The 144,179-nt window shown below is 40.8% G+C and overlaps 1 long non-coding RNA gene, 1 other non-coding gene and 2 pseudogenes across 2 annotated transcripts; 2 read left to right on the top strand and 2 right to left on the bottom strand.

Annotated features, from left to right (window-relative positions):
- Positions 1-13,347: 13,347 nt before the first annotated feature.
- On the bottom strand, positions 13,348-13,553 carry LOC139034581 (U2 spliceosomal RNA; annotated as a pseudogene).
- Positions 13,554-33,129: 19,576 nt separating this feature from the next.
- Positions 33,130-33,201, top strand: TRNAC-GCA (transfer RNA cysteine (anticodon GCA)). Its single transcript has one exon. It is a non-coding gene; the product is annotated as a tRNA-Cys (tRNA).
- A 35,089-nt stretch (positions 33,202-68,290) lies between these two features.
- Positions 68,291-132,201, bottom strand: LOC139034440 (uncharacterized). Its single transcript, XR_011486943.1, has 3 exons — positions 131,939-132,201; positions 124,494-124,624; positions 68,291-68,494 (listed from the first exon to the last, which is right to left on the bottom strand). It is a non-coding gene; the product is annotated as an uncharacterized lncRNA (long non-coding RNA).
- LOC139034532 (U6 spliceosomal RNA) lies at positions 105,853-105,953 on the top strand (annotated as a pseudogene).
- Positions 132,202-144,179: the final 11,978 nt, after the last annotated feature.

Genomic DNA, 144,179 nt, shown 5'->3' with positions numbered 1-144,179 from the left:
ACAGCCCCACCCATCTACAGAAAATTGGATTAAAGATTTCCTGAGCATCAGTTCCTGTTCATGCTCAGTAAATCTTTAATCCAATTTTCTACTGATGGGTAGGGGCTGTGTTCCCACCCTGTTGTTTGACCTGTTTGACCTGAGGCCAAACTGTGGTGAAGGTAATGAAGATAATGGCTACCTCCTTTAAAATGTCCCACGCAGGCATGGACTCAGCATGGCTTCACTCATCAGAACAAGACCCAGTTTCCCCCACAATCAGCCTCTCCCATCAGAAAGCTTCCATAAGCCTCTTATCCTTATCTTCAGAGAGCAAACAGAATGAAAACCACATTCATGGGAAACTAATCAAACTGATCACATGGACCACAGCCTTGTCTAACTCAATGAAACCATGTGGGTTCTAGTCTCGGACAAATCTCAGTGTGGACCTCAGCTCTACCACTCATGAGCCTAGGGGTACCAGGCAAGTTCATACACCACCAAACTTAGATTTCCTCATCTTAATGCTCATCTTTAACACATCTTTTAGAGTTATTGTAAGACTTAACAAGATAATGGGAATAAAGCATATGGAGGGCATGGTGCCTGAAGGAGATGCAACCTAAGATGCCATAGAAAGAGAGGGGGCTATAGGAAATGCTGGATGGAGCTGAACCATGGACAAGAGGTCAAGTGAGAAACAGTATCCTCAAATGGCAAGAGGAATTTGAAATCACTTACAGACAGATTGACTGAAAATGTTCTTGGTACCAACCCTGAGAGATGAACTCTGAATCTATGTCTTCATCATCTTTTGCAGATGGATTACCAAAATTTAGCCAGGAGAAGGGCTAAGCATATCTTTCTCAAACTAAAAAGAATATTTTAACTAGGCTAGACTTTAGACTTATATCTAGCAGTATTTTCTCCCACTCAAATACCTACATCTGTTGTTTTCCATTTTCAACACAAGATGGAATATTTAAGGGCTGATATATTCCCATATTTATTTCACATGACTAAGAATGGTGTGTGGAAATGACTAAATATTTTTTAAACTTACTGTTAAGTGGCTCCCATGTGTCTACAAAACACCTGCATCCCACACTGGGGAGGAAAGAAAGAGAAGGAGCAGACCCCCATTTTAAAGAAGGAAAAGAAAATCTAAATGGGTAGACAACATATCCAAAAAATCTGGAAGGAACAATGTGGCCTTTTACAAAGAAAAGCAACAATAACGCACTGTTTTAAAACACAGAAAATATCTCTTTAAAAATCTAGCTTTTAAAAAAGGTCAGAGAAGTTTACGTTTACTCAAGTGTAAATGTCAATTGGAATAAGTGATACCTGTGAGAAAATGGGGAGACCACTGACCTTTTATCCAAAAGAAGGCTAGAAATGATGTCCAAGAAGAGTGAAGGGAGGGGTAAAAAATGTGTAAGGAGTTTGAACAAGGGAAAGAAGACAGAATGAAGGAAGATCCAATTAACTGAAACTGCTAGTTGCATACACAGGATGCTTTCAGTTGCAAAGCCATACCAATCTGGTTAAATTTTAAAAGGGGATAAATTAAGCTATTGACTGATCAACTTGCAGGAGAGTTTCTACCCACGTCTCAATGTGATCCCAGACTCTCACCATTTCTTGATTTTTTTTTAACCTCAGAAGTGGGGTTGACTTTTCAAACATATTTTTCCCTAGTAGTGCCAGAACATTCATGTTTACATGAAAAGAATCTGCTCACTGGATCTTAAAATCACAGGATTTTGTCTTCTCTTAATTGGTCTCTCCTGAATTATGTGCACATCCTAGAGTCAATCACTGTGACTATGGGACTGCTCAGTCACTCAGCTGTGTCTAACTTTTTGCAACCTCATGGACTGTAGCCTGCCAGGCTCTTCTGCCTGGAATTTTCCAGGTAAGAGTTCTGGAGTAGGTTTGACATTTCCTACTCCAGGGGATATTCCTGACCCATGGGTCAAATCTGCATTTCTTGCATCTCCTGCATTGGCAGGCCGATTCTTTACCACTAGCACCACCTTGGAAGTCCCAACCATGTGAATAGGATATGCTGATTAGCCTGTGCCCTTCAGAAACTGTCCTTCAAGCCCTGAGTTATATCCATCCCACCCAAACCATTTGGCTTGGAATATTGTGCCATATAATAAGAAAGGAACTGGAGAAATGTATATAAGAAAAGCAACAGATTTTCTCTACATACAATGACTTTCTATTTTTTTAGGTTTTCAATCTTTTTCTTTTCTATAACAAAGATCTTCTTATCACTTCAACCTTGGAATAAAAGACATCTGTATTTTTATGTAAGATTAAAAGTAATTATAAATAATTAGTTCTAAATAAAAAGCATTTAGTTCTGAATTACTTATTTCCAACCAAACATAAGCCATATAAAACAATGTGCACTACTATGATAGATTGGAACATAGCCTTCCATGAAGAAGCAAAAAACAGGTATTTAATATAAATCAGGTTATTTGAAAACAAGCCTCATACATGTGATTAAGCTACCCTTCCTTCAAAAGTCTGAAATGAATTAACTTGACCTCCTTAAGAAAATGATATTCAGGCATCTTTGTGAACCTCACAAACCTATCACAAGCCACATCTCTCATTTAAAGAATTGTGCCTGGACTTCCCTGGTGGCGCAGTGGGTAAGAGTCCACCTTCCAATACAGGGACACAGGTTAGACCCCGGTCCAGGAAGACTTCACACGCCACAGGAAGCTGGGTCTGTGCACCACAACGGCTGAGCCCACACCCCAGAGCCCACAGGCCGCGACTGCTGAGCCCCAGGCCGCAAGTAACGGAGCCTGCAGGTTCTAGGGCCCAAAAGCCACAGCTGTGAGCCTGTGTGGCTGAGCCCACACTCTAGAGCCCACAGGCCGCGACTGCTGAGCCTCAGGCCGCAAGTAACGGAGCCTGCGGGTTCTAGGGCCCACAAGCCACAGCTGTGAGCCTGTGTGCTGCAACTACGAAGCCCACGCACCTAAAGCCTATGCAGTGCAGCAAGAGCAGCCACCTCAGTGAGAGGCCGGAGCCCCCACAAACAAACAGTAAAGCCCATGCTCCACAATTAGAGAAAGCTCGTGCAAAAAAAAAAAAGCAATGAGGACCCAATACAGCCAAAAAATAAAAAATAAATAGAACTTCAAAAAGAGAAAAGCACCACAAAATCAACTTAGGTGAAAACGCTTATTTTATTAAAATTGATGGAAAAAACTTTATTTTTTTAAATAGTCAATGTCACTAACCTAGGGCTTCCCTGGTGGCTCAGGAGTAAAGAATCTGCCTGCAATGCAGGAGCTACAGGAGATGCAGTTCAGTCCCTGGGTCAGGAAAATCCCCTGGAGGAAGGCATGGCCACCCACGGAGCTTCTCATGGACACAGGAGCCTGGCAGGTTACAGCTCATGAGATCGCAGAGTCGAGTACTACTGAAACAACTTAGGACACACACATCACTAATCTAGACTACCTCACAAAGCTGCTCATAATCAAACTCTTAAATGCCTTGTTTTCAAGCTTTTCTCTTAACACTCCGTGTGCACATCATACTTTCCATACATCTTTACCAGATTCTTTCCATACACCTTTGCATACATCTTTCCAACATCTTTACCAGACTTCTCACCCTTTCCTCCAAATAATCTTAACTTTTACATATTTATATTTTTGTATTGACTATTTTCTTTAATTATCTTTTATCCCTACTATTTGTTTATTACTAGTACCTCTTTATAATATTTTTAGTTACTACTGCAGGATTTATGTCTACCTTTAAATATTATATATTAATTAATATATAGAATTCATATATATTCATAGAATGAGACTCTTACAACAACCTATTTCCATCTTCTCCCTCACATTCTTTGTGATGTTGTTATACATTTTATTTTTATATACATTATACTTCAAAATACATTATTATCATATTTACTTTAGACAGTCATCTTTTAGAGTGAATAAGAGATAAAATTTATATTTACCTTCATTTTACTGTTTTTGTTTTTTCAAGTTTCTGTCTGGTATCATATTATTATCCTGAATATTTTTTTTAACATCTTTTGTAGCAGAGGTCTACTAGTGATAAATTCTCTCAGATGTTGAGTATTTGGGGAAAAAATGTATTTTACCTTCAGTCTTGAAAGATATTTTCACTTGGGATTTTCTGAGCTTCCTAGATCTTTAGTTTGATACCTTTAATTATTTTGAGAATATTCTCAGTCTTATCCTTTCAAATATTTCTCTTCTTCTCTCTCCATATTTTCCAACTATACAAATGTCAAAACATTTGATGTTCTTTCATAGCTTTTGGATATTGTTACTTTTTTCTCATTGTGCTACAATTTGAGTAATTCCTACTGACCTCTCTTCAAGGTCATTGATTATTTCCTCAGCTGGGTCAAGCCTACTATTGAGCCCATCAGAAGAATTCTTTATTTCTGATGTGTGTATGTGTGTGTGTGTGTGTGTGTGTGTGTGTGTGTGGCATTTCCATGAGACTCTCTTATAGTGTTGACCTCTCCACTGAAATTTCCTATCTGTTCATATACATTGTCCACCTTTTCCACTAGATCCTTTAACATTAACTATAATTATTTTAAAGTTCCTGATGATTGTTCTAACATCTTAGTCATCTTTGAGTCTGACTCTGTTGATTGTTTTTTCTTTCAATAATAGGTTTTTTCATTGCTATTATGACTGATTAATTATTAAATTAATCATAATTATTTACTGAATGTCAGATATTTTACATACAGCAATGAGATCAATAGTCCTCATGCTTGGAAACAGGCATGCCACTTCTTCGGTCAGGTCATCAGTGTCAGGGATTGAATTAATCTAGGAAATGTAAATCAGGAGAGGCTAGAAATGTGCGCATGCACTTAGACCTGATCTTTTGAACCTCCACCTTTTCATCTAGCAATAATGGCTCCTCAGCTATTCCTGAGAGTTGCATACAATGCTGCCCTTTCCCAGTTTAAGTCTTTTGCTCTGTAGGACATATGGTTCTGGGAAGTGGGATTTTGCACCTTTCTCACGGGGCTAATCCCCTCCTCCATATCTGCCTTAGTGAGGATGGATTTCTCTAGTCTGTTGCCCTGACCCCAGACTTTCTTGTGAACACCTGGTGAAGATTTATAGAAGAGAGCCTGAGAAGGATCCAAACTCCTCTTGTATGAGGAAGTCCACACTTTCTCTTATTTCATGCTAGCCCATATTCAGCTAAATGCTCACAAAATGTTAATTGAATTCTTCTCACTCATCTGTATGGCAGCATCCTCTCTTGTTTTCTGTCACAGAAAATGTCACAGTCCACTGGTCCAGTTTCTCCTTGGAGAAATCTCTTCCATTACAGAATTTGCTTGCTCTGCGACCTCAGCTCTCTAACAGGTCAGAAAACAAGCTCTGATTTTGTAGTTAGCTGAATTTTTCTCAGTCTTAGAATGGGGGTGATGTTCTTTCCTTTTTATCCTAAGTGGAAGTGAAACCCCTCTGTACTTTTGTACACTAGTAATAATAACAGCTAATGTTTATTACATACTTATTACGTGCCTGGTATAGTGCTATGGGATACATGGAATAGCTCATTTAATCTCACCATTGGACTTCCCTGGTGGTCGAGTGTTTAAGCATCCACCTGCCAATACAGGGGATATGTGTTCGCTCCCTGGTGTGGGAAGATTCCACATGCCGTGAGGCAAATAAGCCCACGTCCACAACTACTGAGCCTGCGCATCACAACTACTAGGCCCATGTGTAGCAACTGCTGAGCATACAGAGTGTAGATACCAAAGCCCACATACCCTAAGCCTGTGCTCGGCAACAAGAGAAGCCGCCTCAATGAGAAGCTAGCACGCTGCAACTTGAGACCAGCCCCAGCTCACCGCAACTAGAGGAAACCATGAGCACCAACAAAGACTCAACACAGCCAGAGATAAATGAGTAATTAATTGGTTTTTTAAAATCCTCACCATGATTACATCCATTTCCTAGGCTGGGAAATCAAGACACCAGAGCAATTAACTTATTTGGCCAAGGTCTCACAGCTGCTAAGTGGTAGAAACTTAACACAAGCAGAGGCAGCGTGACTCAAGAGCAGTGCTGTGACAGACAGCCTAGAGAGGTGGGATGGGGCAGGAGGAGGGCGGGAGACATGTCAAGGGGACATGCGCACAGCGATGGCTGTTTCATGTTGATATATGGCAGAGACCAATACAACACTGTAAGCAACTATCCTCCAATTAAAAAGAAATAAATATTTTAAACAAGAGCAGTGCTATGATTCTATAACGTTGCCTCTGCCCTGCAAGCCCCCTGAAGACAGGAACAAGCCCTTATTCTTGTGCTGATCTTTCCGGCATGTATCTCAGTGCCTCAATTCAAAGTAGGCAGTCAGTCAATGTTTGTTGAAGGAAGGAACTAACTGCCTTTCTTCTGCCCCTAAAAGTCAAAGTGAGGTTTAGAAGCAGTGACCTGGGGATGGGCTCAGCTGGTCTTGTTGTCTGCCCACCTTCCTGTCTCACATGCAGGAACTATATGTCATAATACATGATGAGAAAAAGTCTCTAGTACCTTGAACAATCTCCTCCCCATGCTGAACAAGTCAGTTCATGACAAGAAAGCAATGATTAATAGCTTCTCTGCCAAGTGATGCTTGCTTGATTAAGAGGAAATATGGTCCATATTTCATGTAAGTTTCCCTAAACTTCAAACACATAGACTCAAAGTTTAGACTCTGCTCTATCGAGCTATGTCTTCAGACTGTGTGTCTTTACCCTCCCCTTGTCTCAAATAAGCAATGAAAACTTAAAGGTCAGAATCTATAAATTGTACTTCTCTGTATCCCACATAGTACCTAGCATAAAGCTCTACAAGTACCTGTTGAATGAAGGAATAAAAAAGATTAATTTCAACTGCTCCAGTGTTGCAGTCCAAACAAACCATGGCAGAGTGGCATTCTTCCACTAAATGCTGGAAATTTTTAAGATACATATAATTCAAAGGCTTGGCACCAAACTGTTCCAGGGGTAAATCACTTTTATCCAAGATGGGTGAATGTCAGTTCTAAATCTGTGTACTTGATATTCTCCTTCTGATTCCTCATTCTGAAAGGCCACTGGACTTAAGAAATATATCATCTGGGTTCTTGCCCAAGTTTTTCCATTTATTAATATCTTAAAAAAATAGTAGAGATAATGATATCTTAAATGCTCAGTTGTGAAAATTAAATGAGTTGACAAATGCAAAAGCACCTCAGAAAATATAAAGTACTATACAAATGTCTGTATTTTTACTACAGTCTTTCCCTTAGGTCAATGCCTTTAAACACTATGCTTAACAATTGCAATAATAATAATAATGGGCATCACAGGTGGTTCAGTGATAAAAATAAAAAATCCACCTGCCAAGCAGGAGACATTCACTCTCTGGGTCTAGAAGATCCCCTGGACAAGGAAATGGCAACGCACTCCAGCATTCTTGCCGAGGAAATCCCGTGGACGGGGGAGCCTGGAGGGCTAAAGTCCCTGGGGCTGCAGAAGAGTCGGACACGACTTACCAACTAAACAACAACAATATTAATAATAATAAAAACCAATTTTTATTTAAGGCTTATAGGATTTTAGGTGATAATCTATATCAACCCTTATAAGTCCTATATGAAAAAAAGTCCCTATGTGTTCACTTCAGTTTAGTTCAGTTCAGTCGCTCAGTCATGTCCAACTCTTTGCGACCCCATGAATCACAGCAGGCCTCCCTGTCCATCACCAACTCCCGGAGTTTACTCAAACTCATGTCCCTCGAGTCAGTGACACCCTCCAGGCATCTCATCCTCTGTCGACTCTCCTCCTCCTGCTCCAAGTCCCTCCCAGCATCAGGGTCTATTCCAATGAGTCAACTCTTCACATGAGGTGGCCAAAGTATTGGAGTTTCAGCTTCAGCATCAGTCCTTCCAGTGAACACCCAGGACTGATCTCCTTTAGGATGGACAGGTTGGATCTCCTTGCAGTCCAAGGGACTCTCAAGAGTCTTCTCCAACACCACAGTTCAAAAGTATCAGTTTTTCGGTGCTCAGCTTTCTTCACAGTCCAACTCTCACATCCATACATGACCACTGGAAAAACCATAGCCTTGACTAGATGGACCTTTGTTGGCAAAGTAATGTCTCTGCTTTTTAATATGCTGTCTAGATCATAACTTTCCTTCCAAGGAGTAAGCATCTTTTAATTTCATGGCTGCAGTCACCATCTGCAGTGATTTTGGAGCCCCAAAAAATAAAGTCTGACGCTGTTTCCAATGTTTCCCCATCTATTTCCCATAAAGTGATGGGACCAGATACCATGATCTTAGTTTTCTGAGTGTTGAGCTTTAAGCCAACTTTTTCACTCTCCTCATTCACTTTCATCAAGAGGCTTTTTAGCTCCTCTTCACTTTCTGCCATAAGGGTGGTGTCATCTGCACATCTGAGATTATTGATATTTCTCCCGGCAATCTTGATTCCAGCCTGTGCTTCTTCCAGCCCAGCGTTTCTCATGATGTACTCGGCATATAGGTTAAATAAGCAGGGTGACAATATACAGCCTTGACGTACTCCTTTTCCTATTTGGAACCAGTCTGTTGTTCCATGTCCAGTTCTAACTGTTGCTTCCTGACCTGCATATAGGCTTCTCAAGAGGCATGTCAGTTGATCTGATATTCCCATCTCTTTCAGAACTTTTCACAGTTTATTGTGATCCACACAGTCAAAGGCTTTGGCATAGTCAATAAAGCAGAAATAGATGTTTTTCGGGAACTCTCTTGCTCTTTCAATGATCCAGCAGATGTTGGCAACTTGATCTCTGGTTCCTCGGCCTTTTATAAAACCAGCTTGAACAGCTGGATGTTCACAGTTCACGTATTACTGAAGCCTGGCTTGGAGAATTTTGAGCATTACTTTACTAGCATGTGAGATGAGTGCAATTGTGTGGTAGTTTGAGCATTCTTTGCATTGCCTTTCTTAGGGATTGGAATGAAAACTGACCTTTTCCAGTCCTGTGGCCACTGCTGAGTTTTCCAAATTTGCTGGCATATTGAGTGCAGCACTTTCACAGCATCATCTTTCAGGATTAGAAATAGCTCAACTGGAATTCCATCACCTCCACTAGCTTTGTTCGTAGTGATGCTTTCTAAGGCCCACTTGACTTCACATTCCAGGATGTCTGGCTCTAGGTGAGTGATCACACCATCGTGATTATCTGGGTCATGAAGATCTTTTTTGTACAGTTCTTCTGTGTATTCTTGCCACCTCTTCTTATTATCTTCTGCTTCTGTTAGGTCCCTACCATTTTTGTCCTTTATTGAGCCCATCTTTGCATGAAATATTCCCTTGGTAGCTCTAATTTTCTTGAAGAGCTCTCTAGTCTTTCCCATTCTGTTGTTTTCCTCTATTTCTTTGCATTGATCGCTGAGAAAGGCTTTCTTATCTCTCCTTGCTATTCTTTGGAACTCTGCATTCAAATGGGAATATCTTTCCTTTTCTCCTTTGTTTTTCACTTCTCTTCTTTTCACAGCTATTTGTAAGGCCTCCTCAGACAACCATTTTGCTTTTTGGCATTTCTTTTCCATGGGGATGGTCTAGGTACTATCATTAGCTCCATTGATACAAAGAAATTCAGAGACTCATTAAGGTTAAAGGGCTGGGTTAAGATCACATGGGCTTCCCTGGTGGCTCAACTGGTATAAAGAATCTACCTATAATGTGGGAGACCTGGGTTCGATCCCTGGGTTGGAAAGATCCTCTGGAGAAAGGATTTACATGTGGGTTTCCCTGATAGCTCAGTTGGTCAAGAATTCACCCGCAATGCAGGAGACCCCACTTGGATTCCTGGGTAGGGAAAATCCCCTGGAGAAGGGATAGGCTACCCATTCCAGTATTCTGGCCTAGAGAATTCCATGGACTGTATAGTTCATGGGGTCACAAAGAGTCAGACACGACTGAGCAGCTCCCACTTTCACGTAAGATCACATAGTAAGTTATAGAGTTTGAATTCAAACCCAGACAGTATGATTTCAGCGTCCCTGCTCTCAAGCATAGCACTCTGCTGTCTTCTAAAGTGAAAGAAGAGATTTTGTTAAGTCTAGTTATGAGAAAGCTAGTGAGATCACAGGACATCTGATGAGTCCAGCCCTTGATCCTCATCCATATACTATCCTCTGATTATCTGCTCTACTTTTCTTGCTTACCATCTATATGCTAATAGTATTCAAACCTCTGTCACTCTGGCCTCTAGAACCTTCTATCTACCCAATCACTCAGTCATTCATTCAGCAAATACCCATTGATCACCTATGTGTCAGGCCTGAGCTAGATGTTGGATGGAGCATAAGACGAAACACCTGATCTAATGGAGTTTACATTTTACTGGGTAGAGACAAACAATGAATAACTATACTCATTCATTCATTAAAAATAAATACAATGACTTCATATAGTATTGCACCATATAAATGTTTCCAGGGTAATCATCCCAAAAGAGGGAGAATCTGTCAGGAAGCTGAATTGCCTTTTCTAACAGACTGAGAAATCAACAAAGTCATTCACCTCATTAAAATGAAGTCACTAGAGCCAAACAATGCATGTTCAAAGGGAGGAGAATCGGGTCCCATCTTTTGATGGGAAACATGTCAAAGATTTTGCTGATAGCCTTTAAAACCATCACACCAGCCATTTTCCCCATCCTTTGGAGGGAAACAAACATTTCAGCTCCCATAGTCAAATCTTGCAGGTTTAAGAAAGTATGCTCTGACACAAATTATAAATTCAACTACACTTGTTAAGGAATAATTCTAGAATCCCAAGAAGCTGGCCCTGTCCACCTTGCTCATTCCCTTTCCTCTTCTGAGCTCAAAGCACCCACTCTTTCATCATGACACTGCCTTGAATGGTTATATTTCAACCCATATAAACGTAGAACCTTGTCTTTCTGGTTTCCTCATTTGGATCACAGATTCCCAGAGGTATTAAATATGTAACATAGTTATCATCTGAGTATCTTTCACAGTGTTTCAAAAGAAACTATATTCATAGATCATGGAATAGAGAAAAGAAGAAATGAAATTTTCTCTTTTTTCTTTCTGAGAATACCTGTTCCTCTAAAACCCACTTTAGGATATATGCACTGTAAGATAACACATATGCACAAACAGTGTGGATCACGATACAAACTATAATGAAACAGCAGATTCTCCAGTACCTCGGAAGTCATTAGAGATCACCTAGGGTACAACCATCCTATTTTATCCTGAAGTTTTAGACGTCTTGCTTTATTTAATTCACACAATAAATTTATGAGGAAGGTACTATTATATTTCCATTCCTTCCATGAAAACAGATGAAGCTAAGAGCATGATATTCCCAAGTTTACACCAATCAGTAAGTGAGAGTTCAAATCTGCTTCTTCCGGAGTCCAAATCCAAGGATTCCATCAAGGAGGAGCTGAGAGTCGAGAGAGAGAAAAGGACTTGCCCAACATTGAGATTTGAGCTTTCTGAGTCCCAGTCCGATGTTCTACTCAGATACATAAGACAAAATTCTTTCCTCCCTAAATTCAAAAATTGAATCAGTTCACCCTCAACTTGAAATTTCAGACCACATGTTTTGTCTTCATTTTTTTCCCTCTTGGAGCTGAATTCAAATAAGCAGAAAAGGGTGGGAGGGCATAAAAATCATAGAAAGAGGGAGTTCTGTTAATACAACACCTTGCCACATGAAAAGGTCAAATGGTGCTCTGTTTCAGTCTGAATAGGCTGCAATTTGAGCAATCCCAGCCATGAAATATCGGGCAATTTTCTGACATTTTTAGCTATAACTGCAAGTGCTTTGATTCTTGGGACATTCTGTGTCTGTATTTGAAGCTAACTAAAAAAAAGAAGAAGAAAGAAAGAAAAAAAGTATTTCTTTAGAGATACTCTTCTCTCATGATATAAAATATAACTTCAGGCATGTGTTGTGGACACTGGTTGTTGGTTCTTCAGTTTGTTTACTATGCTTTTTTTGGCTGCCAAGTATCTGAAAGTCCTTCCTATAACTATGAATGTTCCTTCTTAGGAATCTTGGTGGGAGGCAGGGTCCACCTCTCACCATAAGGCTGAAAAGCAAGACCCTTCCTTTACAGTGATAAGAAAGACCCTTACATCTTTCAGCTAAGGGATAAGACATGGGTTTGCCCAACCAGATGTCTCTACCCTGGTCTTTGAGTAAGAACCTAGTGATACAAATAGGCAGGAATAGAGGAGACTATTATGGATGTGGGAGCAATAATAGCAGCAGAAGCTTCAAATTCCCAAAGACAGCAGAGTCAGGGACAGCACTGTCTGTCCATTGCCAGTGAGAGAACAAGCCTCACCATCCAACACTATACAGAGCGACAGCAGTGTCTTCACATGCTGATTCTTAGCATGATTTTGACCATGGATGTGGCTGTTGCTCATTATCCCTTTTTTCTAAACATATTCTGTGCCTGGATCTCCAATCTTCCCAGACATTCTATGAGCAAATCAATATTACTTTAATAAACTCCTTCCCTGTTTAAGTCAACCAGAAACAGCTTCTCTTGCTTGCAACTAAGAACCTTGATACATCAAAGAATAAAACTGAAGAGTAATTAAAAAAAAAAAATACTAGGGATGGGTAGGGGTAGAATTATTTAAAGAAATTATATTTAAATGTACTTGAAATTTTTCATTCAACTGATTTATGTATAAAGGAGTCAATACATCCACCTGTTATCACATTTTTTCACAATTTGTAAAACAGGATCAAGATCCAAACTGATTTCCTATCCATATCCAGGTCTCCCTCTAGATAATCTCTTTTTCTGTCAAGCTGTCAAGCCTCATCACTCAGGCTTAAAACTCCACAATTATTTTCATCTCTTTCTTCTCCCTCATATCCGTTAACCAAATACTTTCTATTTTCCTTAGTAGTGACCTCTCAGGTCTCTTCCTATCTTCACACTTCCAATGGACAAATCTAATACAGGGAATTATCAACTTCTACATGAGCGATAATGTTTAAATTTCCCTACCTGTCTCCATTGTGTCCTGTGTCAAACTCATTTTCCCTAGACACTGTTTGTGCCTCATCACTCTCAGATCAAAATCCTTGATGCCTGACCACTGCTTGCAGGATCAAATCCAAAATGTTCAGCATGACATATGAGATTCCTCATGATCTGATGCTTTCTTACTTTTCCAATTTGACCGCCATGTGCTGCTTTTTTTTCCCATTAGTGCACACATTTAAATGTACTGTTCCTACCTGAATAAATCTGTTAACAGTAAATTTTGTTATCTGTAGAAAAATATGTTTTTCCTCTATAGAAAACAGAAGCAGAAGAGTCAGTGTGAATCCACAAGGGAAAAAAAAGGTAGATGGTCTGGAGCAGTACATATTTGCAACCTATTTAGAAATTTAATATACTGTCCTCAGATAGAGGACATATCAGATATTAAACTGGTAAGAACAGATACTACACTTGATCTTAGTCCAAAAGGCCAAAAAGCGATACCATCATGTGTTTCTATCTAGTCACCTTAATAGATTTGACCAAGGAACATATTTTGAAACATAAAGTACTGATTTTTAAAATTAAATCAAGATATATAATGCATGCTTGAATTTAAAAGTACAGCAATTAAAAATTTTTTAAAATCCAAAACAAGTTGCAAGAAGATTTTTTATAGTTACAATATTATTAATAAAATAGCCAATTCTAAAACTATATATCATGTAGAAAACATTTATTATGTGAAAAACAACTGTCCTATTAGAACTATCCATATAAATACTACAGAAACTTTACAAGGTAGGTGTTATAGTTCCATTTACATGTGAGGAAACTAAAGTCCTAAAGGATTGATAAACATATTCAAAAACATTCAGCCAATAAATGCACAGTGAATATTCAAATGTCATAAGTCAATTCTTAAATAAGAAGCATATTTTCTTTTTTCTTTTTTTTTTTTTTTTTTTTACTTTTATTTGCATTTATTTTCTGCGGCAATTATTCCCGGGCCATAAGTTTTTGTTTCTTCAGTTTCTTCTGGGCTATCTTTTTCTTCTGTGCAACCTCCTCTGCTGGTTCAGGAACAATCTGTTCTTTTTCAGTAAGGATCATCTCAATGTGGCAGGGAGAGCTCATGTAGGGGTTGATCCGACCGTGAGCTCTGTAAGTCCTGTGCCGCATCCTGGGGGCTTTGTTCACTTGGATGTGCTCAATGACCAGAGAATCTACATCTAAGCCCTTAAGTTCAGCATTACTTTCTGCATTTTTGAGCATGTGTAGTAAAAATTCAGCACTCTTTTTGGGCCACCGACCCTGCATCCACCCCACTGTTTGGCCTGTGCACACCTACCAACTTCACCCATTGTAACGACAGAATGGCACATATTGCTTCTTTAAAGCGACATCCTTCAGATACTTGGTGGCTTTTCAGATATGCATACCCTTTATGGCCTGGGCAGTCTCATGAGTGTTCTTAAAGTGAACACGAAGATTTGAACCTCTTGATTTGCATGATTTCATGGGGTTTTCTGGGTCGAGTGAATAGCACACCATTTTTAAGGGTCAGCTCATGCCGCTTACCAGAAAAGAAGAAGCATATTTTCTCAAAGGCAGATTACCACAGGAGTATAGCAACTACATAATAAAGTTATAAGTTTTAATGTGATATATTCTTTAAATGCTTTGTAAAAGGAGCAATATTATTAGCATTAATTTCCCAACAGAACCTTAGTACTTCTGATAGACTATCAGTGCTCTATGCACCATCCGTATTCTCTCTAGGAATTATATTCTACTGGGTTTGGCATGGAATGTAGTACCACGTATTTTTATTCAGCACCTGGGTATTGCTGATGGAACTGGTCCATGATTATAGCTTTGTGAGATCCTGAAATAGGTAATAAATATGGAGTATTGATCATGAGATCTGGGTTATATTTCTTTTGGCTCTGCACTCTATTGTTGCATGACTGAATAACTGTTTTAGTGACCCTCAGCTGTAATATCTCTAGGTTAAAGAGGATAAAGTGAATGACCTGACTTTTCAGCACGTATCCCACTCATGAATGTGCTGGTCCAGGAAAAACTGAAAAGGCATATCTGACACACTCAGGGTGTTCAATTGGCAGGAACTGCCTGAAATTCTGGGGTAGGAAAGATCCTGGAGTCCTTAACCTTACTGAACTTCTCTCTTTAGTTTCAACTCAAAGGCTCCAGAAAAACTTTCTCATCACTCTGTTCCACATTCCAGTTTTTATCCTTCTAACAACTCATTGCTTCATTCTGCCTTTTAACAAGATAGTAGCTTATCTATTTCTTTCTCACAAGAAAAGTCACTGAATTGCTGTGGGGCTATAGTGAAATAACACATCTAAAATGTTTAGAACCAAGTATAAATGCAATTATTATTTGTTTCAGTCTATTTGGTTTTCAAATTCTAGACATCTCAGGTGAAAATTATTATATACTGGTGATGGTTGCAATAGTAAAGACGCAGGAAGTGGAGCTGGGGCTCAGCACCATGGACAGCTCAGAAGGCATGCCAGAATTCCTGTGGCAGTTCTGACACAACCTACAATATTTTCCTGCCCCACCTCTCTGTAAGGATAAGTTAAAAGCTCTCTGCCTTACACTTACGGGATCTCCCAGGCTCCGAGAGAGACATCCTTGTCTCTTCAGAGTCTTTAATGTATGCCATTGCCATCTAGCTCTCTCACTGCAGAATAACAATGAAGAGTCCAGGCGCTGGGTCAGACTACTTGATTTGAATCATGGTTCCCCTACTTACTAGCTGAGTGACAAAAGACAATTTGTGGGTATCTTAGTACCTCAGTTACCTCCTCTGTTAGATGAGATTAATTATCATACCTAATTTATAGAATTCTAGTGAAGACAAAAGGATATAATCTACATAAAGTATAGCTTAGAATAGCCTGAAGTGAAGTCGTTCAGTCGTGTCCAACTCTTTGCGACCTCATGGATTATAGCCCACCAGGCTCCTCGGTCCATGGGATTCTCCAGGCAAGAACACTGGAGTGGGTTGCCATTTCCTTCTCCAGGGGATCTTCCCGACCCAGGGATCAAACCTGGGCCTCCCACATTGGAGGCAGACACTTTAACCTCTGAGCCACCAGGGAAGCCCTAGAATAGAATAGCCTGCTGCTGCTGCTGCTGCTAAGTCGCTTCAGTCGTGTCCGACTCTGTGAGACCCCATAGATGGCAGCCCACCAGGCTCCCCCGTCCCTGGGATTCTCCAGGCAAGAACATTGGAGTGGGTTGCCATTTCCTTCTCCAATGCATAAAAGTGAAAAGTGAAAGTGAAGTTGCTCAGTCGTGTCCGACTCTTCAGCGACCCCATGGACTGCAGCCTACCAGGCTCCTCCTTCCACTGGATTTTCCAGGCAAGAGTACCGGAGTGGGTTGCAATTGCCTTCTCCATAGAATAGCTTAGTACCAAGCAAATTCTCAGCTAAATTGTTAAACATTAGCTGTTAGCTGCCACCATGAGGCCACAGAACTGTTTCTAGCCTGGCCCTACCACAGACTCATGTGGCCTCAAGAAAGGCCTTTACTTCCTTAACTAAAAACAAGAGTTGACCAAGGGCAGATATTCCCAAAGTGAAATGCACAAAACCTGAAATCTTTCTTGTGTCCCAGTGATTTTTTTTCCTATTTAACTTCTTTCCTTTATTTCTTGGGCATGGTCAACAGTCAGACCTGGAAGGGTTTGGGGATTCTGAGCACCCACCATAATGCCAGTCTTCCAGTTCAGGTCCCCCAATTTTAGCATCATAAATTTTGGATAACTCAGTAAAAAAAAAAATCATGATGTTCTCACCATCCTTCTGTCCAGGTTTTATTTGAATTCCTCAGGCCTAACTGCAATCTTAACACTAACTATTGAAAAAGAGGCCCTCAGAAAAGGGGAAGAGGCATCAGACACCAGTATTTCCAGGCCATTGCTCTGCTCTCTGCAATCCATCAAGATCTTCCTTGATCCCTCCAGTCATTCATTTCAATGATTCTAGATTTTTGTTTCATGTATTTGGATGGCCTGCATATTTCAATTTTTTATCATACCTTTCTTACTGAGTGTTGTTAAAACAAAGCCATGTACCTCTGAGACCCTGTGTACAAACCTGCTTATGCTTTCCCTTTAATCCCCAGCATCTTTGCCCAAGTGCTTTAGAAGTGTTACAAACCCAAACAGCTTCCTGGCCCACTGCAGCTTCTAACATGAGATCATGGTTTTAAATCTCAAAATCACAGTACACCTGGTTATTAATAGCAGGGGATTTCAGCTCAACACAATGCTTTGGTAGATAGCCAGCAATCCAAGTTCAACATCCTCCAGGGTGTGAAATTAAAAGGAAAAGAATCTTAAAAGTCTGAGAGTTTCTGTTTATTTGACTAGAGTTTTAACTCCTTTTCTATACCCTCCATTAGTAAGATCATTACTTATGGTTCAGGATCAATTTTTTGAGTGCTCCTAGAGCAAATGACTGTCTTATTCATCTCTATAGCCTTAGTGATTAGTAATTTAATAATTTCCTAGAGGAGATTGGATTATTCTTCAATAATACCCACTTCCTCTTCTTTACTCTCATAGAAGGAACATGTTTCATTGATGTTGGGCTTGGCCATGTGTCTTGCTTTGGCCAACAGGATTCTAACAGATGTAATTTAGGCAAGGCTGAAAATGTGCTCAGGTAATTGGATTTGCTCTCTTGGATCTCTACCATAACCATGAGAAGAAAGTTTCTGGGCTAATCTACTGGTCCTAGAAGGAGTATAAGAAATATGGTGAGCAGAACTCAATGTCTCCTGCTGAGTCCAGCTTATATCAGCCAAGCCTCAATCAACCCAACTCATAAACTAAATGAATGCATGTTTTTATATGCCGTTGAGACTTTAAAGGTATTCATTATATAGCACATCATATAACAGAATATCAGTAAAAGTTTCAATTAGTGAATAAATCAAAAAGCATCATGGCTGAAAATTTGTCATACACCCTCTAGGGAAATAAGACAGAAACCAGGATATCCATCACTACGCAATTGTTCCAAAACCTGTTTCTCCTCCAGCTGGGGAGGGTGACATAAGAGTGCTATGGTCACATTTGAAAAGTTAGTAGACATAACCCATAACTTGTCATCACTCAACACAAGGTTAAATAAAAGGACAAAGTTTTTCAACTATATTATATATTCTCTTTCCCTCACCAATCTTGTTTCCATTTCACAAAAAAAAAAAAAAAAAACACCCATTTTGAGAAGGGCAGAACTGTCCTAAAGTCATTCTGTGCTAGGGGAAAAACTTAATCTCTTTTGTAATAAAACTCTTTAGAATTTATAAGAATCAAAAATTCCCAATAAGCATATAATTGAACTTATTTTTACTACTGTGGTAAAACTGGACTGAAAATTAAAAATTCATGACCTAGTATACTTTACAGAAGCTATGTTTCAGCTCCTTGGAAAATGTTCCCAATGCACTCAATGTAGCGAACAGAATAACACAAAAATTACCAAACCAGGTCAGATCCCTAGTACCCTTCAGCACAGAGTTCTCTGACAGTTGAGAAAACAAACCCGTCCTTGATGAAAAGTTAGGTTGCAAGCAAAAGACCCTTAGTTGCCCTTAATAAATCATCCTGGATCTGTCATTCAAGAAAGCTTCCCATAGAAGTATCTGGTACTAGAATTTTCCTATACTACAAACAACCATGAAATAAATAGGAAAGCAACTTTTCTCAAACACTGGACAAAAGGCAGTGCAAGAACTGCAACCCCTAAGAGACAGGACACACATGAGCTGAGCTGCAAAATCACCCCAGCGATACGCCTGGGGACCATTTCCCAGTGTAGATGCAATGAGCTGAAATCCAAGCAGAGCATGGCGACCCTGCTGAGTGCAACTGGCCAAGATCAAAGTTTAGGTCAGCTGAAACAGCTGGGAACTGTGCAGCAGAATACTGGAAAGGGAACAACTCTAACAGAGAGGCATCACAAAATTTCATGTTGAGGTTCCCCAGAAGTCCTCGCCCAAAGCTGAGCTCACAGGCACAGCCTGGGACTGTGCTTACCAGACACTGGCTGCTGTGAGCTTGAGCATGAAAAAGAGATACTAGAGATCAAGCAGTGCCTGAGGACACTGGAAACCCAGCCCAGGGTGGGTAGAAAAGCCTATTAACATTCCCATTAACTCTATAGACAGCAAGCCACATATCAGATAGTTTTCCTCTTAAGAGTAAGGACTATGTCTATCCCAAATCCACCCTAACAAAGCCTTCAACCAGGCCCTAACTATATTCATAGGGAAGTTTAGAACCTGAATTCTACCAAATTAGAGGGTCTTGGCTTTTCACAAATACGGCAAAATAAAATATAAAACCAAATCTCCACCAACACTAGGTAATCATCCAGTAATTGAACTGGCTACTAAACAAAAATAAATCTCCTTCAGGGAAAGGAGTCTATAAAATATCAACAAACAATACAAATATCTTTAAAAAACTGGAAAATGTAGTCATAGTGAAAAAAGTCAGTCAAGATAAATCAACACCCAGATGTTTCCACAGCAATTATGAAAACTTACTTCCACACAAAAACCTACACACAAATGCTTAATGCAGCTCTATTTATAATCACCAAAAACTGGAAATAATTCAAATGTTCTTCAATGGGTGAATGAATAAACAAGTTCTTGTACATTCATCCAATGGAAGACCATTCAGCAATAAAAAGAAATGAATTATTGGATATTTACAATAATAAGGATGACTCTCAAAGGCATTATGCTGAGAGGAAGAAACCAGCCTCAAAAAATTTTACACTGCATGGTTCCTTTTATACTACATTTGGGAGAAGGTAGAATCATCACTATAGGGACAGTAGTTACCAAAGTTGAGGGATGGAGGAAGGTTTGACCACAAGGAGGCAGCACAAGGAAATTTTCTGGATGATTGAACTTTTGTATATCCTATACCTAGATTTGTGAGGGTGGTCACACAAACCTATATGTGTGTCTGTGTTAGTCTCTAATCATATCCAACTCTTTGTGACCCCATGGACTGTAGCCCACTAGGCTCCTCTGTCCATGGGATTCTCCAGGCAAGAATAATGGAGTGGGTTTCTGTTTCCTTCTCCAGGGAATCTTCCCAACCCAGGGATCAAACACAAAACTCCTGCATTGCAGGCAGATTCTCTACTGTCTGAGCCAGCAGGGAAGCCCCATATATGTGTCAAAACGCATAGTACTGTACTCCAAAAATGAAAATTTTACTGTACATTATTTTTTAAATAAAGTTTGAAGTCTGAAAGGAAAATGGATATAAAAGGAATGTTATAAACATCTTTATTCTAACAATAAAAGAAAAGTATTATATACATGAACTGATCCGAAAAATGGGCAAAGGTTATAAACAGAGAATTCACAGAGAAGGAAATGAAAATTACTCTTAAATATATAGATATGTTCAACCCACTTTTTCACTCCTTTGATTGGCAAAGAAAAGAATTTGAGAATGTATCATGTTGGTGAGGATTTGAGGTCAACATTGCTGGTGGAAGGTCAATTGGTATAACCTAAATGGAGGGAAAATTGCAAGATCTATTGAAATGTTTTAAAAGTACATATGGTGGGCTTCCCTGTGGCTCAGTGGTGAAGAATCTGCCTGCCAATGCAGGGGACACGGGCTTGATCCCTGGTCCAGGGAGATCCCACATGCCTCAGAGCAAATAAGCCTGTGTGCCACAACTATTGAGCCTGTGCTCTAGAGCCCAGGAACTTCGACTACTGAGACCACATGCTGCAACCACTGAAGCCCGTGTGCCTGGAGCCCATGCTTCCTGACAAGGGAAGCCACCAGAGTGAGAAGCCTGCGCACCACAAGGAAAAGCAGCCCCTGCTCACCACAACTAGAGGAAAGCTCGAGCAGCAATGAAGACCCAGCACAGCCAAAAACAAATACATAGATATATTAAAAGTGCATATGCTATTTCACCCAGCAACTCCATGTGCAAAAATTTATCCCTCAGATATACTTGTACATATGCCAAATGACTTATGAAACAAATTATCTATTGAAGCCTTTGCTTTGATTAGCAAAAGGTAGAGGAAAACCTAAATGTCCATCAACACCAGGTTGGTTTAATGAAGTATGATCAACTACATACAATGGAATCCAATACAGTCATTGAAATGAAAGAAAGCTTGCAACTTCAAAAATGAAATATTGTTAGGTGAACACTGTAAAGTGAAAAGTACAAGATAAAAAATACTCTGAGGTAAACTACTGTGTATATAGGGAAAAGAGCCAGAAATGACATAATATGCTTATGTGTTTACAAAAATATACTAGAAACTGGCTAAATTCTTTACCTCTGGAGAGGGGGCCTGATTGGCTAAAGAACTGGAGGTTGGGGGGTTAGGCAAGAGGAAGATGTTTTACTCTACATTTTTTGTTCCCTTTAAATTTTGACCAATGTGATTGAATGACATATCCCAAATAAATGAAATTTTTAATCCATCAGAACCTTTTGGGAAATTATGTAGAATATTTAAAATCAATCCTCTACTGACAAACAGAAAGTGTTCATTTTGCTACTGTGATCTGCCCCCACAAAATGAGGACTAAGATCAACTTAATCCTTCCAACTATACCTTGACTGGAACACTGTGACTCAAAGCCAAACAAAAATATAACCAAGTACGAAAGAATCTCTTAATGCCAGACACAGAAGCATTGGACATTTTTTTATCCACAAAGTTTGGTTATTCCACAAAGGTTGACTTTCCCATTTTTAAATTAACCTGTGGAGTGTTAATCATACTTTTTGAGAGACATAACAGCCACTTCCGGGGTCTATTATAAGAGATCTTATATGAGCTCCTAAATTTGGCCCCCAAACATCTACCTTTGGCATTTGCTGATACCTAAAATTCTTGGGATCATAATAGTAGCAATAGCAATAATAATGGTGAAAATTTATTGAGCATTCATCATGCTCTTAGTATATGTGTTAGGTACTTTGTTGTGCCCTTTCCATTAATCATTTCAATTTCAGCTTCAGTTATAATTCTTTGAGGTCATCCACCATTGCAAGTGGGTTACAAATTAGAAGGAAGATAAACATGTATACACACACATGCCCCCCCACATACACACAACCATTGTTCATATGAGGAAACGGACACTAAAAGAAGTCAACTTGCAAAAGATAATCTCATTCATGGTAGATCCAAGATCTCTAGCTTCAGACAGGGAGATCTCAAAACTGACTGCAAAGACCACGCTCCACTTGTTACCCGACAGGACCTGTAACTACAGAGTTTTTGCCCAGGAGAGTCAAAAGGTCTTCTAGTTAAACCTCCCAATCACTACAGGACCCACTCTACAACACTCTTGACAAGAAGTCTCAGCTAAGTGACAAGGAGCTCACAGGCTCCTAAGACATCCTATTCTATCACAAGACATATCTAACTCTTATTTAAAAAAAAAAAAACTTTTCTTTCCACGGAACTCAAATCATCTACTTCCCTGACCCTCCCCTTGTCTCTCCTCTGGAATGACTCACAATGGGTGTCTCTTCCCGTCATCACAGGATAACCCATCCAGTCTGGGGAGTCAGCTCCTCTGCCTTCTCTCAAATCTCTCCTCTTGTGGCTGGGCTCGCAGACGCATCCTATGTGAAGGCTCTAAGATTCCTCAACAGCCAAAAGGCCCCCAAGTCAATACTTCTTTGGTTTTTTATTTTATAAACCAATCTTATGAGATAAAATTTACATAATGGAAAACACAGACTAAGCATTACAATTTGGTGGGTTTTTTAAAGTTTATTTTTAACTGGAGGATAATTGCTTTACAACATTGTGTGGGTTTCTTGGTGAGTTTTGACAAAGTGTACGCACTATGAAATCCACACTCCTATTAAAATATAAACAACCTCCTCAGAAAGTTTCCTAGTCTCCTCTCCCAAGGAATTCTGATCCCACACTCACCCGAGGGAACCACTGATCTGATTCCTATCACCATAAATTCACTGTACCTATAATCACACAGTGGCTTCCCAGGCAGCACTAGTGGTAAAGAACCTGCCTGCCAATGCAGGAGACATAAGAAAGATGAGTTCAATTCCTGGGTTGGAAAGATCCCCTGAAGGAGAGCATGGCAACCCACTCCAGTATTCTTGCCTTGAGAACCCCATGGACAGAGGAGTCTGATGGCTACAGTCCATGGGGTCACACAAAGTCGGACATGACTGAAGAACTGAGCACATCATTACACAATGAATATTCTTTTAGACCTAGCTTCTTTAACTCAGCGTGATGTTTTGGGGATTTGTCATGTGGCAAATTACAGTAATAAGTTCCATTTTTATTGCTGGGTAGCATTCCATGGTGAGAATATACTGTAGTTTGTTTATCCATTCTCCTATTGATACATATTTCATTATTTCCATTTTGGGTTATTTTGAATAAAGTTTCCATGAACATTCTTTAAAAAGTTTCTGCTTGGATATATGTTTCTATTTTTCTTGGGTAAATACCCAGGAGTGGAATAACTGGACTCATAAGCTAGGTATATATTTAATTTTCAGGAAAATGCAATTAAAACCACAGAGAGATATTACTACATACCCACTAAAATACGTATAATTAAAAAGACTGATGATCCTCAGTATTGGGAAGGATGTAAAACAAAACTCCTTTTAAAGGGAGACTCTACAGATTACACATACAACTCATGGTGCTGGTTGACCAGGTTCAGGCACAATTATGTCCCCTGTTCTGGGCCCTCAGCATCCATCCATTCATCCAGCTGGACTTTGTCCTGACTCCTACTGACCTAGACATCAGTTGACAATTCTGGAGATCTTTCAACACTTACTACTATTAACCTCATTCCTTTAAACTTCTTGTATGCAAACAATTTTTCTAATCCAGATGCTGAATATGATTTTCCAATTTTATTATAATAAGCTTTGCAATAAATTACACAAGTCCCCATTTATAAAGGGGAAATCATTGTTTACCATCAAAGCAATCAAAGAAAGCACATAAGACAAACTTAAATTAAAATGTCTATAAAATATCTATAAAACAAGGTCTGTAAAGCAAAACCAACCTCCCTAAAAAAAAAAAAAAAAAAAGAAGAATGCAAGGGACTGGGAATAAAAAATACATTAACTATATTTTAGTCTAGAAAACATTTCCTAGACATGATCTCATGTAATATCACCACTCTGTCAGGTAGGTGTTTGTACTGCTTCTATTTTGTAAATGAGAAGGCAAGTTCAAAGAGGATAAGTGCTCAAGATCACACGACTAATAGGATATCAAATCATGACCTAAAACCATGACTGCAGACTGTATGATTTTTCTACTACATTTGCACGTCTCACCCTGATTGCTTTAAATATCTCCTGAGTAACCTGAATCCATTTGTCCAATTTGCGACAGACTTACTGGGATGACCTTTGGCCCCCATTTTATAAACCTTGAGGGTTCAAGTTAAAATATTGGCTTGTCTTTTAAAGCACTTTGATTAGCATTTCCTTTTTCCTTTTGTCTGGGTTCTGTAGCAGCCTGCCAGGGAGCTAAGAACACTGATGGAAGAGCCTAGAGACTTGCTTTCTGATCCTGCCTCCAGCAATGACAAGCTCTAGGACCCAGTGTAGAGATTATATGGTAAGAGAAAAGAACATGGACTTTGGAGCCAAAAAAATATCTGGCTTCCAGCTACTGTGTGGATTGATGACGTTATTTCACCTCTAAGCCTTAGTTTCCTCGTTCATAAAATGGTATGTTACACTATGCTCATACATTGTCATGTGACTCTGTGACCCCATGGACCATAGCCAGCCGAGCTCCTCTGTACATGAGATTCTCCTGCAGGCAGATTCTTTACCAACAGAACCCCCAGGGAAGCCTGTAAAATGGTATAGCAATACTTAGCTTGTAAAGTTACTTAGTGGACATGAGTTTGAGCAAACTCCGGGACATACTGAAGGACAGGGAAGCCTGGCGTGCTGCAGTCCATGGGATCACAAGAGTCGGACAAGATTTAGCGACTGAACAACAACAACGTTATTATTATGAAGTTAAAATGAAGCAATATGTATCCAGGGTCTACAATGTGTATGTGTGAGCAGCTCAGTTGTTAACAACGCTTTACTACCCATGGAATATAGCCCACCAGGCCCCTCTGTCCATGGAATTCTCCAGGCAAGAATGCTGGAGTGGGAGTGTGTAGCCATTTCCTTCTCCAGGAGATCTTCCTGATCCAGAGATCAAACCTGGGTCTCCTGCACTGCAGGCATATTCTTTACCATCTGAGCCACCACAGAGGCCCAAGGGGTCTACAATAATAGATGCTCAAAAAATAGCATTTACATCATAATCATCATCATCATCATTATTTATTCCTGTCTCAAGGTGGGACTAAGTGAGCTTTAAGCTCATGACCAGTTTTGTTTGATGTTCTTTGAGCATGTTTATGACCACATCTTTGTATATACAACAGAAAACTAATTGTTTGGAAATTCTATTGACTCAGGTTCCAGATAATTGAATGGTTACCATCTTACTCTCTGGAATGTTCATATAGAAGTGTTTTCTTGACTCAGCCACGTATTCATCCATTATTGCCCACCTACTATGTGCCTGACATTGTATGAGGTGGGGAACAAACATCTAAAGAAACTGACAATTATCCTGTTTACAGATAGACGTATATTTTTCCCTTCAGGGGCATGAAGAAACCAGTACAGATCCTTGCTAAATGGAGTATCACTCTTCTAATGTCTGTAAGTGTGTATCCACTTCTCACAGTCACCATTCAGCCAGAAGGATTCATCAGAGAAGCTCCTTATTGTTCCAGAGATTGCATGTTTTGTGAAAAGGAAATTTTAAAATCAGGCATTAATTTGACAAAACTGAATATTTGTTCAGATTAGAGACTGCTCATAATAGGATCCATCAATGCAGAATTAATGAAATTGAAGGTGGACGCCAAGGGCACCATCGGTCCTGAACACAAAACAACACAGAATTCAGAAGCACACTATCTCTCTTCCAGGGAAGGGCAGGCGTACCGTGCTCTCTGCACAAAGAGGGCATCCTGAACAACTGTGTACAAACTGATTGCTTCTTAAATGGAAGTTCACTTCAAACACTAGGTAATTCTTTAAAAGAAAACTATACCAAATGTTTTTGCAAGGCTAAAAATCATCTTGAAAAGTAAATAACAATTCCTGAAATACATTTTATCAATCTAGGCTTTCACATATCAAGGCTGCTTAACAAAACCAGGCATTATGTGCATTTTACTATGAAAATTCCATTTAAACCTTCCATGCACCTTATTATTTATCACTGAGGTCTGCAGCCACCAATGAAGTCCAAAAATAATTCATTTCCTACTTCCTTTCATTAAACAGGCACATTATGAATATGAGGCAATAAATGGCAGTTTTCGTAACATTTAGCTCTTTCACATAGTGAATTCGCAGGAACCGAGAGCATCTGAAGGTTTAAGTCAATGAACAGCTCTTTCCCTAATTATGAAAGATTTGCCAGAAAGGAGCAGTGTGAGGAGGGTATGATGACAGGACCGGGAAGCAGGCTCCGCTTCCAGAACAGGAAATCTATTTGACTATCAATCTGCAAACTGTATTTTATTAAAAATGTAATTACCCACAAGACTCTTATTTGCAGAACCCATTGAAGGAATATTGACATTGGGAGCTGTGTTAAGGTCTCTGAAGTCATCACAGAGCATTGGAACCTTCCTTATCTGACTTAGTGTTTGTGGAAGTTTTCTTCTCCTCAAAGGGCACAGAGACCAGGAGGAAATTGCTTTATGCCAACAGCTCCTCATGCCGGTTATCAGAAAAGGGAGCAAAGGGTGCAGGGTCCCAAGATCCCTGTGTGTCTCCTTCTCAGCCCCTTCCCATTCTACACCAAGTCCTGTGGCTGGCTGCGTGGGTAGGTGTGTGACTTGGGTACAGAGTCCTGGGCTCTGAAGGGCCCCATGTTTGCTTAAAATTCTGTTAGTCTTTAAATTCTTCATAACTTTTGAACAAGGGAGCCCACCTTGTCATTTTTCACCAAGCCCCACAAATTATAATTATGTGGCCATTATATTTTGCCAAGCCTGCTTACTCACACACACACACACACACACACACACACACACCATAGACATCTCCTCTGGACCCTCGTCATAACCACTTGTTCTCATCTCTATTAGGAAAAGATGGAGGAATACAAGTTGGGAAGCAGAGGTCACAGTGAGCTGCCTGGGTTCAAATCCTTCTTCTTATAAGCTCTATGCCCATGATCTCCTCATCTGTCTAATGAAGACAACACTCATCCCATCTTACGAAAACTCAGGGAGGTAAGTCAGGAAAAGCAGCAAGAGGAGTGAGAGCCCTAACAGACAGGTGCTCTTTTCCTGGTAATTATGACATGATGAATGGGAAGAGAAGAGGCAGAAAGACCACTGCCCTGCCTCTCCCCTCCCAGGCTCAGTTTACTGGTCTCTCCTCCATTTAAAGAACCACACTGTATGACTGTTCTACCCAAAAAAACCCTCAAAATTCAGTGCTTCCTAAACTTCAGACATTCATGTACTGCTTTCACATGTACAACCTGCTCCTTTAAGTGAAATTGTTTTGCCTTATAAATAAACTTTCTATCACTACTGTAAGTGGAAACCCAGTATCCCATATCAAGAAGAGAAGGTCATACATGACAGTTAACATTTTCAAATGTTTATTCACATACCACCTAAAATTTTCTTATGTATCACCAGTGGCACCCATACTGAGCTTGTCTTCTCTGCCTCTGGGCTCTCTAGTGTACCAACTGTGGTCTCACCTCTATTTCACCAGCAAGAGAGCAGGGCATGAACACCAGGCTCTCCAGGGCCGTTTGCTGAATGAATGCTTCTTAACAAACTGGTAAGAGTGATAGCCCCTTACTTGGCCTGGTGGCTTCCTAAGCCCCTAAAACTTTTACATCCTAAAGGCAATGGATCTCTTCAACTCACTATTTATCAAAATGTGACCTAAAAACCACCTGGATCAGAATCACCCAGCGAACTTGCTACAGAGGCAGACATCCAAGACCCAGTCTGTACCTACTGAATCAGAACCTCTGCACATAACATACAGCTTAGTGGAAGAACCCCAGGCATCCAAGTGTTAGCCTCTCAGTTGTATCTGACTCTGTGACCCCATGGACTATAACCCACCAGGCTCCTCTGTCCTTTGGATTCTCCAGGCAAGAACACTGGAGTGGGTACCCATTCCCTTCTCCAGGGGATATCCCCGCCCCAGGGATTGAACTGGGGTCTACTGCATTGCAGACATATTCTTTACCATCAGAGGCACCAGGGAAACCCGATAGCAGTAGTAACGGCTATACTAAAAACAACTAACACAGTAGTGTTCATATGTGCCAGGAAATACATTAAGCATTTTACATACATTATCTTACTTAATCTGTTTAACAAGTCCATGTGGTAGGGACTTGCCAAAGTCACAGAACTATTGAGGGGTAGGGATGGGATTTAACTCAGTAACCTGACCAGCGAACCAAACTCTTAGTAACTATACTAAGTAACCGTACTCCTGGGGAGAGGGAACGCCTCTAGAGAGAGGTCTTACCCATGTACCCATCCATGTGTCTTTGGGTCTCATCATGTATTTCTCAGTTTATATACTAAGATCTTCCTGCAATACAGTCATTATCCAAGCAGAGAGCATCACCAAAAAAATGCTTTTGAAGCTCACTATGTGCATTCAAACCACATACTTGTCAAAGTATGTACATTTTGAATAAGAAAGTATCCTTAACTATAAAGGGGATGGTGACCTTCATTACTTGGGAGGACAAAACCACCCCTTTCAGATTCAGAAGACCCTGCTGAGGAAGCTAGGGTCAGTTGCCTCCAAGAACTGGGAGAAGATTCTCAGAAGTGAACTTGTCCCAACCTGAGGTGAAACCTGGCCCTGCAAAAGAATAAGGAAAGACTACACAACCACTGTTTAGATACTCTAGAGGACATTTCTTCTCCAGCTGGGGCATTAAAGTGGATCAGCTCCAAGATCTCTTTCAAATCTAACTATCCAGGATTCTGTGACTTTGCAATGAGCAAAAAGAAAATTGATTTAAGACACTGTTCAAAATGGATGCATTTGTGTTCTCTAAAAAGAAAAAAGAGGAAAAGGAAAGGGGAGGGGAGGGGAGGGGAAGGAGGAAGAAGAAAAAGAGAAAAGGAAAACCGCTGGCTGGTGTCAGGACTCATTCAAGTCTCACGAACACAAGAACAGTGCAGACCAGGTGCGGGCACTGCTGAGCCAGCACGTTGTTAATCATGAGTGAAAAGGAAAATAAAAACCCACTGAGTCGGGTGACATCCATCGTGGAAATATTTAGTGCAGTATGGTTCCTGCTGAAGTCCTGATGTGGGAATTTATAGTTCAATGCCCAGTGGAAACATTTACCTTAGTAAAAGCAGAAGACAATGTGCATCTCTTATTGCACACAATTATCACTTTTCATGTGGCTCCCCTGGTGGCTCAGATGGTAAAGTGTCTGCCTGCAATGCAGGAGACCCAGGTTTGATCCCTGGGTCAGGAAGATTCCCTGGAGAAGGCAATAGCAACCCACTCCAGTACTCTTTCCTGGAAAATTCCTTGGACAGAGGAGCCTGGTAGGCTACAGGCCATGGGGTTGCAAAGAGTCAGACACGACTGAGTGACTTCACTCACTTTTTATGGTGGCAAGAAAGATTTTTAAATAAATAAAAATGTAACACTGCCACTGCTTGTTCTTGAGTCTTCTGATTTAATTCTGCCAAAGGGATGGGAGCCATCTTCATTTAAACTAGTTTAGTACCTCTGTGATGGACAGGTGCTGCAGATACGAATGTGTGGAGTACAAGAGAAAAGAGTCAATTCTGAAATAATCACCAAGGGGAGAAAGTCCTAGAATGGGTCCCTTTAGCATTATTCTGTCATTGAGAACTCAGTTTGGATGCTTTGTTTAGAATCCCAGAGCAGTTGCTAAGTTAGACATTTTAAGGTGATTAAAAGTCACTTTATGAACAAATTGTTGTAGATACACACGTTATCCCTCTGTCCCAAAGGCTTTTAGGGTATTCAAATAGCTGTTATAAGTGATGATAATGAGCTTGGTCATTCTTTTTCTCCTTGTTCCTGTTTTTGTTCACTTAGCTAATTCTTTAGCTAGTTGCTGTGCTGTTGCCACTTTTTTTCTTTCTGCAATTTTCTCATTTGTTAGTTTCTGATTTAACTATTTATCACACGAAACAGTTATTTAGCATAAATGGAGTTATTTGGAAGGTATATTTTCTGAAATTTTTGCACATCCTTTGGATCCCTTGGTCAAAGAATACCATCTTCTCTGGATATAAAATTCTTGGGTCTTAGCTGCATTCTCTTGGAACTCTGTAGGTCCTGCCTGTGTTCTTCTGATGTTAGTTATTTACACAGAGAAAACGGAAATAACTTGATTTATGTCCTTTTAAAGTAACTTCTTTTGTTTTCTCTAATTTTCTGTTTGAAGGCTTGTAGAACTGTCTATTCATCCCTGAAATTTTGAATTTCTTACTAGGATTTGTCTTGGCATAGGTTCTATTTAAGGTTTGCCTGAAAAACCCATGAAACACTCACTTCCCATTCAAGAATATTTTCTTTTGGGCAGATTTTCTTCTATTATGCCTTCAATCATTGCATATAATCTGTCGACTCTACAACTTCCTTCAAAAATTATTATTTGTAGGTTAACCTGTGAGTTCTGACTTTAGATCTCTCCTCTCTTTTCCTCCTTGTGACCTTTCCATACATTCAGGAGAACTTTCTAAAATGTGTCTCATTTCTGATTAAATTTTCTCCAGTGTAGATTCTACTTTTCCTGCTTCCAATCAATAATTCTGGTTGTAAATTTTTTCTTCTTATTCAGAACACTTAAAGAAATGATGCTCTCTTTTTTTTCTCTTATCTAGGATAAATTATCTCCTGAATTTTGTTTCTGTTCTTTGGAAGGTTTATTCTTTCCTCTAAGTCTCTGCCACTTCACTCTCTTTTCCTTCAGCTACATATTTTCTCACTACTAAGATCTCCAATAGGCGGGATGATGGAAAAACAGAATGTAACATACCTCATTGGTGCCTTTCATGTTGATTACATGTTGATAATACCTAGAGTGAAAAATATTAAGAGTTAAAACAAAAGGTACTTTCTTTTTATCCCAGACATTTAAAGAAATGATGCCTGCTTTTTTTCCTATGGTAGACCATGGAAATCTTAATGAGATGAAGCAGTTCAGCTTAACGGATGGCAGAACATGCCAGTCTGAAATATGCCACTTTGGCATAAGGATTATTTTGATCTTAAGGCACTTTACAAAGCTAGTGCAAGTAGGACATTCTAATCTCCACTTTTCTTCCTGAGAACAGGAGATAAAAACTCACATGTGAAAGATACCCTCCCTGTACCAGGAGAAAAGAAACATTTTTTCAGTGGGGAATCATAGCTGAGAGAATTCTCTACAGACTTTGTTAAAATAATTCTTATCTTCCTTCAGCCTCTCCACACAGTTTATTTTTCCACAATTGCCACTCTTTGTTCAAATTAGCACAAAAACACTCCAGTTTTGCCACTTCTTTGAGTCTTCATTTTCTTATAAGGGCTCCCTTGTCATATAAAACTTGAATTGAATACATCTGTTTGTTTTCTCCTGTTAATCTTGTTATGTCAACTCAATTCTCAGATCCAGCCAAAACAGAGAACAGAGGTAAAATGTTGTTTCTCTTTCAAGTTAAAGGTCCTAAACATGGATGCCCACAAGGTCAAGAGAGAAACTGAAAGCGAGGAAGCAGAGGGACATGTGTCCTGACCGAAAAAGGCTAGTACTAGTTGAAAATCTAGCTATTTCAGCAATAAATCCAAATTTTACATATTAACAAATAATTGGGAACTTTTTAAAAACATTGCGCAAGTCATGCAACACACATGTGTTCTCGATTCCGCCTGGGGCTGCCGGCTGATACTCTCTGAGTTAACAAACCCTACAAAGCCAGGTTTCTGTAAAGCTGACCCACACAGGCTTCTCCTCTCACACTTCAGGGACAAGCATTCCCAGTAGGGATTCTGAGAAAGGGCTTCCAGTAACAACTGTGGGAAGTAGGGGTTAGATTTCAAAGTATTTGTGGTCTCTTTCACCTTAGATCTAAGTTTTCTTGACTCTCTCACTTCCCTTGAGAATCTCTCCCCTGGCATTCTGGACTACTGACTAAAGTTCTGTCCCTACTCTGGTCAGTCTCAGGGGGGAAAGTTATTATTCTTACTTCACATCCTTCCTTCTGCAAAGCACTTCTCTGTTGTTCAGTCACTATGTTCTATCAGACTCTTTGCAACCCCATGGAGCCCACCAGGCTCCCCTGTCCTCCTCTATGTCCCTGAGTTTGCTCAAATTCATGTTCACTGAGTTGGCGATGTTATCCAACCATCTCAACCTCTGCTGCTCCCTTCTCCTCCTGCCCTCAATCTTCCCCAACATCAGGGTCTTTTCCAATGAGTCAGATCTTCACGTCAGGTGGCCAAAGTACTGAATCTTCAGCTTCAGCATCAATCCTTCTAGTGAATATCCAAGGTTGTGAGAGAGTCAATTCCTAGGCAGGTTGATAAGAAGTCCATGGTCGAGGAGAAGGAGGAGGAAAAAGGGGTCTGGGGCTCTCAAGGAAGAGATAGGGGTCTGGAAATCTCAAGGAGGAGGAAAGGACAAACCTCTTTTTTCTCTACATTCCTTAGCCTTAGTCACATAAAACAGTTTTTCTTTAAGCCCTGATGATTATACAACAAACATCTCTGTTTAAACTCTGTACTAAGGATTACATGACAACAATGTGTCCTGGTTGAGGACAGTTTCTCCTTCCTGACTGATCCTGTTATCTTAAAATGTAAATTATGGGAGTGGGTCTCGTAAGATCTTTACAATCTTGAGACATTCTTTTGACTTATCGTAATAACCAATTTGGGACTTCCCTGGTGGCTTAGATGGTAAAGCGTCTGCCTGCAATGCAGGAGACCCGGGTTCAATCCCTGGGTTGGGAAGATCTCCTGGAGAAGGAAATGGCAACCCACTCCAGTATTCTTGCCTGGAAAGTCCCATGAATGGAGGAGCCTGTAGGCTACAGTCTATGGGGTCACAAAGAGTCGGACACAACTGAGTGACAAAAAGTATATAACTCCATTGCTAAGACTAGCAAGGGGACACTCTCCATCCCCCTTCTGTTGTCTATGTCAGAAGCTTTCTCTGTACCTTTTCATACTTCAATAAAACTCTGCTACACAAAAGCTCTTGAGTGATCAAGCCTGGTCCCTGGTCCTGAAACTAAATCTTCTTCTCTGGAGATCACGAATCCTCGTTCATGGTAAGCTATCTATCAGTTGATTTCTTTTTAGGAGTTAATGGTTTGATCTCCTTGAAGCACTTCTCTACCTTTTGTTTCAACTCTCTTAATATTGTTCACTCTAGGTGTTATCATATCAACATGTAATCAATATAGAATATATCAATGAGACACTTTATAGTCTTTTTTTTTTATCAAGCCCTTGGAGTTATCTCCTTGCAGGTTTTTTCTGTTTTTCCTGGCCAGGTCTAGAACTGGCTTTTGATAAATATTTACTAAAAGTATAAAAGTATTTATGAAAAGTATAGTTCTGCTAATTTTAGACAATAAGAATGAATTTTTCAGTTACCCATTTTCCATATAGAAAGGATGAAGTACATTTCCACATCCAGTTTCCCATCGAATCAGCATCTGAGCCCCAAACGCTGATCTGCAGCCAGCGGTCCCAACTGTGGAAGCCTTGGACAGTCAGCACTTTCCACGGTTACCAACTGTCTCTGGCACCACCTGCTGGCCATTCACTGCATCCCTAAAGCGTCCCTAAAGGTGAACTAGAATCCATTCATCTGCAAGAGCAGAAACATCCTTAAGACCAGCATTCAAGGGCTCAGCTGAACACAGTAGAACGTTTTTTTCAAGAAATTCTCCTCTCTCCTATGCTCATCCCTCCTCTGTTTTCTGGAGTCAAAGCTCTATTTTTTAATAAATGTATCCACTGTGTCATGAATGGCAAAAAATCATAACCAGGACACAGCCTTTACCACCCGAGCACAGTTTAAGTGGCCTGCACCTCATGACCTCACAATAATCCAGAAGTGGGATGAACTATACTGCTAGCTGTGCTGGAGGAACCTGTGTCCAATTCCTCACCACACCACTCCTCAACCACATGACCCTGATAAAGGAACTCCTCCCTTCAGCGTCTCTAGTGAACACTGGCTCACTACACAAGACACTTCTCTCCAGCTCTCGAATCCTACAAAGCAGTGATTCTTCCTGGGAACCTTCCAGTTACCATCCAGACTTATGCTGTCCAATATGGAAGCCACTGACCACACGTGACTAGAGACCTTGAAATATACTAGCCCAGTCTGAGATGTGCCATAAATGCAACACACACACTGAAATTCAAAGGCATAGTATGAAAAAAGAATATAAAACAGCCCCTCATAATTTCTATAGTGATTACCTGTTGATATGTTTTAAATATATTGGATTAAAGGTCATGTCGACTATTTCGCGACCCCCAGGGACTGTAGCCCACCAGGCTTCTTGGTCTACAGGATTCCCCAGGCAAGAATACTGGAGTGGGTTGCCATTTCCTTCTCCTGGGGATCTTCCCAACCCAGGGATCAAACCCACATCTCCTGCATTGGTAGGTGGGTTCTTTACCACTGATCCACCAGGGAAGCCCCAAACCTCAAAAAACATTTTAAATATATTGGATTAAACAAAATTTTACTCAAATTAATTTCACCAGTTCCTTTTTATTTTTTTATTGCAGCAGTAGAAATTTTTAAACTGCATCCTGGCTCACATTATAGCATCAACTAAACAGTTAAATGTTTAAAGCTCATAGTTATATATCAGCAGAAGGAAGAGCATTTCTATCACTAGGATCTCTTTAATTGATTTATTTTTCCCTTTTTTTGTATGAGTCTCTGTGATAAATAAAAATGCCTGCATCCCTACTCACAGGATGGTCACTTTTGTCCATCAGCACCTTTGAATCTTGAAGATGGTCTTCCTGGAACTAGAGTTGGCCTGCCCAGGAAATCTTGTGAAATTTCTATAAGACATCTTAAAGAGGTGTGAGATATGCTGGAAGGATCTCTGATCCAGAAATATAAATATATGGGATCAGGAGCAATTCCAGGAGAACTATACATGACCCATACGCTTATGAAAAACGTTCTCTCATGCTGGTAATCAAAGAAATAGAAATTAAAACATGAGATGTTGCTTCAAGCCTATCAAGTCACAGACTTTTTAAAAAAAAATTATAGTCAGAGTTGGCAAGGGTGTATGGAAATCAGTACATTTATTCCCAGCCTGGGGGAACTGAAATTTACACAGCCTTTGCAGAGGGTAACTTGGCAATATGGAAAAATGGCCTTAAGGTTATGCATGCCCTCTGAGCCAGCAATTCTGCCTCTAGGGATTTCATCTAAGGCAATCATCATTGCTATGCAAAATAACTTGTCAGCAGGGACATTCATTACTTTGAAAATTATAACCAAAACAACACCAAACCAATGAATTCTTTAAAATAAGGCATACTGAGTATATGAATAATCTGCTGCCTTTAAAAACTGTGTTACAGAGTATTTAAATAAATTCCTCCTCCTCTTTCCCCCATCCATACTCCTTAGTTCAGCCTAGGTGATCTTTTCTTGGTGAAGCAGAAAACATCACTCCCCTGTAAAGTCCTTCACAGCCCTCACCAGTTATTAGGATGAAGGCCCTCGTGTATGGTCCTGGGGATACAGGCCTGCCTCCCGCTCTAACTTCACCCGGCAGCCTCCTCCCCCTTGCTCGCCTCGCTCTGATCACTGGGGCCCTCTTTCAGCCTCACAGCTCTAGAGAGCTCTTGTTGGCTCTGGGTCTGCACTCCAATCACTATGATTGGAAGCTGCCTGTACCATGTCCCGCTCTTTTTTCTGGCAAAGACATCATCACCATAGAAGACTGTTTGAAATGCCACTTTCCCAGAATCCTTTTCCCTAAACCTCAGTTTTGTCAGGTCCTCTTGTTTCTTGCCTTCCAGTATCGTACCTTTTCTCCCTGCCACTTCTCACCATTTCTGATTCTGCATCTATTCCTATGATTGCTGAATGCCAGTCTCCCCACCTGGCTATAGGACTTGGTCCACACCTGGCATGTAGGAAATGTCCATAAATTCATGGTGAATAAATGAACAATATTATAATCAGTAAAAGGCAGGTTACAGTAAAATAAGTCAGAGAAAGACAAATACCATAAGATCTCACTTACATGCAATATACAAAAACTTTTAAAAAATAAACCACCAGTAAATAAATGTAAATTTAGATACAGAGAACATCCTGGGGGTGGCCAGAGGTGGGGGTGGGGAATAAGCTAAATTGGTGAAGGTGGTCAAGGTAAAATCAATAAGTCCTGGAGATATATGTATACCATGGTGACTATTGTTAATAACATTGTATGGAATATTTGAAATTTCCTAAGAGAGTAGATCTTAAAAGATCTCATCTCAAGGAAAAAAATTATAACTATAAATAGTGATAGATATTAACTAGACTTATCATGGTGACCATTTCACAATACATTCATATGTTGAATCATTATGTTGCATACCTGAAATTAATGTTATATGTCAATTATATCTCAATAAAAAGACAGGCTATAAAATGGCAGGTATAATAGGATTTCAATATCAATAAAAATGTATATATGTATATAATTGCAACTTATCTGGGCAAGAAATAAAAAGGAGCCGAAAAAAATTCAAGCTGTTAACAGCAACTATCTCTGTGTTCCACTTTTCTTCTTTCATCCAGACTTTCTACAGGGAACCTATCTAACTTTTACAATCAAGAGAATATTTATTTTTTTTAAACTCATATCAACTAAAGCCCTGAGTTTGAGTTTCTACTGTTAACAACAGCTTGATCTTAAGAAAACTCAGCTCTTCATAGGCTCTTCTGTATAAATTAGAGCGAGGACACCTTCCCTAACTATCTCAAAGAAGAATTAATGGAATAATGTAAAGTTCAAAAACATTTCAGTAAGTATTCTGAATAATCATTTTTGGAGCACAAGATGCAAACTCTGTAGGGTGAAGGGCATTTGCCTAGTGGTTGTATAATTTGCAAATACCACAAAGAGTTGATAATTCATCGAGTAGGTGGAGCCTGAGCCTTTTGATGGGCATATCACCCAGCAAGGTGAGAGTTTGAGGCCTTGGAATGTAGGAGGAGAACCTACCAAGGGAGAGACAATGGAAGAATTTCACAGAAATGGGGACATCCACTCTCCTTTCCCCAAGACCAAATGCTGGGAAATAGATGGTCCCCAGAACCCCAGCAAGAGTTCCCAGCAGAGGGCAAAGAGCTCAAGTTGAAACATTGAGCTATTGGGAGAGATGGCATTTTTCATGCTGAATAACTCAACTTGGTGGGCTCTTTCGGTATGCTCTTGGCAAAAATCCAAGCAACTCTGGGCATTCTCTTTGGGTTCTTTCTCTTCAACCTTTTGCTTACTGAATGCAACTTCAGAGAAGAGCTGCTCTGACTCTGATGAATGATGGCAGCTCATTCAGCTTATTCCATAAATATTTATTGGGCATTTATAATGCCAAGCACTATGCTAGGAGCAGAGGCCAAAACAGATGAACAAAGCACTGTCCCAAATTCCCAGTTTGGGGAATTTGGGGGATCTCAAGAAACACATGATCTAGTCACTATGGTCTCTGGTCATAAAGTTCCCTCCACCTCCCCCAGCACTGCCCACTTCATGATTCCTTGCTTTGTGTCCCTGCTCTACCCATTTTAGCATTGATCCCTCTGAACTGTATCCACTCACCTTAGAATCTATCCCCATCACCTGCAATCTCCTTGAGGACACACTCAACTCTGAATCCACATCTGTAGCACACGTCTGTTATGGATGATACTCAGTGAATAAGCAAATGAACAAATGATCTAACTGCCTGAATAATTTCATAAACAAATGCCAATAAAAAAGTGAAGATTACCTAGAGAGCAAATGTTCAGTGAGGCTTCATGCATTGCAAACTGAACAGAAATGTGTGATCTCTTTGCAAGTGTGTCCTTTCTACAGTATATAGATGGACAGTGAAAAAAGAAAGGTACAGGAAATAGGGAGCTATTTCTTCAAGGCTTTCTTTGACATGGATGTATCTCTGAGAGAGACACTTCAGTACCCCCAGAGAAGGTTACAGCTCACAGAATTTCAATAGACTAAGAGATCCTCCCAAAAGAAGTGACTGCATTTATTGAAGGCTGTCATCAAAGATGTAGGTCATCCCTACCTCCAATTATCTTAATACAAGGTATAAAACTGCAAAAAACTGATATATACAGTAGTTTGTGTCATATATGGGTACCCAGAATGGTGAGGGCCATGTTCTGAGGAATGAAGGAGGAAATTAGAAGTGATTAACTCAGAAGAGACAAAATTCAGGGGAGGTATAATAGCTGACTTCAAATATCAAAATGACCAGGGTATAGAAAAGAGGTGATACCTTTTTCCTTATAATTCCCAAGGTCAAAGCTAGGCCCCACAGGTGGGTATAAGAGAGAGGCAGGTTCTTGGCTCAAGAGAAAAGGCTCAGAAACGGTAATGTCAGGGAAATTAGCATAAATGATGCAAGTTTATAACTCAAGGTCAAAGGCAGTAACACAGAACAGAACTGTCTTTGAAATGCTGCTTTCAAAGTTTACAAAAAGAGTGCTGGATCCGCATGCTGAGCATATAAAATAGAATCATTTAGTTCCCTGTCTACTAGCAAAGAATGCTAAACCCAACATCCTGCGTGAGTGCTCTTCTCTAACTGATGTACTTGTGGCACTCTGAATGAGCCTTGGCTTTTCAGCATCTTGCCCTGTTCATAACGGCTCCACTTATCTTGAATGCCCCTTTCACCTAATCAAGTCCACAAGCCCCAGCTAACACCTCTAGAAGAAGCATCCATGGGTCACTGTGAGCCACAACATCCCTCCATCCTTCAAAACTCTCATCATCACCAGGGTCCCTGCACTTTGGCTTTTCTGTACTTGTCATTCAACTGTTCAGGAATTTATATTTTTCCCTCCAGTTAGATTCTAGTCTCTTGAAGGGAAGATGCTATATGCTTTTAATCTACAGGAATTAACCCAGTCTCCTGCAGGTAACAGGCCCCCAGTAAATGTCCACAGACCTGGTGCTACTGGATTCCAGCCAGAGAATGGAGGGAGCCCATTCTGTCAAGGTCTTGGAAAACATCTGTGTTTTCTCATCGCAGCATTTGCCATCCATCACAGAGGAGATTGAAATAGAAAGAAGTCAAGTAAAGTACAAGGTCATGTGCAGGAGCCCCAGCAACTCCACTCTCCAAGGTTGGAATGTTCTTTCCCCCTCTCCAAACAGCAGACCAGATGGTCTCCTAAATCTTGGCTTTCGTGGTTTAACTCTAATTACAATGTTAGTTAGCAATGAGTTCGGTGATTCAAAATCACTAGTAGATCTTTTCCAAGCAGTCTAGCTTTTTTCCCAGCTCTCACTGCAAATAGGGTGGCTTTGTTGTCAGCCTCACTCTCGCTTCCTGTATTATAATTGCTTAGCTGTTTAGAAAATGAAATGAGCCTGAGACTACCAAGCCTAGCTGAAAGCTATGAGCACTCCAGGAGACAGGAGGTAGCAGCAGCCAGATGGCTAAGTAGCCTCCGATAAAACTGCAGTCAAATTGGGAGACACAAATCAGAAAGTACTCCTCAATGGTGCAAATGCCTCACGCCAGGTGTTGAACTCAGAGGTGCACATGTGTTTGCCTAGATGTTTTGTGAATGTGGTTAAGAAGAAACCCTTAAAAGTAAGTCCTTGGAATCGTAAATGTTGGAATAAACTTTTCAAGGTTGTCTGATCCAGACCTTTCCAAATGCACCAAGGCCCCATCAAAAGAACTCATCCAAGTTCTATTCAAACACTTCCCACAGAGGAAACTTGTGACCTCAAGAGGTAGCTTAGTTAGAGACCATTACTATTAGAGTTTGTTTTTCCTAATATGCTCAGCACCTCACTTCAACTCCCACTTATTGGTTCTGGCTATACTCTATGGAATCAAGCAGGAAAAAATAGATCTTTTCATCCATGGGATAACTCACACAATTAAAGGAGGCTCTCAAGTCCTCCCTAAATCTTAACTTCTTTAACTATCTCCCAGGTACTTAACTGCTCATTACTTGATTCAATCCCGAACTTCTTCCCTTGGTCTACCCACATATTTCCCTTGGGGAATCTGTTCTCTGCCAGAGCCCTGCGGAGGCAGCTGGACTGGGTTCCCTACCACATGGTCTCAATCCCTAGTCACATTTGATTGGTCCAGGGGTGGAAGCCTGACATAAACAGAGCCACCCACTGACATCCTGTAACATCAGTCTGGCAAGAAGAGAAGAGCCCGGCCAATCAGGCTGCTCTTCTGAAAACTGGGAACTGAGTAGCCTAGAGACTGTGGTCAGTTAACTGTGGTCTGCTAAGCTGGAGGGTTTTGCAGAGTCAAGCCAGGAATGGCCATTTGGGGCCCAGGGCTAGATGACTAAGTAAGCAAAGGAAAGAAGTTTTTTTTAGAAAAGATAGGACATTGGAAAAGATACAGAAAGAACCATGAGGAAGACAGCGAGATGAGAAAGGGGCCTCCTACCCTTCCTAAGACTCAAGTTGTAGCTCTCCTGGGGTCTTCAGCCTTTCAATAAAAGATGAGGAAAGCTGAGAATCTATTCCTTGAACCTGTAAAATACTGGACTAGAAACTCTCTTTTCCAGTGCTTCTCCTCTTGGAGGGCAGTCATTCATTTCCAGGCTATCCCGAAGATGGACTTTTTCGATTGTGTTTGATGTCAACTGTAAAAAGTTAAACAGTATAGAACAGACTTGTGGACTCTGGGAAAAGGCGAGGGTGGGATGTTTCAAGAGAACAGCATTGAAACATGTATATTATCTAGGGTGAAACAGATCACCAGCCCAGGTTGGGTGCATGAGACAAGTGCTCGGGCTGGTGGACTGGGAAGACCCAGAGGGATCGGGTGGAGAGGGAGGTGGGAGGGGGGACTGGGATGGGGAATACATGTAAATCCATGGCTAATTCATTTCAATGTATGACAAAAACTACTGTAATGATGTAAAGTAATTAGCCTCCAACTAATAAAAATAAATGGAAAAAAAAAAAAAACTCCAAAAAAAAAAAAAAACAGAAACCTCCACGAGATAGAAATAGGAGACCAGAAGGGGGCGCTCTCATGCCCCGTGACTATAGCAGAGCCCAAGACCCTGGTGCTGGGAAAGATTGAAGGTGGGAGAAGGGGACGACAGAGGATAAGATGGTTGGATGGCGTCACTAGCTCGATGGACATGAGTTTGAATAAGCTCCGGGAGTTGGCGATGGATAGGGAAGCCTGGCGTGCTGCAGTCCCTGAGGTCGCAGAGTCAGACACAACTGAGTGATGAACTGAACTGAACAGGAAGAAGAAAGACTCCTTTCCTGGCAAGGACTCAGCCAGAGAAAAACCATGAACTGTTAGTGTACCACAGCCTCCCACTTTCCTTTTCCCACTATAAAAGCGTTCTTCCCTTGCTGTGCAGGTACTTGCATATGGCTCTCTCTGTTTGCAAACCCTAAACTGCAACTATCTACTAATCCCAAATACAATCATCTTTTCTGGAGAAATATCTGGCAATCAATGTATTTCAGATCAGATATATAAAATATACATTATATGGTCTAAGTGAAACAACTTAGAATTGGTTGTGTGATCACAACAACTAACTGTATGCTCACTGTATACAATGTACTGCACCAGATACAAGGCTATGGTAGCAATCGTCCAGTTTAGATAGTCTAGTGGGGTAGATGAGCACAATCACATAAAGCTGACTGGTAACTGCTAAAGTTAAAGATGGAGGACCTACAGATTACCACACAAAGCACTGAAGCATAGTTGGTTTACAATGTTTCAGGCACACACTGAAGTGATTCAGTTAAACATACATATCTATTCTTTTCCAGATTTGTTTCCATTATGGATTATTAAAGATACTGAATATAGTTCCCTGTGCTATATGGTAGGTCACAGTCAAGCGCCAGGAGTGGTAGGAAGCCAAGTCCGTGGACCAGTGCTTTAGGGGAATGGGGCTCAGGTAAACAGTGGGGCAGAAGGAAAGGGCACCTTCTCAAGATGAAGGAGGACTGTATTTGGACTCCACTTTGGGCCCTGTTGCTTACTCACATGTGACAAAACATGTCCCTTTCTCTGTGTCTCAGTAAATAGGGAGGTGATCAAAATAGGTTGTTCTCAACCCAGGAACCTCAGACCCCCATGAATCCACGAAGATGCTAGTACACATTCACAATTTATTCTCAATAGACTTTATAAGGCCCCAGGGCAATACCAGTTCTTTCAAGCTTATCTAGAGTTTCAGTGGACAATGCCCCCTCTTTATTTGATTTATAATAACTAGGAGAATACATTACTCACTAAACAAGCTTGTTCTTTTAAAAATATACAATAAAAGAGGAGCTGGTGGTTAAAAAAAAAAAGCATGACAAAAATGGACCAATGGATTGCCAAGATCATCCAAGTCTAACATTCTAGAACCCTCCTTTTACCTGCTGCCAGATATCTGGTCAGTAGAGGTCTGTCTATGTCCTCAAGGTTAGAAACATGGGATTTGGAGTCAAATGGACTCAGGTTCAATCCTCATCTCTCACTTGCTAGCTGATTTGACCCTGACCAAATCATTTAACCTCTTTAAATCTCAATTTTGTAATAACTAAATTGAGATTAAAATAGCATTTTCCTGATAGAGTCAAGGCAAGGAGTGAAAAAATACAAACTTTAGTCATCAACATATTCCTTCCTGATCTTTGCCATATCTGCATAAAATCTGAAATACAAATTAAGTAACATTTTTCTTTAACTTAATTTATGTTTTCACTTAATGCACTATAACAGGAAACAGTGAATTGCTACCATACATAGGAAACCAGTATCACCATAAATTGATACTAACCACAAGATGAATACCAATAAAAATTGTCCTGGAAAATGTTTCTTAGCAAATAACAAATAAAATTTTGTTTAATTCTAGTTAAATACTACTTCTGCTGAAGGTTCTGTGCCTGAGACTGCCTTCTCTTTGTTAAAATGAAGATTAGCATGTGTAAGACTAGAGTTAAAAACACAGCAACTTCACACTAAGGATTTCTCCTTGCAATCATCAGAAAGCTGGGAAAGAATTAAAGGGCGCTCTCTGCGTGGTTCAGTGTTCCTCAGTGCCTCAGCTGGGTATCGCCTAGAAATAATCTCTCATAACACAGAGCCACATGGCAGGTACACTGAGCAAAGAGAATCAAAGCCATTGTCAGTAGGCTTGCCATACAGTAACTGGATGAGTCTTTACGACTACTGTTAAGAGGGCCAAGCCGCTCGGCCCCAACACAGCCCTGCCCACCCGACTCCACGCCGGGCTGACAGCCTGGCCGTATCTCAGCAGAGGCATCCGGAAGTGGCACTGCCATTCGCTCCGTCCTGCCTTTCATGACCACGTGTTCATGTCTTCTCCATGGTACACCTTTAATTCACCCCTTTCTGTCCACTGCCATAATGATGACCCATCACATGGCTTGGTTCTTCATCACCCTACCCCTCCTTCTGACTCTTTAGGATTCAGCTGGAAACACTGCTCTAAGAAGACTTTCTTGATCCCCTAACCCCCCGTGCCAGACAGAGGTAACAACCCTCTTTACTGTGCACCCTGGGCTGTCTGCACAGACATCTGGTGTAATAAGTACTTGGCAAGATTGCAGTGTCCTGTTTATTGTCTGTCTTGCCTACTCAATCATGAGTTTCTAGATGCTAGGAACTGTGTTTAAATCACCATGGTATTACTTAGCTCATAATAGATACTCAATTCAGTGTTTTAATATGGAAGGAAGGAAAGAAGGAGGAAGGAAGGGAGAGAGGAGAGGGGAAGGAAGGAAGGAGAGGAGACGAGGGAGGGAAGGAAGGAGGGAGGGAGGGAAGGAGGGAGAAAGGGAGGGATGTGGGTGTTACAATGATGGGCCACAGTGCTTCTCACTTTCTGATTTTCTAAGGCAGGAGAAAACCAACGTAATTCAGGCAGAGTTGACTCAATTCCCTCCTGTCCAATTTCTGTACATCCACTTCACACACCATCCGTGGCATTTTCCTCATCTTACAAATACCTAAGGACTCCAGGCTTCACAGAAACAACCTTGACTCCTTGCCAGAAAGCAAACAAGCCTAAGAATAAAGGAAAATAAATAAATAACAACTGCATCGTCTCATACTTCGAGGTCTGGGAAATGAATTCCAAATGGGAGCTGAACTCAAAACTAAATGTTTGGCTTTCAGTGACAACCAGCTACTTGGCTGGAAGCCTCAGCCCCTGCCTGAGACCACTTAGACACTGTGGGCCCAGAGCTCCTGGCAAGTGCCGCTGTCTCCCCTGCACCGTCTTTAGTCAAGGAGGCAATTACTGCCAAGAGAAAACAATCAAACCTTTTACCTACTGCTGCAAAGCTGTGGTTTGTGGTGGATCTTCTTCTACCCTGGGAACGTCCCAATTAGTTCCTCAGGAGTTAGATTGTGTTTGGGAAGAGTTTACACAAACCAGCAGATCAACACCTGTCATGTGTATCACAAACACACACACACACACACACACCCTCAAATACATGCAGGAAATTGGGTTTTAAACCTGGTGCCTCCTTACCATTCAGATTCTACAGGACTGTATGTCTAACCATGTGTAGGTACTTTCATGCCCTAAGCCTGGGGATAAGATGCACTTCCAGGGGCAGTCCCAAGATGGTGGAGGAAGAGAACGGGGAGACCCCTTTCTCCCCCACAAATTCATCAAAAGATCATTTGAATGCTTAGCAACTTCCACAAAACAACTTCTGAACACTGGCGGAGTACACAAGGCACCCAGAAAGGCAGACCATTCTCTTCTAAAGGAGGTAGGACAAAATATAAAAGACAAAGAGACCAAAGAATTAAGGATGGAGACCCGTCCTGGGGAGGGAGTCATGAAGGAGAGACGTCTCCAAACAGCAGGAAACCCTCTCACCAGCGGGTCTGCAGGGAGTTTTGGAATCTCAGAGGGCAACGTAACCAGGAGAAGAAAAAAAACCCACAGAAAACACACCTAACCTAACTGCAACTCCCAACGGAGAAGTAGCCCAGACGCTCAGCCACTAGCAAGCAGGGGCTAGAGAGGGAGGCGCGGGCTGCATGCTTAGGGTAAGGGCTGGGCCTGAATGCCCTGAGGACAATCTGAAGGAGCTAACGCGAGATAGTAACCCAAACTGCGGGATAGCCAGGGAGGAAAAAAAAGACAGAACTTTCCCATGAAAGGCTCTGACCTAACATGCATCCTGGCTGGCTCACAGAACAAAGGATTGAGTGAATACCAAAGGAGAGCTAGCCTGCTGCATATAGGCCCCTCCTGCACCCCACCGGAGGCAGAGAGGCAGGCATGCTACGGTCAGATATGGAAGACAAGGGGCAATCTCAGCTCCAAAGACCAGCATCCTCCACCAAACTGTGAACAGGCTCCCAGTTGCTAACCATGTCTTCCCAGGATCCTGGATGGTCAACATCTGCCAGGAGGGTCGCAGCTTGAAATCAGCTCCCCAGAGGAGACACACAGCACACCTGAGATGGTGCTCTCGTGGTGCACCCAGGAAACCGAGTGCCCGGGACCAGGGTGGTGATAAAGACCACAGCCCACCTGGGACAGTGCACTTGCCAAGCTCATGGTCGCCTGAGCTGCTCAGACCTGGGACGGGCACAACACGCAGGCCCAGCGAGTCTGTGCCCTTGCGGAGTGCCTGAGAACCTGAACCTGAGCAGCTTAGACCTGGGAAGTGCATGAAGCTTGGAGCCCGCTTTGGACAGTTCCCCTGCAGAACAACATGGAGCCTGAGCAGTGTAGACCGGGAAAGCACACGTGCTGTGAGCTGGGGCAAACCCAATGTGGCCCATACACTGCGGGCACTCCCCACACATGCCAGTGATATCTGTTTGCAGTGTCCCTCCCTCCCCACAACACAAATGAACAACTGAGCCTAAATAAGTGACCACCTTCGCCCCCTTGTGTCAGGGCAGATATTAGACACTGAAGAGACTTGCAAACAGGAAGCCAAAGTAAAGAAGAGGGAACCACTCTGGAAGTGACAAGTGCAACAGATTAAAACCCTGTAGTTAACAGTGACTAAGCATTGGAAGGGGCCTATGTTCTCGAGAAGAAGTACAAGCTGGAACAAGGAACTATCTGAAACTGAACTGACCCCACACTGCCCTCCACAGCTCCAGAGAAATTCCTAGATATAACTTTACTATTACCATTTTTTTAATTTTTTTATTTTTAAGTTCTTTATTACTCTTTTAATTTTCATTTTTATAACCTACCATTACATTGCCAAAAAAGACCCTATTTTTAAAGCAAATTTCATACATATATCTTTTATAATTTTTGTGATTGATTTTGTTTTGTATTTATAATATTGTATTTTTGAGAGTCTAACCTCTACTCTAGATTTTTAATCTTTGCTTTTTGGTATTTGTTATCAATTTTGCACCTTTAAGAATCCCATCTTCAGTATCCATTTTCACATACGGGTGTGATTACTGGTTTGATTGCTCTCTCCCCTTTTAACTTTCCCTTTTCTCCCCCAGATCACTTCTATCTCCTCCCTCTACCTTCTCTTCTCTACTTAACTCTGTGAATCTCTCTGGGTGTTCCAGGCTGTTGAGAACACTTAAGGAGCTGATTACTGGCTAGATTTGTCTCTCTCCTTTTGACTCCCCTTCTTCTCCTCCTGGTCACCTCTATCTCCCTCCTCCCTCTTCTCTTCGCCATGTTACTCTGAGAACCTCTCTGGGTGTTCCTCACTGTGGAGATTTTTTTTTACCATTAACCTAGATGTTTTATCATCTGTGCTGTATGGATGGAGAAGTGTTGAGGCTACTCTAAGAATAAGACTGAAAGCCAGACTGGTTCCAAATAGGAAAAGGAGTACGTCAAGGCTGCATATTGTCACCCTGCTTGTTTAACTTATATGCAGAGTACATCATGAGAAACACTGGGCTGGATGAAGCACAAGCTGAAATCAGTGCCAGGAGAAATATCAGTAACCTCAGATATGCAGATGACACCACCCTTATGGCAGGAAGCGAAGAAGAACTAAAGAGCCTCTTGATGAAAGTGAAAGAAGAGAGTGAAAAAGTTGGCTTAAAGCTCAACATTCAGAAAACTAAGATCATGGCATCTGGTCCCATCACCTCATGGAAATAGATGGGGAAACAGTGACAGACTTTATTTTGGGAGGCTCCAAAATCACTGCAGATGGTGATTGCAGCCATCATGAAATTAAAAGATGCTTACTCCTTGGAAGGAAAGTTATGACCAACCTAGACAGCATATTAAAAAGCAGAGACATCACTTTGTCAACAAAGGTCCATTTAGTCAAGGCTATGGTTTTTCCAGTAGTCATGTATGGATGTGAGAGTTGGACTATAAAGAAAGCTGAGCGCTGAAGAATTGTTGCTTTTGAACTGTAGTGTTAGAGAAGACTCTTGAGAGTCCCGTGGACTGCAAGGAGATCCAACCAGTCCATCCTAAAGGAGATCAGCCCTGGGTGTTCATTGGAAGGACTGATGTTGTAGCTGAAACTCCAATACTTTGGCCACGTGATGTGAAGAACCGACTCATTGGGAAAGACACTGATGCTGGCAAAGATTGAAGACAGGAGGAGAAGGGAACGACAGAGGATGAGATGGCTGGATGGCATCACCGACTCAATGAACATAAGTTTGGGTAAACTCCGAAGAGTTGGTGATGGACAGGGAGGCCTGACGTGCTGTAGCCCATGGGGTTGCAAAGAGTTGGACACGACTGAGCAACTGAACTGAACTGAATTATGAGCCTATTTTATTTTTTAAATATTTTTATGGAAGTATATATAGTTCATTTACAATGTTGTGTTAGCTTCTGCTGCACAGCAAAGTGAATCAATTACACATATACATGTGTCCACTCTTGTTTAGATTCTATTCCCATGTAGGTCAGTATAGATACTGAGTAGATTTCCCTGTGCTATATGGTAGGTTCTCTCTGGGTATCTATTTTATATTTAGTAGTATGTATATGTCAGTCCCAGCCTCCCAGTTGATCCCCCCCCAATGAGTCCATTTTAAAAATCTACCTCCTCTTCTCTTGTGCCCGTTGGTTAGTACGAGGTTTAATATCACTTAATGCTTTAGGAAAAGCATTAAGTTTTTCATAAAGAACTTCCAATGTTAAATCAGTAACAGATTGGTCTCTGGATAGAAACCATCCAATTAATGTGACTGGATGGTACAAATAAATAAATAAATAAAGTTGTCTTTCATTAGTCATTCACCTCCAGAAAGAAAAGGTCAGTCTTGATCTTAATAACAAAGAGGACCTGGGATGGGGAATACATGTAAATCCATGGCTAATTCATTTCAATGTATAACAAAAACTATTGTAATGATGTAAAGTAATTAGCCTCCAACTAATAAAAAAAAAAAATAACAAAGAGGACACCTTAATCATGGCAAACCTCCTGAGTAAATCAAAACAAACACCCTCTATTAGATAAATGAAGATGAGCATCTCAGTAGGTACCCATTACCCTGACAGGAGCAGAGAGGAAAGCCTGTCTGTGTCTGTCAGTCTGGTCTCTGAAAAGGTAGCACTGATTAGACCTGACACGTGTGTGTATCTGAAAAGCAGGAATGAACAGCAAAGGGGACACCTCCGACATCCTCTCTCCACTCAACAGCATACTCACATTTAACACCACCATACAGCTTTACCCAACCTTCTGTACTAAAAAAAAAAAAAAAAAAAAAAAAAAATCCATTACTTGCTTGACCCTCAAGGAAATCCTGTGATGTAACTAAAGGGCAGGCTTAGTTTTACAGATGAAGAAGTGAAACAGAAGAGTGACCAGACACCCAGGCACAGATGGGCGGGCCATCAACTCATTCATCTGGCAAATGAATGAATGCCAGGCATAGCACTGGGTCCTGCAGAGGTGATGGGGAGGAGGGAAGAGAGTGTCTGCTTTCACAGGCCCTTAGAGAGGAGAAGGAAGATTAGCCAACTGTGCAGGATAAGCGCCAGGATAGGGAAACGGGGTGGCAGAAGCATCAAATCTGTTGGAGGGTCCTGAAGGATGAAAGGAGCCAGAAGCATTTGACCCTATGAGAGCAGGCTCGAAAGGGGGAGCCAAGAACAGGAGGCAGGTGATGCAAGGAGAGATACCAGGAAAGCACGTCATGCTTGTCTTCAGGAAGACCTGCAGACGAGAAGATGGGAAACAGAATGTAAATCCAAATACTGCTATATTCCATGGGCTTTGTGGGCCTCTGAATATCCTGGAGTTCTATGGTATTAGCACTGAGATGTAATGAGATTTGACCACGATGATTTTGGGTATGTTTTCTTTTTCTTTTCTTCTGGCTGCATGGCTTGTGGGATCTTTACTTCCCCAACCAGGGATTGAACCCGAGTCCACAGTAGTGACAGCCTGAGTCTTGACCACTGGAACACCAGGGAATTCCCTGGACTGTGACATTTTAAAGGTAATGATGAAGTTGAAACAACTGCTCCTTTCACCTCATCTGGCAGCTCGAACAAGGCTAATAAACACACAAGTCCCAATATCTCATCGTCATCTCTCTGCCTGTACAAATGGCCAGGACCTGCCAGAGTCAAGGGGGCTTTGCATCTCACCAGACTAACACAAAGAGGAAAGGGGCATTTATCACCTGTCTCCCCCTCTCAACTTGAGCCCTGGACCTAAAGCCATACACCAAGGCCAGGAGGGAAGGATGGCAGGGTGAGGGAAAGGAGAGGGACTTCACAATTCTGTGACAGTGCTTCTGTTGTGTGGATGAAAGATGTTGCCTGCTATATCAATAAACAGAGGATGCCGCAGCCGTCAAGCCATCAGCCACAGCAGGCACCCTGACTAAATCCTGAGGGAGTTTGGGATGGAGAAAAGCCCAACACTGGCCAACATGGTTGACATGCACATCAAAGGAATGGCTTCATTGAGCCTGGACTCTTACATCTTCCCATATATAGCAAGGGGCGCAAGGGGCTAGATTCATTAACTTGAGATATCTGATTTTCTTTAATTAATGGTAACCTTTTGATGTTTCAATTGTCTGGTCTTTGTTGTGAAACTTCCTATATAACCTGGCCTCTCTCCTACCACTTTGGAGCAGTCTCTCAGAGTTATCTGAGAGGCTGCCTTCCAGACATAAGTCCTCAGTTCTGTTTGCCAAATAAAACATAATTCTCAACTTTTAGATTGTGCATATTTTTCAGTCAACAGTTGATACTACTAATCGTTTTCTTCAAAAAGCACAAATGAGAAACACTTCAAATTTAGGGTATCTTTTGCGGGGTCAGATTGCTAGTTTGTTTTAGTTACTATGTGTTTTTGAAATAGAATTCACATAGGGTATTTTATTCCCACTTTCCTTCCCACAATGAGGGGTGGAATCGCAGTACCAGTGAAACTAGCTTTTGTCCTCTGGCTCCCAGAGCATCCCATTTGGTCCAATTGCTTCTCAAGCCTGATCTATTTATTATCAACCTTGAATTCTCTTCTGTACCCACTTTCTCTGAGCTCTGAGCCCTTCTCTCTCTCTCTCTCATTTGTTCTCTAGGTCCATAAAATGCTCTGCCTTTTCCTCAGTCAACAAGATTTATTCAAGTTATCTTGTTATAAGTTGGTTGCTCCAGCGCCCTGTCTCTAGTGGCCATAAATTCCTAATGCAACTCCTCTGTGCTCCATCACCATGAAGACTGAATAGCTTTTACGACATCTCCATAGGTACAGAAACTTTGCCAGGGAGCGCAGAAACAGAAAGACATAAAAGCTCTGGTCACAATCCTCTGAGCCAAACTCCCACTCCATCAGGCAAATGAAGTTTCTTTTGTGCCCCAAGGGAACTCTAAGATTACAATGGATATGGCTCTTACTCTTGATATTCTTGAAAGTATCTGCTGTCAACCTGTGCTCTGTGGCCACTGGTGACCCATAAAAAGCCTTTATTGATTCACTGAAAAAGTACAGAGTTCTTGCTGTTCATAAGCCCTACTTTCAGTTCCTTTATACAAAAACACTGTTTATTTTCATCGCACATACCATCATCTGAAGTTAAATTTTTATCTTGGTTTATTTCTCTCAACAAAATATACATTCCAGGAAATCAAGGAGTTCATCAGGTTTGCCTATGATTGTATCCCTAGTGTTTGATAGATAGTAGGTGCTTAATAAATATTTTTTGGATGGATGGAGAGTAAGACAAAGGTCTTACTCAAGACTTTTGCCTTACTCCTCATTCCACTCAAGGATTTTAGAAATGGAATAGCTGATTTTTATGCCCTCATGTTTATAATACAATTATGACATAGTTCTTTCTTGCAGATGAATCTTTTTTTTCCATACTAGGCATCCTATTATTTCTGTCTCAGTTATACAAGCAGCTCTCTGCTGTGCCTCTGTGAGGGGAATTTGGTCACACACATTGGAAGCCAAGTCCAAGGCGTCGTAAGTACGGCTGGGAAATTTTACATACTGGGAAAGTTTAAATATTTCTTCCTGAAGGTTTATGGGGCAACTAATTAAATTCAAACATATTTAATGGCATTTACTCTATACCAAGAATCCTGGTAAGCCTGGTAAGAAATAAGCAGCTTCAAACAGAATAGCATCACTTCTATTGTATTGGGAGCCATAGAGGATTTTGTTTGTGGGGAAAAGGAGATTTCATACATTTTTAAAAAATGAAAACCATCCTTCTAGATAAAACCTAAGCTCCTTAGCTATAGTTTTTCCAGTATGTGAGAGTTTTCCAGATGTGAGAGCTGGACCATAAAGCAGGGTGAATGCCAAAGAATTGGTTCTTTTGAACTGTGGTGCTGAAGAAAACTCCTGGAGTCCCTTGGACAGCAAGGAGATGAAACCAGTCAATCCTAGGGAGTCAACCCTGAATATTCATTAGAAGGACCGATGCTAAAATTGAAGCTCCAATACTTTGACCACCTCATGCAAAGAGCCAACTCATCAAGAAAAGACCCTGATGCTGGGAAAGATTGAAGGCAGGAGGAGAAGGGGGAGACAGAGGATGAGACAGTTGGATGGCATCACTGACTCAATAGACATGAGTTTGAGCAAACTCTGGGTGAAGGTGAATGACAGGGAAGCCTGGTGTGCTACAATCCCTGGGACTGCAAAGAGTCCGACATGACTGAGCGACTGAACTGAACAGCAACAACAAAGCTCCTTCTATTGCTAACTCTACAATTCTCTCATTCCACTCAGGACTTTCCCTAAACTTTCCCCAACTCTCCTTTCCCTAAACCTTCCACACTTGTAAAATAGATAAGTATATTTACAATGAGGCCTGAATCTTGCTTACATAAATCTGTGTTTCCTTCAAAATGAGAATATAACATTATACTATACAGATCCCGTACTTTCAAATCTTTTTTGATCTCTATATCAGACTTGTGCATCTTGTATGATAGACTGTTTATCTCCCATCCCCCATACTGGCATTTGAGAAAGATGTGATGCTGAGGCTTGTCCAAAATCTCATAATATGTGACAGCCTGGTCAAGACCAGACCTGATTCCTGACTTTGCCATCTTGCCCTGGATGAGGATGGCAAAACGAATGACACTCTTTCCTTTCCAACCCATGGTAGGTACTATACTAAATCAACCACACGGCCCTCCTTCCCATTGTGCCTAGAGGCAACCTTATTTAGAAACCGATCAATGTCAAGTTGAAACCTGAGAGTTGAAACGTATTTGCCTTCCCTGCATTAACCAAATTCCCTATGTAAATTAGGAAGCCTCTGGTGAAAAGTTAAATAGAGTGAAAGCTACTTTTTGCAAAAGAAGGCAGAATGTTGGAGGGACACAAGGAAGGTGAGCTAAGAGAACAGGAGATGAGGTGGGTTTTGAATTTTACATTCTATAGTTGCCTGAAAGTCCTAAGACCTGGGTTTAATTTTCCTCTAGTTACTGTAGAAAGCAGGGATGAATCATTGTCACCACCATGAAACATTCAACTGCTAAATGCAAATGGTTGTTTATTACATTCCCTGCTTCCGTTAAAGAGGTAAATGATGATTTCAACCTCTCCCCGGGTGACCAGTGTGTACATATTCCCTCCCTAACACCTCCATGAAAACATTTAAATGGTGCTTTTTATAATCAACCCAGCTCTAAGTGTGCCAGTAGCAGAGGTGATGTGCTAACTCTGAAATAATAGCTTATATAAATTCAAATGATCCTCCATTTGGGAAAACAAGTAAAAGTGCATCTCTTAGAATCTGTCTCTCTCCCTTGGGTGATTCATTCTCATTTTTAATTTGGCAAAAAATGCTAAATAATAATAAAATTGATACCATATCTGAAGAGGTGAATCAGCCAACACCAACAGATCATTTCCATTAGACGCACTAATGGCATCTTTTATATTTTCTCCCAATAAATAACATTAAAAAGAGATGTCTCTTACACTAGCACTTAGCAGAAATAAAACCTATTTATTATTTTCTGGATAACTGGAACAAAAACAGAAATATGAGTGTGACCATACTGATGATGTTCCCAGAATCCTAACCTAAACAAAGTTTTCTGAGATCATCTGAGAACACCCTCCTTTTGAGTTCTGCAAAGACATCCCCCTAAAAAAAAAACTCTGTAAACTGGAAATAAGCCATTTCCCCCTGCACTGGTTAATCTCTGTGCCTAAACTAAGCAGATGAGACATCAGGGTTACTCTACAACTTGAGATCACTGAGTCTTTTCCTACTTAATTGTACTTTGAAAGAAGACCATATTCTCAGGCACCTGTGGCCAACTGGTGTCTGGGAATTTGCCCATCTTATTTGATGGAGGTCATCCAACTTGGAGGTCACTCACTCCAGCTTTCACCATGACCTCCTTCCCCCAGATTATTTTTGTATATTGATGTTGTTTTTAGCTGTGCTGTGAAGCTTTCAAGAATTTGGTTCCCTGACCAGTGATTGAACCCTTTCACAGCAGTGAAAGCCTGGAATCCTAACCACTAGGTCACCAGGGAACTATCCTCCTTCCCGCTCCCCAGATTATTCTCTTTTTTTAATGTAACATAAATATTTTATTTCCCAGATTATTCTTGAAGGTGTATGTATGGTACATCCTGGGTATTGGTAGGCCTTGCATTTTGACTCATCTGGCCAATCCCATAACTCAAGTCTCTTCAACTTGTTCATAATACTACTGTTGATGAAGCATTGTAATATGCTTGGCACTATAATAAGAGCTTTATAGATGTCATCTCACAAAAACCCTAAGTCTAAAGTAAGTGCTAAGGTCATCTCCATTTTACAAATGAGGAAGCCAAGGCTCCCAAGTCACCCAGCTTGGGAGAGCCTAGATTAAAAGTCAGGATCCAGAGCCTTTGTGCTAGGTTCTATGCAACCTTGCCTCATGGCCAATGAGACTTCATTCAGACATGCACAGGAAAATAATACATTCTGTCACGGTCCTTCATCCATCCATGCTGCTGCATTAAACAAACAAAACATTTTAATATCAGGATCTAAAAACATCAAGGAGATAGTGTTCTTACTATTATAAACAATGGCTTAAAATCAAATATTACGCACATTTTGATTCCAGTGAACCAGCAGATAAAATTTTTTTCTGTGTTTGGGTAATTCTCTCTCTCTTAAGCATCTTGTTAGGAGGCAGAGACTTAAATGTGATGCTTGTTTTCCCAACCTGCCTTGAAGCAAGGGCATGGGACATGGCCCAGGCCCATCTGCTCAGACAGTCCCATCCAGGACTCTGAAACAGCAGCAAGAGATGCAGATAAGCTGTGACCATGAAGACTCTATTTGAAGACAAGTGATGGAGGAAAGTTCCCCACCCCCAACGGAAGCAGATTCCATAGTGTACAGTGTGCTAGCAGCAACCACACAAGCCGTGGTGTCCAGAGTCAAAAGCAACAGCTACCGGGGCCTCAGCAGTCCAGTTCTGTGGCCATGATCTGTCTGCAACTCCAGCTTTGGTCCTGACTGCCCAGGCCCCCAGCCTTTCAGGCCGTGGTGGGGGTTGCCCCATGTGCCTTTAACACATTTCTTCTCTGCTCCTAAGTCAGTTTCTGTTGCTTGCTCTGAGTAGACCGGGAAGGTAGAAATCTAGGATCAAAAAAGTCTCCATTTTCCACAATCTCTTGCCAATCATTTCACTAAAGGGGGTAGGGGAGGAACAGAAAGATTGAATTTTATGATAAAATCCAGACTCTGGAATTCTGCCCTGATGCATGAGATTACCTATCTAGGACTAAAGGGTGACTGAAAGAAATCATTTGTACAGGGCCATTATAGTAACTAAATTCACCAGGTCTATGGATGCCCCAAACAGTTCAAGTTTCTCCTTAGAATCATGGATCTGGATTCCAGCAAATACCTTGGAGATTACAGAAATATGGATATCCTGGGGAACAGGATAATGTGTCTCCAGATTAAAGAGAAAATATCTGAGTAATATTAAATAAGGCAAGGAAATTTTCTAAATGAACAGTTTTTGTGGGGGATAAAAAAATATTCTCCTAGTGTATAAAAATTAAAAAAAAATTCTCCAAAAATCAAAAACATAAGATAAAATAATTTTAACAATAAAAGCTGAAATACACAGAGTACATAAGTCCCTGTGCTTTACATTATGACTCTGGCACTTTCAAATCTGTGTGCCTTTGTAGAGGGAGTTTTACACATGCACATGCTAAAAATGATGCTGAAATGCTTTCTACCTCCAAAAAACATACTTCTTAAAATTCCCAGTTGCTCAAATTGTGTTTCTGGTAAGATGCCCCCACATACTGTTTCATTCAACTATAGTTCATCAAGTGTTTTCTATGTATTAAGCACCTAAGAAGACAAAGATGAATAGGACTCATCCTCATCCTATTCACCAACAGATACTCTCAATGCTGTGTGACAAGTGCTAACAAAGAGAGATACAGGGGCGACAGGCACAGTGATGGTGGAGGAGCAGTATGGGGGAAATCTAGAAAGGCAAGATTTATTTACACAAACCTCAAAGAAAAAAAATAAATTATAAAGTTGACTTAACTAGTAAGTCATCAGCTCAGTCAATTCACATGGTTACACATGCCTACCATCCATTTCCTTTGTCCCACTAGCAGTCCAATTTCCTCTTGGGGATTTATTGCTACACCACTGTGCGCAATGGAGAGAGGGTGATTCCAAGTGCCCACTTTTCAGGACAAAAGCTAAAGTCACCAGAACCCTCCACTCCTCACTCTCAAAAAAGTCAGGAAGCAGACCTGTAGCCTATGTTCAGCCAGATGACCTTCTTCTAAGGTTTTGAGTCTGAAATAGATACTGCAGGGAGAGAAGGAAGAGTTGGTGGTAAAACAACCTACAGACAAGCCCGCCTCCCACGGTAACAAAGTCACTCCTGTGGTTCTTGCTGCCCAGTCTTCCCCAGGCCTGTTTGGTTCCTGCCCTTTGGAAAACCTGATCTGCTAGTCTGTCATGTACTCTGAAAACCTTTGAGAATTTCTCCACATGGGATCCAGCTCTCATAACTTTCCATTAAATTCTCATTTGCTTAACCAGGGACGGTCCTTATAACCAAGGATTCCTGCAACTGAACCTCTTATGGTCCCAGCTCTCCTCAGTTCAAGCCACATCTCCTTAGCAAAGACTACCAATCATTTCCCCTTACACTGCTACCTCCACACTCCTCCTATCACTTGTCTTGCCTCTCAAGTATTCAGTAGCTCAATTCCTCATTTGAAAATCTGCAGCTTCCAAACTGAGCAGCTATTTTACATGGGGATTCTGGGCCATATCTGGGCCCACTTAATTCATGATGAGCCCCACAGACAGCCTCCCAAGCCTTTGAAAACCATTAAATGTAATGTTGCAGGGTTGGCCACATATAGATTACTGAGCTGTAAAATGATGTTAGACCTCAAGTATCCTTGCTTCAGTTTTATGGGTAATTAAGCCGAAAGCACTGTCAGGGTTTGAAGAATCAATTAAATCAAACGTATAGAACAGAGTGTCCAACTCCACAACTTGTTCAGGAAGGTGTTGGGGGCTTACTGGCCAGATGGAGTGGTCACTGAAGCTTCATGTTTAATCTTCATGCACAAAACAAATGGACTAAGAGTGAAGAGTTATTGCTGAGAATAATCAGCAGCTACTAATATGACTCATCAAATGTTCCAAGAGAGCTGGAACCAAATCTACTTTGTTCATTGCCAACTTTTCAAAGCCTAACACATTGGAGCAAATGCTCACTATGTGTTTTCTTTGAATGAATGAATGAATATCAGGCATAGGGCTAAGCACTTTATGTACATTATCTCATTTAGTCCTCTCAACACTCCATAGGTATTATTCTCTCTCTATAGCAGATTTGGCACTGGAGGCTCTGAGAGGTTAAGCAATTAAGAGGTAAGGTCCCTTTTCTCCACACCCTCTCCAGCATTTATTGTTTGTAGACTTTTTGATGATGGCCATTCTGACTGGTGTGAGGTGATATCTCATTGTGGTTTTGATTTGCATTTCTCTAATAATGAGTGATGTTGAGCATCTTTTCATGTGTTTGTTAGCCATCCATATGCCTTCTTTGGAGAAATGTCTGTTTAGGTCTTTTTCCCACTTTTTGATTGGGCTCTTTGTTTTTCTGGCATTGAGTTGTATGACCTGCATGTATATTTTGGAAATTAATCCTTTGTCAGTTGTTTCATTTGCTATTATTTTCTCCCATTCTGAGGGTAGTCTTTTCACCTTGCTTATGGTTTACTTTGCTGTGCAAAAGTTTTTAAGTTTAATCATGTCCCACTTGTTTAAAGGAACATTCTTGCACTGTTGGTGGGAATGTAAATTGATACAGCCACTATGGAAGATGATATGGAGATTCCTTAAAAAACCAGGAATAAAACTACCATATGATGCAGCAATCCCACTCCTAGGCTTATACCCTGAGGAAACCAAAATTGAAAAAGACACATGTATCCCATTGTTCACTGCAGCACTATTTAAAATAGCTAGAACATGGAAGCAACCTAGATGTCCATTGACAGATGAATGGGTAAAGAAGTAGTGGTACATATACCCAGTGGAATATTACTCAGCCATAAAAAGGAACACATTTGAGTCAGTTCTGATGAGGTGGATGAACCTAGAATCCACTACACAGAGTGAAGTGACTCAGAAAGAGAAAGAGAAATGCCATATTCTAATGCACAAATACAGAATCTAGAAAAATGGTACTGAAGAATTTATTTACAGGGCAACAGTGAAGAAACAGACATGGGGGGAGGTCCTAAGATGGCAGAGGATAGGATGGGGAAACCACTTTCTCCCCCACAAATTCATCGAAAGATCATTTGAACAATGAGCAAATTCCACAAAACAACTTCTGAATGCTGGCAGAGGACATCAGGCACCCAGAAAGGCAGCTCATTCTCTTCAAAAGGAGATGTCTTATCATCGATGCTCTATGGATGGAGAAGTCTTCAGGCTACTATAAGAATAAGACTGAAAGCCAGAGGCAGGAGGCTTCATCCAAAACGAGACCACCAGAAAACTCCTGACTCCAGGGAACAGTAATCGACAAGAGCTCATCCAAAAGCCTCCATATCTACACTGAAACCAAGCTCCACCCAAGAGCCAACAAGTTCCAGAGCAAGACATACCAAGCAGGAACATAACCCTGAGCATTAAAATACAGGCGGCCAAAAGTCACACCAAACCCATAGACACCTCAAAACTCACTACTGGACACTTGATTGCACTCAAGTGCAAGAGAGAAGAAATCCAGCTCCACCCACCAGAACACCAATGCAAGCATCCCTAACCAGAAAACCTTGACAAGCCACTCATCCAACCCCACACACAGGGAGGAACCTCCACAATAAAGAGGAACCACAAACTTCCAGCATACAGAAAGGCCACCCCAAACACAACAATCTAAACAAGATGAAAAGGCAGAGAAACATTCAGCAGGTAAAGGAACATGATAAATGTCCCCAAACCAAACAAAAGAGGAGGAGACAGGGAGTCTACCTGAAAAAGAATTCCGAATAACAATAGTAAAAATGATCCAAAATCTTGAAAACAAAATGGAGTTACAGATAAATAGTTTGGAGACAAGGATTAAGAAGATGTAAGAAATGTTTAACAAGGACCTAGAAGAAACAAAAAAGAGTCAATCAATAATAAATAATACAATAATGGAGATCCAAAGCACTCTGGAGGGAACCAACAGTAGAATAACTGAGGCAGAAGATAGGATAAGTGAGGTGGAAAATAGAATGGTGGAAATAAATGAAACAGACAGGAAAAAAGAATTTTAAAAAATAAGGACAACCTCAGAGACCTCTGGGACAATGTCAAGTGCCCCAACATTTGAATCATAGGAGTCCCAGAAGAAGAAGACAATAAGAAAGGCCATGAGGAAATAGTCACCCAAGTCCAAGAAACCCAGAGAATCCCAAACAGGATAAAGCCAAGGCAAAACTCCCCAAGACACATATTAATCAAATTAATGAAGATGAAACACAAAGAACAAATATTAAAAGCAGCAAGGGAGAAACAACGAATAACACACAAGAGGATTCCCATAAGGATAACAGCTGATCTTTCAATAGAAACTCTTCAGACCAGAAGGGAATGGCAAGACATACTTAAAGTGATGAAAGAGAAAAACCTACAACCAAGATTACTATACCCAGCAAGGGTCTCATTCAGATATGAAGGAGAAATCAAAAGCTTTACAGACAAGCAAAAGCTGAGAGAATTCAGCACCACCAAACCAGCTCTCCAACAAATGCTAAAGGATTTTCTCTAGACAGGAAACACAGAAAAGGTGTATAAACTCAAACCCAAAACAACAAAGTAAATGGCAATGGGATCATACTTATCAATAATTACCTTAAATGTAAATGGGTTGAATGCCCCCAACCAAAAGACAAAGACTGGCTGAATGGACACAAAAACAAGACCCCTATATATGCTGTCTACAAGAGACCCACCTCAAAACAAGGGACACATACAGACTAAAAGTGAAGGGCTGGAAAAAGATACTTCATGCAAATGGAGACCAAAAGAAAGCAGGAGTAGCAATACCCATATCAGATAGAATAGACTTTAAATAAAGGCCATGAAAAGAGACAAAGAAGGACACTACATAATGATCAAAGGATCAATTCAAAAAGAAGCTATAACAATTATAAATATATATGCACCCAACATAGGAGCACCACAATATGTAAGGCAAATGCTAACAAGTACGAAAGAGGAAATTAATAGTAATGCAATAATAGTGGGAGACTTTTAATATCCCACTCACACCTCTGGATAGATCAACTAAACAGAAAATTATCAAGACAACACAAACTTTAAATAACACAATGGATCATTTAGACCTAATTGATATCTATAGGACATTTCACCCCAAAACAATGAATTTCACCTTTTTCTCAAGTGCACATGGAACATTTCCAGGATAGATCACATCCTGAGCCATAAATCTAGCCTTGGTAAAGTCAAAAAAATTTAAATCATTCCAAGCATCTTTTCTGATCACAATGCGGTAAGATTAGATGTCAACTACAGGAAAAAAAAAAAAAAAACTATTAAAAATATGAACATATGGAGGCTAAATAACATGCTTCTGAATAACCAAAAAATTACAGAAGAAATCAAAAAAGATATCAAAATATGCATAGAAATGAATGTAAATGAAAACACAACAACCCAAAACCTATGGGATTCAGTAAAAAGCAGTGCTAAGGGGAAGGTTCATAGCATTACAGGCTTACCTCAAGAAACAAGAGAAAAATCAAATAAATAACCTAACTCTACATGTAAAATAACCAGAAAAAGAAGAAATGAAGAACCCCGGGGTTAGTAGAAGGAAAGAAATCATAAAAATTAGGGCATAAATAAATGAAAAAGAAACAAAGGAGACTATAGCAAAAATTTACAAAGCTAAAAGCTGGTTCTTTGAGAAGATAAAGTAGACAAACCATTAGCCAGGCTCGTCAAGAAACAAAGGGAGAAGAATCAAATCAACAAAATTAGAAATGAAAATGGAGAAATCACAACAGACAACACAGAAATACAAAGGATCATAAGAGACTGCTATCAGCAACTAGATGCTAATAAAATGGACAACTTGGAAGAAATGGACAAATTCTTAGAAAAGTATAACTTTCCAAAACTGAACCAGGAAGAAATACAAAATCTTGACAGACCCATCACAAGAAAGGAAATCAAAACTGTAATCAGAAATCTTCCAGCAAACAAAAGCACAGGACCCGATGGCTTCACAGCTGAATTCTACCAAAAATTTAGAGAGGAGCTAACACTTATCTTACTCAAACTCTTCCAGAAAATTGCAGAGGAAGGTAAACTTCCAAACTCATTCTATGAGGCCACCAACACCCTAATGTCAAAACCAGACAAAGATGCCACCAAAAAAAGAAAACTACAGGCCAATATCACTGATGAATATAGATGCAAAAATCCTTAACAAAATTCTAGCAAACAGAATCCAACAACATATTTAAAAGATCATACATCATGACCAAGTAGGCTTTATCCCAGGGATGCAAGGATTCTTCAATATTCACAAATCAATCAATGTGATACACCACATTAACAAATTGAAAGATAAAAACCATATGATTATCTCAATAGATGCAGACAAAGCCTTTGACAAAATTCAATATCCATTTATGATTAAAAAAAAAACCCTCCAGAAAACAGGTATAGAAGGAATATACCTCAACATAATAAAAGCCATAGATGACAAACCCACAGCAAACATTATCCTCAATGGTGAAAAATTGAAAGCATTTCCCCTAAAGTCAGGAACGAGACAAGGGTGTCCACTCTCACCACTACTATTCAACATAGTTTTGGAAGTTTTAGCCACAGCAATCAGAGAAGAAAAAGAAATAAAAGTAATCCAGATTGGAAAAGAAGTAAAACTCTCACTGCAGATGACATGATCCTCTACATAGAAAACCCTAAAGACTCCACCAGAAAATTACTATAGCTAAGCAATGAATATAGTAAAGTTGCAGGATATAAAATCAACACACAGAAATTCCTTGCATTCCTAGACACTAACAATGAGAAAACAGAAAGAAAAATTAAGGAAACAATTCCATTCACCATTGCAATGAAAAGAATAAAATACTTAGGAATAAATCTACCTAAGAAAACAAAGACCTATATATACCTAAGACATATATATAGAAAACTATAAAACACTGATGAAAGAAATCAAAGATGACACAAATATATGGAGAAATATACCATGCTCAAGGATCAGAAGAATCAATACAGTGAAAATGAGTATCCTATGCAAAGCAATCTATAGATTCAATGCAATCCCTATCAAGCTACCAACGGTACTTTTCACAGAACTAGAAAAAATAATTTCACAATTTTTATGCAAATAAAAAAAACCTCGAATAGTCAAAGCAATCTTGAGAAAGAAGAATGGAACTGGAGAAACCAACCTGCCTATATTATACTACACAGCTATAGTCATCAAGACAGTATGGTACTGGCACAAAGACAGAAATATAGATCAATGGAACAGAATAGAAAGCCCAAAGATAAATCCACGCACCTATGGACACCTTGTCTTCGACAAAGGAGGCAAGAATATATAATGGAGAAAAGACAATCTCTTTAACAAGTGGTGCTGGGAAAACTGGTCAACCACTTGTAAAAGAGTGAAACTAGAACACTTTCTAACACCATACACAAAAATAAACTCAAAATGGATTAAAGATCTAAATGTAAGACCAGAAACTATAAAACTCCTAGAGGAAAACATAGGCAAAACAATCTCTGACATAAATCACAGCAGAATCCTCTATGACCCACCTCCCAGAGTAATGGAAATAAAAGCAAAAATAAACAAATGGGACCGAATTAAACTTAAAAGCTTTTGCACAATGAAGGAATCTATAAGCAAGGTGAAAAAGACAGCCTTCAGAATGGGAGAAAATAATAGCAAATGAAGCAACTGACAAAGAATTAATCTCAAAAATATACAAGCAGCTCCTGCAGCTCAATTCCAGAAAAATAAACGACCCAATCAAAAACTGGGCCAAAGAACTAAACAGACATTTCGCTAAAGAAGACATACAGATGGCTAACAAACACATGAAAAGATGCTCAACATCACTCATTATCAGAGAAATACAAATCAAAGCCACAATGAGGTACCATCTCATGCCAGTCAGAATGGCTGCTATCAAAAAATCTACAAACAATAAATGCTGGAGAAGGTGCAGAGAAAAGGGATCCCTCTTACACTGTTGGTAGGAATGCAAACTAGTACAGCCAGTATGGAGAAGAGCGTGGAGATTCCTTAAAAAACTGGAAATAGGACTGCCATACGACCCAGCAATCCCACTGCTGGGCATACATGCTGAGGAAACCAGAACTGAAAGAGACACATGTACCCCAACGTTCATCACAGCACTGTTTACAATAGCCAGAACATGGAAGCAACCTAGATGTCCATCGGCAGGCGAATGGATAAGAAAGCTGTGGTACATACATACAATGGAATATTACTCAGCTATCAAAAAGAATCCATTTGAATCTAATGAGGTGGATGAAACTGGAGCCTATTATACAGAGTGAAATAAGCCAGAAAGATAAACACCAATACAGTATACTAACACATATATATGGAATTTAGAAAGATGGTAATGATAACCCTATATGCGAGACAGCAAAAGTGACACAAATGTATAGAACAGTCTTGTGGACTCTATAGGAGAAGGTGAGGGTGGGATGATTTGAGAGAATAGCATTGAAACATGTATATTATCATATGTGAAATAGATCACCAGTCCAGGCTGATGCATGAGACAGGGTGCTCAGGGCTGGTGCACTGGGATGACCCTGAGGGATGGAATGGGGAGGGAGGTGGGAGGGGGGTTCAGGATGGGGGACACATGCACAACCATGACATTCATGTCAATGTTTGGCAAAAACCACTACAATATTATAAAGTGATAAGTCTCCAATTAAAATAAAAAATTAATTTAAAAAAGAAACAGACATAGAGAATTGACTTATGGACATGGGGAAAGGGGAGGAGAGGGTAAGATGTATGGAAAGAGTAACATGGAAACTTACATCATCGTATGTAAAATAGATAGCCAACAGAAATTTGCTGTATGGCTCAGGAAAATCAAACAGGGTTTCTGTATCAACCTAGAGGGGTGGGATGGGGAGGGAGATGGGAGGGAGGTCCAAATGTGAGGGGATATATGTATACCTATGGCTTATTCATGTTGAGATTTGACAGAAAACAACAAAATTCTGTAAGGCAATTCAGTTCAGTTCAGTCACTCAGTCGTGTCTGACTCTTTGTGGCCCCACAGACTGCAGCACTCCAGGCTTCCCTGTCCATCATCAACTCCCGGAGCCTACTCAAACTCAAGTCCATCATGTCAGTGATGCCATCCAACCATCTCATCCTCTGTTGTCCCCTTCTCCTCCCGCCTTCAATCATTCCCAGCATCAGGGTTTTTTCCAATGAGTTGGTTCTTTGCATCAGATGGCCAAAGTATTGTAGTTTCAGCTTCAGCATCAGTCCTTCCAATGAATATTCAAGACTGATTTCCTTTAGGATGGACTGGTTGGATCTCCTGTAAAGCAATTATCCTTAAATAAAAAAATAAATTAAAAAAATTAAAAAATTTTTAAAAAGAATGATTGGAAGAAAAAAAAAAGGTCTTGTATCCCAGTTCAAGGGATTCCAAGGCTTATGTTCTTAAGTACCATGAGGCACTGCTATACCTAAGCACCATGTCTAAGTACCATGGTCAGCAAGTCCAAGGCCAAATGAAGGACTTAGATATGGACATAACTATTCTTACAGGCAACTGAACAAAGTAAAGGGATGAACCACAAGCAATATCTACCTGTCCAGTGCCACAAGTTTAGTTTGTCTCACCTGACTATCTACTGCCACCACCTCTTCACTGATTTCCATTTTCCAGTACTATTCACCTAACACCCATCCATCATGCTGCTGGAAATGGGATATTCCTGCCACACAACTGGGTCATGTCATTCTGCTACCTAAAATTTTCCATGGTTTTGCCACTGTCCTTAGGATAGAGTCAAAATCTTGCTAATCAAAATGTGGACCATGGAACAGCAGCCTCAGTGTCACTTGGGAACCTGTTAGAAATGCAGAATCTCAAGTTCCACCCCAGACCTTCTGAATCCAAACCTTCATTTTAACAAGATTTCCAGGTGATTCATAAGCACTTTAAAGTTTGAGAAGCAGGGATCTAAAGTCTTCAACAAACTCTTTCAGGTTAAATGATGTGGCTACCTCCACAGCCAAATTTCCAGTCTCTTCATACCTTATACTCAAGCACTGAACATCTCTCTATGTGCCCGTAATTCACAGGTGTTATTTCCCATGTGTTAGTTCTATTCTACCCTCCTTTTTTAAAATTATTTTTTAACTTATTTCCTTTAATTTATTTTTAATTGAAGGATAACTGCTTTACATTTTTATGTTGATTTTTGCAACACAGCAACATGAGTCAGCCATAAGTATACACATATCCCCTCCCTCTTGAGCCTCGCTCCTATGTCCCACCCCATCCCATCCCTCGAGGTTGTCACAGAGCCCTGGTTTGAGTTCCCTGAGTCACACAGCAAACTTCCACTGGCTATCTGTTTTACACATGGTAGTATATATGTTTCCACGCTTTCCTATCCATTTTATCATCCTTTTGCCTAGGCAATGTCTTCCTCTTTCCTTCAGCCTTAGCTTAAACATCTTTCTTCTCCAGAAAGCATCCTTGCCCATCATCCCTGCTCAAGCCCCAACTACATTAGACAACCCTGCTATGCTTGCTCATAGCCCAGGGCCGTGTCCATCTGCAGTTGTGTGTGAAACTGATTCTCTCTACAGAAAAAGAAGGCAAGGGATATTGTTGTTGCTGACCAGTCACTACGTCATATCTGACTCTCTTATGCCCCACAGACTATAGCCTGCTGGCTCCTCTGTCCATGGGACTTCCTAGGCAAGAAAACTAGACTGGGTTGCCATTTCCTTTTCCAGGGCATCTTCCCGACCCAGGGATGGAACTCATGTTTCCTGCATTGAGCCACTTGGGAAGCCCAAGGAAAGGAATAGGATATGTCCTGCTCTCATTACATTGCTGGTGACTAGAGTGGTGCCTGGTACGAAGTACTTCATTAAACCAATCACTCTACTAAAATGTAATTTTCAACTTCCCACTTGTACTATTTTCCAGCCCACATTTCTACCTCTAACCACCCCCCCAAATTGAAAAAAAAAAATGCATGAAACCTATTTATATATCATTTCTCCCCCTATTGACTTTTGTGAGAAATCAATAGCAGAGATGACAGATAGCTGATGCCAACACACACACTCATGCGTGCTCAACTCAACAAAATAGCACCAATTATTCACCCAGATAAAGGGAGAAGGAATGTATACACTTGAGTCAGAAGGGTTAGGCGAAGGAGCCCTAGAAAAGAAAATTAAGTCCCTGCAATATGTGCTGAGTCATGAAGCTATTGTGAGAAGACCTTCAAGTAGTAAGGGATGAGAAGCTAAGAGAATATTTAACAGACAGGGTACAAAAAAAAAGAAGGGTTATGGGTTTTTCAGGGCCATCTGTCTCTAATTTTTGTAACAGCTCAGTTGGACTCTGAGGAATACATGACAAACTAGAGAAATTTTTTTAAACTTGTGACAAAATCCAGCCAGAGAGAGATTTGACTAAAGTGGAAGAGTAAGGAAAATTCTTCATACCAATGGTAACAGCCTAATTATCTCTTTTTCCTAATTCCAATAAGATCCTGTATTTGTATCATTTTGCGTAAGTCTATAAATGAATTAACATAAAGTTACTGACATAGTCATACAAGAGAAAATTAGCTTGCCATCAAATCCCCTAGGAGGTTACCAAGGTAGTGTGAAAGAAGAGGCACTAACTAACTCCAAAGTTTACAAAGATTTTTAGTTTCAGCAACTTCCAAAACCTCAGTCCATGCCTTCAAACTCCAAGTCTGGTATTGTCTCCCCTCAGCTCTGGGAGGAATAATGAGAATGTGGCCAGCATCCTGCAAGTTCTTTCTTGTTTCCATAGCAGGTGCCACTGGTGATCTAGTGACTATCACTAAGATGTGACTTCCGAAAGTTCACCCATATTACGTTATAGGTAACTGCCATAAATTGATTAGGACCAGGACCCAAAATTAACTTTCTTTGCCTTTGTTCACTTACAGCATGTTGCTCCTCTTAAAAGTGAAGCTGATTTTATCCCTTCTTTCGAGGTAGCTCAACATTTGGCTCAATTCCCATGATCTATCAACCAAAGATTTTGAGTTGAATCAAAGTACTCTTTCCAAGCACATCTTGAACATAGAGCTCTTCCTTGAATCAAATCAAATGTTAATCCATTTACTGCTTTTCTTTTCATCATGCTTTTAACTTTTGAAAGCATTCTAAATTACATTCCTATTTCACTCTCAGAAAATCCCTGTGAGCTCGATTAAGCAAGTAGTATTATCTCCAAGAGAAGAGATATCTCCCAGAAGTTGAAACGAATCATGAAAATAACCCAGTGATTTAGAGGAAAACCTGGGTTGAACAGCCTGGTCACCTTGCTGCCACTCCACAGCCTTCATATGACTCCACAATGCTCTGGAGGGTGCTTCCTCTTCTCAGCTTACTCTTTTCCACTTGAGGTCCACACACACACACACACACACACACACACACACACTCTTGCAGGCATAGACACATACATACACACAGAAAGTCTGCACACAAAAGTATGCCTGCACAGAAAGATATATACTCACAAACACAGGACACATACATGCCCAGAGAGAGAGACATCAGTTCAGTCATGTCCGACACTGTGACCCCATGGACTGCAGCATGCCAGGCTTCCTTGTCCATCACCAACTCCCGGAGCTTGCTCAAAGTCATGTCCATCGAGTCAGTGATGCCATTCAACCATCTCATCCTCTGTCATCCCCTTCTCCTTCTGCCTTCAATCTTTTCCAGAATCAGGGTCTTTTCCTGATGAGAGACACATGGACAGATAGAGACGTATACATTCAGAAAGACACAGAAACAGACAGATGCACAGAGAGATATAGAGATACAGAGACAGACACATATGCACAGACACACAAAGAGACACATAGGGACAAATACACAGAGACATACAACAGACACACACAGAGACACATGCATTCAAGGACACATACACACACACACATGCAGGTAGATATACACACACACACTTTACTTTCTAACAATTTTCATTTCATTAGCCCAGGATGGAAAATCTATTTTTCTGTGGGACTTTACCAGTGTGAGTCATGGAGAACATCCTAGCCCCTGACTCTGTTCCATAAATAACAGGCCTCCCTCTGTGAGCTCAGTGATAAGAGCATGCTAGATGGCAGATTATGGCTCTTAGTAGAACTGGCATGTGGCGAGCCGTACAGCATTCATCCACTTACTAATCAATCATTCATAACCTAGTTTGTGTTGAGATATTCTCAAAGGCTGTTATGCTTATTATGAGGAATCAGGGATGCATTGTAGCTGTCACATCGGGTTCTGATGACCCCATCTGGGGGCCAAATCCCTATTGTAACTGTCACATTTGCTTTAAGAACACGCCATTTGTACCATCATCTGATTTCCCAAGAACAGAAGCATTTGCTCTCGGTGCTAACAATTGTAATGGATCTCTGTAGAGAGGTAAGGAAAGAGAAGGATTAGCTAGAAAAGTAAGAAAGTGGGAGAAAGTGTAAGAGTAATAAAGAATTCAAATTGTGGTCTTTTTTAGGGTCTTAGGCTACGGGCTTCCCTGGTGGCTCAGATGGTAAAGAAATGCCTGCTATGTGGGAGACCTGGGCTCAATCCTTGGGTTTGGAAGATTGCCTGAGAAGGAAATGGCTACCCATTCCAGTATTCTTGCCTGGAGAACCCCATGGACAGAGGAGCCTGGCAGGCTACAGTCCATGGGGTCGCAAAAAGTCAGACATGACTGAGTGACTAACAGTTTCACTTTCACAGCCTAGGGAAATAATAAAAACCATCATTATCTTCTTTCTTCAACACTGCCTAATTAGGCCAGACTCTCCATATGGATAGGAGTAGGAAATGGCAGCCCACTCCAATATTCTTGCCTGGAAAATCCTACGAACAGAAGAAGCTGGTAGGCTATAGTCCATAGGGGTGCAAAGAATTGGATGCAACTTAGAGACTAAGCATGCTCCTTATGGAAAGTTTATGCAGACACTGTTGGTCATGTACCCAAATCCATTCTCTAGAGGCCATTCCATAGTGGCAGTGTCCCAGGCTGAAGAGTACTTGCCTATGTTCATGAAATCTCATCCAATCTTCAGCTTAAGAAGGGTGTATCTTGATTAGGCTAAGCTGAGAAAGGTTAACTACATTCTTCCTGCCAACAGTGTGGCTATGAGATTTGAGGAGAAGCCTGTTGGTGAAGCTTCAGGGAAATGCCTTCTATTTCTACCTCTGGACATCGATATATGACATCATGATGGATGGAGCTGTTGCCACCTTCTTAACAGCCATGAAATGAACTAGTTTATATACTGAGCATGGGGCAGCAATCTGTCTCAAATGGCGACAAATTCTTTGACAATTTTTCCACAAGAGATGGGATCTTTGTCCCCTCCCCTGAAATCTGGGCAGGCTTTTGCATACTTCTACCAATAGAATATGATAGAAAGGATACTAGGTCATAAAAAGGCCATGTAACTTGTGTCTTGTTCTCTTGTAGACATCATTCACAGCAATTTCAATTAAAGGAAAGGCATCTATCACGTAAGACTTTCGACTACCCTGAGACAGTCCCATGCTGGAGAAGCCAAGTGTAGATGTTCTGTTTGACATCTCAGGGAAGCCCATCCCTCAAGAATCCTAAGTTTCCAGACATATGAGAAAGCCATCTCAGAGGTGTAATTCTAGCTCCTGCTGTCCCAGTTCCCACCTCCAGTTGTTTAGTCACCCCCAGCCCTTTATGACACCTCCAGATGAGGATCCAGAATCATGAAGCTGAAACAAACAATCCCTGATATACCCTGACAAAAGTCCTGACCCAAGAATCCCTGCATATAAGAAGACAGTAACACACCACCACGTTTTGAAATTGTTTAAGCAGCAAAGGTAACTGAAGCGAGTAAAAAGATGGAAAAACCTGACTCCCTGATGGCAGCATAGTGCTATTAGCCAACCCCGGAGTTGCGTCCTCTATGGGCTTCTAGTTACACAGTGTGTAAGCTCTTCTGAGACGGTGTATTAGTTTTCTAGAGTTGCCATAACAATAAGAAAAAAAAAAAAAAAACCCAGGCTGGGCATATTAAACTACAGAAAATTATTTTCTCATAGTTCCAGACGCTGCAAGTCCAGATCAGGGTGTCAGCAGGATTGGATTTTTCTGAGGCCTCTCCTCTTTGCTTGCAGTTGGCATCCTCAGATGCAGGACCTTTACTCTGTGCACCCATACCCCTGGTGTCTCTCTGCGTGTCCAAATTTCCTCTTACAAGGACATCAGTCAAACTGGGTTAACCCCACCCCCGATGGTCCCACTTTAATTTAATTAACTCTTTAAAGACTATCTCTAGATATAGTCTTATTCTGAGGTACCAAGGGTTAGGGTGTCAAAATATGAACTAGGGGGGAGACACAATTCAGACCATGATAGATAGGCTCTTTGCTGCTGAAATCATCCTTAAAAATAATATGAGCGAAAGATAAACCACTCTAACACAACAAATACCAGAAGAGTTCAAAAATTAAAGAAAGAGCAATATGACAGAATAAGTCCAAGAATGCCAGTGGCTGGAACTGGGGTTATCATGTCATCCAAATACACATTCTCTCTGTGTCACTCTGACATCTCTGATTCTCTCTGGGATTTGCCTTCCTTCTCTAAAGAGCCACCACACAGAACATTATCTTGTTACTTTCATATGAAATATACCTCCCAGTGAATTACAGGAATATTGAGAGGAATAAGGCTAGAATTGGCAAAGCTCTACACACTTCCCTACTGGGAGCAATAATGCTCTTAGTGCCATGTGAAAGGAGCACTAAGTTTTCCTGGCTTCCTGGAGCTGGCTACCACATGTCTGTTCACCCCCTGACTCAGTCTAAGATATGCTGCCTCTTATGATACCAAGAGAAAATGAAACATGAGCTAATCTGGTGAGAGAAAAGACATATGGTAGACTCATGGGGAAGAGTTGTTGAATACTACTGACACTGAAGCTTCTGCTCTTAACAAGCCTAAAAACACCCATCACATATGGACTTTCAAATGATTCTCTCTCCTAAAAACAAAAAACTAGGAGTAACCTAAAACCTGGAATGTAAATAAATCAGGGATGTGTCCACAAAAGAAACATTATGTAGTTATTTTAAAGGTATGTGGTGGTCCAGTGGTTAGGACTTGGCACTCTCACTGCCAGGGCCTGGGTTCAATCCCAGGTTGGGGAAGAAATCAGAAGCCATGAGGCACAGCCAAATAAATAAACAGAAGAATGAAGCTGGGGGCAGATCAAGAGGGTGGGGTAAGAGGACACAGAGCTCACCTCCCTCCACAAACAAAAATGCATCTAAATGTTCAACAATTCTCAAGAAAAACTAACTGGAAACCAACAGAAGGACTCCTGTACAACCAAGGCTGTAAGAAAGATATACACATAACTGGATAGGATAAGAAGAAAGTATCAGGTAGGGACGAGTGATGATGGAAGGGGACTAAGAAGAAAAAGGAGATCACATGGGTGGACACTTGTCCTGGGGAGCAAGCAGTTCAAGCCACAAACTGAGCTATCCCAGGGTCCTACACATAAGAGACAATTGGAGAACTTCTGGGACAGATAGAAAGACTGTATAAGTCTAGCCACCACTAGTGAGGATTAACTAAAATAGAGATTAAAAAATAGACAACAGAAAAGATCAGTAAAACCAAGATGTAGGTTATTTTAAGATTAAGAAAAAAAATTGATAAACCTTTAGCCAGGCTCGCCATGAAAAAAAGAAAGGGAACCAAATAAACAAAATAAAAAATGAGAGAGTAGAAATAATAGCCAATACCACAGATATACAAAAAGTCATAAGAGAATACTGAAAAAGTGTCAGTCACTCAGTCCTGTCCAACTCTTTGCAACCCCATGGACTGTAGCCCACCAGACTCTCTGTCCATGGAATTCTCCAGGCAAGAATACCAGAGTGGGTTGCCATTTCCTTCTCCAGGGTATCTTCCCGACCCAGGGATGGAACTCATGTCTCCTGCATTGCAGGCAGATTCTGTACCATCTGAGCTACCAGGGAAGAGAATACTATGAACAGTTAAATGCCTACAAATTGGACAATTTAGAAAAATGGACAAATTTCTAGAAATGTACAGCCTGCTAAGACAGAGTCAAGAAGAAACAGACAGTTTGAACAGACTGATCACTGGGAGTAAAACTGAATTTGTAATAATAATAATAATAATAATAATAAAAAGCTCCTAGGAAAGAAAAGTCTAGGATGGATGTCTTCACAGAAGAATTCTACCAAACATATAAAAAGAAGAACTAAGACCTAGCCTTCTCAAACTATTCCACAAAATTTAAGAGAAGTGAACACTCTGAAAATTCACTCCACAAGACCACCATTACCCTGATAGTAAAACCAGATAAAGAGACTAACACAAAAAAAGAAAATTACATGCCAGCATCCTTGATAAATATAGATGCATCCATTCACAATTAAAAATCTAATCTAAGTGGATACAGAGGAAACATACCTCAACATGATAAAGACTATGACAAACCTAAAGTCAACACAATACTCAACCGTGAAAAACTAGAAGGCTTCTCACTAAATTCAGGAACAAGACAAAGATGCTCACTCCCACAACTTCCATTTAAAATAGTACTGGAAGCTCTAGTCATAGCGATCAGACAAAAAAGAGAAATAAAAGCTATCCAAATTGGAAGAGAAGAAGTAAATCTGTCACTATTTGCAGATGGCGTGATACTTTATACAGAGAATCTAAAATCTCCACCCAAAAACTATTAGGACTAATAAATTAATTCAGCAAGGTTACAAGATACAAGACTAATATATAGATTAACTAATTAATATATATCTTTTGCTTTTCTATACACTAAAAAAAAACAGAAAGAGAAAGTAAAAAAAAAACAATCATTTAAAATTGCATCAAAAATATCTCAAATAAACTTAATCAGGAAAGTGAAAGACCTATACTCTGGAAACAATAAAACAATGATGAAGGCAACAGAAGATAATTCAAAGAAACAGAAAGACATTTTGTGCTTCTAGATTGGAAGAATTAATATTGTTAAAATGACCATACTATCCAAAGCAATCTACAGATTTAATTCAACCCCTATCAAAATACCCATATTTTTCACAGAACTGGAACATATGATATAAAAATCACATGGAGCCACAAAAGACCCTAAATTGCCAAAGCAATCTTGAGAAAAAGATCAGATCTGGAGGTATTTATGTAACAGTCCCAGACTTCAGACTATACTACACAAAGCTATAGTAATCAAAACCCACAGTATCAGCACAATATCAGACACACAGATCAAAGGAATAGAATAGACAGCCCAGAAATAAACACTTGCACCTATGGTCAATTAATCTATGACAAAGGAGGTAAGAATATACAATGGAGAAAAGACAGTGTCTTCAATAAGTGGTGCTAGAAAAACTGGACAGCTACATGTAAAGCTGTAAGATTAGAACATTCCTTCACACCATATACAAAAAAAAGAAAAACTCAAAATGGTATAAAGACTAAATATAAGAACACAAATCATAAAATTCCTAGAAGATAACATAAGTAGAACATGCTTTGTTGTAAATCATATCAATATTTTCTTGGATCAGTCTCCTAAGGCAATAAAAGCAAAAACAAACAAATGGGATCTAATCAAACTTACAGTATTTTGCACATCAAAAGTAACCACTGACAAAATGAAAAGACAACCTACAGAGTGGAAGAAAATGCTTGCAAATAATGTGTCCAACATGGGTTAATATACAAACTGTACAAACAGCTCATACAACTCAACATCAAAAAACAAACAGCTCAATCAAAAAATGGGCAGAAGACCAGAATAAACATTCCAAAGAAGATCTACAAGTAGCTAACAGGCACAAGAAAAGATGTTCAACACCACTAATTACTAGAGAAATTACTAGAGAAATGCAAATTAAAAACAACAATGAGTTATCACTTCACACTTGTCAAAATGGCAATCATCAAAAAGTCTACAAATAACAAATGATGGAGAGGATGTGGAGAACAGGGAACCTTTGTATGCTATTGATGGTAATGGAATTGGTGCAGCTATTAAAGAAAACAGTTTGATGTTTCCTCAAAACAACTAAAAATAGAGCTATCATACGATCCAGTAATCCCACTACTGGGCATATATCCACAGAAAACAAGATTTTGAAAAGATACATGTACCCCAATGTTCACTGCAGCACTATTTACAATAGTCAAGACATGGAAGCAACTCAAATGTCCATCAACAGATGAATGGATAAAGATGTGATGTATATATACAATGGAATATTACTCAGTCATAAAAAAAGAATGAAATGCTGCCATTTGCAGCAACATGGATGGATCTAAAGAATATAATACTAAGTGAGGTGAGTCAGATAGAGAAGGACAAGTATCATATGGTATCATTTATATGTGAAATCTTAAAAAAAAATGAACTTATCCACAGAACAGAAATAGACTCACAGACTTAGAAAACAAACTTATATGAAAAGGTTGGGGGGAAGGATAAAGTAGGAAGTTAGGATTAACATACACAAACAACTATATATAAAATGCTTCCTAGGTGGCTCAGTGGTAAAGAATCCACCTACCAAGCACGTTTGACCCTGGGTCAGGAAGATCCCCTGGAGAAGGAAATGGCAACCCACTCCAGCATTCTTGCCTGGAAAATACCACGGACAGAGGAGCCTGGTGGGCTACAGTTCATGGGGTCCCAAAAGAGCTGGACACGACTTAATTACTAAACAACAGTACATAAAATAGATAATAAAAAAGAATTACTGTACAGCACAGGGAACTCTACTCAATATTCTGTGATAACCTATGTGGAAAAAATATCTGAAAAGGAATAGATATATGTATAATAGAATCACTTTGCTGTACACCCGAAACTAACACAACATTGTAAATCAACTATGCTCCAATATAAAACAAGCATACTTTTTAAACAAAGTGGTATTAAACTAGAAAAAGTATAAATTTGTGGATTTCTTGCAACAACCCACTGCCCAGGGTATTCGGCAAACTGTAAGGAAAGAATCATTAAGACTAAGAGTCTTTCATAAATCAGACAAGAATCCTATGGCAGTAAAAACAGTGTCACTTTCCCCTCTTCTTAACACCTTAATAATAGTCCATTTTATATGTCTGGGTTTCTAAAACCTACTTTATCATCATATCTGCTATATCATACAACAGGGTCCTCCACATTACAGGCATTCAATAAATAGTTGTCCATGAATGAATAGTATCTTCAATATTGTCAATATATGGCAACTATTTTCTAATGGCTATTAAAGCAGCATAAGTTCTGAGTCACAAGTGTCAGGACCAATATCTAAACTTGGACTTCTCTGCTCAATTACTTCTGCTTTTCCCATTGTATATCTTCAAGATTTTCATACCAATAGTATCAACCACATTCCCTGAGGCTACACAACCTTGGCAGAACCCACCACAATAAGTTAATCTTTAGAGTTGGACTCAAGAGGATACATTCAAATCACAAAAGAATGCAGGTCAGATTTGTAATTATGATCAGTGAAATAGACTTCAATGTCTCATGCATAATTTAAATGACTATAGGAATGTTCAGTATATATCAGCTGGAAAAACATCTCTTTCTGTATGGGAATAAAAATTAGATATGAGGAGACTGTCATATCTAGCGAAAGCTTGACTATGAAATAACTACCATTTCTATATGCTGGTTATGAACACTGTACCTGCCCACCTGTTGCCTTTGGCCTTCACAGGTTCAATACTAATGTCATAAAGCACTCTATGATTATGGCTTGGTCAGAATTCACACTGTCAGACTTCCTTAAAGCCAAAAGGGGGTTGTAAAAAAAGATCTTGCTTTTTCTCTGGGAAGTTCTCAATGCTTAAAACAATTTAGAACACACCCACAACAAAGGATTCCCATCCAAGCTTTACCTCTTGTACACCAGGTGTACTTACTACCAATTTTTCTCAGCAGTGTCCCACTCATCTCATCTCTACCCCTTGACCAGAACTGAAAAAATTCTCACACCATTGGCTCAGTCAGCTGTATGGGAGCAAGGAAATATTACCCATACATTGCTTAAAATGTTGACTTAGGCAGAGTGGGAACAATGAGTTTCACTCATTTTCTTAATTTCATATTTAATTGAACATTATTAAAAGAACTGTTAAAGTTATGAAATTCCATGTTCATATAAGGTTTAGGATGGGGTAGCTAAGGACACACATAAAAAGAGTTATTCTGATTCTTCTTTTCTTAGTAATAACATTTAACACTCAGATATTGCTTTTCATCTCCATCACTCTTTACAAACATTAATTGTATAATTTCACTACATTAACTGCAAAGAGAGTCAGAAATGGCCCTATAATTTTGCAGTCACTTTGGAGCATTCATTGTGTCTTAAAATGATACACTACACTCCAGAGTCTATGTTTTAACTTCCTTTAAGAAAGGAATGAAGGAGGAAAAGAGATCCTATTTTAAAATAGCAGAGAACTCAGAAGCCTACCTAGGATTCTAGGGAAATATCCTGAGATATGTGGATTTAGAACACAGAAGGCAGGAGAACGTTGTGGGCACGGGGAGAAGGAGGCAACAGAGGATGAGACAGTTGGATGGCATCACAGACTCAGTGGACATGAGTGTGAACAAACTCTGGGAGATAGTAAAGGACAGGGAAGCCTGGCATGCTGCAGTCCACAGGGTCGCAAAGAGTCGGACACCACTTAGTGACTGAACAACAACAGAACGTGAAACTGAAATAGTGAACTGAAGGACACACCTAAATTCTGAAAAGTATTGTCATGCTAAGCACGTAACAGTTTGTATTAAAAACAAAAAAGGAAAGGTTTCAAATGCTTCCTAGCTGAGAAAAATTTCCTTCAAATTAAAAAAAAAATTGAACATAGTGTATACACAGATTTAACATAAACAAAGGACATATTACCTGTTGTCGTTGTTGCTAATACTTTTGCAGCTTAACTTCTACCTTGGAGTCATTTTATGGGAAAGACTCTCCAAGTAATAAAAATAGGTATCAGTTGTTAAATATATACTACATGTGAGGCATCATGCTAAGTCTTCAAAAACACTTTCAACTCAGTTTCCCAACCTGCAAATTGAAGGAATTATCTAGAGTAGGAATCAGCAAATTACAGCCCATGGTCTAAATTCAATTCAGTTCAGTTCAGTTCAGTTCAGTTCAGTCACTCAGTCCTGTCCAACTCTTTGTGACCCCAAGGACTGCAGCATGCCAGGCCTCACTGTCCATCACCAACTCCCAGAGTCTGCTCAAACTCATGTCCATCATGTCAGTGATGCCAATCCAACCATCTTATCCTCTGTCATCCCCTTCTCCTCCCACCTTCAATCTTTCCCAGCATCAGGGTCTTTTCCATGAGCCAGTTCTTCACGTCAAGTGGCCAAAGTACTGTAACTTCAGCTTCAGCATCAGTCTTTCCAATGAATATTCAGGACTGATTTCCTTTAGGATGGAATGGTTTGATCTCCTTGCTGTCCAGGGTACTCTTAAGAGTCCAACACTACAACGCTACTTCACTACAACACTACTTCTCCAACACTACAGTTCAAAAACATCAATTTTGGTGCTCAGTTTTCCTTATGGTCCAACTCTCACTTCCACGCATAACTACTGGAAAAAACCATAGCTTTGACTAAATACAAACATTATTTTTGTAAATGATGCTTTATTGGAATATATCCATGCCCATTTATTTACAAATAGGTATTTTTTAATTTAAAAGTTGTCTATAAATGCTTTCCCACGAGTGTTCAGTTCAGTTCAGTCACTCAGCCCTGTCTGACTCTTTGCGATCGCATGGACAGCAGCACTCCAGGCTTCCCTCAGTTAGTTCAGTTCAGTTCAGTGGCTCAGTCGTGTCCGACTCTTTGTGACCCCATGAATCACAGCACGACAGGCCTCCCTGTCCATCACCAACTCCCAGAGTTTACTCAAGCTCATGTCCATTGAGTCAGTGATGCCATCCAGCCATCTCATCCTCTGTCGTCCCCTTCTCCTCCTGCCCCCAATCTCTCCCAACTTCAGGGTCTTTTCCAATGAGTCAGCTCTTCACATCAGGTGGCCAAAGTACTGGAGTTTCAGCTTCAGCATCAGTCCTTCCAGTGAACACCCAGGACTAATCTCCTTTAGGATGGACTGGTTGGATCTCCTTGAAGTCCAAGGGACTCTCAAGAGTCTTCTCCAACACCACAGTTCAAAAGCATCAATCCTTCAGCACTCACCTTTCTTCATAGTCCAACTCTCACATCCATACATGACCCCTGGAAAAACAATACCCTTGGCTAGACAGGCTTTTGTTGGCAAAGTAATGTCTCTGCTTTTTAATATGCTGTCTGGGTTAGGTCATAACTTTCCTTCAAAGGAGTAAGAGTCTTTTAATTTCATGGCTGCAATCACCATCTGCAGTGATTTTGGAGCCCAAAAAAATAAAGTCAGTCACTGTTTCCACTGTTTCCCCACCTATTTCCCATGAAGTGATGGGACCGGATGCCATGATGTTAGTTTTCTGAACATTGAGCTTTAAGCCAACTTTTTCACTCTCCTCGTTCACTTTCATCAAGAGGCTCTTTAGTTCCTCTTCACTTTCTGCCATAAGGGTGGTGTTATCTGCATATCTGAGGTTATTGATATTTCTCCCAGCAATCTTGATTCCAGCTTGTGATTCTTCCAGCCCAGCGTTTCTCATGATGTACTCTGCATATAAGTTAAATAAGCAGGGTGACAATATACAGCCTTGACGGGCCTTGACGTACTCCTTTTCCTATTTGGAAACAGTTTGTTGTTCCATGTCCCGTTCTAACTGTTGCTTCCTGACCTGCCCATAGGTTTCTCAAGAGGCAGGTCAGGTGTTCTGGTATTCCCATCTCTTTCAGAATTTTCCACAGTTTATTGTAATCCACACAGTCAAAGGCTTTGGCATAGTCAATAAGGCAGAAATAGATGCTTTTCTGGGACTCTCTTGCATTTTTGATGATCTAGTGGATGTTGGCAATTTGATCTCTGGTTCCTCTGCCTTTTCTAAAACTAGCTTGAACATATGGAAGTTCACGGTTCACGTATTGCTGAAGTCTGGCTTGGAGAATTTTGAGCATTACTTGACTAGTGTATGAGATGAGTGCAATTGTGCAGTAGTTTGAGCATTCTTTGGCATCGCCTTTCTTTGGGACTGGAATGAAAACTGACCTTTTCCAGTCTTGTGGACACTGTTGAGTTTTCCAAATTTGCTGGCATATTGAGTGCAGCACTTTCACAGCATCATCTTTTAGGATTTGAAATAGCTCAACTGGAATTCCATCACCTCCACTACCTTTGTTTGTAGTGATACTTTCTAAGGCCCACTTGACTTTACATTCCAGGATGTCTGGCTCTAGGTGAGTGATCACACCATCGTGATTATCTGGGTCATGAAGATTTTTTTGCACAGTTCTTCTGTGTATTCTTGCCACCTCTTCTTAATATCTTCTACTTCTCTTAGGTCCATACCATTCTGTCCTTTATCCAGCCCATCTTTGCATGAAATGTTCCCTTGGTATCTCTAATTTTCTTGAAGAGATCTCTAGTCTTTCCCATTCTGTTGTTTTCCTCTATTTCTTTGCATTGATCGCTGAGGAAGGCTTTCTTATCTCTCCCTGCTATTCTTTGGAACTCTGCATTCAAATGGGAATATCTTTCCTTTTCTCCTTCACTTTTGGCTTCCCTTCTTTTCTCAGCTATTTGTAAGGCCTCCTCAGACAGCCATTTTGCTTTTTTGCATTTCTTTTCCATGGGGATGGTCTTGATCCCTGTCTCTTGTACAAAGTCATGAACCTCCGTCCACAGTTCATCAGGCACTCTGTCTGTCAGATCTAGTCCATTAAATCTATTTCTCACTTCCACTGTATAATCATAAGGGATTTGATTTAGGTCATACCTGAATGGTCTAGTGGTTTTCCCTACTTTCTTCAATATAAGTCTGAATTTGGCAATAAGGAGTTCGTGATCTGAGCCACAGTCAACTCCCGGTCTTGTTTTTGCCGACTGTATAGAGCTTCTCCATCTTTGGCTGCAAAGAATATAATCAATCTCATTTTGGTGTTGACCATCTGGTGATGTCCATGTGTAGAGTCTTCTCTTGTGTTGTTGGAAGAGGGTGTTTTCTATGACCAGTGCATTCTCTTGGCAGAACTCTATTAGCCTTTGCCCTGCTTCATCCTGTACTCCAAGGCCAAATTTGCCTGGTACTCCAGGTGTTTCTTGACTTCCTACTTTTGCATTCCAGTTCCCTATAATGAAAAGCACATCTTTTTGGGGTGTTAATTCTAAAAGGTCTTGTAGGTATTCACAAAACCATTCAACTTCAGCTTCTTCAGCATTACTGGTCAGGGCACAGACTTGGATTACTGTGATATTGAATGGTTTGCCTTGAAAACAAACCAGAGATCATTCTGTCATTTTTGAGACTTCATCCAAGTACTGCATTTCAGACTCTTTTGTTGACTATGATTAATGCTGCATTTCTTTTAATGGATTCCTGCCCACAGTAGTAGATATAATGGTCGTCTGAGTTAAATTCACCCATTCCAGTCAATTTTAGTTTGCTGATTCCTAGAATGTCAGTGTTCACTCTTGCCATCTCCTTCCTGTTTAACCACTTCCAATTTGCCTTGATTCATGGACCTAACATTCCAGGTTCCTATGCAATATTGTTCTTTACAGCATCAGACTTTACTTCTATCACCAGTAAAGTAATGCTCAAAATTCTCCACGCCAGGCTTCAGCAATACATGAAACATGAACTTCCAGATGTTCAAGCTGGTTTTAGAAAAGGCAGAGGAACCAGGAATCAAATTGCCAACATCTGCTGGATCACTGAAAAAGCAAGAGAAAAACATCTATTTCTGCTTTATTGACTGTGCCAATATTGACTGTGGATCACAATAAACTGTGGAAAATTCTGAAAGAGATGGGCATACCAGGACACCTGACCTGCCTCTTGAGAAACCTATAGGCAGGTCAGGAAGCAACAGTTAGAACGGGACATGGAACAACAAACTGTTTCCAAATAGGAAAAGGAGTACATCAAGGCACGTCAAGGCTGTATATTGTCACCCTGCTTATTTAACTTATATGCAGAGTACATCATGAGAAACGCTGGGCTGCAAGAAGCACAAGCTGGAATCAAGATTGCTGGGAGAAATATCAATAACCTCAGATATGCAGATAACACCACCCTTATGGCAGAAAGTGAAGAGGAACTAAAGAGCCTCTTGATGAAAGTGAACGAGGAGAGTGAAAAAGTTGGCTTAAAGCTCAATGTTCAGAAAACTAACATCATGGCATCCGGTCCCATCACTTCATGGGAAATAGGTGGGGAAACAGTGGAAACAGTGACTGACTTTATTTTTTTGGGCTCCAAAATCACTGCAGATGGTGATTGCAGCCATGAAATTAAAAGACGCTTACTCTTTGAAGGAAAGTTATGACCAACCTAGACAGCATATTAAAAAGCAGAGACATTACTTTGCCAACAAAGGTCCATCTAGCCAAGGGTATTGTTTTTCCAGGGGTCATGTATGGATGTGAGAGTTGGACTATAAAGAAAGTTGAGCGCAGAAGAATTGATGCTTTTGAACTATAGTGTTGGAGAAGACTCTTGAGAGTCTCTTGGACTACAAGGAGATCCAACCAGTCTATCCTAAAGGAGATCAGTCCTGGGTGTTCACTGGAAGGACTGATGCTGAAGCTGAAACTCCAATACTTTGGCCACCTGATGTGGAGAGCTGACTCATTTGAAAAGACCCTGATGCTGGGAAAGATTGAGGGCAGGAGGAGAAGGGGACAACAGAGGATGAGATGGTTGGATGGCATCACCGACTTGATGGACATGAGTTTGGGTGAACTCCGGGAGTTGGTGATGGACAGGGAGGCCTATCATGCTGCGGTTTGTGGGGTCACAAAGAGTCAGACATGACTGAGTGAGTGAACTGAACTGAAACATTGTTTATTGCTATACTTGTTTTAGAAAGTCCTAGGAATGTCTAAACTTCACACATAATTTGATTTTCTCTACAAGCTTGTGTTCTCAAAGAAAAATTACTCTGCAACAACCAAAGCCACAGTACAGAGGGGACATCAATGCACTGTTACAGAAAGTTGCCATGTTAGTTTCAGTATGTATGTGGTACAGTCTCAAAGACATACTTTTACCTCAGTAAAGACCAGGTGCTAGATTTTAGTACTATTCATGAGAACTTTTTTTTTTCTATTTACTCTAAAGTACTAATTGTCTTCAATTGATTAAATCACTAACTTTTCTATCCAATTTATTAATAGCTTTCATTGGGTTCACTCTAAAGTGCTTTTGGACAGACACAGTAATCATCTAGATTTGGTTATTATTACAGCTCAAGCATGATTTTAATAAGTAAAAGTATCATCTTTATCTCTTTAAATATTAACTTTGGATAATATCATCAAAATAATATCTAAATGCCACCTTTATCCATCCAAGTGGAAGATTAACATTAGAAGGAAAGACTAGGGGAACTTCTCAAGTGGTCCAGTGGCTGAGACTCCATGCTCCCAAATCAGGGAGCTCAGGTTCAAGCCCTGGTCAAGGAACTAGATCCCACATGCTGCAACTAAAGATACTGCATGCCATAGCTAAGACTCAACACAGCCAAATAAATAGATAATTCTTGTTTTCAAAAAATTAAAAAAAATCCAAATTCTTACATGGAATTAAAGTCACGTTATTCTATACTCATACTAATTCTATACTAAATCTTCCTGTTAGTCTCCAGAAGTAGGCAACTGAACTGAAATACCTTCTTTTTTTTTTTCCATTTATTTGAAATACCTTCTTTAATGTCATAGTTACAACTTCTGTCACACTGCTCATGTTTATCTTATTGTTGTCCACCTGGTCCTGAGATTTTCTTTATTGAAAGGTTTTTGATTATTGATCCAATCTCCTTTCTCACTATTGGTATGTTCAGATTTTCTACTTCTTCATAATTCAATCTTGGTAGGTTATAATTTTCTAAGAATTACTTAGAAATTATTTCTTCTAAGTTATCCAGTTCATTGGTGTACCATTTTTCATAGTAGTCATTTATATTTGTACTTCTGTGGTATAGGTTATAATGTCTCCTCTTTCATTTTTAACTTTATTTACTGGAATCTTTCCTGTTTTTCTTTGTGTGTCTAGTGAGTGATCTTTGTTTCCAAAAACAAAAACTGAAAGAGAAAAACTAATATCATGTATTAACACATAATATGGAATCTAGAAAAACGGCACTAATGAATCTACTAGAGAATGGACTTGTGAACACAGAGGGGGAAGGTGAGGGTGGGACAAACTGAAAAAGTAGCCTTGATATACATACACTATCAAGTGTAAAATAGTTAGTAGGAAGCTCCCATATAATACAGGGAGCCCAGTCTGACACTCTTGTGATAACCTTGAGGAGTGGGATCCAGGGAGGGAAGGGAAGGGACATATATATATAATTATTATGACTACAGACCTCCCTGTAGCTCAAACGGTAAAGAATCCGCCTGCAACGCAGGATACCAAGGTTTGATCCCTGAGTTGGGAAGTTCCTCTGGAGAAGGGAATGGCAATCCACACTAGTATTCTTGCCTGGAGAAGTCCATGGACAGAGAAGCCTGGCAGGCTACAGTCCATGGGGTCACAAACAGTCAGACAAAACTGAGTGACTAACACACACAACACACACATAATTATGACTGATTTGTGTTGTTGTACAGCAGAAACCAACACAAAATTGTAAAGCAATTTTCTACCAATTAAATAAACAGATTTTTTGAAAAAATAAAGTACTGACTTTAAAAACTTAAAAAACAGAAACGTTACTGGAGAGACCTACATGCTTCTTATTTTACCCTTGAAACATGAGTAGAATCTATACCACTTTTACAAGTTCTTATATTCTAATAAGTAGACTCCTTTCAGAAAATGTAGGCTCTAAGCAAAAACCTGTGTGTCAACATCAACCTGATGTCCAAAAGCTCACAAAAAAGATACTGGAAAAGATGAACACTTCTGCATCAGCAGCAAGTATAACTCTTCTCAGTTAAAAACCCCATGTTGTTCTTAAAATAGAAGGAGAGTGAAACCAGGAACACACTGACAGAGGTCACAGTGGGAAGAGGGAATCTTGTTCTTTTTTTAAATGTAAACCTTATTTAGAATGCACTCATAAGAACTAGTTTGCTGAAATATCAATTGCTCCGCTCTGTGCTTTACATGCATTATCTCACTTAATCCTCTTAGAGCAGAGGAGCTAGGACCTATTTACACGTGAGGCAACTTACATGAAGCACAGCAAGCAAGGGAGAACCAGCACTAAACAGGAGTCTGGATGATTCTTTAAACGAGGCTTGAGACTCTCTTAGTTTTGACACTCATGACATGTTCTAGATGTTAAAATTCAATAAAGCCTAAGACGCAAACATTCAGATCAGTGTTTGCCCTTTTTGTGTTCCTCCAGAACCCTAAAGCTTTCTATTTAAAATGGGGCCCTATGGCTGATTCATGTTGATGTTTGACAGAAAACAACAAAATTCTATAGAGCAATTATCCTTCAATTAAAAAATAAATAAAATAAAATGGGGCCTTGGAACTGAAAAAAACACACATTTTACAAGAACGTGGGTAATCTACTGATATTTGACTTTTAAAAGCTAGCTTTAAAAGAGATCAGAGACAAGCCTCTATTGTGTTTCTCTTGTTCCTTCTCCATGAGTGTTAGACTTCCTAGGTTAGGGCCACACCAACCTTTAGGAACACATGCGTGTAGACCAAATTCATACAGACTGCACTAAACTATCTTGCTGACATAGGCTTTGAGGGATGTGGCAAAGGCAGAAAAAGAGCAGTTTCTGGGCCTTTGCAAGGAAAACTCAGAGCCAAGTTTAGAAGCATAATAATTGTTCTGCATAATAAAGTGAAAGGAAATTTTTTTTTTAGAGAAGAGTAGTGAAATGAAAGGGAAAGAGGAGGCTGAAATCACTGTAGGTATATGTGTTTTAGGGAATATTCTTAAGGAACAGGAATGTCCAATATTTCCATACAAAGCATATGTAGTATGGCAATATTAAATTTTCCCAACTCCCTAATTCTTCAGGAAAGTTAGCTTGATCCCACTAAACCACTAAATCACTTTTCCTTCCTTAGAAAAAGTAAGTGAAGAGATCAAAGAAAGAACAGAAACAGCCTTCCTCATTCTTTCAAAAGAATGGAACTTCCTGTTTTACAGACTAGAAGAAACGCAGGAAGAGGATAAGCACTATGTCACCATCAAAGCAAGGAAAGAAAGACACCCTGACTACCAGTTAAGAAAGCTTGCAAACCTATGCCTTTGTTGTTGGTTGTTGTTTTTTTTAATTCTGACACAGGAAATTAATGCCTATGGAAAAAGTGAAGAAATGTGTTTCTGGAACTTTCTAGAACCAGAGCAGCCAGTCCCTAGTTCTGATCTAATTCTACCATTTACCTCCCTGAAAGGACCCCGAGAGCAAGGAGCTCAGCTAGTAGACACCAGTGTTAAACTCTAGTTAACTTTTCCGGCCACATTTTCTACACACCCACCCTCCTAATCTGATTCGGCATCAGGATTTGTGCAGAGCTCAATTCTTTTGAACTTATTTACAAGTTTTATCATTACACTTACCCACATTATGCAAGCAGTTTGCAATCTCCTCTAATTCTCTGACTTTAATTATATAATTGAACAAGCCAAAAACTCATTTTTCCCAGGAAACATTAAACATTACCATCTTAATGAAATTCTTAATGAAATGGTCCACTATGCATGCAAATGACCGGTAGTGGCTGAGCCCCTAGCTTATCACTGGGCAAGGCACTAGGACAAATGCTCTTTCTTTTGTCAGTCACCAGGAATGGCAACCCTCACCCACACTTTTGGCTGGAATGATAATTTCACAAGACCAGAAGATGGGTCTCTGCCAGATGCATGGATATAATTAAGATTGGATGGAAAGAGTTTAAATGAAGTAGGAATTGATCTTAACCTATACAAATCAAAACTTACTTTCAAAGTTGAACGAGCTCACTTAAACTTTTCTTGCCAATTAAACAAAAAAAAAAGTTATCAAGTGTCCTTTTCTCCAAAGACTAGAGGTCTGAGAAAGAAAATAGTTCTCTTCTCAACGAACTTTTCAGGACTGAAAACAGTAAGTGGCCAAGATAGAAGAAACTTAGGGGATTTAGGAAATTTGGAGCAAAATTTGGAGGACATTTTCAGCATAGTTCATAGTTCTTCAAATATTTGTTCCTTCTCAACTGCATTTTTCAAATGCTCTTGTTGCATAAAACCTAAATCTTATATACACCACACACTGTCCACATGCCAAAGTCACTAGCTGTCAAAAGCTAAACTGGAAGGAAAGCAGACCTATTCACACATTTGTTCAAATAACATGCACATCAATGTCCTGTGCCATGTAGACACCAAATTGAAGTATTTAATAATAGCTATTATTTACATAACAAACTCCCAGTCCCCAAAACCTCGTCAAATTTTTGCATTGCCAGAAACATGTCAAAATGTCCAACAGAGAATCTCACCCTAAACATTTATGGTATGTTAGAGAAAAGAATTTAATTGCTGCACTATGCATAGTACCCAGCTGAGTAACCATTACTTCACCTCCTCTCAAATTCTTCTATTTTTCCACAGAAGGAATTAAAAGCAAGGGAAAATTATGTTTGTAAATTTAACAGCTTTATTATAACATATTTCACAAATCATATAATTCACTCAAAGTATAGAATTCAATGGTTTGAGGTATATTACATTATTAATTTTTTAATTGTGGAAAAACAATATATCATAAAACTTGCCGTTCTTTAAATGTACAATGTCAGTGGCTTTAATTACATTCAAAAGTTGTGTAACCATCACCACTATCTATTTCCAAAACTTTTTCGTCACTCCAAACAGAAACCCTATCACCATTAAGTAATAACTGCCCCTTCCTCCTCCCTGCAGACCCTAGAAACCTCTAATCTACTTTCTCTGGATGAAGTTGCCTATTTCGGACACACCATGGAAGTGGAATATCCTTTTGTGTCTGGCTCACTTCACTGACCATACTGTCTTTAAGATTCATTCATGCAGTAGCATGTCAAGATTTTATTCCTTTTTAAGGCTGAATAATATACCACATTTTTTAATCCACTCATCTATAATCATGTTGATGATAGGTTTTTTTTTTTTTAATAATTTGAGTGCAGAGAATTGAGAGATCTTGTACCTCAATTCATAGCATACTTTTGACGTAAGTCAGGATGGTTTTTGTTCATTTCTGGTTCAAAATCTCTTCGATTTTGTTCATTTCATTTCTTCATCCCCAAGAATCTCTCCTCCAATGGGCACATGTACTAATGTGTTTGACATAGATCCTTAAATATATAAACAGGTTTGTAAAATACAGAACTGTATGTTGTTTTAATTTATATAAATGCTTCTAACTTATATAAATGTCATTCTGTTTTTTTTTTTCCACTCAACTTTGTTTTTCAGATCTACAGGTATTACTATGTCTAGTTAACTGTTAATTGTTTAATGAGATATGGCAGAAATTGATTTAGTGGCTTCATGTTATTATATCTTTTCCACTGAGTATGGTGACTCCCAGAGTAATTTCGGTACTTCTCAGTGAGCAGTAGACAAATCTCTTAATCTCTCCAAGTCTAGCTTCTTCATTTATATGATGAGGGGGTTACTCCAGATCAGAGATTCTTAAAGGCAGTAACGTGACATATGACTTAGGAAACTTCTCCAAAATAATGCACCTAGCTCAACACTGCTAATCATCAGGGAAATTCAAATCAAAACCACAATGAGAATTCTCCAGGCCAGAATACTGGAGTGGGTAACCTTTCCCTTCTCCAGGGGATCTTCCCAACCCAGGGATCGAACCCAGGTCTCCCACATGGCAGACAGATTCTTTACCAGCTGAGTCACCAGGGCAGCCCAAAAGGACCACAAAGAAATGTTGGCAAGGATGTGGAGAAAAGGGAACCCTTGTTCACTACTGATAGGAATGTAAATTGGATAAGGACTTCCCTGGCTATACAGTGGTTAAGACTCCGTGCTTCAAATGCAGGGTGGGCAGGTTTGATCCCTGGTAGAACAAATATCACACATGCCACAGTCAATAAATAAATAAATTTAAAACTCATATTTAAAAAAAAAAGATGAATGGATAAGGAAGATGAGGTATTTTATATATATGTATATACACACACATACATACATACAATGGAATGTTACTCAACCATAAAAAAGAACAAAATTCTGCCATTTGCCACAACATGGATGGACCTTGAGGGCATTATGCTTAGTGAAATAAGTCAGACACAGAAAGACAAATACTGTATAATATCACTTATATGTGGAATCTAAAAAAAAATAAAACAAAAAAGAAACTGCCTCAAAGATACAGAGAACAAGTTAGTGGTTACCAGAGAGCGGTAGGGGGACAACATAGTAATGAAGAAGTAGGAGGCACAAACTACTGGGTATAAGCTGTAAGGATGTATTGCACAACATTGGGAATGTGGCCAATATTTTGTAATAACTATAAATGGAAAGTAACCTTTAAAAATTGTATAAAAACTTAAAAATTAGTTTAAAAACAAAACAAAATAATGTGTCTAACCCAACAGCAACCCTGGCATAAATAAGTGTTTGGTAAAAAAAATATTAACTCACCAAATGATTCTGATGTATACTCCTGGTTAAAATTCTTCAACAAGCTGGATCTCAGAGGTCTCTTCCCTTTAATACACTAGGAATCTGTGACTACAAGGAAAATCTCTCAGCAAAGTTCCTACAGCAAACCAGAGGTGAGAATCTAGCAATAAAAATGATGTCTGTGTCCCAGCTCTCTATTTTCTAAATATAAAATCTATTTTAAAAGCATCTATGCTATTTTATTACTACCTTCGATAAGTATATTCCAAGGATTAACTGCTCCCTGGTTAACACACCCTTCCACAACTCCTCAGGGCTCAATCCTTCCTTGACTCGGATCATGCCCTCTGGTTCTTGTATTTGATAAAAGCTGAAAGAGGCTGGGAACATCTTTCATTTCTATTCCCATCAGAAATTCATGTGGCTCAATAGGGTCACCTCTGAATTTCTGCTTTTGCAAGGAATACAGATCTGGTTTCTAGAGTCTGGTTTAAGAAGAAAACGCCTGTTCCTTTGTACACATACAGGGCTGCCCTTGCTTCATCCTCCATGCCTTGTTCTGAATTTAATAATAAACACTAACCTTCCCACTCTTCTCCTTCTTCTTTTTTTTTTTTTTATTTTTGGACAGACAGAAAACAGGAAGAAGAATAAAAATTACTGTAATTCCACTGAGTGAAATAATTTTTCCTCCCAAATAACCCTTATCTAATTGTTTTCATCAGTTCAGGATGCTATAACAAAGTACTATAAACTGGGTGGCCTAGTTTAGAAAAGATGTTTCTTTTCTCATAGAACTGGAGGCTGGGAACCCAAGATCAAGGTGCCAGTATGGTCGGGTTCTGGAGAAGGCCCTCTTATGGGTTGTAGACTGTCTCATTACACCATCAAGTGGCAAAGAGCAAGAGGAAGCAAGTTCTCTCGTGACTCTTGAGGGCACTAATCCCATCATGTGGACTCCCCACTCATGTTAATCCTGGTCGCCTCCCAAAGACCTCACTTCCTAGTACCATCACACTGGGGGATAGGGTTTCAACATAAGAATTTGGCAGGGAGTGATACACACATTCAATGTTTAACATTCTTACATATTTCAGTTAGTTGTACCATAATGGTCCTGTAGCTCAGGCCCAGGACTTGACACTCGGTTCCCCTCTTCTTCTTACCTCCTCCAACCTCCAAATATATCCTGAATCTATCCTCGTCCTTCTGTTTCCATTCCTACCACTGTAGGCCAAACGGCCATCATCTCTTACCTAGGTTTCTCATTTAGCCTCCCAAGTAAACTGCTAAAGGAATGAAAAATATTGACTGACAGAACCAGGAAACAAAAATACAGAGACTAGCTTGAAAAATTAGGCTAAAACTAACAAGATTGAATTTAAATACAAATAAATATAAGCCTCTGCATTTACTTTCCAGAATTCCATAGCAGAAGTTACAAGATGTATAAAGGACTGGGGTGATGTATTTGACTGCAAACTCAATTAAGAAAACAATGTGATGTACCCAACTGGAAAAAAAAAAAAAATTCTTATTACTTTAGCAGCATGAAAAAAAAATGCACAGTCCAGTACAAAGGGCATAATATAATCCTTTGTGGTTACACACAATGCTTCATTTTGGGCATCAGATTTATATAGATAGAAAGATAGATAGATGTATAGATGAGTGAATAGATAGACGAATAGATAGATAGACGAACAGATGGACAGACAGACTGATGGACGGATAGATACAAAGACAGACAGACAGATCTCTGTAGTTGATAGAGAAGGATTCTGAGTGGATCTAAATTGGTTCACATGACCAACAGCTAACAGGATAGGCTTATGTGGAGAAAAGACAGAGTTTAAAAGGCACACCCACACTTGGAACAAGGCTTTGCCCCTGCCAAGAGGATTAGTCTCCAACAACATAGCTTGTGAGGCAGCAGCAGACTCTGGTTCAAAATAAATCCTCCTGTCCTTCAAAGCACAGCTGAAAGACCCCCTCCTCAGAGAAGCTTGCCCTGATTAGCCTGTCTAAACAGCCCCAGTGACTCTCCACCACGGTACCGTTTCATTCCCTTCCTTGAACTTACTGCCGGCTAGAGTCACCCTGGTTTTATTAATAATTAGGTGTATGCCATGGAGTCACAAAGAGTCAGACACAGCTGAAATGAACTGAACTGAACTAGACTGAAGTGAATGCTACGTCCCAGATTCTAAAGCACCATTTGTCAGAGCAGGAATTTTGTTTATTCTGTTCACCATAACATTCCGGACCCAGAAAAGTGTTTGGTACATAATAGGAGCTCAGAAAACATTCACAGACTAAACGGATGAATGGATAAACAAATACCTTCCTCCCCACAGTAGCTTTCAGCATTTGAAAGGGTCATGAAGAGCTGTTCTCAGGGAGACCTGGTTAAAATATCCAGAGTGCCTGCTGGGAAAAGAGGATGCAGAGAATTGAATACATTATCTCCTGAGTCCTGGGGCATTTCCTTCACTCGATATTTTTCATTCTGTGGCTTGATCTGCAGCTCCATCACTACAGATTCCTTGGTTATTCCCTAGTCTCAGATTTGTCCTTGGATCAGAACTGATTCGGGGTTCTCTGTGAGAGGAGCTTCTACTCTCCCTCTGGATTTAGCTGGGGTTCCCTGAAGTCCAGAACATTGTGACTTTTGACCTTCTTCATGCTAAATTATGCGGAGGTGTTAAGAGATCCAGACTCCAGCAGAGACCAAAACGAAGACTCCAGGAAGCTTCTCCCACAGCCTGGCACATTCCTTCTGAAAAGTGAACTGAATCCAATAGGCAGATTTTGTCACCAGTCTTTAGAAGGCTGCTTCAATGTACAGCCATTAAAATTATAATAGTGATCTCTGCCTACAGATCCCTGTGTCAGGAAGGGCCCCTGGAGAAGGAAATGGCAACCCACTCCAGTATTCTCGCCTAGAGAATTCCATGGACAGAGGAGCCTGGTGGGCTGCAGTCCTTGGGATCGCACAGAGTTGCACATGACTGAGCAATTTCAATTCCTTTTCTGCCTACAGACATGAAAACCTACCAAAGGCATATTTTTAAACTAAAAAGCAGATTGTTAATCAACTAGACTTCAATATAAAATAAAAATTTCTTATAAATTAAAAAAGTAAGTTAGAAAACAATGTGTTGAATATCATCCCATTTTTGTTGTAAAATAAAAAATATATAAAAAGCCTGGAAGGAAATACATCAAAATGTCAACTGTGTGATCACTAGGTAGGGGGAACATGGTATCTTTACTGTCTTTTTTACAATTAAAAAATTGTAATTATGCAACAGTAAGTATTAATTCTCATAATTTAAAAAATTACAGTTTAGGCTAAAATGGTGGGGGTTTGCCAAATAAAGTTGTTTGATCTTAGGCTTGAAACAAATAGGGAAGCCAGGGGCAGTAGTGCAGAGCCTGCAGTAAGCCCTTTTCCTGCTTTCTCTTCCTGAAGTCTCATAACCATCCCATGAAGTCATGGCCCCTTTTTACAGCTTAGGAAACTGAGACTCAGGAAAGGTTAGTAATTGGATGAAGTCATATTATTTGGTAGAGATGATTTAACCCATCTCTGCTTAATTCTGCACTGGTGCTTCTACAGTTAAAACACTCTCTCTCCCTCTAAACTGGCAAGTCTGAGGCTGGAGCAGAAGCAACAGTCCTTGGCTTTTGGTGGACTTAACATATGCTGAGTTTTTACAAAGTTTAGGTTTCTCTGTCCAGGATCAACACTGTTACTCATGGAATGGTGCATGGCATCGTTGACACCACCTGGGAGCTTATTAGAAATGACGCATATCAGGATTAGCTGAGACCTACTGAATCAGAATCTGCATTTTAACAAGATGCCCAGGTGATTCACCTGCACGTTACAATGGGAGAAGTGTGTCTCTTAAAAATGCCTCTCCAGTCCCACTCCCTGACCTGGTTGCTAGGGAAACCACCATCCCCAGCCTCTGCTTCCAATGTCCAACCTCTTTCACTGAAGCAAAGTCCTCTATCAGACACTCACAGAAGCCTTGGGGCCCAAGAGGAGAAAAACTATTTCCAAAGGCACTTTATGAATCAAAACAATGTCTGGCACTTCATGGTTTATATGTGCAAGCCTCAAAGAGAGCTGGACCTGGTCCCTGTATGACAGCAGGAGCTGTGGGGTGTGGGTACCTGTTTAACAAGCTTGGGGTGGAGACCTGATTTATAGCACTTGCCAATTTCCTATTTTCAATACTCCCACCAGAGCCAATTCCAAGGCACTGAGGCAATGTCACTGAACATGCAGCTGGGAAAGGATGCATGCAATTGGCTCATGCAAGCAGGCACCAGCTCCAGCACACCACTCAGCCTGAACCAAATTTTTCTGAGTCAAGATCCTTCATATAAGAAGGGAAGCCACAGGATTATTTCAGCTAATGAGGACATAATGTTTTATTGTTGGCTTCTACCACCATTTAAATTTATCCATCTCTAATTAGTTTTAGAAAACAGAAAATGACTCGCCAAATATACTCTGCAAACAGCCTGTCAGACCATAAAATTGTCTGTGCTGGCTGCTCTCTCAGCAAACAGAGGGAGTCTTGAGTTTGCATCAGAGAAGGATTGGGAAGCCCAGGCTCAGTCTCATGAATAAAACATTTTCAGCAGTTTCTAGGTGAAAGGAGAAAGGGGTTCGGGCAAAGCCTACACCATATATTTTCCCTAACTCTTCAGTATATACTCTTGTCATTCATTTCTCAATAAAGGCAAGGTATAGCAGCTGTGTAGTTTTGAGTTAGGAAGATAGAAAGTTAGACATCTAAGGAGAAGCTGAGAAGAAGAAATCTAAGGAGAACATCTGGGTTGACAGAGGAGAGGTAAGAATAGCATGGCTGATGGAAAACTGAGAACAAACATGTAACAGAAGGAAATAAGAACTATTTGAAAAGCACTGAGTAGGTCTGTTTGGCTAGAGGAGATAGTTGTTAACTATTGTCATCATTATTAGCCCCTACTTACTGAGCCCTTGACCATGTGCCAGGCTCTATACTAGCATTTTAAGTTAATTATTTCATTGACTCATCACAGAAATCCTGTATCACCATCATTATCATTACCATCATCACCACCTCCATCTTACAGAGCAGGAAATTGCGGTTTAAAGAGTTTAAGATATTTGCTCAAAGTCATACAGATAATAAGAAAGGGGAGGGGGCAGAACTCCAACCCAGGTCTATCAGATGCTGAAGCCCATGCTATAAGCAGTGCCATTTATCATCTCTAAATATGTATGAGTGGTGGGGGGGGCGGGGGGTGGAAAGGGAGATGTCTCTTTCAGGAAAAGGGTCCATGAAACCTCTCTGAGCAGGCAGAGAGGGAGAAGAAATGGAAAGGAAAGGGACCCCTGACACCCCTCCTAGGTCCTGAGGTCCAGAGAGCTTAAGAGTTAGCAGCCTCATCTACCACGTCTACCCAGCTCAAGACTACTCCTGAATGCCATGCATTTTCAGAGAAACACTGACAAATCAATGCATAAGAAGAGGGGAGTGACTTGAGGGTGGGAAGATTCAAAAGCTACCCTTGTTGGAAAGGAATCAGGCCAGGGAGGATGAGGCTTAATCCAAGATACACATTTTTCAGAGATTGCTGGCCGATCACAAAACCTAGTACGTCTTCCAGGACACACAGCTAGATCACTTGTTCCAGCCATCTTTGCTGTTCAATGTGGCCATGCACTGAGTTCTAGCCAATGGAATCTAGGTGTAAATGATCTAACACTCCTCCAGACTTGGCCCCTAATAATTTCCCATGTGCCATTCTTCAAGCTTTTTCTCCTTCTGTGGTGAACAGAGAAGTCAACTGTTGAAGAAAGCAGAGCCACAAAGTGAAAGGAGTCTGGTCTCTGAATTATTACTTGGAGATGAGCCTCCTGCCAATCAAAAACACTGAATTAAATCCTGTGTGAGTAATAAATAAATTTGTTTTTATTAACTTTTTTTTAAGACACTCTGCCAAAGCAATTGGAGAATACTCAGAGGTGGAAAGTGATCATGATATTTAACTTTCAAATATCTAATGAGCCACCATAAGTTAAAAAAATTTTTTGATGTTACTCCAAATTAGGGAACTAAGACCAGGAGTAGTATCTGAAAGAAGATTGATCATAACCCAGTATAAGGAAAACAATTCCTAAGAATCACAGATGTCCACAGATCTGGCTCCTGCCTGCTCTCCAGGGTCAAATCTCATCACTCTTCCCTTGGTTACCCACCCTTTCTTCTGATCCATGAGCACCCTGACCTCTTTCTTGCATCTGGGCCAGTATGTATGCACATTCTTCTGCCTCAAACACTCTTCCTGACTCTCCACAGGCCTTATTCATAGATTCATTTAACAACTATGTATTATTGCATGTCCACCTCACATCAGGTACTGTTCTGGGTATTCCAAGTATTCCAAGCAAAACAAACAAAAATCACTGTACCTGTGGAACTTAAATTCTAACCATAGATCAACATTGTAAACAATGAACAAAATAAATGAATAAGTGATCTAGCATGTTAAGGGACAGGTGCTCTGGAATAAAAATAGAGAAGTTCAGCAAGGAAAGGAGAATTGGTGGTTCTGCACAAGAGGGGAAGATTGTAAGCCAAGCTACCATTTTAAGTACAATGGACACGGTAATGGCAGGCCTCATGATAATGGACATGGTGGACAAGGGGATGGCAGGCCTCATTGAGAAGTTGGATACTTGAGCCAAAACTTGAGGGAGGTGAGGAAATTTAGAGAATATTTGGGGGGGAGGGGTGTTTTAGGAGAGGGAACAGCTAGAGTAGAGACCCTGAATGCTAACATCCCTGTGTGTTCAAAGAATAGCAACAGGGCTGGTGTGGCTGGAGTCGAGTGAGCAAGAGGTGATATGGTGAGAGTGGGGACGAAAGAGGCAACAGGGACACCTCAGGCTTCAGGTTCCATATCACTTCCTCCAGGAGCCCTTTGAAAACCCCCAAATCTTAACTATATTTGCACCCCTCAATTCCATGATTTTCTCTCACAGTACATTTGTCTTCTATGACATTGTTATTCATTTGCTAGACTGCCACAACAAAGTACCACAGACCAGGAGGCTTAAAGGACAGAAATTTATCATCTCACAGTTGAGATGATAAGGGAAGGGGGCAGGGCACAACCTCTGAAAGAATGGCATAGCCTGAGGACACAACATAAACTGATTAAAACCAAAAGGGTCCAAGATGGCAGACAAGTCCATTTCCACTAGACTTTGGGCCTCAGTACAGGCGCACTGTAATACATCAGCAAGCTAAATGACACTCCTACAGGTGCCACAACAGTTTCAAGGCCAACCATAAAGGTCAAAATGTTGACAGTGGCCCAATTCCTGGAAATCCCAACTCCTTCCCCAAAATAGCTGGAAAAATCCTCCCACTCATTAGCCTATGAAATTACTCACCCCTATAAGAACCTGTACACCCTGGTGTCATTTGCACTTTCTGAGCTGGCCCAAACTTTGTCTGTAGAGCACGTTTCTCTCTAAATAAATTCACTTCTTACCTATTACTTTGTCTCCCACTGAATTCTTTCTACAATGAGACATCAAGAACCTGAGCTTCATTAAGTTCTGAGACCTTATGTGATCTCAGTTAAAAGGCTATGGGTTCAAATCCCAGTCTGGGTTTTGGCTAGCTACAAGTACGAATCTAAGTTGCATGATTTCAGCAGCAAGGTGGAAGCAGGGTTCATTCCTTCTGAAACGGAGAGGGGAGCATCTCTTCCAGGCCTCTCTCCTTGGCTTGTAGATGACCATATTCTCCTTATCTCTTCACACTCTCTTCCCTCTACTCATATCTCAATGTCCAAATTTGCCTTTTTTATAAGGACACCACTTATATCAAATTAGGGCCCACCATAATGATCTCATTTTAACTTGATTATCTCTGTGAAGAGCCTGTCTTCCAATAAGGTCACATTATAAGGTACTAGGGATTAGAATTTCAACATAAGCATTTTGGAGAAGACAATTCGACTCAAAATAGATCATGTAAGTTGTAATTATGTCAGGCGAGTGTAATTTCCTTGGTTCTGTCTCTTAACAACAAAGATTTGAAGTGATGGACATTAAAGCCCTCGGTGTGTCACAGTTCTTGGACAGACCGTGTTATAGCTCTTAGACAGATCAGTGTTACAACTCCATGTCACAGCTCAGTTTTAGTTAGAAAATAGCAGGAAAATACATCCTCGAGGCGTGAGGGCTGCTGCTGCTGCTAAGCCGCTTCAGTCGTGTCCGACTCTGTGCGACCCCATAGATAGCAGCCCACCAGGCTCCCCTGTCCCTGGGATTCTCCAGGCAAGAACACTGGAGTGGGTTGCCATTTCCTTCTCCAATGCATGAAAGTGAAAAGTAAAAGTAAAGTCGCTCAGTCGTGTCCGACGCTTAGCGACCCCATGGACCACAGCTTACCAGGCTCCTCCATCCATGGGATTTTCCAGGCAAGAGTACTGGAGTGGGGTGCCATGGCCTTCCCCAGGCGTGAGAGCATGCCGCCCCAAAGACGCAAAGAGAAGAGTGAGCCCCAGCCCTTTAGCTCCTCTTTTCATGTTTTTTCCTCCCCCCTGGGCCTGTGCTATGTAAATTGGGCTAGCCAGGAGTGCTGTTTGTTCTACCTGAGGTCCTCACTCCGGTCCTTGGACCTCCCTTTGACCTTCCTTTGTTCTATTTTCGAGGGCTTTTCCCTTCCTTGTCTTTTAGCCACCGCCATTTTGGATTCCTGTGTCCTATTCTAACTACCTAACATACCGATGCATTTAATTCTTTTGTGTCTATAACACCTACTTTGCTGTAGGTGCTGCCAGGGCAGGATCTAGTCAATTTCAGTCATCTCACGGCACCCAGCACTTAGCTCACTGCCTGTCAGGTATTCAGTTGCTACTTGGTGCTTAATTAATATTTGTTGATCAAGTGAATGGCTGTTGGAATGAGCTGCCTCCAGAGGCAGTGATTGTCTGACCCTGGAGCTGTTGGGACCGAGATTTGGTGGTCATGTGGTGGTGATTCAGCCATCACAGGGCGAGGGGAGACAGAGTAAACTTGAAAATCCTTTTCCACCCTGAAAGTCTATAATTCCCTGGCATTCCTGAAACAAAGCTCTAAGTTCATTTTGTTCTGCTGCAAACAGACTGAACAACCTCCTCGTGTCCTTCAGTTCTGCAGAGTTCTTTCTTTCCATTTAAAATCCTCCTCCCTCAGGGCTGCCTCTCAGGGCTGTGCTGTGTTCTGTTGACAAATGAGAAACCCTATTGAGTTTCCAGCTTGATACTGCCCTGTTGGCCGTTTGAAAGAACTACCAGGTAATAATTCCCGTAGTTTTAATGAAGCTGGGTTTACTCAACCCTCTTCTCTCCCCAACCCCCTTGCAATCTCCTTAACACAGCCAGTTGACTATGGAAGGACACTGCATAGTAAGTATAAACCTCTGGACAGAGACCAATAAAGCATCCAAAGTTTCATTTGGAGAGATGCACAGCAAAACGGCAAAAAGAGCTAAGGTGTGTTGTAGACTTTGTCTCCACTCGCTGCTCAGATGCTGATTTATGGTGGAATTTCAGCGATGTGATTTAACCTCTCTGGCTGCCTCATCTATAAATTGAAGATAACACTAATGGGGTTTGCATCATAACACAGGGATAGCAACACACTATGAGGGCTTACAAGCATTATTCTAATGTGAATTGTTTTATTAGAATCTAATGATACAGATTTCTTATCATCACCTGAAAGCCCTGTAAATCTTGGTTCCTGACTCTCCCTTCTCCAGCTAGTTATGTATTAGTTCCTTAAACACACAACTCCTTTCCTGCCCTGGGACCTCTCTCCTCCAGGAATATTTCTCCCCCCCAACATTTACCATTTGCGGATGCTTCTTTCCCCTTAGTTCTCAGTTGAAACCTTGCTTTCAAAGAGAAACTTTTCTTTTTTTCTCAAACCTGCCTACAATGGATGCCCCTTCCCCACTCACTCACTATTAAGCTCACTCTCATCACTGTCTTATTTCTCCATAGCATTGGCATTGGCCACCTGACGTGAAGAGCTAAGCTGACTCATTGGTAAAGACCCAGATCCTGGGAAAGACAAGACAAAAGGAGAAGGGGGAGGCATAAGATGAGATGGTTAGATATGAATTGGAGCTAACTCTGGGAGACAGTGGAGGACAGAGGAGCCTGGCGTGCTACAGTCCATGTGACACGACTTAGCAATTGAACAACATTTCATTCACCCTAGTGACTTGCCTGTCTGTTTCACCAGATCAAAGGACCATGCCTCCCTCACTCATGAACCCCACTACTCAAGTGGTTCAATAAATATTTGTTGAGCACAAGAACAGATTTATTTCTAACAGTGGACAACTGAAAACAACACAGGAAGGCTGAGGCTAAGGAACTCCAGGTATGTGCATGAGTTAGAAAGAACCTAGTCTTTCTCCTGAGTCTCTCTTTTACTCTCACAACACTTGTGACAACAGATGTGTGGAGTTTTCCCCACCAAGCCATTGTCCATGACACCAGCTGGATGACCCTATAGTTGAACACAATTCAGACACCGTCTTCCTGAAGATGGCATCAGATCCCACAGGTTAACGGCTCAGCGCTGTGAGACTACCCCTACTTCAGATGCCAAGGGCAAGAAGCAGGTCCCCAGACTACCCACTTCTGTCCAACCTGGCTACAAATCAGATTCTCATGACCTCTTCCCCTTTGGATTCAATTATTTGCTAAAGCAGATCTCAGAACTGAGGGAAACACTCACTCACATTTACCAGCTTACTAAGTAAAGAGGATATGATAAATGATACAGATGAACAGCCAGATGAAGATATACACAGGGAGAGGTCTACAGGAATTTCTAGCATAGGCACTTCTGTTCCCATGGAGGTGGCATGCATCACCCTCAAAGTATGTAGATGCATTCACCCACCTGGAAATTCTCTGAATTCCATACTATTGGAAGTTTGTGAAGGCTGCCTCACGTAGGCATGATCAATTATTAAAGAGGTGGTGGGTGTGGCTGAAAATTCTAAGCTTCTAACCATGGGCTTGGTCTTTCTGGTGACCAGCCCCCATCCATGAGCCATCTAGGAGTTCACTCAGAGTTGCCTTATTAGAGCAAAAGACACTCCTAACACCATGAAAATACCAAGGGATTTAGGAATCCTGAGTCAGGTAAGGGAAAGTGTTAGTTGCTCAGTTGTATCCAACTCTTTGTGACCATATGGACTGTAGTCAGCCAGGCTTCTCTGTCCATGGGATTCTTCAGGCAAGAATACTGGAGTGGGTTGCCATATCCTCCTCCAGGGGATCATCCCAACCCTGGGACAAAAGATACTTCTAGTGCTCTTAGCACTTAGGAAGTTAGAAGGATTTCAGAAGTTCTGCATCAGGAATGAGGGACAAAGACCAATGTATATATTTTCTATTGTCTCACAATATACTTAACAAAACTCTAGAGCCATTCAAAATCATCACCAAGAAGATTATGTAGCGCTGTTTGTTCAGCAACTACAATTTGATCACAAAACTAGGCACACTGTTGGATGGTCCACAGATGGGAGGCAAATATTTGCTCACAGGTGTATGTGGAATGAACTTCTTTTTCATACATTTCTAGAGTTAACTGGGCCATGGTGAAGTGGGGAGAGGGATGTGGCACAACTTTCTGAGCCCCTAATAAACTCACCTGTGGAGTTAAGCATCAGGAGTGGGGCTGCACCCCACATACCTACAAGGAGGTGATGCCCCAGAAAGCAGGGAAAAGTCAGGGTGTGGCTACTGATTAAGAGAGGGAATATCAGTTCCCTGGCCAAGAATGACACCAACAGTTACTACATCAGTAAAGATCTCTTCTATCCACAACTTACCTTTCTCTGTTTTTAAGGCCACTGTACCTCCAAAGCCTCATTCAACCCTCAAAACTCCTCTTGTGAGGTCCTTGGCTATCAGACACATATTACAGAATACACTCAGGCATTTGGAGAGCTTAGCCTCCTCATTCTTACCTTAAAAGTAGGGATATCTATGGCATAGAATAATGCCTCTGGGGAAGAAAACCTCACCATGAATTTTCTTTACTCAGGCCATGTGAGATGAAATCTTGTCACCATATTGGAATGGTTACAGTGATATGAAGACTAAACTACCAAGGCACACGAAGTGCCTGATCATAAAGACCAACAGGATGGTTCAAGTGTTCCAAAGCTTTCCTCCCTTGCAACACAGATGACGGATGACACTTACATGTATAATACGCCTTAATGTCAATCCTCTGGGTCACACAGAGTTCCCAGGCGCTAACTGGTAAGACTTTCTCACCTGGCCAGGGCAGCACCTTACAACACAGCAAAGCCAGAAGGTGAGCAAGTAAATAACTGAAACACTTAAATATTTTCATAGTTACTAGCGTGGGAAGCAGTTTTGCACAGTAGCTAAGACACAGCCTGTAGTGAAAACACATGGCTTCAAAGATTGGTTCTAACCCTTTCTAACTATGTGACCTTTAACAAGCTGATCTACCTCTCTGAGCCTCCATTTTTATAAACTGGGGATAGCAACACCCATCTCATAGAGTCCCAGTAAGGACAAATAAGAGAACACATACAAAGTTCTTTGCAACAGACCTGGCACATAGCAAGTACTCAGTGTTAGCTAAGAATGGTGGCAGTAGTGCCGCAAAATACAACTTGAGAAATCCTCTAAAAATGACCACTCCACACAAAACAAGCTGGTTCTGAGTGACCTAGTTCTAAGAGCTTTACCCCCTTGAGAAATCCTCTAAAAATGACCACTCCACACAAAACAAGCTGGTTCTGAGTGACCTAGTTCTAAGAGCTTTACCCCCAAAGAGTTGAGAATTGGACAGTTGGTATAATGAAGTTCAGCAAGAAGCTGGATCATTCCATCAGGAATCTTGCCAATTTCTACTGCGTTCCCTCACTGAGAACTAGAACCCCATGGAGGGAGAAGGAGAAATAGTCAAAGAACCCCTAAAGAAATGAGATGATAAATCAGGGGAGAGAACTTGGCATGCCCAACAAAGCAAAACATAACCTACAAATCTCTCTGGAAGGTCCCCGAAAGGAGGAAGGGTTTGGCCTTGAAGTACAGGTAAGATTTGGGTGGGAGGGGAGGAGAGGGGCAGGACAGAGCCAGATACATAAGAAAAGGATGGACACACGGCCAAAGCAGAGAGTTTGTGCCAGAGAGCTGTGAGCAAGGCCCCCTGCCCTCTTCTCCTTGCCTCTTCCATCCTCCTTTGCCCGTCCCAAAATAACTCAGCCCTTTGTCTAAGCTATCAGGATGTTCTAAGTTGGTTCTGCTTGCAGTGTTTCTCCAGCTAGCTAATTAAACATAGCACATTTAATTGAATCATAGTGAAACCCATAGCTGATGTCTCTACACCCGGAGGGGAAAGGCGGAGTGTGATGGAAACCAACTGTGTTTTACTGGTGCCAGCTAGAATGCTGCCGGTGTTTTCAAAGCTCAGCATAAAAGGCATGATATTTGAGGCAATATCATGTACAGATTAGAGTAATCTCCCCAACAAGAGAAGAGAAGATATCCCTTTTATACAACAACAGTTCAGTAAATTTTGTTTAGCTTGTGTAGGATACAGTTAATTACAGTAATTTATCAAAGTGGCATAAGGTGGTATTCACACACACAAAGAGTACTTTCCCACAGTGGAAAATCCTTAGTTTTATAGAAGCTGAAGCTAGTACTAATTGAATTTTCACTTGGGTAGATAAAATCTTTAACAACTCCGGAATAACTAAATGCTCTTTGTTCAATGATGTGGATCGGGATGATTTACAACACCTTTCACACAATCATGCTAATTTTGCTTTCATATGATTAATTAAAACAATATGTTCATTCTTCCTAAAGTGGAATTAGGGCACCCAAAGAGCTGGCTTCTATAGCCAACTTCTCTACCCAGGAATAGAAGCAGTGTTCACACATTGTCTTCAAGGAAGCATCAAGTCCATGGGGCCCTGATGAAGACTTTGTCAAGTCCAACTTTGCTCTTTGGAGGACAGCAGAGGCAAGTCTGATGGGCAGAGAGAGGCTTCTAGAACCTCAGAGCTGAAAAAGACTTTCAAGGCAATCTCGTGAAAAGCCCTCACTTCACAGATGAGGAAAGCTTGGAGAGACTAACAAGTTGTCCCCAACTTACAAGGCCCCATTTCTGGTAGAACTGATATCAGTATCCAGCTACCCTGAGGTTTAACCCAGTCTCCTGGAGAAAGAGCACTGGACTGGGAGTCAGCAAACCCGGGTTTAAGACCCAATTATGGACTTCTGTGGTCATCTTCACTGCAAGCAGAACCAACTTAGAACATCCTGATAGCTTAGCCAAAGGGCTGAATTATCTGGGGACGGGCAAAGGAGGATGGAAGAGGCAAGGAGAAGAGGGCAGCAGTTAAGAATCTGCCTGCCAGCGCAAGGGACACAGGTTCGATAACCAGTCCAGAAAGACTCCATTTGCCTTGGAGCAATTAAGCCCATGCTCGGCAACAAGAGAAGCCACTACAGTGAGAAGCCTGTGTACCACAGCTGGAGAGTAGCCCCTGCTCGCCACAACTAGAGGAAGCTGAGTGCAGAAACGAAGACCCAGTGCAGCCAAAAAAATAAATAAATAAAAATTAAAAGAAAAAAAAAAAGACCTGATTCTGCTGCTGACTCTCTGTGAGACCTTGCAAGCAGGGGTTTCTCACCTTCCTCCTCAAGGAGTTGGGAAAATGATAGCATTTGCACCATCAGTTTCCCAACATAAGAAGCTATGAGACAGATGAAGTTTATTACAGCGGCTCTTCAACTTCTAACCCCCACTTTCTCCTGAATTTCCCAGACCCCACTGCTTTATTACCCTCTGATCCTTAGAATCTTCACAAGGGGCTCTCTCTTGTTTTCCCAGCTGGGGAAGCTGAAGGCTGGGGGGACTTTAGACCAGGCAGCTGCTTAGAGGCAAAATGCTCTGGAACCCACCACCACCTCCCTCTGCCACCTCCTTCCTGTGCCCATTCCCTTAGAACCCTGTCCTCTTCCGGGGATGACACTGGATGGCAACTCTGTTGGGTGACGATCCTAAACGCTGAGGGAGCCCTACTCATCCTGAAGCTTTGGTTCACCTCGAAAGAGAATCCTTTTTAATCGGGACCCCAGTGTTAGACTCCAGTTCTTAAGCAGTGAAAGACAGAAAAGACCTCCAGCACCTTCACTCTACAGATGGGAAAACTGAGGCCCAAAGGAAAAGAAAGTGCCATTTACTAACCACCTCTGATATACCGGACATCACTGCAGGGGCTTTCTCGGGTGATGACATTTCATTCAAGGGCAGAAAGAATGTATGACTTATCCAAGGGCATCTGGCTGCTAAGCAGTTAATCAAGACTCACCCAGGACTGCTCTGTTTTCCATGCAAACAGTCTCCAAAACTTTCTCCCTACCATTTATGGAGCATTTTACGTGTTGAGTGTGAACTGTTTTATATGTACTAACCTATTTTATGCTTCAAATGAACTTCTACAGGCGGCACTACTATCCCTCTTGCTTTAGAGATGAGGAAAGGGAAGCAGAGAGGTAAAGTCACCTGGCTAAGCTCACACAGCCAAAGAAGCCAGAGACTGAGATGTGAATTCAGGCAGTGCGTCTCCAGAGTCCAAAATCTGAACCTCTGCACTCAACGGCCACCTCTAATGCACTGCCTCTCCTTAGATTTCTGTTAGGGCTGCAAGGCCTCTTTTGTTTGGACCACTGCTCTCTATGCGAGCGTAAAATAAAATCAATTAGGAGGTGCCAAGTACAGGCGTCACACGCCTTCAAACTGATAGCACAAAGACTTCAAATGGTCCTTCAAGAGTTCTTGCTTCCCCCAAGGGGTCACTGGTTCTGGCTCCACAGACGCCATTAGCATAATGACAACCCTGCCAGCAGCCTCAGGTCCCGGGCTGCCTGGGTCTGAGTGAGTGGCTGCCTCCCAAGGCCTCCCTTTGGCTTCACGCTCCAGCGGAGAGTGCAGACAGCCGCGTTCATCCACCCCGGCAGCCTGGAAACCCACTCAGCAGCTGCGTGCCCCCACCCTGAGGTCAGTCCACCAGGAAGACCCGTGGGTTTCTCCAAGTTGGCCTGACATTCAAAAGGATGGAAAGCAAAAAAATAAAAAACATGGATGACATGGGATAATACAGCAGGAAAAACGGGGGTTTTATCCAGATGAAAACAATTCATTTAGTGCTCACTTCAGCAGCACATATACTAATATTGGAAGGATACAGAGAAGATGAGCATGGGCCCCTGCCCACATGCAAATTTATAAAGTGGTCCATATTTTTAAGAACCTACTATATAGCACAGGAAACTCTACTCAATATTCTGTGATAAACTATATGAGAAAAGAATTTTAAAAAGAATGAATATATGTTATATAATAAAATCACTCTGCTATACACCTGAAGCCAACACAACATTGTAAATCAAGTATACTCCAATAAAAAAATTTTTAATTCATTCTTTCAAGGTTCTTATTATCACAGTCTCTCACCTCCCAAACTGAACACCTCTAAGCAAAGGTTCTACAATTTCTGTTGTTGCTACTCAGTGCCTAAGTCGTATCCGACTCTTTGTGACCCCATGGACTGCAGCACACCAGGCTTCTCTGTCTTCCACTATCTCCTGGAGTTTGCTCAAATTCATGTACATTGAGTTGTGATGCTATCTCACCATCTCATCCCTCTGCCTCCCCTTTCTCCTTTTGCCTTCAACGTTTCCCAGCATCAGGGTCTTTTCCAACGAGTTGGCTCAGTTCTTTGCATCAGGTGGCCAATGTCAATACTATAGAGAAACAGATAAGATTGAGAGTGAGCTTAGTCCTGAATGGAGGAGGGACATCCATGTAGGCAGGATGTATTGGCTGGAGCATCTGGAGGCACATAGGTGGCGCTAGCCCCAGACCATCCAGGATCCCAGAGTTCAAACAGCATTAGAGTCTGTCCATGTTCAACCCTGGATTTCATCTTGGCTTCAGTCTATGATCTATCCTCCTAATCTCCTTGGGGACATTGTTTCTGAGATCGGTTCCTACAGCCTATGACACATGGGACAAGATGGTCAACTCCTCTACCTCCATCTTCAATTCAAAAAATTCCAAGGAAATTACATGCCTTTTCTGGTGGCCAGGGAAGTGGGATCTATTGTTGGATATCCCATCAGAACCATGTAGGATTTTACAAAAAACAAAAGGATGCATTGTGTTAGAACATCCCATATTTATATGGGAACCAGTGTGTTATGACAAAGTCCCTTTAAAGAGTATACATTACCTGTCTACCTAGGTAGAGCAATAATATTCAATATACACACATGCTATTCAAGAAGCAATAGAAATGAACCATAAGTTGTATATGCCTTGCAGAAATTAAATTTATATTTTCTTCTATCCTCCACAGTGCCCAGCACAGATTAGTCACTCTAAGAAGGATTTGTGAAGTGACTAATAGCTTAGCTCTGGAATCAAATTATGTCACTGTGTTAGTTAGGATTATGCTTCAGTTTCCCTGATAGTTCAGTTGGTAAAGAATCCACCTGCAATGCAGGAGACCCCAGTTCGATTCCTGGGTCAGGAAGATCCACTGGAGAAGGGATAGGTTACCCACTCCAGTATTCTTGGGCTTCCCTTGTGGCTCCGCTGGTAAAGAATTCACCTGCAATGAGGGAGACCTGGGTTTGATCCCTGAGTTGGGAAGATTCCCTGGAGAAGGGAAAGACTACCCACTCCAGTATTCTGGCCTGGAGAAGTCCATGGACTATACAGTCCATGGGGTCCCAAAGAGTTGGACACAACTGAGCGACTTTCACTTTCACTTTTCAGTTTTAAAAAATAACCACCAAATCTTAGTGACTTAGCGCAGGTCTAAGTCTTGCTCACACAAAGTCCATCGTAGTACAGGTGACTGTTCAAGGCAACTGTCCTCAGAAGAAACTCAGAGACTTCACCATCTTGCAGTGTACCATCTGTAATACAGGGCCCCTTGGTCAACATGCAGAAGAGATTTCATGGGGGAGAGGCAATGTGGGGGGTATCTCATACTGACAATTAAGTCCTTCACTCCAGAAGGGACCCATATCATTCTGCTCACAGCACATTGTCTAGACCAAGTTACTAGCCCCACCTACTGCAAAAAAAAATTGGAGAATATAATTTTTCATATGCCTGGAAGGAGAGGAAAACCAGGTGTAAGCTCTATTAATGGTTGTCTCCATCGAAATCAGTTAACGTAAGATTACATTGTATAAAAATTATATCCCAATTTTAGATTTAAGAAGTTCCAAAGAGAAGAAAGTAGCCTAAAGCCTATTAATATGACTTTTCTACTACTCCATCACTGAGCTCCATTCCCCACATTTCTGACTAAACCCATATTACAGCCAAGCAGAGACTAATTCCATTTGAAAGTTCAAAGTTTATTTATTTTGCACGCTCCACTATTAGACAGAAATGACCTTCAAAATCCAATTGAGCATACAATCTTACTAGAGGCAATTGACAGTTCTTTGCAAAAGCCTTTAAAAAAAAATATGCCTACTCTTTGACCCTGTAATTCCACTTCTGTGATTTAACCTGAGGAAATAAGCATGTATATGCACACAGATTTAGCTACAAGGATATCCCTTGCAGCCTGTTTGAAACAGGGAAAAGGAAGAATTAACCTAAATGCCGGCACGAGTGTTGTTTAAATAAATTAAAGTATGCCCTCACGCCAGACTACTATGTATCCATTAATAATCATACTGTGAAGGTGTGCTCATTAACGTGAAAAGAGGTTTGTGGTACAATAAATGGGGTGGGGGGAGCAGGTTATCAAATGGTATGTACACTGTATATGTCTGGGAAATATTCTAGAAGAAAATATATCAAGGAATTAATAATGCTTGCTTCTGTGTGGGTGAGATTATAGGTGTTTTTATTTTCTCTTTTTGGCTAGACTATTATTTTATGCTATTATGAGCACTGCCATTGAAGTAAGAAAAACAAGGTAGTTAAATTATAAATAAATAATATCCTTGAGCTTATCACACAGTCACTGCTCATAATGGGGCTTTTATCTTAGAAATTGACTGCAGGCGATTAGGTTCTTTCTAGTCTTTACTGTTCACAGTCAGTATCAATGACGATAAGAGCAGGGCAATTTCTGGGAGATAGCACTTCCCAGTTTATAAGACCTTCCAAATTCAGAAGGCTCCAACAACTGTATAGGAAGGTAGGAAAGGCCTTGCTATCCCACTTTACAGCTAAGGCTCATGACTTACCGCTTATTTGCCTGAGCGTGGAAGACACACAAGAATCCAGGGCGCTTCCAGGCAATGGCACTGTCCCAATCCAGGGAACATCACTGTATTCCAGAAGTGCTGCTCGCATAGAATATAAATGAAAAGTGCCCCCTGGAGGTGTGGAGTGTCCAGTGCTGCTCAGACCCTTATCGGAGAGCTGGACGTGCTCCTATGCTAATGAGCCAGCCCGTGGCCAGGTGGGTTACAAGGAAAAAAGCAACTTAGTGTTCAACAGGTATTTATTGAGCACCCCTATAAGTCTATGCTGTGGGGACACTTGAAATTAAGTTTGGCCTTTATCCTTTAGGCAATGAGAAGACATCTGAGGGTCCTAAACAGTAGAATCATATAAGCAGAGCTGTGTTTTAGAAAGAACAATCTGATAGAAATGAGTCAGTGAAAGTCAGCAAGAACATAGAGACAGTTAGGAGGCTGCTGCAATCATCTGGACAGGAGGAAATAAACGCCTAAACTAAGGCAGAAGTATGTGAGTGACAGATAGCATCAATATCATCACTCTTTTGATAAGATTAGTAGGTGCTACTGTTTTCTGAGCACCTATCATGTGTCATATGCTATGCTAGTGATTTACGTAGTGAACCCATTCAGTCTTCAAACTAACCCAATGCAGTAAGCATTATTATTGTCCTTTCTCTGAGGTAAGGGTTCAGAAGAGTTAGGTAGGAAAGGCCCTGCTCTCCCACTTTACAGCTAAAGCTCATGACTTACCACTTATCTGCCTAAGCGTGGAGGCCATACAAGAATCCAGCTCACGGGCAGAGGGCATAGAGTCTGTTGCTCTGAATGGAAGCCTGGGGAACCTCAAACTTTAAAAGCCAGGAAAGTTTCTTTGAAAAAGCAAAACACAATCAAGGCAGGAGCAAAATCAGAAAAGATCACCAAGGAAACAATGAGTAAAATGGTTCTGAAAATCACACTAAGCCCACACTAGACTTAGTGGTATCAAACGTTACATCCCCAACAATAGGGACTGATACTTCTGAGAACTGATTCAACGGCACTAACCTGAGTGCTTTATGTATATTAGCTCATTTAATCTTAACCACCTTTCCATAGGTAGACATTATCCCCACTCTCAAATAAGAAAACTGTCCTGTCCCAGGTCCTACAGCTTACATGCAATGGAGCAGAGATTCAAAGCCAGGAAGTCTAACTCTACAGACAACACCCATAGCCTCTATACTGTCTGGCTCTAGAGCTGGCATTCATGGTCTCTACACTATCTTGTCTTCCTCAGTAATGTCTAACATTTTTGAACACTCAGTACATGCCAGGCACTGTTCTATATACTAACTCAATCTTATTACAATAACCTTATTAGGCGGGTACCATTATTATCCCTATTGTACATATGGGAAACTGAAATCACAGAGCAGCTTCCCAGAATCACAGCTGGTAGAACCATAAAGGTATAGTAGACCCATCCATCAGGAAATTAAAGAATTATCAATCAGTACGTGGTAGGTGAAGGCAAGTTGGCAAGAGTCCTAACCACAGTGAAATGTAGAAATGAAAAGTCAGAGTCCAATGGGAACTAAAAAATTACGAAACTTCAGCACTTGAAGAGGCCTGGGATGTCTATTAATGTTGTTCGCAAAGTGCCAGGCACAAGGTCGGATTGCACTTTCTGGCCCCTGTGCTTGTGTGGTCGATAGAACTATTTCCATCCAATGAGCAGGGAAAAGACATGACGCATGTCACTTCTAGGCCAGTTGATTGCCGGTAAAAGACCCTCCAGAGTACTCTGTGCCTCGGTCACAGCATCTGTAGCAATAGGAATGGTGGCTGCTCCATCAACCCAAGTTCCACAGCAGGGGGACGTAGAGACAAGCCTCACCTGATGCAGAGTGGACGTGTGGCATGAGTGAGAAATAAACTTGGCTGATACCAAGCCTTAAATTACCTAGGTGGGGAAATGGAGGGCCCAAAAGGACAGAGACTTGCCCAGCATCCCAAAGCTGGATACCTAGAGGCACTGAGGGGCAAGAACCCACATTCAGCATTCCATCCAGTTATCTCTCCTCTTTATATCATAGAGTATCTTGTGCATCTTGTAAGTCACTGCTCCCTCTAATCCAAAGCATATTTAGCTCTGTAAATTAATGGGAAAGCTACATTTTACTATTCATTGCCTAATTTTTACAAACTGTCTCCTAGTACAACACACTCAAAGCTCAGTTTTTTCCAAAAGGTATCTGGAGAAGGCATGGGGGTGGGAGGGTTGGATGGTAGAGTAGGGAAACCCTGCTCTATTATTTATAGAATCAAGGCTAATTTAATTAAGTTTTGACAGAAAGTGCTCAATTTCGCAGACAGTTGCCACCCGTTCTTCCTGCAGTCTGGATCTCCTCATAGTAACTGACTTCATTCCATCTTCCTCTTTGATGTATGAGGCTATAAAACAGGGAGTGAGCAAGTCACCTTCGAAGAGGCCTTTTGTCATTGCAATAACTAGAAGTAATTTATGTGCACCTGGAATTTAAGTTCTCTGTCTCTGACTAGGCAACAGACTGAAATCACAATTTGGATGCTGGCAGCCAATCAGAAGGTCAAAGTGATTCTGAAAGGTATCAGTCTTCTAAAATCTAGGATAAGGGAATACCAGGATCTATGCTCAGCAACTAGACCATCAGCAAAGATTTTAGATTCAGGCTGCCTCTTGTGTATTTGGAATTTACTTCACCTTGAAGGTGTCCTGTGATACCTTCCCCACCATGACCACCATACAAATCCTTCCCATCCTCCATGACCATGTTTAAGTCCTGCCTCTTCCAGGAGGCCCTCCCTGACTACCCAAGCCTATGATATATATTGTATGCTATAATTTCACAATTCTTTGGGTACTTGTCACATTCTCCCTTGATGCATGCTATTTATGTTTGCATGTCTAGATTCTGTGGATCATGTTTCTATAGAAATAAGTTTCAACTCATGTGCCAACCCTGATCAATTAGTAGTGGTTGCCGAGAGTGAGGACTCCAAGGTTCCATCTGGGCTCAGTGGTTGAGTGCAATGATTGATTAACAAGGTCTGCAATGGGCATGGCCAGGAAAAATGAAAATGTATGGCATATCTGCCCTCTGTCCTGTAAACAGTGACTTCTTTAAAGATAGGGTCCATAAACTGCATTCATTTATATTCCCAGGGACAGTTGCACACAATGCATGTTCAAAAATTATTTGATGAATAAATGTTTCCCATTTTAATAATGAGCTTACTCTAATGCATTAATCATATAAGTTCTAATTATGGTTTTTAGAAATAGCCCTTAACACACATAAGTAGATTTGACTCCCACAGAAATCTTTCCAAAGCTGGATTTTATGTGAAGGATGACTTTTGACACATCAGCCCCCTAAGGTTTCTGAATCTGAAAATATTAATACTTAATAACTCCTAGCATCTGTGCAGTTATTAATGATTTCAAAGTTCTGTACCTCATTTGATTACCACATGACTTTCATAAGATAGAAGTTTATTCTCATTTACAACTTTGAAACAACTTGTTTAATAGCATAATGATTAGTCAGACCAGAAGTTATAACCCAATAAATGTTTACCAATCCTCCAAAAATTAAATAAGCCCTTAAAGTCTAGGCCAGTGTTTCCTGTAGTCTTTTCCGATGTAGAACATCAGGATTTTTGTAGGGTCATGACATGTCTTCTTTGTGGTTAGATAAGTGTGGGAGACATTAATAGGTTTCCCCATGGGTGGGACTTCTCAGAGTTTTTAAGACATTGATATACTTGGTGAACTGCAGAGAGGGTTCTTGACATGAAATACTTCCCACTTACTCCACCTCAGAACCCCTTTGACAAGAAGCACTTGAGTTTCACAAAACCTTCTGGACTCATCAAAATACTATCCTTCATCTTTATCTAAAATTACCAGCAAGAGTACTAAAAGGATAGCAAACTAGTTAAAAGTACTTCCACACTAACTGGCTGTGACCTTGAATGGGTCACTGAATTCCCAGCCTCGCTTGCCCACCAGGAACACACAGATTCTAACGTGGCCTAACTCTGAGGGTTGTCATGAGGACAGAATGAGGCAAAGCAGGCAGAGTGCCTAGATCATGTAAGCATTCGATAAATGTTAGCTGATTTTTATTGCCAAAGAGACAGAAGGTCAGAACAGAATCTATTTAAAAACAGAACAAAGCATTGAAGGTTGGGCTCCTTGGGAGGCAGCCTCCAGGATGGAGTTTAGCCTGCAGGAGGCTTATAGAGGAGTGTTCTTGAAGTCAACATCAGGGGAAGGGAAGGGAAGAAAGAGGGAAAAAACATTGAGCTGTGAGGCAGCCCCATGAGAGCAAGCCCCAAAGGAAAGACCCAGAGATGAACTGACCCTTCAGAATTGTCCCCAGTTGAACTGAGGAGGTCAGGCATGAATCTGTCACTGGATGTGGATCGCCCAAGGAAGGTCTCAGATAAGGCAGCTCAGGCTACCAGCACTCCCAGCAACCAAGGCAAGTTCTCCAGCAGAGGGGTATCTGACCAATGCACACAGTTTTGCATGCACACACACACACACACAAAACACAAAACAAAGCAAAAGCTTCCCTGACCCTCTGGGAAGGAAAAGGGGCACTCTGCAGACATCAACCAAATCTAGTCATTTATTCACTCATCATTTATTAATGCCTACCATATGCCAGGCCGCGGGGCTAAGGGGTTATGAATCAGGTACTGACTCTATAGCAATAATAATAATAATGTCTTCTCTTGACTTTTTAAAGCATGAAAATAAAGATGGGGAAACAGAGTCAGTAGAGATATCAAATCACTTGAAGCCAGGATATATTCTCAGGTGATCAGTCACCTGTCAGCTCAGTATGAAAAGGTGTTAATTTGAATGAAGAAAGGGACACGGCGATTTTTCCCCCACAGCAATACATCAAGTTGTTCTCCCAGTGATTTCGCAAGCTTGGCAAACTCCGTGTGCTGCACGAAATTGAATTTCCAGGTTTGGGGAAGCCTGGGCAGGCTCAAGATGCATGAGGATTTATGACTTTAGGTACTTAAAATGACTCCGACTATATTTGTTGTGACCTTCTCCCCTCTGCCTGTGGCCCCAAGTTAACCACAGCCTGGGGCAGAGCAAAGGTTAAAGGCACACCAATCAAACAAAAGCAGCCCCAGAGAGACAGATCTCTGCCTGGTGGAGGGAGAGACAGCAAAGCCTTTCTTGTCCCTGGAAGCCTTGGCTGTGTTCCTCTCTGCTTTGGAGCAGCTTCAGTTCTCAAGGTCTACCCACCCTCGCATCCTCTGCATCTTGTCACTCGCCTCCCTAGCAGCCCCTCAAGCATTGTTCTTCTCTAGCCAAAGACAGCTCTTGTCTTTCCCACTGACCTTCTCACCTGTTTATGTTGTGTCTTCTCAAGAAGCCAGTCAGCTACCCGGCAACTAATATTTCACATTTGTGTAGGATGTCATAATTTACAACACACTCTGGGCCCCACAATTAGCTGAGAGGCAGGCACTGTAGAAATGATGACTCCCACTCTGGAGATGAGGGCACGGGGGCCCAGAGAGGCAAAGTTACTTGCCCAAAGTCACAGAGCAGAACAGTGAGACCCAAACCAGCCCCTCCGTGCCACAAACTAGCCGCACCCACTGCCTCTCAGCCCCAGGGACCAGGCCATGTGTCAGCAGTGTGCCTCATACTCAGTAGAATAAGTGATCCAAGTCACAGATTTGGGGAACTACCTGGGAATCCACAGGAAGGAAGGGATGGCCAACCCCGCAGAGGAGGCCCATGTATACACTTCTGCACAAATATATGATGCCACTTGAGCATACCTGGAGAAGCCAAAGGTAGTTGTTCTCCAAGCCAAAAGCAACTAAAGTTTTGAACTAAAGTTTTGAACTAAAACAACATAGATTTTTTTTTTAACTTCGCTGCCCCAAGTGAACTTAGGAAATCCATGGGCCTCTGAGCCTAAATATTTCTCTTGTCAGTTTAAAGTTCTTGTTTTAAAATGCTCCCAGGCACCCGTTCAAGAACAAGTCCTTGACAGGTATTCATTCTACATTTTTTTCTTTCACTCAGCAGATAATCACTGAGTACCTACAGTGGGCCAGGAGCTGTGCTAAGTTCTAAGGATTCAGTCAAGGACCAGGCAGTCAAATTCCTGCTCTTAGGAGGTCTCACAGGCTGGCAGAATATTATGGTTATTAAACAAGCAAGTACAATGCAGCATTTAGAAATGGCGCTCTTTGTAACCCTGTTGGAGTTTAAAATAGGGCAACTTCTATGAAGAGCAAATTGACAGAAGCTATCAAAATTTTAAATGTGCATAACTTAGGGCTCAGCAGATGCAGAAGTAAAATGAAACAAATTAAACTAAAACATCAGATACTAAAGCGAGGGGAAAAGTGTATAGATATGAAAGGGGAGAGGGACAGAAAAAGGAGAAGGGAGGGAGCAAGGGAGGGAGGAAAGAAGGAAAACTTAAATACCCATTCAAAGGAGTATAGCTTTTAAAGTTATGGTACATTCATACCATTGAATACTAATAGCCAATATATATATGCAATAGACTTATTTCTACCAACCTGGGGAAATGTTTATAAAACAAGCTAAGTGGAGGAAACAGCAAGTTGGGAGACAGTGCATGTGTTATACCTATCTATGTATATGTGAATATGCCTGTAAAAGCACATCGCTCACTCTCTCAGTAGGGCCCAACTCTTTGCCAACCCATGGACTGTAGCCCACCAGGCTCCTTTGTCTATAGGATTTTCCAGGTAAGAATACTGGAGTAGGTTGCCATTTCCTACTCCAGGGGACCTTGGAGGGATTGAACCAGACTCTCTTGCATCTCCTGCATTGGCAGGTGGATTCTTTACCACTGTGCCACCTGAGAAATGCCATGTAGGCATATACGAACAACTAAATGTATATCTATTTTAAGCCAAAGGGAAAACATCAGCAAGGATACAGCCCAAACTGTTACCAGGGAATAATATCTCTGAGCAGTGGAAGGGGGATGGTTTAAATTGATAAACCTTCAAAACTTTGCAAAGTAAGCTTACTTTTGTAATTTTAAAAACCCAGTTGAGCAAAATAAAGTATTAAATGTTCTGAGAGGGGAAGAAGGGAGAACTGTCTCTCCGCACCAACCAGGACTTACACTTCATTTCTTATCACTTTAATTTGCTTGTCCTTCAGTCTCCAGTATTTCCCAACAAGACCCCAAGCATCCTGCAATTTTTAACCCCACCTAGTGGCAAATAGGTGAATTTCAGATGCCAAAACAGAAATACATTGTTTTGCAGGAGGGTGAATGCGGTGGACTTCACAGCTAAATACTACGAAATGACTAGTGAGAAAGGGGGGTCTTCTGGATCCCCGCTTATAACCCAACAACACAACAACCACCACCCAGCAACAAGTTGCTGTGAAGAGAAAACAAGTTGAATATGTTACAGAGGCTGCTTCCCAGTTCACATGCTCACTTGCATAAGAAACGTGTGTGCTAAGTCGCTTCAGTCTTGTCCGACTCTTTGTGACCCCATGGACTGTAGCCCTCCAGGCTCCTTTGTCCAAGGGATTATCCAGGCAATTATACTGGAGTGGGTTGCCATCCCTCCTCCAGGGGATCGTCCCACCCCAGGGATCAAACCCACGTCTCTTACATCTCCTTCACTGGCAGGCGGGTTCTTTATCACTAGCGCCACCTAGAAAGTCCCATACATTTTTATTCTTTCTAACTCAGCTAAACTTCTATTTTGAGCTCTTATTCTGCCAAGACGGCAGGGATTTATTTTTAGTCACTACAGTACCACTGGCTCTGCTCCCACGCCCACTCCCAATACAGAGTTTACACACACAACACCAGGGCCAGGAGGAAGTTCAAGGGGGGAGGGGGATCTGGGAGCCAGCGTGCTGGGAGCGCGGGTTTAGGTCTGCACAGGCTATTGCCTCTGAGCCTTCTCTCTGGGCTCTTTCTGGCCCAGCAACTCTCCCTTGCTTCTGAGTCAGAGACTCTGTACAGTCAGGTCACTCCTGCCTCCATCCAAGACTGGCCATATCATCTTTTTATCTTGCTACTCGCCTCCTGGGGCTCCACCCGGGGGAGGGGAGGGGAGGGACGTAGGAAGTCTCTCTCCCAGATGACAGAGTTCACTGCTCTCAACACCTGCACCTCGACAGTCCCCTCCATGCCACAGGGGATCTCTGTCTAGTCTTGTAGGGCTGTGGGGAGTGGTAAGCCCCTCTGTGCTCCAATACTCCAGAAGTCAGCAGATGGGAACACAAAAACCCAGAAGCTCTGCCCCAACTTCCCCTGAGATAAAGCGGTCTATTGCAGAGTAGGGAGCAATCCAGGATGGGGAAAAGGAAAATAAATGGAGAAAAAAGAAGAGGCTAATGCGCCATGTGCAAATGGTATAGCCAAGGCTTGGTTACTGGTATACAATCGTCTGGTCTGAACCTCCACTGCACCATTTGCTGTGTGCATGTGTGCATGCTCAGTCACTCAGTCATGTCCAATTCTTTGTGACCCTATGGACTGCAGCTCACAGATATCTCACAGGAAAGAGTGTAGTGTCTTTGGTATACCTTACTCTAGAATAAGGGTCCAACATTTCTTAGCATTCATTATCCCATTAGAATGGAAAATGTGACATGATTAGTGCCTAGGAAATTTCCCCAAAGTCCCCCCAAATACCACTCCAATAAAACCCAACTAGATAAGAACAGGGAATCCATTAGTCCTGTAAATTCTACATACACATTTCCCCCCACCCATGCTAAGAAGATAAAGACTATGCTCCCAATTCTATCTTATCCCTTCTGTGGATTGGCTCCTTCTTCCACAGGCTCAACAGGGCTAGGCAGACACTGAACTAACAAGTCCCTTCTCTGGAAAGCTCCCCCTGATCCATGAGAGAAGAGAGAAGCCATGTGGCCGTACTCTCTACCATTTCTGATTAGACCAGAAATGAAGACCCCTGACCCAAGATTAGCCAGATTCAAGATTCCCTCCTGGGAATTTGAAATTGGGATTCAGAGACATTTAATCAGTATCTGAAATTAGCTATACTGATAAGTATTAGCTGGGCAGAATTCACCAGATGGCCTGAGGAGCAGGAAAAACTAATCTATAGAGTGGAAAAAAAAGAGCAAAGTAACTATGCATAGGTAGAGAGAGAAGACAAATACATCCCCATGGCATTCCAGACCCCAGCTTATGTCTCTCCGTGATGGCTGCCCAGAGCCTTCTTTATCCCACCCTCATATTCCATGTGACATTTTATGTCCTCATCATTATTTTCCCTTTTCTACTTAAATTAGCTCCAATGGGAATCCCTCATTTATTCAGTCCTCAGCCATTTGTTGAACACCTGAGCTAAGCCAAGTGTTGTCCTTGGTGCTGGAGAAATGGTGGTGAACAGTACAGACCCATTCTTGATCCCATGGAGCAATCGGTTCTGTTAACTCACAACCCAGAACACCTAAGATAGACCCTACACCTACCACAATACAGAGACATGCACTCACAGAGAGAAAAGTTATAGAGAAACATACACAGTTTATCCAACATCTACTATGTGCTAGGCACTCTGTTAAGTGCTTTATATGCACCTTCTCTGACAACAGCCCTAGGAGGCAGGAACTATTATCATCCCCGTGGCTCAAGGATACAGAGGATTCACACCTGAGTGGTCTGAATCTTTGTAGCTGCTAAGAGAAAAGATAGAAAGTGACAGAATATAAGCAGACACTGGAGAAAGACACATGCTCACAAACTCATTTACATTCACATGTACACTCAAACACACACACCCAGAATTCAGGCCACCTATATCAGCACAGACCTAGGCACCTCTTGTTCCTTGTTAGGTGCTGGCCTCTCTGCTTCATCTCTATCCTATAAGGAGATGAAAATCAACTCCTCCCTCTTCAGAAATACTCTTGAAGAGGAAGCAAGCTTGGTAATACTTTAATTGGACAAAAGCCTTCCAAACGTGGCCTCTTGAGCACAGCAGGGATCCATTTCCACCTGCCTTTTAGAAAATGTGCTCTCCCTGGATTGCACATGAATGCTCTTAGGCAAATGCCAAAGAATCGCTCTAAACGCTTTCTCCCAGCAGGTCAGCACTTACCCACTGGACACCTCCTCAGGAGCCCCACTCAGGCTCGCTTGCAGCTCCATCCCCGGCTGCTCCCTGCCAGGCCCAGGAGAGCAGGGACAGAGAAGTGACTAGTCCCTGCCAACAGCCCCTGCCCCCACCTCAGCTCAGAGTGGGCAAGCAAAGCACTTAAAGGCTGGCTGAGGCTTCAAGCCTGCAGAGGGAAGAATACAAGAACTAAGAGGCAGGGGACATTCCAGCAAGAGATGATGGGGAAACAGGGTAAGAGATACCCCTTGTTAGCTTCTGCATCTGGAAAGTTGGGGTTCTCACATCTGCCTTACCTCAAAACAGATACCATTTATTGAGCACAGGCACTGTGCCAACCACATTGCATGTTATTTTAAAGAACTCTAGTAGCTGGAGATGACTGTCTCCAATATACAAATGACAAAACTGAGGTTCCAGAAGATAAGGCTGGTTCACATAACTAATCCTGGTTCACATAACTAGCAACATTCTAGCAAATGGGGAGAACCATCACTTTCCGAAGTCCATGCTGTCAGCCACTAGCTTTACTTGAGTTTGAGAGGATAAACCAACAGTGAGCAGAAAAGGACAGAGCCACCAGCATGTCTTCAAAATTTGCCAGTAGTCAGCCTGATCTAGCGGCAACTTTGATTCCTCACCTCCCCACCTCCACCTCCAAGCCTGAATTATCTTCTAGCCCAGCTCTAGACTTCTTAGGACAATTTTCCTGATCCTAAGACAGGAGGCTTAACCCCAGAAGGCCTCAGCTGCCACCCAACCCAGCAAACTCACAGAGCTCTGAGACAAATATACTGACAAATCCATATCTCATCATCATAGCCAGAAATTTTTAAAAACAGAAATCTGAGCTGTATTGAGGGAATTGGAAACTGGTATCAGAGTTTAGGTTTAAAATGCTTCTCTAAAGAACAATAGAAAATGTTTGCCTTAAAGCCCCATAGAGTAAAGCTTTATGATAAATTTGGGGGGAAAACTCTTTGAAACTCTTTCTGTCTCCTCATCCACTCTACTGGTAAGAATCACTCACATGTTTCATATATTATTTTCTGCTTTGCCCTCACACAAGCTTTAGGGTGAGCTCGCTTATGCGTTCTCGCTCGCTCTCTCCTTCTCTCTCTCTCTCTGTCCTTCCTGAATTCTCAAGGTTCTCAGCAAAAAAAATAGTAACAAAGAAACACCCAAATATCCAGTCCTCTATAGGAAAAGAAATACTCACAGACACATGTCTCAGAAATAGAATGATATGCTTTTATCTTGCATTAGATCAGGCATGTTTCCAGTTACAGAAGAGAACAACCAATATCTTAGAGCTAATCATAACTTTGATATTGGCTGAGGTCTCTCTGTCCTTGTCATCCAGAGAAGATGAAAATGAAAAGTCTGTTAGGGGCAGGCATTTTTTCCCTTTCTTTCCACCCCCCCCCCCCCCCATTGCTGTATCCCCAGTGCCTAGAATAGTGTATAACACACCATGGTATTCAATAAAAAATTTTTAACTCTTCCAGGATCCATCCAGACCTATGAATCAAAAACTCTGGGAATGAGGCCTAGCAATGTGTTATTATATTAAGCCTTCCAGGTCTTGATCCTGAGTGATCTTGAAGTTTCGCTGAAGTTAAAAAACCACTGAACTGGGACTTCCCTGGTGGTCCAGTGGCTAAGACTCCATGCTCCCAATGCAGGGGGCCATGGTTTGACCTTTGGTCAGGGAACTAGATCTTGAAAGCTGCAACTAAGAGCTCGCATGTTGCAACTAAAAACGGTCCTGCATGCTGCAATGAAAAATGAAGATCGTATGTGCCACAACTAAGACTTGACCAACTAAATAAATAATAAAATAAATATTTAAAAAATAAAGCTAAAAAACCACTGAACTATGATATTGGTCTGTGCTGTTCAAATGGCAGCTACTAGACACATGTGTGTGCTTAGTCGCTGAGTTATGTCCAACTATTTGCAACCCCATGGACACTAGTCCGCCAGGCTCCTCTGTCCATGGGAATTCTCCAGGCAACAATACTGGAATGGGTTGCCATGCCCTCCTCCAGTGGATTTTCCCAACCCAGGGATCAAACCCAGGTCTCCCACATTGCAGGCAGATTCTTTACCAGCTGAGCTACCAGGGAAGACCTACTAGACACATATGGCTATATTATCATTGATATAATTGACATATAACATTAGGTGAGTTTCAGGTGTGCAACACAATGATTTGAGATATGTATACACTGTAAGAAAGTTTAGTTACCGTCCATCACCATACACAGTAACAAAAAATTTTTTTCTTAAGATGAGAACTTTTAAGATCTATTCTCTTAGCAACTTTCAAATATACAATACAGTGTTAACTACAGTTACTATTAAAATATTTTTAATAAATAGGCAAAACTGCCTCAACATACACACACACATACCCTCTGGGGTAGGCAGACTTACAAGATGGCTCCCAGTGATTCCCACTTCCTAGTATTCCTGCCCTTGTATAACTAACCCTCTCTTTGAAGGTGGGCCATGTGTAGTGACTTGCTTCTAATCAAAAGAACATGGCAAAGATGATGGGATGTTACTTCTGTGATTAGATGTCACTTCCATGATAAGGTTACAAAAGATGGTCATTTCTGTCTTGTCAGCAAACCTCTCTCTCAGGCTAGCCTGAATGAAGCGAGCCACCATGTTGAAGCTCACGTGGCAAGGAAATGAGGAAGAACTTCAGCTAACAAGCGGTGAGGAAACACAGTCCTCAGTCCAGCAGTCCCCAGGAAATGGAATTTTGCCAACGATCATATAAGAGCTTGGAAGCCTTTCTTTCCTCAGTTAAGCCTTCAGATGATACCCAAACAATGACTGACGCCTTGGTTGTAACCCTGTGAGACCCTGAAGCTGTGCATCCAGGTAACCTATGCCTGGACTCCTAAGTCACAGAAATGCAAGATAATACATGTTCACTGCTTTAAGTTTTAGAGCAACGTGATACACAGCAGCAGGTAACTGTGTATCAGTTACCTTATAGTGGAGGTATTTCTCCTCTCACCTCCTCTCTCACCTCACAGTGGAGAAATCCAAAACATTCCCCAGCACTTCTGTGAATCACAGACTGCTTATATTTTCATGTTCCCCCTGGATTTGAACACTAGGTTTATTATGATTTAAGAACCATCTCATGTTCCACCTACACTACCCCTAATCCATACTCCTTCAATCTAGCCATGACTCTCAGTCTCTTATTTATTTCCATGTTCACAGACAGCAGGTAAAACAAGCTAACCAAGAAGCTTAAAACGACAAAATAAGGAAGGAAAAGTCCCTAGCTGGCTTGGAAAAGCTTTAAAATATTTCTACAGATCTAGAAGACCATACATAAACACAGACCTGTGAGCATGCTATAAGACCTGAGAACATCCTAACTTCTCATCTCTGGCTAACACTGAGGCTCTATTCAAGCAAAAAGTGAAGTCCGTACACTCAGGAAAGCTACGCCTGGCAGTTGTGAACTGCTGGTTCAGCAATGAACATCTGCCCCAACACAAACACAGAGCGCCTCAGCAAAGCCTGGGAGATGTAGCAGTCCCAGAAGTTTAAGGGAACCACTACCCATCAGGAAATTAAAATCATTCTCTAGAAAATATCTATATTTAACACAAAAGAAGGCAGTAATAGAGGAACAGGAAAACAGAAAATATAAGTTGTATAGGAAACGGCAAAGTCACAGGCATAAATTCCACCTTCTTAGTGATTACATGTTAATGAATTAAACACTCCAATTAAAAGACAGAGTTTGGCAAAATGGACTTTTTTTTAATGATCCAACTATATACTATCTATAAGATTCAAAAACACAATTAGGTTGACAGTAAAAGTACTGGAAAAAAAATGCCAAACAAAAAGAGAGAGCTGAAATGGCTATAATAATATGAGACAAAATAGACCTTAAGACAAAAATTGTTACTAGAGACAAAATTTATAAATTAATGAAGAATATATAACAATTATAAAAATGTGTATACCTAATGGGTTTGGGTGGACTCCGGGAGTTGGTGATAGACAGGGAGGCCTGGCGTGTTGCGGTTCATGGGGTTGCAGGGAGTCGGACATGACTGAGCAACTGAACAGAACTGAACTGAATGACAGAATCCCAAAATACACAAAGGAAAAAATAACAGAACTGAAAAGAGAAATAGACAATTCAAAAGAGACTCACCAGACACATCAACCAAAAGCAATGCATGTACCTGAACTGGGTCCTAATTCAAATAAAGTGTAAATACACACACACACACACACACACACACACACACACAACAGAGCAAGAAAATCAGGGAAATGTGAACACAATGAATATTCGATGATATTAAAGAACTACTGTTCAAGGAGATCAAACCAGTCAATCCTAAAGGAAATCAACCCTGAATATTCATTGGGAGGACTGATGCTGAAGCTTGAATACTTCATACGATATATGCAGCCTGAAGGGAGGAGGTGGAATATGAGGACTATATCAAATAAGATTACTCATGAATGAATAACTGAATAATTAACATTGCTGGGTAGCAGGTCCATGGCAGCCCATTTTGTTATTCTTTCTTCTTATGTATGTATTCAAAATGTTCCATAATAGAAAGCTTAAAGAGGCAGAACAAAGCTACCTGACTACTCACCCTGAGAAGCACTAGAACCAAAAAGATTACTATTCATTGTTTAGTCACTAAGTTGTGTCTGACTCTTTTGCGACCCCCATGGACTACAGCCCACCAGGCTCCTCTGTCCATGGGATTTCCCACCCAAGAATACTGGAGTGGGTTGCCATTTCCTTCTCCAGGGGATCTTTCTGACCCAGGGATTGAACCCACATCTCCTGCATTGGCAGGCAGATTCTTTACCACTGAGCCACCAGGGAAGCCTTTACTATTTTTACATCTACTCAAAAAACATTTGTTGAACATTTACTATGGGTACGTCATTGAGATAAACATGTTCTCAAGCAGGCACAGATAAAAATTAATTATAAACAGAGACCGGAAATGTGTTTTAAGAGAGACCAAATGCAGGACTTCAAGGGGTTCGTAAGGGAAAGATTACTTCTGATGGAGGACAAGGGCAAGCTTGAAATCATAGAATATTCAAGTAGGAAGAATCTTCATCATAACCATCTTATTTACATCTGAAAAATCTGAATTCCAGAGAGAGGAAGTCAATTTGCCCAGTTACCGCAGCAACATTCCAACAAAGCTGGGATATATTTGTTCTGTAGCTAACATTCATTGACAGCTTTGTATGTCCTGGCACGTTGCTTAGAATTTCACAGATATGATTTCGTTTAATCCTCACAATGTATTGCATTATTATCCCATTTTACAGAGAAGAAAACAGAGGTTTGGAGAGGTTAAGTGACTCACCCAAGTGGACACAGCCAGAAAGTGGCAGAAATAGGTCTCAAACTAAGGGAGGTTGTCTCCAGCTCCTTCTCTCCTCTCCCTATACTGGGAGTTAACCCGGAGGTCCTTCCATCACTCAGCGCTGGGTTCTGCTGTAATAGGATAGGGAGAGAACAACAGATGTTTCAGGCTGAGGAAATGGAGGGGATATAACTAACACTAATACTTTGTCCTACAGGGCTTTCTAGGACTGACAAATGAACACCTCAAGAGAACTCTATCACATTAATAATTTTATGTCACTAAACAATGGTTGCATTGTATAAATGCACAAAATTTGCTCCTGTGACCATTGTCCATACATGCTCTCTGACCACTTGCTCTGGTTTTCTGCACTTCTCAAACAGAGCCCATTTATCTCAGCCCCACTGAGGGTCATCGAGCCTCCTCCGGCAGTCCTTCCCCACCCCAGATGGAGTGCAGCCTGGAAGGCTCCAGGGGCCAAGCTCTCACACACCACCCAGCTCTATCCTCCTCCCAGAGGGGCTAGGTGGCAGCATGGAAATCTGGGCTCTCATCCTTAATGACACTAGCGCAGCTCACCAAGTGACCTTGAGCAAGTCATTCAACCTGGACCTGTTTCCCCATACCTTTCACATTAAAAGGGTCAAACCACACGAGCTGTAAAAATGTATATTTTCCATAAAATATTGAATCACTATGCTGTATACCTGAAAGGAAATGTAATATTGTAAGTTAACTATATTTGAACTTTTTTTTTTAAAGGCACATTCTTCTCTGACAAGGCATAATCCCATGAAATCAGGGAGTGAGAAAAAGACACCTAAAAAAAAAGTTATTGGGGTTTCCCTGGTGGCTCAGTGGTAAAGAATCCACCTGCCAAAGCAGGAGACACAGGTTCAATTCCTGATCTGGGAAGATCCCACATGCCGTGAAGCAGCTAAGCCCATGTGCCACAACTACTAAGCCGGTCCTCTAGAGCCTGGTAGCTGCAAAGTGCTGAACCTAACGACCCTAGAGCTTGTGCGCCGCAACAAGAGAAGCCATTGCAATGAGAAGCCCATGAACCGCAGCTAGAGAGTAGCCCCCACTTGCCACAGCTAGAGAAAAGCCCACACAGCAACAAAGACCCAGCATAGTAAAAAATCAAATAAATGACAGAAACAAAAAAAATTTACAAACCAAATATAAAATTGAAAATCAAATATACATATAGCATATATGATAAAATAAATATAAATATGCTTATTCACTGTACAGTGTTAAGGGTACAGCATTATTTTATGCCATTATTGAAGTCAAAATATCAGACAAATTGGGCTCTGTAGGCCAGCTTTGCCAAGCACCGAGTATGTCCATGCTAATGCTCAATCACTGTTGTGTCTGACTCTTTGTGACCCCATGGACTGTAGCTTGCCAGGCTCCTCTGTCCATGGGATTCTCCAGGCAAGAATACTGGAGTGGGTTGTCATTTCCTTCTCCAAGGGTTATTCTCCACCCAGGGATTGTACCCGCATCTCCTGATTGACAGGCATATTCTTTACCACTGAGCCACTTGGGAAGCCCACTGGGTATATTATTTTCTTGATTATAATAATAACAATAATAATACTTAATAGTCACTGAATACTGCCTAGATGCTACAAACTCAACAGTCTAAGGTTCTCTTTGAGGAAAATCATTTAAGTCTCAGTTACCACAACTATAAGAATGAATAGAAGCATACCATAATACAGTAGCAGTAACATTACAGATATCAGCAAAGGTTTTCTAAAAGTATATTATTGAACAAAGTTTGAGCTTGCTAAGAACAATTATTCCATCATCCTCCAGGCTAATGAATGTTAGCCACCTACTGTGAGAAAAAATATAAATATTCAACTATTTGTCTTTACTTTTCTTGAAAACTACTATTTTTAAATAGTAAATGTTATCTTATATCTTTAGGGTTGTTAATTCCTATAGCAGTAATAGTAATAAATGTATTATCTCCTCACCTTTCCCATTATTATTCCAAAAATAACAAATTCAGGCAGTTCATCATAAAATGCCACAAAAACAAATGAAAAATAAAAACATTTTTGGGAGAGGTATACTCTGTTGAAAAGCTAGAGCCAAAAACAAGAATTTAAAACCATGTGTATCACAATTAGACATTCAGTTGTTCTTACTAGGCTATCAAGTACTGAGACTATTTCCACTATCACATGACTAAGCTCTCGCAACTGGATTTTATGATTTTTAGTGATTCAAACTACAGAATCAAAAGAGTGCTCAGAGATCAATCAGTTCAATTCCCTTCTAGTTCCATTCCTATGTTCAGGAAAGAAAAATGAGAGCCCCCCCAAAACAAGCAAGCAGTCAGTCAACTATTAGCTGCTCCACACTTACTATCATTTGCTAGCCTCTCTCTAGGTTCTTGGGATGCCTCATGAACAAAAGAACACTAAAAAGAATCCCTGCCCTCATGACATACACTGTGACAGAGACAAGTGACTTGTCCAAACAACACTTCAGACCAGGAGCAAAACTAGGTTACCCTACACCTAGACCTGGGCTAGAACCTTTACACCCAGTGACCAGACACCTTGTTTCACAGCAAAATTTGAATGACATCTGTGGTTAGGATTATTCTTCCTATACTTTGCTCAAAATGCCTTCAAAACTTTCCTTCAATTCCATCTGTTTGGCAGAGATATAAATTTCTGATTGCCAGGTCAATTCGGGTTAACTACAGCATGCTTCAACAAATCTAGTGAAACTAGACAATACAATGTCACAGACTATATTAAGTCTTGTAACATGAATAGTGCTGAGAAGTTCACAAAGTCTTCTGGAATATTTTGGGAGATAGGTATACATGCTAGGCATTTCCATATTACCCTATGCCTTCATTATAGTATTTCTCATGTTATATTATAAGTGCTTATTTTGTCTCCCTCTCTAAACTGTAAGATCCATGATGGGGCAGGGGCTTCTATGTGCCCCATTAGATTGATGTCTAGCCCTAAGTCTGAATGCATGATTGGCACTCAATCCATAGTTATAGGGGAATGAATGAATGATCCATTTTCCCTCTCAAGCTTCTCAATGACCCTTTGAAGTGAATAGATATTACTACTACATATTACTGGCCTCAGAACTAAGACTCAGAAAGTCCAGGTCATATTTCCAATGTCACATAGATGGTCATAAAAAAACATGATCTCCTGACAATTATTCTAGTGACTTTATGTTTCTTATAGACTAGAACCTCCTGTTTTTCATTTTCTGATCTCTTTACAGAGTTGTTCGCCATATCTGACCCATAAGGAGGCAGTAAGAAACCTAATTATTAAAAATTACTGGAAATAGAACTGCCATATGACCCAGCAATCCCACTTCTGGGCATACACACCAAGGAAACCAGATCTGAAAGAGACACGTGCACCCCAATGTTCATCGCAGCACTGTTTATAATAGCCAGGACATGGAAGCAACCTAGATGCCTATCAGCAGATGAATGGATAAGGAAGCTGTGGTACATATATACCATGGAATATTATTCAGCCATTAAAAAGAATTCATTTGAATCAGTTCTAATGAGATGGATGAAACTGGAGCCCATTATACAGAGTGAAGCCAGAAAGATAAAGACCAATATAGTATATTAATGCATATATATGGAATTTAGAAAGATGGTAATGATAACCCTATATGCAAAACAGAAAAAGAGACACAGATGTACAGAACAGACTTTGGGACTCTGTGGGAGAAGGCAAGGGTGGGATGTTTTGAAAGAACAGCATTAAAACATGTATATTATCTAGGGTGAAGCAGATCACCAGCCCAGGTTGGATGCATGAGACAAGTGCTCGGGGCTGGTGCACTGGGAAGGCCCAGAGGGATCGGGTGGGGAGGGAGGTGGGGGGGAGGATCGGGATGGGGAATACATGTAAATCCATGGCTGATTCATTTCAATGTATGGCAAAAACCACTACAATATTTTAAAGTAATTAGCCTCCAACTAATAAAAATAAATGGAAAAAAAAATAAAAATTACTATTGATGAAACAGACTTTAAGTCAAAAACTGTCATATGAGACTTAGAAGGACATTATGTAATGATAAAAGGATCAATACACTGGGAATATATAGTAATTACATGTACCCAACATCAGAGCACTTAAATATATGCAGCAAAACTTGACAGAACTGAAGGGTGAAATAGCAATACAATAATAGTAACGAACTTCAGTACTTCAAGTTAAATAATGGATAGAATATCCATATGAAAGATCAATAAGGAAACAGAGGACTTGGACACATCATAGATGAAGTGGATCTAAAAGACATACAGAACATTCTATCCAACAGCAGCAGAATACGTATTCTTCTCAAGTGTACACAGAACTTTCTCCAGGATAGGCCACATATTAGGTCATAAAATAAGTCTTAACAAATTTAAGATTAAAGTCATACTAAGTATCTTTTCTGATCACAATAGAATAAAACTAGAAGAACTATAAATACCTAGAAACTTACAACCTACCAAGACTACTATGAAAAAAAAAACAGAAAGTCTGAAAAGGCCTGGAGCGAATATGGAGACTGACACAGTAAAAGGATCATACATCATGACCAAGTGGGATTTATCACTGGGATACAAGAATGGTTCAACATACAAAAATCAACTAATTGATACACCACATTAAAAAAAGGATAAAATCACATGATCATCTCAATAGATACAGAAAAAGCATTTGACAAAATTCAATACTCATTCATGATCAAAAAAAAAAAACTGTCAACAAATTAGTAATGCACCTCAACAAAAATAAAAGCAAGCACCTCAACAAAATAAAGCCCATATATGAAAAACCCACAGCTAACATCATTCTAAAAGTGGAAAACTAAAATCTTTTCCTTGGAGATCAGAAACAAGGCAAGGATGCCTACTCTCTCAATAAACCAGTTATAGAAAGACAAATACTGCATAATTCCACAGGTATGATGTATCTAAAATAGTCAGATTCATAAAACCAGAGTGGAATGATGGTTGCCAGGGGAGAGTGGAAAATGGGAAGTTACTAATCAACAGGCATACAGTTTTAGTCAAGCAAGATGTGCAAATTCTAGATATCTGCTGTATTAACAACTGTACCTATAGTCAACAGGACTGTACTGTATACTTAAACATTTGTTAAGAGTTAAATCTCATGTAAAGTGCTCTTACTACAATAAAATTTTAAATTTTTAAAGAAGTGTTATTATTAACAAGAAGAAATAAAAATAATTTTTTTTAAAAAAAAGGAGCTTCAGAATCAGAAGGTTCAAATCCCAACCCTGCCAGTAACTAGCTGAGGGATCTTGAGTAGGCTTCTTCATATACTTATTCATCTTACAAAAAGAACATCATAGTTCCTATCTCCAGGGAGGCTGGAATAAAAGAGATAGTGCATGTAGAGGCCAACACAATACTGGCATTTCCCATGTAGGACCTTAAGACCAATGCCTGCTTCCCAGATTCACAGAAATGGCAAAGGCTTCAAGAAGGAACCATGTGGGGAGGGAAGTGGGAGGGAGGTTTAGGATGGAGGACACGTGTACACCCATGGCTGATTCATGTCAATGTAAGGCAAAAACCACTACAGTATTGTAATTAGCCTCCAATTAAAAGAAATAAATTAATTTTTTTTAAAAAGAAGGCAAATATAAGCCTACAGATGAGACGGAAACTCCTGTTTGTGTGAATATATTCAAATATGTTTAACTAGTGCCTCATTTTTACATGTAATGTTTAAAACTATGAAAAATGTATTTTCTGCTGTATGCAAGAAAATAGGGCATTTCAAAGAGCTAAGTTTTGGATTAAAATTTGTATTCTTGTTTATTAAGCTTATTTTTAAACAAATTTTAAAAGCTGTTGTTCTTAGCACTAACCTATTTTTTAAAAAAAAAACCTTTTGCTAATGACTGTTTTTTTCCCCTCTGGGTTTACACTAACATCTACCCAAGATCGGCTGTTTTTCAGCAGTCTGTTTCAGTTCAGTTAACATATATTAATGCCTTTGTAGCTCTCTACTTTGACCTTTGTTCTCTAATCACAACTATGCAATTGGTACATGGTTGTTTAAGAAAAAACCGTATCTTCCCATAATGAATCACTGTTTGACTAATCATTCCTTGGTAGGATTAAAATATAAAAGCATAGTTAATTCATTGGCTGCTAGCTGATGCTTTGGATAACTGTTCACTCTACAGATCAAAATAAGAAGTAACAAGAGGAAATTCTATGTTTCTGAAATACCAGTTCAAATTTGTGAATTATTTTTCCTCTGGAGGAAAAGTGAAAGTTTAATAGTTAGAAAATTTAAGTATTCCCAAAGATCTGAAGGGAAATAAAGTAACTGCTGGATTTTTTTTTAGGTGGTGCCAAAAATGAATGTCTCTGTTTCATGTATTTATATTACCAATACATTATATTTATGTTCTTTTTTGGTCTTTTGAATATTTAATATATTGTTAAGTAGGTCTAAATCTTGGTATTTGCTTTTGCAAATAGTTGTTCTTCCTAATTGGTTGATAAGTGACAAGAATATTGCACTGTCTGTTTACCTAATTAGGAATCAAAAGAATAGCAAATTATGGGTCAGTATAAATCTATACAATTTTACTACAGTGTAACAAAAGTTAACATAATTTAGGCAGATACATAGTATCTTATTTATCTTAGAAAAAGTACAGGAAATAGACCTTTAAACTCATACTTAAAACCAATTTGTGTATTTGTAAAAAAGGAGTATCTACAGAAAACTAAAACTTATGCTTACCTTGGGGTTCTGACTCTTAGTTTAGAGACTTTTCAAGTCTTGTAGGAAACTGTGAAAGAGTTCAATGACACAGTGTTGATGCCTCAAGAACAAGCGTTCTTTCATGTAATTTTCTCTGGAGAAAGAAATTATAGAATTCCCTTTAGCTTAAAATTTTTCCACAGAAGCGGGGACGGGAGAGTGTACTTTTGTTAGACTAGTAATATTTGCATTCAATACACTGAATCTTCCTTTAGAGGTAAGACTTTAATAGCAACACTGTAAATATTTGGTTTATTTGGCACTACTGTAAGTTCTGCTTTTATACAAAGCTCTTTGCTTATTGTAAAGCAAAATAAAAACTGTAGTTTCTTGTATGATTTTTTTACTCAGCTGTTCCTTAAACTGCCAGAAATTAAAGTGCAATATTGTATGTTTTTAACAACAGATTTTAAATAGAATATTGATGTTTCTTCGGTCACAAGAAATACAGATCTTATAAGTATAATAAAAACTAGCAAAAAGATTAATGATCAAAAAAAATAAAATAAAAATAAAAAGAAGGAACCATGGCTTCTTCAAACCTGCTTATGTTGTACAGATGTACCAAATCAGGGAGTTCTAAGACTCAGATGCTCACAGAATGGTACCCACCTAGACAGAAGGCACTCATAATTCCATTCACAGTCCCTGAAAGGCTTCTTCCCAGCTTCTGCTCAACTCAACGTCAGCTTGTCAACTCCTACAGGTCCCTTCAGCTTCATTCAGTTTGGACAGTATTTCCTGGTGGCTTGTGTATAAAAAATTCTAAATGCTTCAAATCCTCAGTTGGCATATGAACAAAGGAAGTACTTTTTGTTCAAACTAAAACCTTTGAAGAAACAAGCGAGGGGCTGAGGTAGGAGAGCAGCCTGGCAGTCAGCACAGGCCAAGTAAACAGCCTAACAGTATTATTAGAACTGTGTGAACAATGGGAGGCATCATAACTCTCCCACATGCCCCCAAACAAACAAAGCCCCAATCCAAGAGCGCCACAGATGGGCATGGCAGCAGGCTGGGAAGTGCCTACAGATCAATCCCCAATCTTTGTTCTGTTTTCCAAATCATTTAGCACCCGGACATTTGCTGCATTGGACCTTGTGATATGAAAGTCACTGCTGAAGAGTTTTGACAATTTGTGAGTGCTATTCACTGTAGTTTATGACCTCTACAAGGGAAAAGCTTAGAGCTGCTCTTCAAAATGCAACATTTTTTTAAACCTTCATTCACTCAAGAAATATTTACGGGGCACTCCTCTGTGTTAGACACTGAACTAGATAGATCCTGGGGATCAGACAGCAGCAAACAGAAATGGTTCTGACCCTCAGGGAAGTGATGTTCCAATGGCACCAACAGACAAAAGCAACTAGACAAAAATAAATAAATAAATAAATAAATAAATACTAATTGCAGTAAGTTCTACAAAGAAAGCAAATAAGGAGTTGACATGGGGAATAATAATAAAGTCTGAGAAAAGAGGTAACATTTTAGCTGACACTCAAACAACAAGGAAGGAAAGTCATGAAAAGAGATGCAGAATTGTATAATCCCATTTATACAGACTGTCCAGAAAGGCAAACATATGGACACAGAAAGTAGATTAGTGGTTGTCTAATGGGGAGGGTGTAAATGGGGAGTGAGTATAAACAGGCGTGTAAATGGGGAGTGAGTATAAACAGGCTTGAGGTTTCTTTTTGAGGTGATGGAAATGTTCTAAAATTCTATCCCTGCCCTGGATATTTACCCATGAGAAATGAAAGTATAAATACACAAAAAAACTCATTTATAAGTACTCAAAAGTATATTCATAGAAGCCTTATTCATAATAGTGCAAAATGGAAATAATTCAAATGCTAATCAAGAAAGAGATGAATTGTTATATACTCATACAATTCAAAAATACTCAGCTATATAAAAGAACTAACTCTTATATACACAAATATCCATGGATGAATCTCAAAAACATTGTGCAGAGCAAAAGATGCCACATACACGCCCAAAAGTAAAGACTTTATTATTCCATTCATATGAAATTCTAAAAAAAAGAAAGTATCTATGGTGACAGAAGTCAGAAAGTGATTTCCAGAGGAGGGAACAGTAGGAAGAGTAACTGGGAAGGGGCACAAGAAATGACCTTCTGAAGTGCTGAAAATATTTTATATCCTGTTTTGCATGGTGGTTGCTCAAATTACATATTTGCAGAAACTCATCAAATTGAATATTTAACCTGTACATCTTTCCATGTAAAATATACCTGAGCTTAAATTAAACTGCCTTTAAAAATTAATCCTCTAAGCACCAAAAACCTACTGTATAGCACATGGAACTCTGCTCAATGTTATGTGCCAGCCTGCATGGAAAGCAGGTTTGGGGGAGAATGGATACATGTATACACATGGCTGAGTCCCTTCACTGTTTACCTGAAACTATCAAAACATTGTTAACTGGCTATACCCCAATACAAAATGTTTTTGGTGTTTAAAAAATTTTAATTCAGTTTTTTTAAAAAGCAGTTTGGATTATGTCAAAAATAAATTAATTAATCCTCTCCATAGACTGATACATGTACAAAGACACAACATTCTTCCTTTAACTTCTGAATGTTCTTAGACCCCAGCAGTTCACACAATCTGGATTAAGAACTCCTGGACAAATGACTTTCCAATATCTCACATTCTCTGAATTCTCTGAAGAAAAAACAATTCTGAAATCACAAGGTAATCACAAAGTCAATAGGGAAAAATGAGTCCTCATGATTCACATTTTACCTATGACATAAATCAAGAAACATACACAATCTTCCGTGGAAGTTACCAGCTAAGGTTAATATCTTTATCCTGGCCCTGTGGAGCAAAGGCAGAAGACAGGGAACTCACTGGACTGGAGATGGCTGCTAGCCAGAGGAGATGTACATGAAATAGAAGTCCTGGTTTGAGGCCTTAGTTTTACTCCTAACACACTGAAGAACGCTAAAGGAATTCTAGAATCAATCAGGCCAAATATCTCATTTCAAGGATGAACACCCTGAGTTCCAGAGAACGGGGTTAACTGGCTCAAGTTCAAATAGCAAGTAAGTAACAGGGCCCGATTAGAACCCTGTCTTATCAAACCCAACTGTTATGGACCCTGTTGTTTTGTTTGGCCAGTGTGTACTTTTGAGGAATTTCTTCTTTGTCTTATTATACAAGGCCTGTCGTAGAGCTACCACATTCCTTCAAAGTAACCCACACTACCAGGCCTACAGTATATGGTCTAGAGAGACAGGTGAGTGAGAAGAGGGGAAAGGAAGGAGGAGAGGATGGGGAGAAGGAGGAAGAGGAGGAGAGAAGAGAGAAAGATCCCATCTGTCTTTTTTTTATTTGTTTTCTCTTGGTTTTATTTTGGTTTTTGCTTTTTTTTTTTTTTGGCTGCACTGGGTCTTCATTGCTTTGTGCAGGCTTCCTATAGTTGTGGCAAGCAGGGACTACTCTTTGTTGGGGTGCACAGGCTTCTCACTGTGGTGGCTTCTCTTGTGGGGTCTGCAGCTCTAGCGTGCAGGCTCAGTAGTTGTGACACACGGGCTTAGCTGCCCCATCACGGCATGTGGAATCTTCCTAGAAAGGGGATCAAATCTGTATCCCCTGCATTGACAGGTGGATTCTTATCCACTGGGCCACCTGGGAAGCCTAGGAGCTGGTCTTCTGAAGTTAGATTTTGCTGTTGTTTATTTTTCATTGAGGCATAGCCAGTGTACAATATTAGATAAGTTTCAGGTGTACAACACAGTGATTCACACTTTTTAAAGGTTACATTCCATTCATAGTTATTACAAAATATTGGTTATATTCATTGTGTTGTACATCTGCTTTTAGATGCTCATACAGAAGCCTGTGGCAATGACCATTATCTGCCCCATAGTCTGGAAAATCCGTTAAGTCAGAGGTGCCCAACGATTAAGCCTGCTATTCAGCCTAGAGATTATTTCTGTGGAGCTTTTAAGAGTTCAGAGAATATTCAAGAAGGTATTTAGTAGAAGAAATTAGAAGAAAACATAGGCAGGATGCTCTTTGACATCAGTTTTAGTGATTTTTTTTATATGTCTCCTCACATAAGGGAAACAAAAGCAAAAATAAACAAAAGGTTCTATATCAAACTAAAAAGCTTTTGCAAAACCAGTTCAGTTCAGTCGCTCAGTCGTGTCCGACTCTTTGCAACCCCATGAACCACAGCACGCCCGGCCTCCCTGTCCATCACCAACTCCCAGAGTCCAGGGAAACCAACAAAACGAAAAGGCTACCTACTGAATAGGAGAAGATATTTGCAAATAACATGTCTATAAGAAGTTAATATTCAAAAAAACACAAAGAACTCATACAACTCAACATCAAAAAAACCTCATTTTAAAAATGGGCTGAGCATCTGAATAAACATGTTGGCAAGGATGTGGAGAAAAGGGAACCCTCATCCATTGTTCATGGGAATGTAAATTGGTGCAGCCACTATGGAAAGCAGTATGGGAGTTCCTCAAAAAAATTAAACATAGAAGTACCATGCTGCTGCTAAGTCGCTTCAGTCATGTCCGATTCTGTGCAACCCCATAGACAGAAGCCCACCAGGCTCCGCCGTCCCTGGGATTCTCCAGGCAAGAACACTGGAGTGGGTTGCCATTTTCTTCTCCAATGCATGAAAGTGAAAAGTGAAAGAGAAGTCGCTCATTCGTGTCCAACTCTTAGCAACCCCATGGACTGCAGCCTACCAGGCTTCTCCATCCATGGGATTTTCCAGGCAAGAGTACTGGAGTGGGGTGCCATTGCCTTCTCCAAGAACTACCATAGGGCCCAGCAATTTCACTCCTGGGTATTTATCTGAAGAAAATGAAAACACTAATTAGAAAAGTTATATGCACTTCTATGTTCATTGCAGCATTACTTACAATAACTAAGATAGGGAAGCAACCCAGTGTCCATCAATAGATGAATGGGTAAATAAGATGTGAGATACACACACACACACGCACACACACACACGGTGGAATATTACTTAGAAGAAGGGACAGAGAAAAAAACTTTCTCTCCTTTCACCAAACCTATCCAATTAAATTCAACCTACCAAATGACAGTTTTCTCAAAAAAGAAAGCAGGGCTTATTTACTTGAGTTGCAAACAAATAAGGAAAAATTGGCATCAACTTCATGTCTTTCTAAATGTTCTACTCTTGGTCTCAGGCAGGACGTTTTTAAGATCCTAAGCATCAGTATCAGTCAGTTCAGTCACTTAGTTGTGTCCAACTCATTGCGACCCCATGAACCACAGCTCGCCAGGCCTCCCTGTCCATCAGCAACTCCTGGAGTTCACCCAAACTCAAGTCCATTGAGTCGGTGATGCCACCCAACCATCTCATCCTCTGTCGCCCCCTTCTCCTCCTGCCTTCAATCCTTCCCAACATCATCTGACTCTTTTCAATGAGTCAGCTCTTCGCATCAGGTGGCCAAAGTATTGGTGCTTCAGCTTCAGCATCAGTCCTTCCAATAAACACCCAGGACTGATTTCCTTTAGGATGGACTGGTTGGATATCCTCACAGTCCAAGTGACTCTCAAGAGTCTTCTCCAACACCACAGTTCAAAAGCATCAATTCTTTGGCACTCAGCTTTCTTGATAGTCCAATACTCACATCCATACATGACCACTGGAAAAACCATAGCCTTGACCAGACTGACCTTTGCTGACAAAGTAATGTCTCTGCTTTTTAATATGCTATCTAGGTTGATCGTAACTTTCCTTCCAAGAAATAACCATCTTTTAAATTTCAAGGCTGCAGTCACCATCTGCAGTGATTTTGGAGCCCAAAAAAATAAAGTCTGCCACTGTTTCCACTGTTTCCCCATCTATTTGTCATGAAGTGATGGGACCAGATGCCATGATCTTAGTTTTCTGAATGTTGAGATTTACACCAACTTTTTCACTCTCCTCTTTCATTTTCATCAAGGTGCTCTTTAGTTCTTCACTTTCTGCCATAAGGGTGGTGTCATCTGCATATCTGAGGTTACTGATATTTCTCCTGGCATTCTTGATTCCAGCTTGTGCTTCATCCAGCCCAGTCTTTCTCATGATGTACTCTGCACGTAAGTTAAATAAGCAGGGTGACAATATACAGCCTTGATGTACTCCTTTTCTTATTTGGAACCAGTCTGCTGTTCCATGTCCAGTTCTAACTGTTGCTTCCTGACCTGCATACAGATTTCTCAGGAGGCACATCAGGTGGTCTGGTATTCCCATATCTTTCAGAATTTTCCACAGTTTATTGTGATCCACACAGTCAAAGGCTTTGGCATAGTCAATAAAGCAGAAATAGATGTTTTTCTGGAACTCTCTTGCTTTTTTGATGATCCAGTGACAGCCTCAAGTTAATTAGTCATTAACCACCCTTCATGACTCCAGTTTGCCTTGTTCCCAGGTTCCTGCCAAAGATGTTTATTCTGGGAAGACCAAAGTGGTTAAGGTGGCCACAGTGTGCCCTCTGGTCAAACGGAGGTTACCTGTAGCATCCCAGCCATTACCTTGGCTTTGTCTTCCTATAGAACCCACTTGTTCCCATCATCACTGGTCTCTCTTTGAAAAACCTGACTCTACAGAAACAAGGGCACAGTTTTCACTGGTTATTTATTTATATCTAACAATGTGATTGGCTCATCTATCACCCCATCAGAACAAGTACAGGCAACAGCTCTAAAGGAGTGTTCCCTATGTACTGTTATGAAAAGATGGTCAAAATGTCTTAAGCCAAAAGAATAAATAAATAAGATACAGAATAGTATGTGCTTTATGTTGAATATGTTTTTGTTCAGTAACTCAGTCATGTCCAACTCTTTGTGACCCCATGGACTGCAGCACACCAGTCTTTCCTGTTCTTCACCATCTCCCGAAGCTTGCTCAAACTCATGTCCATTGAATTGGTGATGCCATCCAACCATCTCATCCTCTGTCTTCTTCTCCTCCTGCCTTCAATCTTTCCCAGCATCAGGGTCTTTTCTAATAAGTTGACTCTTTGCATCAGGTGGACAAAGTATTGGAATTTCAGCTTCAGCATCAGTCCTTCCAATGGATATTCAGAGTTGATTTCCTTTAGGATTGACTGGTTGATCTCCTTGCTGTCCAAGGGACTCTCGAGAGTCTTCTCCACACTTCAAAAGCATCAATTCTTCAGTACTCAGCCTTCTTTACAGTTCAACTCTCACATCCATACATGACTACAGGAAAAACCATAGCTTTGTCAGCAAAGTGTTTAGCATTAATCTTTTAGTTGTGGATCATGGGGAAGACGGGGAGGTGGCCTTTAAGGAGGCCCGGGGTGGCAAGTCTTGGGGAGGGTCAGGTTGGTCTCAGAGCAGCATCTATTACCAATTGTATAGATGTAATTCAACATTTTAACGACTGAAGCAACCTAGCAGCAGCAGCAGCAGCATAATCACACCAGTGTACAGTACTGCGCAGAGATAGGCAAAAAGGGTCCCTATTCTGGCCCCCACATTTTAGAAGACCTCACATGTCAGAAAAAAATAAATTCCTTGGAGAACACATGGTCACCATTGTCCATCAGTGTTCAGAACTATAGCAAGCACAGCCCATTCGCTAAACACCTGCTCTTTGGACCAACACCATTCAGGCCCCAGGGAAGCAGTTCTGCTCACCTCCTGCCCCTTGAGCAGATGGCTGGGTCTGAATGCCACAAAGGATTGTGGGTTGTGGCTCTGCTGACATTGAAGACAGAAGGCAGAGGGCAGGAGGGATTCTGTGGTGAGAGTGCTTAGGTTAGAGAAAAGACTAATTAATTAATTAGTCAAATTCTTCCACAAAGATAGCATAAATGTGACAGATTCTTGAATAATGAAGTACAATTTCCCAGCAGTGCTGAGTGTCCATTTTTTGTTTTGCTTTGTTTTTGCTTCTCTTTGTTTTATAATATGTTATTCACAACTTAGCATGGTATCCATAATTGCATGTGGTAACTAAGGAATACACGCTGTATTAAACAATTCATCTGTATGTACTGTCAAGAAAACGCACCCAAAATGTCTTAAGTAAAAAAATAAGATGCAAAATAGTAGGTACATTATATTCCTATTTCTGTGGGGTATTTTTTAAGTTCATATACACAGAGATACACACTTGAACAATCATAGTAAATTTATGGGCTTTCTGTCTAGAATTTTCTTTTTCTGGGAGTCCACTGAGAGGGCACCTTACTCTATTTCATGCTCTTCTGAAGTGTTTGAATGCTTTCTTACAGTTCATAGATCACTTTTTCAATTTCAAAAAGTAGTATTTCATAAAAAAAGAAATTCCTTATAGACTGAGTGAATTTTATTTTCTTTTTATCTACTTTCTGATTTTTCTACGTTGGCTCTGTATTATTTAGTAACTTCTAAATAATTCACTTCTGGGGACTTCTCTGGTACTCCACTGGTTAAGACTCCACGCTTCCACTGAAGGAGGCATGGGTTCGATTAGCTATAAAAGTTAAAGTCACTAATAACTTTCCCTCATTAATTAACCCAATGTGCTTCCACAAGATTTTCTGTCTCTGTAGCTGAGAACGTGGGTTTCCAGTTATGCTGAGAACTAAAAACCATTGTGCAGGGTGAGCATATGAGAGAGACAGATACAGAGACAAAGGCTGACAAAAACAGAGGCAGAGAGAGAGGGACAGAGACAGGGAACAACCACAACTGTCACATTCTCCCCAGAGTAAAGAACAGCAAAGATAACATCTTGAGAAAAATGTTTCTTCCTGGGGATGTCCAGAGAATCTTCCCGCATCACTCCTCTGAAAATCACAACTCCCACTCCACTTGGGGAGCCTGGCTGAAGGGAGCTGGGGCACAGAGGACAGTCCCAACAGCGGATGGGAGGTTCTTACCAGCCCTTCAGACTGCTGAGGCCACTCACACCCACCGGCTTGCTAGCCTCCCCGGTACCGAGGCTTCCCGGTCATCCCAGTGCACACTGCTGCCCCCCACCCCACCCCTGGCTTTGTACTCAGGCTGTCCAAAACTCTGACACCAGAGCAAGACATCTCCACAGTCCTGAATTTCAAACTCCAGCTCCAAACCCCTCAGCCTCCTCTTTTAAAAATGCCTACTAGCTCTATTTCATCTCCTCTCATTCTAAAATCCACTAATTCATTGGGGGAAACAATTCTTTTGATCTCTGATTGCCTAGATAATTATGAATTATCATTCATAATTGATAACCTGCCTTGGGGGGGTGAAAAGTCACCATTAGCTGTTTCATGTAATATGCCCCAGAGTTTCACTTATGGAACCCTACTTGTGGTTCCATAACAGAACTTTATTCCAATGAGGCAAATCAATTGGGGATGAAGGCGACAGAGAACAGCAAGAGAGAGACAGAAAGAAGCAGCGACCAAGAGTCCAACCACAGACACAGAGGGACTAGTTAGAAACACAGACAGAAGGTGAATGTTTCAAACTTCCAGCAGCCAAAGCATCACCCAGGAAGGTTTTTAGCTCAACCCTTGTTGTCTCCTAAACTCAGACTTCGTAAAACTGCCCCGGGACTTCTTCCTCCCTTCATCGCAGATAACGAGAAGTGGGGCTCCATTTTCCTGACAGTTCCATGACTCTCTCAGCCCTCTCAGCAATGACCTTCCAGCATTCACAACCATTATCTTAAAGACCTTGGCATCGGCAGCCTTCAGAGTGAGCAGTAATAAGAAGCCCGTGCACACCCAGCGATGATTAAGTCACAGACGTTTAAGCATAGCAGATGAGGTTGGGGTAGGAATTGTGGTGCTGGCAGCCAAGCAGGGCAGGGAGGAGGAGGGAGCCACTTGAGACAATGATGTGCCAAAGGTCACACACGGTCTAAGTCTCGGCCCAGCTGTACATGTGGTTGAGTCAGAGACAAAATCCCAACTCCACAGGTCTTCCTGTGATGCCCAGAAGGCCTTGCACATTGACTGAGCCTCACATTTTAAATTTCATTACTCTGCTGGCTCACGTGGGCATTCATACTCTCTCCCTTCGCCGTCATGACCTCTGTTCCTCACTCTGCTTAAAATGCACTTCCCCAGGGAAGAGCCACTCGTTCTTCACATCTTGGCTCAAATGTCATCTCCCCAGGGAGACTATACTTCCTAGGAAATAAGCCTTCACTGTGACATCCCTAAGTAGAAATGAGCACATTCTGAAATTATTTTCTGCACTGGTGATCTTGTTAATCACCTGTCCCCGCAGCAGTACCATGAGGACCTAGCTTGTGTACCACTGCATCCCACATGCCTACAACAGGGCCTGGTATACAGTAGGTGCCCCCAGATGTTTTCTGAATGACTAACCTATTTCATTAATACCCATAATCAACCTTGTAGAAACAGGAAAGCATTATTATTCCTGTTTTACAGATGAGGAAACTGAGGCCCAGATGACTGACCTGTTCAAGATTGCAGCTAGAAAAGTGACAGAGTTGAGAAAAGAGCCTGGGTCTTATACATTGAGTCCAATGCTATCTGCACTATGTAACTTTTCTATACCAAAAGTTTAGGATGAGAAATTCTTGCTAATCAAGAATTACTTTATGTCCCATTCATTCATTCATTCAACAAAGGTTCTGAGCATTCAGTTAAATTCAAGAAGTATATTAAACTCTAGGCAAGATAACAAGGATACAGGCAAGGTACACTTCCTGCCTCCAAGGAGCTTATCAACTTTTAGGGGAGTTAAAAATAAACACACAAATATCAATGAAATAAAACAGCTTTAAGAGCTACTATGGACTGAAGCATGTTCACCCCAAAATCCAGATGATGAAGTCTGAACTCCCATCACCTCAGAATGTAACCATGCTTGGAGACAGGGCCTTTTAAAGAGGTAAAGGTTAGTGAGGTCATACGGGTGGCCCCTAAACCACATATCCATATTTGGAGATGGGCTTCAAAGAAATAATTAAGTTAAATGAGGCTATTAGGGTAGCTCTCTAATTCAATAGGACAGTTGTCCTTATAAGAAAAGGAAGAGACAGTGGGGATATGTGAGTGTAGAGAAAAGGCCGTATAAGGACATGGTGAGAAGCAAGCCAGCTGCAAGCCCAGGAGGGAGGCCTTAGGCGGAAGCAAGCCTGCAACACCTTAATCTTTTTTTTTAATTTGAGGATAATTGCTTTACAATGTTGTGTCGGCTTCTGCCATACAACAACATGAATCAGCCATAGGTATACACATGTCCTCTCCCTCTTAAACCCCCTTCCTACCCCCGCTATTCCAATCCTTTAGGTTTTCACAGAGCACCAGGCTGAGCTCTTGGTGTTAAACAGCAACCTCCCATTAGCTATCTATTTAACACGTGGTAATATATTTCAATGCTACTCTCTCAGTTCGTCCCACCCTCTCCTTCCCCAGCTGACACCTTAATCTTGGATCTTTAAACTCCAGAACTATGAGAAAAGTAATTTCTGTGTTTAAGCTGCCCAGTCTGTATCTCTCTCTCTTCTCTCCTTATAAGGATACCAGTCACACTGGATTACTAGCCCACCCTACTCCCATATAGCCTCATCATAACTTAACCAATTATATCTACAACAAAACTCTTTCCAAATAACATCACATTCTGAAGATCAGGACTTAACATTTCTGTGGGGGAGAGGATACAATTCAATAAGTGTCTGATCCAATTTTATTTAAAAAGACTCCTTCTAAAACTTTTTCTGGAAATAATGGAAAAGATAAATGACACAAAGTTTAATGTAAAGATTATGTAAACCTAGAGCTACCAGGCACCCCGCCATCCCACCACTGGAGAGAGACTGGCAGAAAGCAGAGCCTGAAGAAAGAGAGATGGAACAAGTCCTGATGGCCTTTTCTGAGCCCCTGGATCTAACCATACCTGATGCTGGCATTTCCAGTTATACAGGTTATTACATTCTCTCTGTTCATTAATCCAATATAACTGAATCACTTAAAACCAACAGTCCCAACTAACAAAGAAAACAGAATCAATAAGATCTAACAATCATCAATACATGAGAGCAGTCGAAGGAAAGATGAAGCTACCTCCAAACTGAGTTACTGAGAAGAAATAGGGATGAAAATGGACAAAGGGGAGTCTATAGGAAGATAAAGCTTGAGAGGGAAAATAATAAGGTTAGTCTTGGGTTTCTTGAACTTAACATTCTAGGATGACATGAATAGGGCTATATTCTATATATAGGACAAAGGAAACTTAAGATCAGGATTCACAGGAGAAAGACTATTACCTCCCATAAGGATGATTTTTACCAACACAGAGGAATGTGTCAAATTAGTGCAGGAAACCAAAGCCACTCTGGATATGTCAAGCAGAAAGAGGTTTAGTACAGGGATTTAGTTATTCAAAAGGAAAAAAAGGACTGGAAGGCTAGAAGGGGTAGAAGTCAGGGGGTCTCGAAGGGACCAGGGAACTCAATGACATGCTTCCATAGCTGCCATCCCACCTGCTGCCATTCCTGCCCCTACAGTCCCTGGAGGCTAGTGACTACCCTACCGACTGGGATGCTGAGTCCAGTCCTCTTAACACATCTCCACCACCTTGACTGTCAACCACATGGCTGCAGACAGACCCCATGAAAGGGCAATGAACTGGGGGAACTTATCTTGCATCTGGAATCCTAGCTGCAAGAAAGATGAGTTAGCTTTCCAATCTCTCAAGGTACAAGGACAAGGAAATGGTAATTGCGAAGCCAAGCCATGGCTTCTACCACCAGGGATATAGGCATATGATGATAAACCAAGTGAAAGAGCAATTAATTGTCCATGTGATCACTGTACAGCCTTCAACAAGTGTGTTTTCACACACTGAGAATCAGTTTCCCTGTCTCTAAAACA

This window comes from Odocoileus virginianus, chromosome 3 (genome assembly GCF_023699985.2).
Source record: "Odocoileus virginianus isolate 20LAN1187 ecotype Illinois chromosome 3, Ovbor_1.2, whole genome shotgun sequence".
NCBI lineage: Eukaryota > Metazoa > Chordata > Mammalia > Artiodactyla > Cervidae > Odocoileus > Odocoileus virginianus.
The sequence above is the reverse complement of the archived record's forward strand: the minus strand, read 5'-3'. Positions and strand labels throughout refer to the sequence as shown.